Raw genomic sequence first — 144,179 nt, 5'->3', positions numbered from 1 at the left:
TGTCCAATTCTATTCAAATATTGAATTGCAGGAATATTTGTGTAACAAAAGTCTATCGATCAGAGTAGTTGAAGATATATAATGTATATACAGAACATGATAGGGGAAAAGAGACATCTCCAGTAGTATTTCCTTTCTTTTCAGCTGAATGCCAAAGCCTCACTGCCCATAAAATGCTGCGGAGAGGATTCTGGCAGTCGAAGCGGACTAATCCACACACAACTTCGTCCATATGCGAAGACGGAAAAAGACGAGAGTGCGCTAGCTGTCTCGGAAGTAACTTCTTATTCTCAGACTTTGCTAATGGAGAACTGCACCGGGTTGGTTTATATAGCAGACTGTACTCTTTGGTGGAAGACTGTATTTACACTATGAACGTCGTTTCCTTTTTTATCCTCTACAGTATCTACAGCCTATTAGGTATGCATGGTAATGTACTGTATGCATATAATGGATAGTGATGTTCAACAGGAAAAAAAGTGAAAACGTTAGGAATTCAATTTTCATCATTGACTGAATACTTCAAACTGCTTACATATTTATTTTGGTTTATTTATATATTATTCCGTTCCTACTTGAAAATTGTAGCACACCAGTGAAGTTTAGCACGAGCCGCCATTGCTTGTGTCCGTGTTACAACGAGCAGAATACAATATATTGAAGTGTCTCATCGAGATGAGATCATAATGTTATATTATGTAAAAATGTCATTGAATATTCCGTGAGTGTGCTTGAGGATACTCTACAGCAACTAAAGGAACTCTTTTGTAAATCACAGAATAAATTTACCTTGTAGCGGTCTATAGATTAGTGTCTCAGAAGTAAATTAGATGTGTTGCCTTGCCTTTCACAAAAGCTCCCAAAGCTTAATAAGTTATACAATTTCCCGGAAAGGGGAAGAAGAATAGAAGTGGGAGGAGAGGATCCAAAGAAAGAAACAAGAAGTGAATAAAATTCTTCTTTAGATGGAATCAATTTTGCATGTAGGTGCTCCAGGCAAATAAAGACGGGAAAAGAAAAAAATATAGAAACCGTTATTGGTTGCAAGAGTATTTGATGTACAAAAGATAAAAATTTAGGAGTCTTACAAAGTGGTTAGGCAGTTATACAACTTTTCCTGTTATCCAAGGAAGGATAATAATATCTAGAAATAAAATGGACCCGAAATACTTGTATGAAGTTTTATCAAATCATCGTGCAAAAGTCCGACTCGTTGGTTGAACGGTTAGCGTACTGGCCTTCGGTTCAGAGGGTCCCGGGTTCGATTCCCGGCAGGGTCGGGGATTTGAACCGTAATTGGTTAATTCCATTGGCACGGGGGCTGGGTGTATGTGTTGTCTTCATCATCATTTCATCTTTATCACGACGCGCAGGTCGCCTACGGGAGTCAAATAGAAAGACCTGCACCTGGCGAGCCAAACCCCTCCTGGAATATCCCGGCACTAAAGGCCATGCGACATTTCAATTCATTTCATCGTGCAAAACTTTCCTAAAATCTCCTCACGTATTAATATCCATTGGCTCTTAAATGGTCGTAATTATATACTTCTCATGTCTTCATCCCGACTCTGTGATCTTCAATCTTTTACGTTTACCTGCTATTAGATTCTGCCAAACCTGCGTTGTAGGGGTAACGTGACTGCCTCTTATCCGGAGACACCGGATGCGATTTTACATCACGCCAGGGATTTTTAGCTCGATCTGAGGGCTGGTTCGAGGTCCACTCAGACTTCGTGATTACGATTGAGGAGCTATCTGACGGTCAGATGGTGGCCTCGGTCTAGAAACAACTGCAGCCGAACAATACACAAACGAGTAAACACATTGCAGGACAAATATCAGGGAACTGATGCAATACGAGCGAGTGATGATCCAAGCTACTCGCTGCCTTGCTACATAAGCCAAGCGGAAAGCAGGAGTGGTGTAAGTCACCTCTCGCTTTCAAGCCACCCTGTTGAGGTGAGGCTACGAATGACAGCTGTTCACCTGAAAGCTTAGTACATGAGATACGAGGGCGATCCGCTATGTCAATTCACAAAGTTCACGGACATAAAGTTTCGACGGACTTGTGACACTGGAGGTGCTAAATAACATGTAATGGCAGAGCCTAGAGATTTGTGTTCATTTCTTTGGCGTGAATGCTTAAACTCGTTCTTTCTTGCCCCCTAAGTGTTATAAAAAATTTGCAGAGACAGTTACTAAAGACTTGTATTTCTTTCCGGGGTGTAAACATTTAAATGTATACTTCCTTCTACGCTGTTCAAACGTATAACTTTTGACCACGGAAAATATAGAAATATGGAGGCAATTTTAATGACGCTGCAAACATTCGTTCCGGGTTAATTGGTGGCTAAACGGTAAGTCATATCACAACACAGATAGCACAATCTCCGTTCCATTTGGAGAGGTCTAGAACTTAGGTCCTGTGACGTTTTGTCGTAGTTCGATCCCTTATACCTTAGATAGAGCTCAATTTCTCGATATTAATTTAATTTTGTACTTTTACATGTATATTTTATCGTTTTACACACTTATAGTTGAGATAGAATCATCATATTTGGTACGCAAATTGACACGGTCAGTGGCCATATGTTAGCCAAATTTTATGATTCCAGTTACCACATAAGTATCCGGAATATAAAGTAATTTCACCCTATTCAATGCTCTAACTTAATCTAACCCATACCTATAGGATTTAAAAAAATATCATAGGACCAGACATGTAGAACACTAAAAGAGTTTTATTGTTGTGGAATCCTTTTGTCGATATGACGTACCGTTTAAAAGCGGTGAATCTTGAAATGAAGGTCTGCACTCAGAAATGTGCCCACGCTTATCTATCTAAATAAAGTTGTAGGCCGTCCGCTGTGTATAATTTAATTTATTATAACTGTTTCACAAATGTTTATCCGTTTTAGAACAACAGAAGTGCATTTCAGTGGTTTTTAGCTTTCGTGTCTGTATGTCGCCGTGTTTGTTAGTCCGTCTGTTCCACCATCATGCCGAAACTGCTGGATGGATAACGACCAAACTTCATAATTAGAGTATACTCCTGCAGGAAAAGATTTACATATGCATATGATATAAAAATCACTGAATAGACCAGGTGTTTATAGGAAAACTACAATAGTTTTTTTACATTTTCTAGTATACTATTGATTTTCTGAAGAATCAGTCGACTCTATGTGGAACGTCCCTTCATTTTTTAAGTAATGCTTGTTGCCAGGTGTACATAAGTCATTTCCGGTTTCACTTAGACATGCAGTCAGTGAACAATACGCAGCGTATGAATTTGGCACATACATCAGTTAGTTCGTCTGACATTAACCTAACAACACACGCAAGTTGAGTACGGCAAACACTAGCATATGTGTTGTATCGTTCAGTGATCATGTCTAATTTTGTGCCAGAAAAAGAACATTTGCGGCATTTAATCAAAATGAAAAGGTTGTGGAATGTCATCGTTCGCTGGTAGAAACATTTGGTGAACACGCTTCATTGATCAGAACACGTGAGACATGATTTCGACAAATAGCTTCGGCAAGGAGACCATCCTTTGTGTCTGGTGGGACCACAGAGGTATTATATATACTGAATTCTTGAAGCCCGGCGAAACCGTTAATGCACAACGCTATGGACAAAAAATCATTAATTTAAATCACGCATTGATCGATATACGACCGGAATGGGCTAGAAGACATGGCAAAGTGATTTTGTTACACGATAATGCGCCGTCTCACACAGCAAAACCAGTGGATGACACCTTGAAATCGCTTGGATGGGAGACATTCTCACGCACCCGCCGTATTGCCCCTACATGGTGCCATCTGACTATCATCTCTCGCATCAATGGGGCGCGCGCTAGCAGAGCAGCAGGTCAGCAATTTCGAGGAAGTTGAAAATGGCTCGACAAATGGTTTGCAGCAAAAGGTGAGCAGTTTTTCAGGCATGTTATTCATAACTTACCTGAAAGATGGGCGAAGTGTGCAGAATTCGATGGCCAATGTTTTTGAACTAGGAAATGTACCCGTGCTTCGCTATGGTATTCTACATTGTATTCGAATATTGAAGTAAATAATGTACATGAAGTAAATAAGATTGTTTTAAAATTGCATGTCCCTTAGCGTTATCCAAGAAACAGCATGGGGAGGTCCCCATACGTTGTTTCCAATGTAAAGTGTTTGCTACGGATTTGTGATGATAACGGCAGGCTCACGTGCCTACCGCCATTCACAATCGAATTGGGAAGTTTACATTATAATTGCAGGCCCTATTGCCAACTTCGTGGTCACAATCGATTTGGGGAGTTTTCCTGACAATAGCAGGCCCCTATCCTATTTCCAGACAGATTACAGTTGAGGAGTTTTTATTAAAAGTTAATGGCAGGCAACTTACCTAATACCAGCCGAAATTGAGTTGTACAGTTATCATTATAATGACAGGCGCCTTTTCCTACTGAGAGCCAGCTTACTGCCAGTCATATTTTAGATGGGTACATTTGTTTATAATGGCGGCCACCCTTGCCTACAGCCAAACACAATCGGGTACGGGTGTTTTAAACAAAACTGCATGCTCCCTTGCCGTCTGCAAGTGAATTATCCATTACAATAGTAGGATTTCCTTACTAATGCCAGTTACACAGGAGTTGGAGAAGGATCCCATTCCTACGGCCAGTCAAGGTATGTGTGGGGAGTACTGATTACAATAACAGACACACCCTTTCTCGATCGCTACAAATCGACATCAGTGAATATATACAGATCGACATACGAAAGTATATGCATGTTTACAATATTGCAGACGTTCATTTACAGATTAACTACTGCTAAACGGTACGTCATATCGACAAAGAATTGTACCATAAGACGCCAGATTTAGCGGCCTAAATGGCTGGTCCTATGATATCTCATCTATTGATGGGTCAGACTAAGTTAGAAACGTTGCATAGGGTAACATTTTTGTCAGATCATCTCGTATTGCATTAGCTTTCGGATAATTATGTGAGCTACATACATAGATAGCATTCGGCTCACATATGGCTACTGGGTGGACCAATTTTCGTGTAGAGTTTGATAATTCTACCTTTCCTATAAGTGAATGAAAGTATGAATTGTGCAAATGAAAAGTCCAAATTAGCATCGAGAAATAGAGAAAAATCGAACGTAAAATGGATACAGATACGACAAAAATTCGTAAGACCAAGGTTGTAGATAACTCCAAATTGAACGGAGATTTTGCCACCCCTTATGTGATAAGCCCTCCCGAAGGCCTGCACCATCTTAAAAATTGCCTCCATATTTTTATATTCTTTGGGGATAAAAAGTGAAAAAATTTAAGATCTTGGAAGTTTTCCGTCCGTTACAGTCTGAAACGTACAACTTTGCAAAATTCCTCTCTTTTTTTTTTTCGTCTGGCAGATTATGCCGCTATCTGGATTTTTGGTGAGCAGGGTAAAAATTATGACTTTCAGGAAACTAAACCAGAGAAATATGCAGATGGTCATTATTACCCCTTCAACGGTTAGCTGCACGAACATTTCGCCCAAGTAGTCAATGAACAGGCACACAGTCGTTTACGATTTTATTGATATACGTAAATAAGGAATCTGCTCCACGTACAACACCTTTTGGGCTATGTCCGCTGGACTTAACGTGCAAAACCGACCATTCGTGATATCTCCCTTATTAATCCTCCTTTTGAAAAAATGCACATGACAAAAGTTTTAGAAGTTGATTTCCATCAAGTTTGGTTGATATCCAGTCAGGTTGGTCTTATACTGTATATATTGTGGAAGAGTAAAATCACCATTTAGGTTCCCTATAAACCGCCAGTCCATTCCGGGATCATGAAATGTTATAGACCTTTGAAACCTACCTTTGGACAGTGGATGCTAAATAAACCGTTTGATTCAAATATCTTAAGTAGTTTTCAAGTTGTAAGAACTTTACACGCACCCGCTCTTGAGTTAAGTCTGGTGGGACGTGTACCGAAAAACGGTCCGTTAATCATATCTTCCTTATTAATCCTCGTATCGAAACGATGCACATGAGGAAAAGGGTTTAGAAATTAATTTCCACTAAAGCAGGTAGATTTTCCTTAACTTTGATTGCGTATATTTTGTGGGAGTGCAAAATCACGGTTTCGGTTTCGTATAAACCCCCAGTCGGTTCAGGGATTTAGAAACAATATTTGCTATAAAACCTACCAGAGGACAGGTAGATTTTAAATATCAAGTTTGGTGGAAATATATCCAGTAGTTTCAAGTTATAAACAAACAAACAGACAGACACCACAGCTAATAATATGCAGATGGTCATTATTACACCTGAAACGGATAACTGTACAAGAATTTCGCCAAAATATTCAATGTACAGACACACTCTAGAAGTGCAGACCTTTATTTCGAGACTTACTGCTTTGAACCTACGACATATCTACAAACGGACTTCACCATCAGACGCCTGGTCCCATGACATCTTCTCGTATATCCTATATTTATGGGTTAGATTGAGTTAGTCGTTGAATGGGATGAAAATTTGTACAGTTTTCACATAGGCCTACTACTTTATATTTTGGATACTCATGTGACAGAATCATAAAATTTGGCTATCACATATCCACTGGTCATGTCAATGTGGGTGGCGAATGTTAAGGTTATATTACCTACTAGCAAGATACCCGTGCTTCGCTACGGTATTATACTGAAATTTATAATTGAATGCTTATTGTTTTAGATATATAATCATCCGAAATTCGCGATCTGACTCGTTTTCTGCGAGAATCCACCAAAATTCCCGATCTGACTGGTTTTCTATTATTTTACGGCACGTTTCCTCCCAATCTTCCTTTCCAGCAATCGATTTCGTACTTCCCGGGCTAGGCTCAGGTATTCCTCCCGGTCAGTTGGGTCCGTAAATCTTTGCCATCTTTTCCTATAATCATTTTCAATATGGATAAAATCCTTCAAGAGATCCGGCGTGGTGTCATATTGGGTGCCTTGGCGGCACTGAACCCGCGGCCGGACTGCATTCTTAGACATTACCCGTCCAGGAGCCGTTTCCAGCGCGGTCCGGACATTTGACGACGGTCCGGAATATTATTATTATTATTATTATTATTATTATTATTATTATTATTATTACTATTATGTGTTGCTGGAATGGCTGATGACAGGGAAAACCGGAGTATCCGGAGAAAAACCTGTCCCGCCTCCGTTTTGCCCAGCACGAATGTCACATGGAGTGACCGGGATTTGAACCACGGAACCCAGCTCTGAGAGGCCAGCGCGCTGTCGCCTGAGCAACGGAGGATCCTAATAAGTACATTAATAACAGTAAAATCAATTGGTCTCACCTCCTTCTACACCCCACCGCCGTTAAGTTTATTTACCGCCAGCCCCCCCCCCCAAAAAAAAATTAAAAGAATGCTTGTTTCTTTATGTTTAAGGGAGATTCTAAACACCAATGTTCAGGTCTATTACCTTCAGTTTTGAGATATAAGTATCCCCATTAAAAAATATCACTTTTTTCACTTCATTTCACAACCCCCCCCCCCCTTAAGTGAATTTTCCGCAAATAATACTTGTTTCTTTAATAGTAAAGGATCTTCTAAATACCAATTATAACGACTATAACTTCTTCAGTTTTCGATTTATGTGTCCTCATGAAAGGAATTCAACTCCTTTACACTCCCGCCCTCCAAGATGGTTTCCCCACCGAAACGCGTTTTTCTTTGTTTTTAAAGGAGATCCAAGTACGAATTTTCACGTCTGCAACAACTTTAGTTTTTATTAGATGTATGTATTCTCATACAATTAAGTCAATTAATTTTTCAATTCTTCCACCCCCCCCCCCCTTCATTGGATTTTCCGAGAATACGTGTTTCTTTACTATTTAAAGCAGATTGCAAATATCAAATTTCACGTCCGTAACATCTTCATTTTTGAGATATCAGTAGCCTAATTAAAAGAATTCAACACCATTTTCAGTCACTTTTACCCCCCCCGGTCCACCCATGTGGTATTTCCGAAAACTAAAAGTACACGTGTCTTTATGTTTAATAGAGAAAAAAAATACCATTTTCACTTCTGTAGCATGTTAATTTTTTAGATATACTGTTAAAATTCTCATTTTAAAATTTCACCCCTTTTGAGTTCCCCTTAAAAGGAGTTTCCAAAAACAAACCACCTAAATTTCTTTACATTTACAGGAGATTCCAAACACCCACTTTTTACGTCTGTAACATTTTACGTTTCCAAGATATTCTGTAGATATAGTCTTTCAAAAAATTCACCCCAATTTGTCACTCCTGTTTAACCGCCATTAATTGGATTTTTCAAAAAATAAAAAATACGTGTTTTTTTGTTTTTAAAGGAGACCCCATATACAAATTTTCAGTTCTGTAGTATCTTTCGTTTCTGAGTATATATATCCTCATTAAAGGCATTCAACCCATTTTTCACCCTTTTACACCCCTCCTATTAGGATTTACAGGAAACAAAAAAATGCGTGTTCCTTTATTTTTAGAGCAGATTCTAACTACCAGTTTTTACCTCTGTAAATTTTAAAGTTTTATGATGTAGACACACTCATTTTAAAAAATTCACCCCTCTTTTTAACCCCCCAATATTTGGATTTTCCAAAAACGAAAAAATACGTGTTTCTTTACTTTTAAAGTAGATCCAAAATACCAAATTTCAGGTCTTTAATATCTTCAGGTTCTGAAATATAAGTAGCCTCATGAAAGGCATTCAACCCATTAATCACCCTTTTACACCCTTCCTCTTGGTTTTTCCGAAAACAAAATGTACCGTACGTGTTTCTTTATTTTTAAAGGATATTCTAAGTACCAATTTTTACATCTATAAACTTTAAAAGTTTTGAGATATAGATACACTCATTTTAAAAAATCACCCCCTTTTCACCCCCCCCTTCCCACCCATTAATTGAATTTTCCACAAACAAAACAATACGTGTTCATTTTTAAAGGAGATCCCAAACACCAATTTTCAGGTCTGTAATATCTTCAGGTTCTGAAATATAAGTAGGCTCATGAAATGCATTTGACCCCTTTTCCAACCTTTTCCACCCTTCCTATTAGGATTTTCCGAAAACAACATATGTGTTTCTTTATTTTTAAAGGATATTCTAAATACCAATTTTTACATCTATAACCTTTAAAAGTTTTGAGATATAGATACACTCATTTTAAAATATTTATTTATTTATTTATTTATTTATTTATTTATTTATTTATTTATTTATTTATTTATTTATTTATTTCATACCACCAACAGAGATGTTTCTCTAATTACAGGTGGCTTTGTCATTATGCATTAATTATTAAAAATAACAATTGTTAGAAAGAACTTAATATCTAAAAATAAACATATACAACATTATTAACAAGTAGAGTAGCAAACGGAATTTACAGCACATTAATACTTTTTCAAGTTTAAATATACTTACTGTAATATCTAAAAATTAATTTAAAAAGTAGACTTTTTCAGGTTCGAAGTGGACTTATGACCTAAAATACTTAATATCTAAAAATGAATTAAAAAGTAGAAATACAGAAACATAAATTAGGATTTAGGATCTACAAAAGAAATAACTCCAATCTTAGACTGACACCAGTTAAAGAAACTGACATACAAAAAGAAAATCATAGAAAGTAACGCATAAAATATATGTGTTTGGTGAGAAATGAGTTGTAGCAATAGGTATGAAGAGCACATTAAATCTTACCCCCTTTTCACCCCCCCTTAATTGGGTTTTCCAGAAACAAAAAGTACGTGTTTCTTTATTTTTAAAGGAGCTCCCAAACACCAATTTTCGGGTCTGTAATATCTTCAGCTTCTGAGATATAAGTAGCCTCATTAAAGGCATTCAACCCAGTTTTCACCCCTTTTCACTCCTCCTATTGCGATTTTCCGAAAACAAAAAATACGTGTTTCTTTATTTTTAATGAAGATTCTAAATACCAAGTTTTACATCTGGAGATATAGTTTCACTAATTTTAAAAATTCACTTCCTTTTCACCCTCCCATTAATTGGATTTTCGAAAAACAAAAAAATTCGTGTTTCTTTATTTTTAAAAGAGATCAAAAGTACCAATTTTCAGGTCTGTAATATCTTCAGTTTCTGAGATATAAGTACCGGTATTCTGATTAAAGGCATTCAACCCCTTTTTCACCGTTTTTCACCCCTCCTATTGGGATTTTCTGAAAACAAAAAAATACGTGTTTCCTTATTTTTAAGGGAGAATCTAAATACCAATTTTTACATCTGTAAACTTTCAAAGTTTTGAGATATAGATACACTCATTTTAAAATTTCAACCCCCTTTTCACCCCCTTAGCGAAGGAATATCTAAAAATCCTCTTTTAGCGAGCACCTACATCTTAATATGAATCTATGCCCAAAATTTCATTTCTTTATGTCCAGTAGTTTTGGCTCGGCGATGATGAATCAGTCAGTCAGTCAGTCAGGACAAGTTATTTTATATATATAGATAAGTGTGCCAAACAATAACATATACGTGTGAAAGTACAAAATTAACCTAAAATCGTGAAATACAACTCTATTTACCGTATAAGCGATATAAATACGATAAAGTGTCATAGGACCAAAGTTGTAGATCTCTCCAAAATGAAAGGCGATCGTGCTTTCTGATTTGTGATAAGACTTACCGATTTGCCACCAGTTATCCCGAAACGAAGGTCTGCAACGTCGTTAAAATTGCATCCATATTTCGACATTTTCCGGGGCCAAAATTTATACATTTCCATAGCTTAGAATAATTTCTCAAATAAAAGAGTGTCCAGCTTTCGGGATTACCTCTCGCAAACATACGGAGTAATTAAGGAAGAAATTAATACAGTAAAGAAAATTGAAATTAATAGAAAATGTATTACAACTGAGGACAGCCGGATGAAGACATATATGTAAATACTAAGTGAATGTATTGGAAATTCAAATGCCCCCCAGTAAATTATGCTGGTGTGAGTTATGGATATAAGAATGCGGTAAAAGTGGAGAAATTTAGGCGTAGGGATTCTTAGGTAAACAGATAAGAATATGACTAATGGTGATCTTACTTAAGCTATTCGAGGACGGTTATAACCTTCAAAGACATTCCGCCAATATCACGCGCCGATTAACGCCTCTCTTGCCTTCTATTCAAGGAACAACCCCGAATTTAAAGGCATGATGAGGAAAATGGCAATACGACAGTTCCCTGCTGGCAAGCAGTCAGAGGCATTGCCATGGTAACCTGTAGGTTCGTTGTCGGTCTGTCGGTCACTCAATGCAGGGCATCATACCCGCAGAAAATAATAAATTTTTCCATCATTTGAAGAGTAAGGTATATTATGAACATAACGCAAGTTGTTTATAATGAAGAGACGTTTCACTTATGTCCATGGAGTTTACAGAATATCAATAGTATAAGAGAAAATGGAGGAAAACCGTTATAGTTTTCCTATAAACCCCCCGTCTGTTCACAGATTTTAAAATGATGTGGATATCGAAAACTTCCTCGGGATGAGTATACTCTAAATATGAAGTTTGGTTGAGATCTACCAAGCCGTTTTGCCGTGATTGTAGAACAAACAGACAAACAGACAGACAAACAAACAGACGCTAAAAATTAAAACCACCGATTTGGTCTTGAGTTGACCTAAAACGGAAAAATATGTGAAAAATTGGCAAAACAAACGAAATTACAGACAGCGGACCCCCTACAACTTTATTTATATAGATAAACATAAAATGAACTTCCCTTGAAAATTACGTGTTCTCTTTGCCACAAAACCGGCAAAATTTTATGCATGACGGAGAAAATTACTACTTTTTGTGGGTGTCATGCTCTGCATTGAGTGACCGACCTCCTCGCCGACCGACTACTAATCTACTGGTTCCCATGACGACGTCTCTGTCTTCTTGCCAGCAGTGAACTTACGTAATGTCACTTTCGTCATTATTACTGTAAACTCGTGGTTGTTCCTTGGGTAGAAGGCGAGAGAGTCGTCAAGCTGCTGTTCTGCGGGTTATTTGCAGAAAACCGTTGGAGGTTGCAATAATCTTCGAATAGCACTAAGGTGGGCTGTTATTATCTTAACAGTACCGCGAAGTGTAGCCAATTATTTCACACCTTAAGGTGTTCCCTTGCATTTGCTATGAATATAACGATATTTCTTTTCTACTCCTGTCTTTCGCTTTAATTTCTTGCTTCTACCTTGCCTCTTCACGCTTAAGTAATAACACCATAAATTATCTTCTTATATATTCACCTAAGAACCCCTGCGACTAAATTTCTCGTCTGGTACCACGTTTTTATATCCGCATAAGCTATCATCACATTATAGCGAGGAACATTTCATTTTTCAATATATCAACTTGTTATTTACATATTTGTCGTATCTGTCTGTCTTCATTTATAATCCTATATTCTATAATTTGAACTCTCCTAACTGTATTATTTTCTTCCATATGCTTGCGAATGCTAATCCCGAAACCTCGACACTCTTTCCTTTGAGGAAAAATTTCAAGATTCTCAAATGTATACCTTTTCGCTCCAGAAAATAACGACGTATAAAGGCAATTTTAATGACTGTGCCGACCTTCGTTTCAGGGTAACTGCTGGCTAAACGGTAAGTCATACCACAAAACAGATTAAAAAATTGCCGATTAGGTTTGAGAGATCTTCAACTTTGTTCCTTTGACTTATTGCCATATCTCCATTCTTTATACGTTGGATAGCGCTGCATTTCTCGACTATAATCAAATCTCTCCAACTCGATTGTGACTGGTATTTGAAAAAGAAGAAAGGATAACTTTCCATCACGATTGTGAATGACGGTTGGCAAGTGAGCCAGCCCCTGGCGTGTTGTCCGTGCGGTTAGGGGCGCACAACTGTGAGCTTGCATCCGGGAGATAATGTGTTTGAACCCCACTGTCGGCAGCCCCGAAGATGGCTTTCCGTGTTTACCATTTTCATACCAGGCAAATGCTGGGGTTCTATTTTAATTGAAGCTACGACCGCTTCCTTCTCACTCCCAGGCCTTTCCTATCCCATCGTCGCCATAATACTTATCTGTGTCGGTGCGACGTAAAGCAACTAGCAAAAAGAAAGAGTTCAAATTCAAATTCATTTGGTGTGAAATGCCTCGGTTTACTGTTAGAATGTACCCATACGCGAATAACCCCCAGACCTCGTTCCCGACAATCTTAATATTATGTGTAATACCACACGCTCCAATTAAAGCTATAAAAACTCTCTTTTCATGTGGTATCTTCTCTCCAGCGATAGCCGGTTTCAGTAGATAACTTTGAATGTTCAAAATCAAAAGATAAATGATCGTTAGAGTACGTCGTTTTTCGCTAAATTTACCTGAAACAATAAAATATTTTATCGTGGTGGGTTTGTAGGTAAATAAACGCATTACTCGTATCGTTCACTCTAGGATTTATTGACTAATTACCAATTATAATTAACAACTACACGACCAAACAATTTCACTCACTTTTGCTCTCGCTTATTCAGTCACACTAATTATTCACAAACACTTGCAACCTAAAGCAATTACACTACACACTCTTCTGCAACTGTCAATTATACCCTAGGCCAGTTATGCTTATGTTTGGGTTATTCACGCACGGGTGCCGTATACAAAGACTCCTTCAGCGTAAGCTTCCTCCGTTTGTCATTTTGCATCGGTCAGTACCTGACGTCCTCTAACTTATAGGGATTTGTGGGTACTCCTTCTGACGACCCGATGTGGCCATGGTAGCCGACCTCTTTCAGGAAGTGCTGTCACTCTCCAGGGTTCAGCATCTCAGGAACACCATCCGGAAGTTTTAGATGTGTTACCTGAAGGTGCGCCCCATGCGGTAGCCTTCTCAGTACAGGCCCAATCAGCCGCTCGAAGGTCGTCGGTGCTTCACAGACTGAAGGGCATCCTGGTTAAAAGGTACAGATCTTGGCTGGTTGAAAACGCCGTCTTCTCCTTGCCTTCGAGATAGAGCGCCACTTTCCAGCTCCTAGACTTGTAGTCGAAAGTTGAAAGCCACTGGGCTTCAGTGAACGTTTCTAAGGTATCGGCTACATTGGGTAACGTGAAGCAGTCGTTATTCTTGACGTCATTCAACTTGCAGTAGTCAACGCGGAAACGGAGCTCACTCTTATTTTCTTCTTCTTCTCTTTCTACTTTCTACTTACTCTTCTTCTTCTTCTTCTTCTTCGTATGTCCTTCTTCACCAGGACCATTGGTGATGATCACGAGCTGTTTGACTCCTCGAAAACTCCCCGTCTTTTCATGTTGTCCAGTGTCGGTCGATTTGCGCATTCTTAGCCTGGAATACACTGCGCGGTGGTTGCCGGATTGGGGTGGCATTGTCGATGTTGATTCGAAGGTACACTCCGTTCGTATTTCAGTAATCGCCCCCTGTACCAGTAAAGATGCCCGGAGCTCATGGTTTAATTCCGTAAGCTGCCCGTCCCCAGGTGTTTTTGGTCATTGCAGGTAACCTTCCGGAAGTTGTCCGAACCTTCATCTGCTTCTACGTCCTGTACGTCTTCGTCGTCCACTGATACGACGCACTATACTTGTTCATGGTTGACAATCTCGGTCCGTCCTCTGACACGCGGACGTCGAAATCAGTATTCTTACCGGCACGCAGCTTCGTCTTGACCAGGTGAAGTTCCTGGTCGTTGGTCGTCATTCCGGCTTCCACGAGTACGCTGTCCCATTGTCTGGGTCCTTCTAGCTGTGTCGTTGTCAACATCGCCTCGCTTGTGGCGTTACGCAGGTTTTGTTCCGGGGCATCGGAATGTTATGTCCCGTCCATCTGGCTTCAGCACATATCGTTTCAAGACGACAGTCGCCTCGTACGCCCATAGCGCGTCTAGCCCAAGAATGACCTCGCCCGTGATGCCAGCGGTAAGGATGCCACTCGTAGGCGTCGTTGCCCCTAAGGTCAGGTTGAGTAGCACCTCCTTCAGGACAGGAATGGTGTCTCTTGATGCTGTTCGCAACACGTAGGGGCGATTGGATTCCCTCCTTCGCTGTCCCCAAGTGATGTCTGGCCTGGCGATGTTAAAATCCGCCCCCGTGTCTATCGAGGCACGGCACGATGTGACCTCAGCTACACGTTAGCGATCAAGCTATCGTCGCTCCGCTCGGCAACCACATTTATTCTGAAGCTAGGGGATGGTAGAGGCGATGCCGACGAACCCCACTCTTTGTCAGCCCTTACTCGTTTCTCTGATCGGCGGCTGCCCGTCGCATGGGAGTTCAACAGTAGTTGGCCGCGCTCTCCGCAGTTTCCTTCAGGTGATCTCGCGGGGGCCTCGGTGTCCCGTCGGTGTGATGCGTCGGTCTCCTGTTGCTGGGGATGCTTTCGATGAGTCCTCGCTCTTGAGGTTTCTTATAATGGATGACTTTCACGTGGTACCCTTCACTGGCTCCATCCGCAGGTCTATTATTTGGGTCCCCCTGAGGTTATGCTCCCCGCTAAGCATCAGTCTTTGACGAATCTCGGTGTCACGGAGCCCATCGGTGGAAATATAGGTTACCTCGCGTTGGATGTGATCCTGAAGCAGCTCGTCCAGTACCGTATGGGCTAGTTGCTTGACCTCGACGGCGAACTGTTCTTACATCTCGTTGGCTCAGTGGATCCCTCTTCTACGTTGATCTCGGTAGGCTGCTGCCAAGCGGTTTTCACAGCAGCGTCAATCGATTTCTGCCTCTATCTGCTCATAGGTGGCGCCCGGTTACAGTCTGTGTAATACCTCCACTGCTTGCCAGTATACTCGGCGGTCAGAGGTACAGCTCTTTCCTCCGACGTCCAGCCGTTATGGACACAAACGGTCTCGAACTGGATCCGGAGTGCCTTCCGGGAAATGGTCCCGTTCCTGTGTGGGGGTTACACCTTAGCGACGCTGGAGCGGACATCGCTGCTGGCAAGCTTGATACGAGTCTGAATATCTGTCAATTTTGTGCGCAGGACGCTCATTTCATCTCCCAGGTCTCGAACTTCTGACTCCACAATCTGCGGTATTTTCTTAAACTGCTCTATCAGTTCAATAACGTTTTGCACGATATCACATTTCAATTTTGTCCGTCCACGTTCTAACTTATAATGTCAATCTTTCCGATTTTAGTTCGCACTTAATTTCTTCCTCAATCAATTTTAAGTCTAAAGTTTTTTGAGTTCCTTCGGCCTGTTGGGATGTGAGTTTACATTAAATTTGGTCCTGGTTAGACATGAGTTCGCTATCAAATTCGCTATTAAATTTGTTTTGACACTGGCAACATATGTGTTAAACTTGTCCTTGTGTTGATATGTTACAAGCACAACCTCTTTGTCAATTGCTTCACGATACCTTTGTTACCGGACAGACCTAATGAAAATATTTTGCATGCATATTTCTCAGCAATTTCATCAAAATTTAATTGTCACATTACCAAGTGTAGCACACTAATATGTTTACAGTTAACCATTAATATCTGCTCGGGAATTCCGTAACAATAAATGTTATGAATGTTGGGATGTGAGTTTACATTAAATTTGGTCCTGGTTAGACATGAGTTCGCTATCAAATTCGCTATTAAATTTGTTTTGACACTGGCAACATATGTGTTAAACTTGTCCTTGTGTTGATATGTTACAAGCACAACCTCTTTGTCAATTGCTTCACGATACCTTTGTTACCGGACAGACCTAATGAAAATATTTTGCATGCATATTTCCCAGCAATTTCATTAAAATTTAATTGTCACATTACCAAGTGTAGCACACTAATTTGTTTACAGTTAACCATTAATATCTGCTCGGGAATTCCGTAACAATAAATGTAATGAATGTTAAAGTACAGGGTCTAGTTCCCGCAATTGAAGGAAAGGAAATAACTTTGATCTAAATTTAGATAATGAGTAAATTAATATAAGTATAATCAAGAAGTATTACTGGAACTATTATGTGCCTTATCCACATCTCAGTATTAACCTGCAGGGTTTTCTGAAATCGTCATTTTTTTATTTCACTTAACACCTAGCCTCCCCTTTACACCGGAACCTCTGGGTCCTCTTGCTCTTTCCGCTCCACTTCCACATTCTCCTACTTGAAGGAGAACTGGAAACAAAGAAATAGTTACTGCCTGCAGGTAGGGGAGAAGAAAGGAAGCAAATTTGTCTGGACAAAGTTTCGTACTTAGTCTTGAGTTACTTTGCTTTCTTCCATGACATCCAGTTGCGAGGAATGAGAGGTAACGTTGTCATTCATTGCATGCTCCTCTAGACACGCATACTTCCTCTTTTCTTACAAGTTGTGAACACACCTCATTCCAGACACTTCGATAATGCAGCGGAGATCCATAAGACCTGCCTTGCTCCCGGGAGCTGCTTCTTTTGAAATGTAAATTAGAATCTCTATCCATACTTGTAACTTTTGAAAATTCAAAACACCCTTTCATTTTCAGCTTCCTTTACCGTTCTTTATGAGATACAAGTTCTTTTACTACTTTGTCTTTTCCTTTCTTGTTCATTGCTGAAAGAAGACGTCTTTCGAATTTTGAGTCGTGATATACGAAGTACGAAGGCCATAAAAGTATTGCAATAATAGTTTCACGTACTGGTCATCAGATCGCTTGTGGCTACCAAGCTTGGTGTGATCTGCATGTTAATCGACTAGCCAGTGTGACATATACGCGGAAGATAGGCAGGTTCGAATCCCACTGCCTTCTGGATTCCTAATAGTTCCCACCTCTCTAAGTCAGTATTTGGATAATACGTCTAACGATCAAGATCAGTTTATCTCACTCTAGCTAGTATAGTGCACATACTTCGCCAATAATACTTTTAACCCGAAACGCTTTTGACATTTTGCTGTTGAGCACAACTTCTCAATTCCTAAACAATAAGAACAGCTGCAACAAGAACAATAATAACAGACCATCACGTAGTATAATGTGTATAGACAATCTAATATCAACCTGACTTATTGTAGGTTCACTACAGGCGTATTTATTACTTATCAGTAGACGTATTGGTTGGCTTCCTGAGGACATTGGAATAATACCGAATGCCGCCCAGGAAAAATTTCACGCATGTTATTGTTGAAACTCCACGTGATGCGGAACCAAACACCAAAATATTTGGCGACCAAGAGGTATACTGAAGAACATAAGAAAAAATTAAATGCTAATTAGACTCATATAGTGGCGAGTGGAATATTTCTGCTCATAAGTGAATGAAACGAACGATCATATTTATAATAATGTTATAGGCTTTACGTCCCACGAACTACTCTTACGGTTTTCGTGGACGTCATGGTGCCGGAATTCAGTCCCAAAAGTGTTCATTAACGTTCCAGTAAATCTACCGACACGATGCTGACATGTTTGAGCAACTTGAAATAGCACCGAACTGAGCCAGACTAGAAATATCATATTAAGATGGCAGTAAAATTCAGGGTTACCTTACAGGGCATACAAACTACGGGATGTTAATGAGAGGCTATGGGAGTGCAATAAAATCCTTGACGTGTGGACATCTTCTGTTCCCATAATGATCAGTAATAATAAACGAGTATTTTCTTTTTAGAGCTGCGTATTTATATTAGCATTTACTTTCGCACAACAAACTGTACATTGTATATTTATATGTAAGTCTTGGAAAATAATCTCATTCTTCTTTCAGGCAGTCAGTGGGAAAATACCTTCCGTTATTTTCAAACTAACTGTAGTTACCAGTAATGAATTAATTATGGTCACATTAAATTATGCGAGTGTACATATATTTGTGCTCCATTTTACAAATGAAGTTGCTTGCTACGTTGCTAAGGCAACAGTGCGTGTGATGTAGGTCCCCTGTCGTTACTGGTTATATTGAAATGGGTTCATGCAAGTGTTACTCAAACACGACGATGAATTTTGTTTAGGAGTAAGCTTTTCGGATGCCACCCTCTCCCTATCTAATTACCACCATCACGCACCCAAACGCACAGGTCGCCTATGGACGTTAACCTTAAAGACCTGTACAAGAACCCTTCGGAGGCCACACGACAACCCATGATGTGGTTTGTTTACGTTTTTTGGTCTTTATTTCACACAAGGTTGGAACTTCGTTTGGCGATAGGACGAATAAAGCAAAACTGAAGCGCTTTAATCTTCATTCTTCTCCTATGGCACAACAGGTTGTCGATGTAGAAGAGAAAAGCTGTGCAACAATTCCGTTAATCATGGAACTGGCAATAAACACATGCGATTCTGTGTGATTCCGATTTCCATATCTGCTGTAATATTTCTTCAAAATTTCAGTGGGTGTATCAGTCAAGGAAGGAGCATTATTTGCAACTTTATTGAAACTGTACGAATCACGGTATTTGTTCATTCAGAGCGTAGTGTGTGACTTAAGTTCTTAAAAGTCACGTTTGTGACTGATTGAAATAATAATAAATTAAATCAATACTTGGTTTAAAACACTTCTCTGTTCTGTTAAAAAACTTTATCTGCGTGACTATTGTCTTCTTGGTATAAAATTGATTAGCATACTTCGACTATGAGTATGTTTTCTCCTTCAAATTTTGCGACAAGACTAACTGTCAGGGTCCAACTTACCAGATCCTTACACAGACTGTAAAACCGCAAAACGAACATAATTGAACATCATTTTTTGAAGGTACTAGTCATTAGTAACATAAATATTCACTAAATTTCTGTCTATATTTAAACATGAAATTTTCAGTTAATTATTGAGTTTCATATGGGATGAGGAAGATAATGATCGATTACAAAATTGATTTCGATTTTATCTCTCTGTTTTCCATTATTCGCTGCAAATCTAGGGGAATAATATTGCATATTCTGGAAAGGAAACATTCTACAAACTACAACATCGTTCCTAAATAGAGAGATGGTTTGGAGGGGGATCGTAAGTTTTGTCTGCAATCATTTTCGAAAATTACTTTTTCCTTATAGGATGAGCCGTTACTTATTCCACACTTACTCGCATTGTAAATAAGTTCTAAATAAGAATATTTAATACGTGGATAAAATAATTACTGTAATTTTCCCCCAAGTAATTCCTCACTCTGCTGTGTAACCGTACAACAGGGTTACAGATTCCATTCAGTATTTATTATTATTATTATTATTATTATTATTATTATTATTAACCTGATTCATTAGATTTTATATATTCTGTTTCTCATCATTTAGACTGTAATAATTAGGTATCACGTATATTATTGTATTTCATCATAGGTTAAGTGAATATGTTTGTAATTATTCTGTATTGTAGTAAGTGAGATTTGTTGGTTTCATGTTGTCATGCTGTGGCTTGTAACTTTGGCTAGATGAGCTGGCATAGTATTTTGCAATCGAGGCTATGTTTAACTGGGAATGTTGTGTACAAGGAGATTTCCCGGTGACGCATTCGGTATAGTCATTCTCGGACCGCTTGGGTACGCTTAGACGACACATGACTGATGACATCAGTGCGTGGACACGTGATTGCGACCAAGTGTCAGTATTCGCCAGCTACTGTATGTTGAAGTGGAAGGGATGAACAGGGAGTGGGGAGATGAGTCGTCATCGCGAGGTGATATAAGTCGAGGCAACGGTAGTGAGAGATTCAGATGATATCAATCTGTTCTTACTCAGTTCATAAGCAGTTGATATCGTGCAGATCATATGTAACAGTCAGATGTATCAAATGGAAGAAGTGGTCTTAGTGTGATGTTCAGAGCTAAGAGTTGTGTTTGAAGAGGTAATCATCGAGGAAGTCTACAAGTGGTGCTTGTATCCGAGCAGAGACGGGTACTATGCTGATAAAGAAACATCATCTTCTTGTGAGGATGGACTTCACAAGATGTTTCAATAATATTTTCCAATTATTTAAAATATATTGAGTGGACGTAATTACATTGGAGTTCCCTACACGCGTACATGGTATGTAGGCCAACTCCTTGTTATATAAGAAGATTACAACAGACGGCTCCCGACTTCAGCTCACAGGTTTTCCCAAGAATTTCAAGTTCAACAGCGGTGTATGCAGACTACAGGTAATTAAAGCATCAGCCATGTTATGCATTCATAACATGAAGAAGAGTGTAATCAGCGACGATATCACATCTCACTTCAAGTTCATGCCAATAGTTTTTTCTTTGCTTAGATTAAATTTTCCTTTTCTTTGTACCGCAAATCTCACGATATATTTCTTTTGTTAAATTAAAAGACGTAAATGATTGTTCATTGTGACGTAAATTTAGTCATAAACTCAGTTTTATTTTAATTATAATAAGTGATTCCAGTTCCATGTACAATCCTCAATTGTGGAAATGCAACAGTAACTTAATATTTTCCTGATCCATATCCCTGTATATTGCCAAATATGTGAGTTTATCACCTCACGCCTTGAGATAATTGATATAAGAGGTATGCTCTACCGAATTTTGTTGTTTTTCTTAAAAAAGCAACTGGCGCTCAAACAAATGTTATGTATATTGTGTGAAGGAAATGTAAGTATAAGAGTAGTGGTTGGAGTAGCCACAAAGTGTCGCCAGCAACGTGGGACTCGAAAGGTTCAGAAAAAGTGTTTCTGAATGGCAATATACATGGATCAGTTCGTTTAATGAGTACGCACATGTTAAATTCACCGAGTAATGTTAGGAAGGTCATTTTGTTGAAGTTTGTATTTAAGGGGTAATGTCAGAGGAATTGCAAGGGGAAATAGCTTTGAGATCGCGAAAAATTAGTAGGAAACCGAAGATGGACAAGGATAGCAATATGCAGTCAGGTGATGAGGCTGAGGTTATTGTGTCCAAGGAAATCCAAGGTGGTAACATAAATAGGAAGTTGGTGACTAAGGTGGGACCTACTGAAAGTCAGAAAATAGTAGAAACTGAGGAAAACGCTGTCACGCAAGATCAAAGTAAAGGGGTGATTGACCTGGGTTTATTTAATTTGCTGATGTCCAAAATGACGGAGCAGAATAATGTCATTAGTGAGAAAATTGAATCTCAGAATAATATTATGAGTGAGAAAATTGAAACAGTCATTAGTGAGAAAATTGAATCTCAAAATAATATTATGAGTGAGAAAATTGAAACGGTTATTAGTGAGAAAATTGAATCTCAGAATAATATTATGAGTGAGAAAATTGAATTTCAGAATAATATTATGAGTGAGAAAATTGAATCTCAGAATAATATTATTAGTAAAAAAATTGAAGCTCAGAGTAATGCCATAAATAGTATTAATAAGAAGATTGATGATGTTAGTAATAAGATAGATCATAAGGTGTTAGAAATAAGTAAGCAAATTAATAATTTAGAAAGTAAAGTAAATAAGGAGTGTAGTGATATCAGAGCTGAGATGGAATTGGGTCGGAGCAATCTCCATGCGGAAATAGAACAAATTAGTGAGACATGCATCAAACAGATTGATGAATTAGGCGCCAAGATCGAGTCCAATAAAGGAGAAATCAATGAGTTAGTAGAAGAAAGGTTTGAAAAGATAACCAATACAGTGGGGCAAGAAACTAGGAAATGTATTAGTAGGGTAGAACAGGTGGAAAGAAAACTTGGAGAAGTAGGTGATCTAGAGAGTGAACAAAAATCATTATCACAGAAGGTGAGAGAATCGGAAGAAAAATTACAGGAGAAGTTAAGAAAAATTGAAGAAAAGGCTGAGGAAACATTGGAAGAAAAATTTCTGAGTTGCCAGAGAGTACTCCAGAAAGAAGTGCGTGATAGTAGAAATGTACGCGAAATAATTGTAAATAATGGTTTAATCACTAGAGATCATGACTTACCTAAGTTTTCTGGGAAAGAATTTAACCCGATGGAATTTATGAGAGTAGTAGAGAAGAAATTTGCTGTTCAATTAAGAGACAATATTATTAGCTGGGAAACTGTATTGGAGATCTTATCTAATGCTTTCGTAGGAGAGACTAAGTCTTGGTTTCAAGTATATAAAAGCTCGATGTCTAGTCTAACTGAATTTAAGGAGAAATTCATGGCTAAATTTTGGAGTGAAGGTGTTCAGAGTAGAGAGAGAGAGAGAGAGTAATGTTTGGCAGGTATAATTCTAACGAGGGTGTTAGAATGACTGAATACTTTTTGGCTCATGTTTTGGTGTGGAGAAATTTAGAATGTATTGGACCTGAGGCTGATATAGTTAGACTTATGGCTAAGCACTATCCCGATAGAATAAGAGAAGCTGTTTGTATGCAAAGAGTGGAGACTATTAAGGAAATGGAGATTTTGTTGGAAAGTTTTGATGCTTTAGGTAGTAGCTTGAATAATAGAAGGACACTAAATAGGAATGTAGAAGGAAGGAGTAACCAATCTAATAATCAGGACAGGACTATGAATAGTCGTAACTACAGAAGAGAATATCAGGAGAGACCTAATAATAATTTCCACAGGGAGAGAAATTATCAAAATAGTTCGGAAAATTTCAGGACTGGGAGGCGTGATTATGGTAATCAACCAGAAGCTGGGAGGCGGGAGAATACAGGCCATAATAATAATAATAATGACGCTAGAGGAAATAGGCAACAGGGGAGGCCGACTAAGGTGTGTAACCAACAAGTCGTAACCGAACCAAGTACTTTAAACGAGCAACGGACTGTATAAACAGGTCACTGAGACAGTCCGTAAATGGTGAGTTCACGTATAAGGTAGATAAGTATGACAATGTCGACCAGCCTATAGTTGTAAGTGAACATGATTGTGACCTAAGTAGCAATAATTCAAATGTTTTAAGTGACGACTAATCGTAGACAATAAATTTTATAAGTGTAATTTAAATTTAGATATAAGGCAAGATTTGTTAAGTGATCTTATATTATGTAATGAGGATAATTTAAGTAGTGTTACTGTTACACCGACGATTGAACTGCTGATATGGGGCAGAAAAGTTAAGATTTTGTTGGACTCTGGTAGTGAGAAGTCATGTGTAAATTCCAAGCTGTATGAGGAAGTTTTGAGAGAGAAGTATGAGGTAGCGGAAATTCCAGTGAGGAATACGTTCATCGTAACAGCTGTTGGAAACAAGTCTCAAAGAGTGAATAAACAAATAGCTGTCCCCATTAGCATAAGTGGAGAATGTATTTTCCAACCATGCTTAGTTGTGCCTAATTTAGTTTATGCCGTTATTTTAGGTACCGACTGGTTATCGTGTCACAAGGCTAAATTAAATTTTTATCTGTGTAATGTCAATCTTATTTGGGGAAAGAGTAGCAGGGAAGTCAGTTTACCATATGATGTTTTGTCAGAAATTAGTGCGAATAAAGTGTGTTCTAGTACGGAAGGATCTTGTGAAATTCCTAATATTAGGAAAAATATTGATGTCTGCCATGTGTCCATACAGAGAGATTCTAGAGATGAATTGTATGAGACAGTGGAGAAATGTAATTTAGCGGAAAGTCAGAAGGGCGAATTGTGTGAATTATTGATATCACATAGTGATGTTTTTAGCGATCGGCCTGGTAGAACACATCTTTACGAACACAAATTTAATGTTATTGATAACTCAACTTTTGTAGGACCGAAATATCCCATTCCGTTAAAATACGCTAGCGCTGTTGAAGAGCAGATTGACATTATGCTAGATTATAATATAATTGAACCATCATGTAGTCGTAATTTGAATCCACTTGTTACTATACCTAAGAAGAGTAACACGGTAAGATGGTGCTTGATAATTTTTGTAGGACTATATTGGATGAATTTGAACTTGGTGACAAGGTTTTACTCAGAGTGCCACTCCCGTCATCAGCAGAAGCTGGTCAATTTTCTAAGTTTTTCTTGTTATATCAGGGATACTTCACCGTAGTGAAACGGATTGGGAAATGTGCTTATTCATTAGAAGACAAGGAAGGAAATATCGTAGGCACATACAATATAAGAAATCTTAAGAAATATATCATGTGAGTTTGTTGATTAATTCTCATTACTATGTTAATTCACCATATTTTATGAAGCTGGCATTGCGAACAGGACTTCAGTGAAATTAGCGTGTGTTGTGATAATAAGTGAAGCACGGCAGTGCAATAAACTCCAGTGCTTGGAGACAGTGTATATAAGGATATGTCTTCGAGAATTACTTTTGAACACTCAATGAACGTTTGAAACGACAGAAGTGAGAAAGAAATGTAATCTGTATGTAAATAATACTGTATAATCAAAGTGAAAATGATAATTGATAAATGTTTTATATGTGTAACAACGAACATCCAGATGGATGATACTATGTACCAAATTTGTAAAGGGCATTTTTATACATGTATCTATGGTGTACTCGATTTCAAGTGATTGTGTAGATATTTCATGAATCAATCGATTCATTTAATCGATTATTTCATGAGGGAGGCGTTCTGTAACCGTACAACAGGGTTACAGATTCCATTCAGTATTTATTATTATTATTATTATTATTATTATTATTATTATTATTATTATTAACCTGATTCATTAGATTTTATATATTCTGTTTCTCATCATTTAGACTGTAATAATTAGGTATCACGTATATTATTGTATTTCATCATAGGTTAAGTGAATATGTTTGTAATTATTCTGTATTGTAGTAAGTGAGATTTGTTGGTTTCATGTTGTCATGCTGTGGCTTGTAACTTTGGCTAGATGAGCTGGCATAGTATTTTGCAATCGAGGCTATGTTTAACTGGGAATGTTGTGTACAAGGAGATTTCCCGGTGACGCATTCGGTATAGTCATTCTCGGACCGCTTGGGTACGCTTAGACGACACATGACTGATGACATCAGTGCGTGGACACGTGATTGCGACCAAGTGTCAGTATTCGCCAGCTACTGTATGTTGAAGTGGAAGGGATGAACAGGGAGTGGGGAGATGAGTCGTCATCGCGAGGTGATATAAGTCGAGGCAACGGTAGCGAGAGATTCAGATGATATCAATCTGTTCTTACTCAGTTCATAAGCAGTTGATATCGTGCAGATCATATGTAACAGTCAGATGTATCAAATGGAAGAAGTGGTCTTAGTGTGATGGTCAGAGCTAAGAGTTGTGTTTGAAGAGGTAATCATCGAGGAAGTCTACAAGTGGTGCTTGTATCCGAGCAGAGACGGGTACTATGCTGATAAAGAAACATCATCTTCTTGTGAGGATGGACTTCACAAGATGTTTCAATAATATTTTCCAATTATTTAAAATATATTGAGTGGACGTAATTACATTGGAGCTCCCTACACGCGTACATGGTATGTAGGCCAACTCCTTGTTATATAAGAAGATTACAACAGACGGCTCCCGACTTCAGCTCACAGGTTTTCCCAAGAATTTCAAGTTCAACAGCGGTGTATGCAGACTACAGGTAATTAAAGCATCAGCCATGTTATGCATTCATAACATGAAGAAGAGTGTAATCAGCGACGATATCACATCTCACTTCAAGTTCATGCCAATAGTTTTTTCTTTGCTTAGATTAAATTTTCCTTTCCTTTGTACCGCAAATCTCACGATATATTTCTTTTGTTAAATTAAAAGACGTAAATGATTGTTCATTGTGACGTAAATTTAGTCATAAACTCAGTTTTATTTTAATTATAATAAGTGATTCCAGTTCCATGTACAATCCTCAATTGTGGAAATGCAACAGTAACTTAATATTTTCCTGATCCATATCCCTGTATATTGCCAAATATGTGAGTTTATCACCTCACGCCTTGAGATAATTGATATAAGAGGTATGCTCTACCGAATTTTGTTGTTTTTCTTAAAAAAGCAACTGGCGCTCAAACAAATGTTATGTATATTGTGTGAAGGAGATGTAAGTATAAGAGTAGTGGTTGGAGTAGCCACAGCTGGAATAAGCTAGAACAGTACCTTATTTCAATCTTGAGTCACTTACACAAATCACAGTCGTAATAACTGTAAAACACACACTAGAGCTATTAAGATACAATAAGTTATCAGACATTTTAGGAGAGTACAACTAGAACAATAAACTAAGTTACGTAATAAGAGAACCTAAAGACTGCTTGATTATTATATTTTATCGCTTAGACAGGTCAAAATGTCCATGAATATTATTTTTTAAATTGTCCACGCAATCGTGAAATATGATTTTAAGCTACTGATATACATATATTTCATATATGGGAGACTCTGAGGTCAGTTTAGATTAAATATTTGCTTTTGCTATAACGGCAATCATCGACATTCCTTGATTTCTGCATGATTGATTATAAATGTGAACATTTTTGTTAATTCGGTCAGCAATTTAGATTTATTTCACATGGGTTCATATACGTGTCCTACCTTTTCATAATATCTATATACCCAGGTATGAAATACGATGACTTTCAATACAACATGAATATTTATAGGCCAGGAATATCTTAAATGAATTCTTATCTTACTGTATTTACCGTCCCGCTGGCTGAGCTTTTAAGAAAATAAATCTGCTATGAATACAGGACCTAATATTTCGTGCAATGTCTAAGCAACTGTTAACAGAAACTGTAGTACAAACCGCTCACACCATGAAGGCTGTCATGAATTGGATTTCTGTCCCAAGGCTAAACCACAGAGGAATAAGGGACGTCATCAGTTATGAGCAATATTGGAATTCCCATGACGCTCTAGGAATTGTAGAATGTCTAATGAAGTACTCAGCTAGTCACCACATGGGTTGAGCAGGGTAATTGACATTCTGACTGTTAACAAGGTGCTGAGGCCATGTTCCATAGTCCTGCTTCCGTAAATTATTCATTGATGAGTTAAAATCAACAGTCCTTCTTGTGAGAATGATAATGGTAATAATGATAAACATTCTCCAGTAAGTCCGTTGGTATCTGTTTGCATATACAAACTAAATGTAGGAATGAGATGGTAATTGGACTATAACAACATTATAATGTCCAGTTTATGTAACAGGCGGCTTCACTTTCATCTGGATTTTATCTATGCTAGTGTTTAAACGTCGCCCTAATTCATCAAAGGGTTTCGGCGACTGAAGGGTGGAAAAGGGCTAGAAATGGGAAGATAGCCGCCGAAGCCTTGATTAAGGCACAGCCACAGCATTTGCCCGATGTTCAAATGGGAAACTACGCAAAACATATATATATATATATTTTTTTTTTGCTATTTGCTTTACGTCGCACCGACACACATATGTCTTATGGCGACAATGGGATAGAAAAGGCCTAGGAATTGGAAGGAAGTGGCCGTGACCTTAATTAAGGTACAGCCCCAGCATTTGCCTGGTGTGAAAATGGGAAACCACGGAAAACCATCTTCAGGGCTGCCGACAGTGGGGCTCGAACCCACTATCTCCCGATTACTGGATACTGGCCGCACTTAAGCGACTGCAGCTATCGAGTTCGGTCAAAACATCTTCAGGGTTGCCGACGGTGGGATTCGAACTCTAGGTGTTTAGGATGTGCCCGTGTCAGCTGAAAACTACGAGTTCCTCAGTTTAAGGTGTAAGCATAGATTGGTATGTGCGGAGTGTTTAAAAATCATGGCTGTTCGTGCGGACCGAAGTAGACAACGGTGGAAGCAGTTGTTTTCGAATGAAGCCACTTGTGCACTTTCACTGTTTGAAGAAGCCTACTCACAGAGGTGCACGTATGCACATAAATGGTAACCCGATATAAACAAAGCATGGCATTCCCCTCTACTGCCAGGAAGCAATAGGCTTCTACAGGTTAATTTAAAATTTCGGCGTCCTGTGCCGTTCTTGGTTTAATCACGTTTCACCGTCTTATCGTCTAGAGAAGGCGAGGGAGTGATCTTATCCGACAGCTTTAAAATGTACCGCTCTTTACGGAGGGGAGTCTGTTGTGGTGTGGGCAGGTGTAAGTGTTGACAAAACAGATCTCCTGATCATTTGTAATGGTTTCTTAATCGCTCATCGTTGAGAAATTAATACCACAAATGAAGGAGATCCTACCGAAAACAAGACCGCATGCCGCGACCGGACCGGACCGAGTGTCAGCAAGAATTCTCAAGAATTGTGCACCTGCCTTGGCTGTCTTTGCGCTATCTTCAACTATTCCATGAATACCGGGTTTCTGCCTGTGGCGTGGAAAGTAGCCAACGTAGTCCCGCTTTTCAAAGATGGAGATATGGACAACGTAGACGATTACCGCCCAGTTTTGATAACATCAGAGGTCTGTAAATGTATGGAACGTCTAGTTGTTAGATGTATGTTGGATTTTCTTAAGGAGAGAAAACTGTTAAACTCAAACCAGCACGGCTTCATTCCAGAAAAATCCTGCAAAACACTTTTAACAAAATTCATTGATGACTGAAGTTCCCCTTGGAGCAGAGTAATGCTTCACAAATAGACTGTGTGACTCTGGACTGGAGCAAAGCTTTTGACCAGGTGTCATATCAAAGACATCCGTTAAAACTTAACAACTACGGCATTCAGGGTAAACTGCTGGTATGCCTGAAGTCATTTTTGGTAGGTCGAACGCGATTTGTTGTGTACGGAGGGCCGGATCGCACTCCAATTACATCTGGAGTAATTCACGGCAATGTGATAGGGCCCCTCTTGTACACGATTTATGCTCTCGACTTACTGGATTATGTAAATTCGACCATGGCACAGTATGCCAATGACACAGTCATTTACATAGCCATGAAAATCAATGATGATATTGCACAATTCTAATCAGGATAGTATAGCTCTGTGGTGTGAGGTAAATAAAATGTACGGTATATAAAGATTAAGAAGTGTAAATATATAAGACTAATCAGTGCTAGACAACTACTCCAGAACCAGCCTACTCTATGTGGAATCCAATTGTCGACTTCTAACTCCATCAAACTGCTCGGTATTCGCATTAAGGACAATCTAAAATGGAATATGCACGTGAAGGAAGTGATGTGTAAGGCATACAGAGCGCTAGGATTTGTCTGCAGATACCTCTCGGGAAGAAGAAGTAAAGCTCTACGAACGGCTTATATTTCCCTGGTGCGGTCCATACTGCTATATGGTCTTCTTACCAGGAAACTATAGAGTGTCCAGCGACGAGCAGAACGTTTAATTAGCAAACACATACCTTTAAACACAGCTAAGCCATTGTTACCAGTATACTCGTTATGTAAACAAATAGACGTAGCCGTCCTTAAGAAATCCTTGACAGACAACACACACCTCTCCGTTTTTAACCACCTGCAGCTTAACTACCACTCTGTTAAGAGAGGCCATGGAGTTACTCTTGTCTCTCCCTCGCCAGAACAACCTCACGTTTAAATTGATTTTACGCAAGGTCTGCCCGTATATGGAATCTTCTGCCATCTGAGGTAAAAATGCTTCCTCTTCCTCACTCCCTCCGCGCAGATAAGAAAATGTATATGTAAATAGAAACCCACATGTGATGTATGTAATTGGTATAAATTAGAATTGTAGAAAGATGGGTGCAAGTATAGTTGAATGTGGGCGAATATGTATGCGTGCGCGTGTGAGAGTGGTTGTGAATAGGCGTGTGTACAGGGGTATGAGTGAGAGTTTAAATGGCTGGGTAATAAGATAATTATTGTTCTAACAGTACAGTGTTTGGAATGTAAATATGTAAATTTGAAATTGCCTACATATATGTAAACATTCAGTAGAGTTTGTGTACACATACATGTGGGGATGGAGGAACTTCCTTGAATGTAGGGCTTGCACTTTCTCCATCGACCACACCTAAATTATAACTTACATGTAAAATTTAAGGAAAATAATAATAATAATAATAATAATAATAATAATAATAATAATAATAATAATAATAATAATAATAATAATAATAATAATAATAATAATAATGTGTGATTCCTCACTTGAGGAAACTTGGAGAAAATACCGTTTTCATGCATGACAATGCTAGAAGGCATGATGCCAACATTATTCGGAGAGCCCTCCAAGAGCATCAAGTGCAACGAATAGAGTGTATGTGCTGAATTCCTGACTTATCCGATTGAATACGATCCTGAGACCATCTGAATGAACGCATCAGAGTGAGAAATCCACCGAGACAAACAGTACAAACCCTTGACGACACCCGGTTAGAAGAGTGGGAACGTCTTCCTTAACTTTACGTGTGGCGCCTTGTCAGATACATGGGAGTGGTGGTGGTGATAATTGTCTTAAGGGGAAGTACAACTGGGTAACCATCCTCAATTAACACTAGTCAGAGGAAAAATATGGAAGGAATCCAACGCTTCGAAAAATGAAGGTATTGAACAAAGAAAGACAAGGGCCCTCATGGGCGTAAGAAAGACTCCCTAAGTCTCCGTATGTAATACTGTCGGGGTCAATAACAAACAAGTGTTGACCGAGGAAGGTAGAATAGAATAAACGGAAGTTAGGAGCCTAGCACAAGTACCCAGAAGTAATGCCAGAAATCAGCTAAGGGCCCCGTTTATACTGCGCATTCTGTATGGATTTTTCGATTTCGATTATCATTGCTGTGCATAATTATTAGCCGGGGTAAGTGGGCTCCGATGGTTAAGGTGCTGGTATTCTGACTCTAACTTGGCAGGTTCAATCCTTGTTTATTCTGGTGGCATCTAAATGTGCTCAAATACGTCAGCCTCATGTCAGTAGGTTTACTGGCACATAATAGAAATCCCGCGGGGCAAAATTTCGACACATCGGCGCCTCCGAAAACCGTGAGTAGTCAGTGGGACGTCAAGCTAATAACATTATGAATAATACTTTTTTACATATTGTTGTTCGTCGTACCGACACAGATAAGTCTTATGGTGACGATTGGGTAGGAAAGTGGTAGGAGTGGAAAGGAAGCGGCCGTAGTGTTAAATGTACAGCCCCAGCATTAGTCTGGTGTTAAGGTGGGAAACAACGGAAAACTACCTTCAAGGCTGCCAACAGTGGGTTCGAACCCCATATTTTCCTAATGTTAGCTGAGAGCTATGTGGTCCAGAACACGTGGGCACTTGCTCGGTCCATTGGGGTGAATAAAACCGCGGGTTATGTAATCTAAGGCATATCGTGGATGTTCGTAATTATACATGTGATTCACCCATGGAGCCATTGGGTGATCACGCATAACAGGTTGATTATTAGGTCTTCGCCTGCCAGTACATGCGTTATTGGGATCTCGATGAACAAGTAAGGACTGGCTATTAGACATCGTTATAATACTTGTGAATGAGAACAGCGCACTTGCAAATACTAAATCGAAGGGAACATTAAAAATTTTCAACCAGGATATTGGTACCTGTAAATAATCATATCATATAAATCATGCCGCCTAATATCTCAAGTAGATGGCGATAGGTCTCTAATCCATGCAGCTGCTGACAAGGTGTCATTCATTTCCCGCTGATAATTAAGCGCACGTAAAGAGTGCGTTATCTGGTACAAATGTATCCACAAAGCAGACTTCGCGTACACTATTTATTATCACGAACACATGTTCATAACGAATAGTTTTCAACACTTCAACATGTTATTGTTAAATTCACTTAGGAAAATACAGAATTTATACTTTTGCTACACCCATAAGTGGTTTGAAGTTTCGTATGTCACCAAGTTGCTGTATAATTAAAAAGAAACAATGTATCATACAATGCATTTGCTCACATTCGTATGGTGGAGATGAAATATTGGAAAATAATATATAGGCCTACTGCTTGCATACTAGCCAAAAAACAATGATAAACACAGGTTGTGCATCCCGAACAACATACGCCGTGCCTTTCACGTATGTTGGAGAAATATTTGCTGAAAGGATGTTCAAAACAATCTGTGATGTATATTTGCTGGTTTTACTTTCATTGAATCACCTATTAAGTCTTTAAAGGGTATTGTTGAAAACTTGTTTGTAATGTATTGTTATTAATATTATTATTAACAAACATACTGTAATCGGGAGACACCCCGCTGCTCACCCAGGATTGACACGTAGAGTATATGTAAACAATAGTTATGTTTTCACATTTATCAAGAGGAAAGGGCAAAGGGAAAAATACCTCATACTTCATTTCCTTAATAAGCCTCTTCAGCGATCCGTAGACTATAGAGAACAGCTGATGGTGAATCTCTTTGGAATTCATCTAGCCTTCGGGCTGAGGATACAACATACAACAGATATTCAGTAAAGCCTTGTTCTTGCTAATGCTCGGAAGCGACTTGGCACAAATTTGTCAAAAGTTGATCTACGTACTTGATGTGTTAAAACATTCCCTGTGTGGGTGCGTTTGTGTAAACAATGGGGTTAGGATTCAGAAGGCAGCAGCCGCGGATTATGCATTGGCTTTTACAACGACATTTGTTTAGAAATTGCTGCCTAGCAGAGGCGTTAAAAACGTGCTTGGCTCATCCTAAAAGGCTTGCGTTTGATTCCCCGTCAGGAAGACAAAAAATTAAGAATTATATTTCCAATTCTGGAGAGGAACGTGATCCTAATGTTCACTTATCCAAAACCAAAAATGAATACCATGTTAATTCCTGGGGCAAAGGTGGCCGGGCTTAGAGCTAACCGGTCTATTTCGCTAAGTACCAAATTTAAGAACGGTGTGAGGATTTACCTTTCACAGGAGTTTATTGTCAAAACAATTGAAAAATGGGTTAGGATAAAATCCTTTTCTTTGCCATGTGTGTAGCTTCCCATATATTTCACACTAAAGATCCAAACAAATGTAAAGCTAATCCACCGCCATACAGGTCATAAAGGCTCTTGGTGGAATGGAAACAGAACTCATTAGGAGCACTGTGTACCAACCGTTACTGCCAATGAGAGAAGAACAAAGAATTGAAACCGCTTAAGACACCAATGGCAATTTAAATATTTATTGGTATGCTTTGTATGCTACGTTGCACAAAAAGTACACAGTGAGGTTCGTGTGGATCCCATATCCATTTTTATAGTGGTTAAGACCTAGAATTGGTGTTTGTGAGGGTTTATTTTTCGCCGAAGTTTGGATTTAATTTTTTAAAACCAAAAATAACCTATTCAGATCAAATGAGTACATACAAACAGGAAAATAATATTAATATCAAAGTTTGTATAGTTTTGTGTATAAAAATTAATAAATTTTCGAAGGAGCTATAAAATACTTTTTTTGCAAATTTTCTTCACATTTAAGAATTTTTAAAAGCCTTCGCGGGCCACAAAACATGGCTTCGCGAGCCACGTGCGGCCCACGGGCCGCCTTTTGGGAACACCCGCTGTGGACCAATAATCTTGAATGGGGGTTTTAAAAGTAAAACGATAAGATGAAGCTGGATTTCAAGAGGATAAAGTGTGGCAAATCGTTGAGAGGAATGGATTGAAATAATTTACAGAGCGGGGTGTTCCATATATGGTATCTCCATCTTTTTGAAACCATTTAAGAAATGACTAGGTGAACAAGTGAAAGGGAATCTGCCACCTGAGCGACAGACCTAAATGCAATACAGTGGTGACAGCGTAAATTGTGTGACCTCAAACCGTCCTCTGTCTTTGAACGTGATGTTTATCTTTTGAATCTCTCATGTGGACTTCAGTAGTCTGTCGGTGCTGTAGTTACTGGAGATGTTTGGATCAGTCATGAAAACATGTCCCTTTTCGTCGTGAATTCTGATCACATGGACGAAGGTGCTAGGGCGTGGCAGGTGTGTCCAGGCGAGCGGGAGCAGTAACCAGCCAGAGGCCAGCGATTCTCTCTCGCTCAGGTAGTCCGTAAATAAACCGGATTAATGGAAATAAACTCTAACCAAGCATGTAGTGAACGACACAGAGCTTTAAAATCAGCGCATATTTTCGGGGAACGTGGTAACTGGACAGTAAAAGACTTGATATTTCATTAAATCAGTTCTGTTTTACGTACCTCATAGTGAAAATCACTGGGTAAGTATTTATCGCATGGTGTATAGAGTGCTGTGCAAACCAAGGTTCCTTTAAGGGATATAATTTATTTAACGTTCCCATAGACATCGTGTAATACGGTTCCCTAAAGAATAGTATGTTTCCAAGACATATTGCTGAAATTTTTCATAACAACTTGGAGAATGTTAAGAATCAAGAAGGCTGTGACTGATAATATAATATAATATAATATAATATAATATAATATAATATAATATAATATAATATAATATAATATAATATAATATAATATAATATAATATAATATAATATAATATAGCGAAAATCACTGGGTAAGTATTTGTCGCATGGTGTATAGAGCACTGTGCAAACCAAGATTCCTTTAAGGGATATAATTTATTTAACGTTCCCATAGACATCGTGTAATACGGTTTCCTAAAGAACAGTATTTTTCCAAGACATATTGCTGAAATTTGTCATAACAACTTGGAGAATGTTAAGAATCAAGAAGGCTGTGACTGAATATTATATTATAGTATAGTATATTATATTATATTATATTATATTATATTATATCATATTATATTATATTATATTATATTATATTATATTATATTATATTATATTATATTATATTATATTATATTATATTATATTATATTATATTATTCATGGCGTGGGTTACTGTAGTCACGTCCTAGTTCGTGAACCATGGTCAACGGCCGAGTGGCCTAATGAGTGGTCCTGAGAGTCGGGATACCAGTTTCTACGAAATGGGAGTGGGCATCTCGGACATGTTCTGAGTCATGACCTTCCTTGTGCGCAGGTGTTCTAGGCTATACAATCCACCGGTTGTCCCTAACCCTTTAGAGGAGAAATCCTCACTTGGACTATGCGTAAGTAGGGTGGCATCCTGCTTCTTGTACTGCATGTATTATATTTTTGCAGTATCTTGCAGTGAACCTCCATGCCATGTCAGCTGAACGAGTGTTCTTTCTACTTTTGTTTCACTTATTTATGTTCTTTGACGACCAAGACATTAATAACAAGATAGACGTGGTGCTAATATACGGTCCTCAAATTGAAGCGGAGACAGTTGTGTATGTTTGTACTTGGTTACTGCAAAAAGTAAAGAAAAGGTGAGAGCGTGAGTGGGCGCTGTTAATCACACACGAATGCGTGTAACTATTCTCAAAAAACTGATGCAGCTTCGCCATAATGACTCATTGTACTTAGTGTGCGCATATGTTAAAAAAATCGTGTGTTCTAATAACTTTTATAAAAATGCCATACCCATAATACAACCTAAAAGGGAGTGAATTTTTAAGGAATAAATTGTTTGAAGATTGATTTCTTTCAAAGCCTGAGAAAGAAAGAACTCTTTGCAGCTATTTCGTAGATATACATTGCGGTCGCGATATAATGACCTAAAATAATTGTAAAGGTAAAAAGCATATTGAAGTGGTGAACATATTTTCTCAAGTGCAACAACAAGTTATCACTTTCCCGAAAATTAAGCACAGTTCTTCTTCTTTGAGTAATTCAGTCTAATGACCGGTTTGCCCCTGTGATGGGCTGCCCCATTTCTTGGACAATGTTCAGTATCTGTCGAAGGCAATGCAGCCTTATTTATTCCGCAACACTTTTGCTAATTAACCACACTTTGCCGAAGATTGCAAGACGATCTTTAAGGAGATTTTCAGATGAATAGAATGAAGTGCATTAAAAAGCGCACGTGGCCCTTATTTCATAAAAGAGTTCAAAAACTATATAAGTGACAGCGCATATAGTATCATGATTGACGAATCAACAGATGTTGGCAACACTGACACAAACTATTAAATGTCAAATTCCTGTATTCTAGTGTGGAAAATTATGACATCAGTGACATTCGCCTTGAAACTTCGAAAGTTGAAGACTTTCTCCATCGACCCGGAAAATAATTTTTTTGAAATATCTCTAAAGTTTAATCAATTACTGGTAATTGAAACAAATATTAATTTTTCAGGAATTCAATCTGTCCTTGTGATGTTCATTTTCATTTGTTCCCTCTAAATACTACTTAAGACACATTTCAAAGAGTCTGGTCGCTTATGTCTCTACAATTAAATTCCTAGAGTGTTTGATCGCAGATGCAAACGGTTCACTGCATATGCTACTGTTACTCAAATGGAAATTCAAGAATTTATATTTTACAGAACCTAGAAACTCTTCTACAGGTATTATAGTTCAAAGTGCCGACCTGATAGCTTACCGCGTTGAAGTACTATTCATTTCCGCGAGTTCTATAATCCCAAAATATGCATACATTCAAATACCTATATTTCTTGGCTGAAGGAGGCCTGATATTATATGATTTACAACTCTAGGCTTTTCTACTAATCTATACGAACATACATTATAAAGAGAGACTGTGAGTTTGTTTTTGTGTACCGGGCGAGTTGGTCGTGCGCGAGATAGTTTGTTCGAACTCCACTGTCGGCAGCCCGAAGATGGTTTCCGTGGTTTCCTATTTTCACACCGGGCAAATTCTGGGGCTGTACCTTAACTAAGGCCACGGCCGCAAACTTCCCACTCCAAGACCTTTCCTATCACATCGTCGCCGTAAGACCTATCTGTGTCGGTGCGACGTAAAACAAATTTTTAGAAATGTGTAACTGATAATATCAGAAACAGCTAGACCGATGTTATTTTTGACCCCATTTGAATGATAATAACATTTCGGTGATCATACCTCACTTATCATTCCGGAATTTCAAAAAAACGTGCAAGATAAAATGGCAGCGATAATATATCTGAATGTTTGTACTGCATGTTTGCCCGTCCTTGCTTTTCCATGTAAAAACTATTTGACTGATGGAGCTCAAATGTTATCATACAAGCTACTTACATCACGCTCTCATTTACATAGGCTATGTAGCGGAAGATGATGTGAGCAAGTCAGAAGGAAACGTACCCTGGGACCCTTAAAAAAGAACATGCTGCCTAATCGGTTAGTTCTATTGAACACTGAAGAACAGAAGAGAACATAAAATTCGATCTGCCAGAAAAAGAAAGTTTATATAACTTTTCTTCGTAACTGTAACAGTTTTCAAGAAAAGAACGCTTATCTGTGTTTTGGCGTTTGGTTTTGAGCATTGGTGACTGATCACCTTACAAATAAAATAAGCCACAAGATGGGAAGCTGCATCAGTTTATTCGAGAACAGTTGCACACATTCTTGTGTGATTCACAGCGCCCGGTCATGCTCTCAACTTTTATTTACTTTTTGCAGTAACCAAGCACAAACGTACACAACTGACTCCGCATCAGTTTGAGGACTGTACACTAGAATCACTTGCAAGTATATCTTTAATGCCTTGCTTGGCAAGAAACGTGAATAGATGAAACAAAAGCATGAACACACTCCGTCGGCTATCACGGCATGAAGGTTCACTGCAAGATACTGCACTAATATCTATATAAATAAAGTTTTAGGGGGTCCGCTGTCTGTAATTTCGTTCGTTTTGCCCATTTTTCAGATATTTATCCGTTTTAGGTCAACTAGAGACCGTTTTTATTTCTCGTGTCTGTCTGTTTGTTCCACCATCTTTGCGATACGGCTGGATAAATCTCGACCAAACTTCATATTTAGAGTATACTTATCCCAAGGAAGGTTTTGATATGCATATGATTCAAAAATCTGTGAATAAACGGGGTTTAATAGGAAAACAAGAACAGTTTTCTTCCATTTTCTCTTATACTATTGATTTTCTGTAAAAGCTGTGGACAATGTGTGAAGCGTCCCTTCATTATAAACAACTTTTGTTATATGTATCATTTCTCTTCATCTTCAAATGACGGAGGAAAGTACTATTTTCTGCGGGTATCATGCTTTACATGGAGTGACCGACAGACCGACAACGAACCTACAGGTTACCATGGCAACGTCTCTAATTGCTTGCCAGCAGGGAAGTGACTCTTTTTTTTTTTTTTTTGCTAGTGGCTTTACGTCGCCCCGACACAGATAGGTCTTATAGCGACGATGGGATGGGAAAGGCCTAGGAGTTGGATGGACGCGGCCATGGCCTTAATTAAGGTACAGCCCCAGCATTTGCCTGGTGTGAAAATGGGACATCACGGAAAACCATCTTCAGGGCTGCCGACAGTGGGATTCGAACCCATTATCTCCCGGAATCAAGCTCACAGCCGTGCGCCCCTAACCGAAATTGGAAGAATACCTTTGGAGGTTACAATCGTCCTCGAATAGTACTAAGGAGCGTTGTAAATATTTGAACAGTACCGCGGAGTGTAGCCCATAATTTCACACCGTAAATTTTTTCTGGCATTTGTTATAATTTTTACTGTATTTCTATTCTACATGTTTCCCGCTTTGATTTCTTGCCTCTGCCTTGCATCTTTAGGCTTAAGTAATAACATCTTAAGTCATCTTTTTATCTACTTACCTAACAATCAGTTGCCAAGTGAGCCCACCGTTATTGTAGAAACTCCCCAACTCGATTATGATCGCTAGTAGGAAATGTGGCCTGCCATTATCAACAAAACTTCCCCACTGCCCTCATTGCATCGAAAACAACGTATGACTTCCTCCCTGTTTTGTTTCTCGGATACTGTTAAAAGCCATGCATTTTAATATAATCTTACTTACTGCTTTTACAGTAATTTACGGAGAACTCCGTATACAATGTAGAATTCCGTAGTGAAGCACGGGTACATTTGCTAGTAATATAAGATAACGGAGTGCGTTTTACCACTCGTTCAGTAACAGCTTTCTTGATTCTTAACATTCACCAAGTTGATAAGACCAACTTTATGAATTTGTCTGGGAAACATACTGTTCATTAGGGAATGGTATTACACCATGTCTAATCGCAGTTCAGTTATCCTGTACATATTACAATAATAAAACATTGATATTAATCATAGTGTTTCCTTTTTGCTAGTTGCTTTACGTTGCACCGACACAGATAGGTCTTATGGCGACGATGGGACAGGGAAGGGCTAGGAGTGGGAAGGAAGCGGCCGTGGCCTTAATTAAGGTACAGCCCCAGCATTTGCCTCGTGTGAAAATGGGAAACCCCGGAAAACCATTTTCAGGGCTGCCGACAGTGGGGTTCGAACCTACTGTCTCCCGAATACTGGATAGCGACTGCAGCTATCGAGCTCGGTAGTTTTTCCTTTGAAATTATACTTACGCAGATACGTATATAAAAAGAACTCTTTAGTGCATTAATATTCCTGTCATGTTGGTTTTATGCTAATTGGCAGATCCCTTAAAACTTTGGGAAAAGCACAGAGACAGTCTTTGTGAGGATATAAGAAGGCAGGCTACCCAAATCGATTTTGACTGACAGTAGCGAAGCACGGGTGTATTAGGTAGTCGAATATGATCTAAATTCCTATCAAATTATACTTGATCTGACATGTTTACATGCGAAAATCCTTCAAACCTCCGTACATGGCATCGGGATATCCGAATCTCATTCCTCTAAACTGATAATCAAGAATTTATTTTAAACAGTTTTCTGGAATTAGTTACGTAATGTGTGGGGGGCGAAGAGGTTGGTAATATATTATTTGTCTCAAGGGCGTAACGGCCAAGTAACTGATCACACAATGCCTAAAAGACAGATGAGCAACATATATTAGGGCCTTGGCCTGCAGACTGCTGCTCAGCCAGATGTTCCGCAGATCAACCTGATCAACACAATGACATTATGAGCCAATTCCTTCTCTTTACGTTTTCCACTAACTCTCGTATCAGTCAGTTACTCAGTTGCACTCAAAATCTGTTTGAGCAATGTTTCAAACCTCAGCTCAGAACTAAAGACCCGAGACTGGTTTCAAATAAAATTCGCAGCCACCCCTACACTAGGGGACTGGTACACTGGCGGCAGTATTTCATCAATGAATGAAATTATTGAACATGCTGATAACGTGCTGGTAAGACCACTGATTAGGTTTTACTTACATTATGAAAATATATGAAACATACTTCATAAGTATATAACTAATTAATGTTTCGATTAATTTCACTACATTTAAGCGTAGTGAACTCTTTTATAGTTCTATCGTGTAGGCCTCATTTCTACTCTTGGGGCAATACCCGTACTCAAACTCCGAATGACAGTTAAGTAGTGAGACGAATCTCTTTCCCTTCCATGTTACGTCCATATGTTAATATCGTGCTAGAAGGAATAAGTACATACATACACTGTATGTTTATTTGACAGTATCGTAGATCGTACTTATAGATTGGAGAGTGATTAAACTAGGCTACAATTGCAGCTTCCACGTCTGTTGAACTACCATTTCGTTATTCGACGAATTGGGTCGTGCCGTATTTTTTTATGTACAATCGAGTGCACGGAATCTTGACAATACTGAAAATGTAATGTATGTTTGTAATAGAATGTTACTACACTTCCTCCAGTCCAGAGCCAGTCCCTTAGCTGGTTCTAGCAAATCCATTATAATGATCGATAGCCTACAATTTCCCTTGGTTCGCAGCGTGTAACGAAATCAAGATAGCTAAACGATCAAGTTACAACGCAGTCTGTGTCAACCACTCAGTTTCACATTTCTCACCTACAGCTCATTGGTCAGTGTTTGTAAGCTGGAATTTACTTCAAACCAGTAAGAAACTGACTCTTTAAGGGGCTAATGTGGCAAACAAATGGTAACGAGATTCAAACATCATAAGGAAAGATTAAACACCCTTACAAATTAGATGCATTTTCATGACTCCATGCTGTGGACTCTAAATTATGTACAGGTTGCCCAAGTTCCGAATACTTTATGGTATCGCCGATTTTAACAGGCAAAACAGATTGATTACCTCGAATCCAGTAGTGCTACCTCAGTCCTCTTGATAAAATATACTGTAAACTACGTTGAACTTCGAGTTGGCAGGAAAGAACGTCTTCATGAGAAAATATGTTTTGTTCGTGAGGAATATTTCATCGATCGACTCGTATTAATGATTAACGCGAACCTACTCCTCAATTTTCCGTGTTTTCTCATTACATGAGGATTGTGTTGAAATAGAATAAATTGGCTCAGTGATAACTTACTATAAGCTCATATTAGGAAAATGGTTGGTTTATACCTCACAATTGGCAGCCTCAAAATGCTGCAGTTTTCCATTTCTAAATCCCGAAATGACTGAGCACTACTTTGCCAGTAGTGATTCTTTCCATTCGCCCAAAATATGAACGTGTTAGTGTGACGTTAAACAATTCCCAATCAAGTATAATTTGACGGTATGTAACTAATGCTGATCAATACCGAATCATGTTTTACGAAATGGATATCAATCATGATCCGTATCACGGGATTCAATTGTATTAATAGTTGATAAGTCCGACTCGTTGGCTGAGCGGTCAGCGTACTAGCCTTTGGTCCAGAGGGTCCCGGGTTCGATTCCCGGCCGGGTCGGGGATTTTAACCTTAATTGGTTAGATCCAATGGCATGGGGGCTGGGTGTATGTGCTGTCTTCATCATCATTTCATCCTCATCACGACGCGCAGGTCGCCTACGGGAGTTAAATAAAAAGACCTGCACCTGGCGAGCCGAACCCGTCCTGGGATATCCCCGCACTAAAAGCCATACGACATTTCACTTCAATAGTTGATAAGATGCAAGGGTAAATAAGTACGAATTCTGGAGTTTGATAGTAGTTCTTATTGTAAAAACAATATATTTCATTCTTTACCTACTCATCGAACTATTTTCGAAGTACTCTCTCTCTCTCTCTCTCCAATCTATTTTTTTTTTTTTTTTTTTTTTTTTGTTATTTGCTTTACGTCGCACCGACACATATAGGTCTTATGGCGACGATGGGACTGGAAAAGCCTAGGAATTGGAAGGAAGCGGCCGTGGCCTTAATTAAAGTACAGCCCCAGCATTTGCTGGTGTGAAAATGGGAAACCCCGGAAAACCATTTTCAGGGCTGCCGACAGTGGGATTCGAACCCCCTATCTCCCGGATGCAAGCTCACAGCCGCCCGCCTCTACGCGCACGGCCAGCTCGCCAGGTCCCAATCTAATTATACGTGTACTAATACACAGTACGTATAATACTGTACGTTAATATGTAATGAATAACGGTAATGTTGATGTTTATCCTTATGTTGAATTCCACAATAAAATGTTGGAAATGACGAGCATGGCGTATTGCGATTATTATATTAATGTGTACAATAAACATTCCTAAATAAAATAAAATGGTTAAAATAATATAATTTCCTGTTATTTAATACTGCAATGAATCCCTCCCGGTAACATTCAATAATGAACTCACACCCTTTTACACATCATAATCCTATGTATCACGAATATAATTATAAATAAATTTTATTCTATAAATTGGTTAAACGAATAACGTTGTAAACAATAGTTCAGATATTTATTTATTTATTTATTTATTTATTTATTTATTTATTTATTTATTTATTTATTTATTTATTTATTTATTAGCTAAACGCGGCCACGCTTTCCTGTTAAGCAGTCTGATATGAAATGAACGGGTGAGTAAATGGATGTATTCTAGTGTGCATTAGATCAATCACACTTTTGAACATCCGAATTACATTCTGTTGTCATGCAACATTTTATACAACGACTGTACAATATGAGAGCCTCCGTGCCTCAGGCGGCAGTGCGCCGGCCTCTCACCGCTGGGTTCCGTGGTTCAAATCCCGGTCACTCCATGTGAGATTTGTGCTGGACAAAGCGGAGGCAGAGAGGTTTTCCTCCGGGCACTCCGGTTTTCCCTGTCATATATATCATTCCAGCAACACTCTCCAATATCATTTCATTTCATTTCATCTGCATTCATTAATCATTGCCCCAGAGGAGTGCGTCAGGCATCGTCAGCCGGCACAATTCCTATCCTCACCGCTAAATGGGGCTTCATTCATTTCATTCCTGACCCGGTCGAATGACTGGAAACAGGCTGTGGATTTTCATTTTCTACAATATGCCTTCCGGTTCCAGAAAAGGTTTGGCAGCGTGAATTCAATTGGTCATTTTCATCTCCGATGAAATAGGTTGGAGAAATTTATGATTATTGCTGGGAAAAGGAAGCAAAGACTAATGATCTGTGGTAAATTTGTTCTGTATTTTAAATATCGGCGTAAAATGCTCTGCTATAACGGTAGCGCCGAACGACGTCATATGAAAACAGGAATTGTAATTTCTTTTTTCTTTTTTTGTGAAGAAATGTTTTGAATCATCAATAATTCGTTTTAACAAACTTTTCAGTGGTTCTTTTGGCTACTCAGGTTCAGGTAACTTTCATTTCCGCTCGTACAGCGCATTCCCGGGGTTTCTCCTTTAAATCTCATTGCTGTGCAGTGCGGACAAACTTTGTCCACTTTTTCGATTGAACAAATTTGCGTGAGGTATTGTACTGAATATCCGGTTCGTACGAAAAAGCAATTCGGTGATATGAATGTCGATCATTCAGATATTGCAACTGCATACATCCTTGCTTTTGCTCTAATTGTTCTTGGCGTTGCTGAGATGATTGTGCTGCACTTCTACTTCTCTTCGATTCAACTCCTCTTTCTTCCCGCTGATCTGCCGATTTTTCTACTCGCCTTTGATAATTTCTGGCTCTAACACGTTCATTGCCGTCTAAACGTTCTTGATCATTGCAGCTTAGTATCCACTGACGTTTTGTGATTGCGTGTCGAGAACTGTGGCGTATGTGCGAGGCATTACAGATGATTAAAGAGTGTGGTACTATGACTTAAGACTAAATTCTGCCGTACTATGACTAAGAATCTTTTATTATTACTTAATGATAAGAAGCTCGATCATTCAGATATTGCCACAATATATGTCTTAGCTGTTGATTTAATTTTTCTTTGAGTTGTTGAGACTATTTTGCTGATCGTCTTCTCAATTCAACTCATAAATCTCGTACTATGGCTGACGAAAACACAGACGTCGATCGACTACTTTTGGAGATTTGTGAGCTCAGGACACATTTATTCATGTATAGTCACATTTAAAATAGCAGGCAATGAGTTGCCTAGTTATATGAGGGTACATCTTGATGACGGCATGTTGGATTCTTATTTACAAATAACAGGCAATGAGTAGCTTAATTACATGAACCTCTTAGCAAGAAAGGTTCTTCATAAAACATGGCGGCGTGTTCTCATCCTCCTATATACAGCAATTATTACGGTAATGTAAGGGTTATTCTGCCCGAAGGGAGGTCCGAACCTCCGCAGAGGTGTTCCTGAGCCAGAGTTTACTTGCGGTAGGGTGGCCAGTTCCTTTCCGCTCCTCCATTCCCTTATCCCAAACCAACAGCGCGTGGCAACCCATCCAACTCCTGACCACGCCAAATGTTGCTTAACTTCGGAGATCTCACGGGATCCGGTGTTTCAACACGGCTACGGCCGTTGCAATTATTACCGGACTATAATAATATAGCGTCAGTCGTTGTCGTCTAGCAACAATCTGTTCATCACGGTAGATCCAATCTTAGTGCGGCTTTGTAATTAAATTAATTCCATAAAATTATTAATTATCAGAAAAATATATACCCGATTTCGTTCAAACCATTTCCTGATCACGCTCTTATTTGAATGCAATGTAGTGTCAACAATTCAAGTCAATCGACCGACTACTTTTGGAGTTTTGCGATCACAAACATAAGCAGGCTGTATTTTTATATATAAAGATTTATTTATCTATTTATTTATTTATTTATTTATTTATTTATCGTATGGCTTTTAGTGCCGGGATTGTCAGAAGATACGTGCGGCTCACCTAATGCAGCCCTTGTACGGCAGACCCTCTACAACGGGGGTGGGTGGCATCTGACGTGTATGGGAACTGCGTGTTTTTTCAGTGGAGGTTAGCGTTGCGTGTGGTGTGTGACTTTCAGGAATGTTTGGTACAGTACAAATACACAGTCCCCAAGTCAGGGGAGATAACCATTTAAGGTTAAAATTTCCGACCTGGCTGGGAATCGAACCCGGGGCCCTCTGAACTGAAGGTGACTACGCTGAACATTCAGCCAAGGAGCAGGACAGTCCAGCTAAAAGTTAGATAAAATCGGAACATTGTAGTATTAAATGTTCCAAACATAGCAGAGGTATTAGTTTCAGATTTCTTCAAGAAATGGTAGGGGTAGGATCTCTTGCTTTGTAAAAGGTGTGTTTGGAATAATAATGTTGTAAGTGAGAACGAAGAAGGTGACAGTTCTGGTATTCTTTCAACATCATCAGCATAAAGACAGATTAATAATAAAATATGGGGTAATATAAGTGCGAGTAGGATATTCATAAAAAAGTAAACGCTTTAACCAATAGTGGAAACACATTCAATCTGTCGATAGTCGTAAAAATATATGTGTTATGTAACTAACTTCATTGTCAGTAACTCTGCAGCAGTTTTTCGTTCGGTTCTTGATGTTTTACTGTTTTAACGACGTGTATTTAATTTATTATTTATTTATTATTATTATTATTTATTATTTAATTTACATTATAGATTACGTCATTTATGAATATAAATCCGAGTCACGTTCTCCCGTAAAACATGCATAGAATTAGTTCCTTACACTTTTTGCTTGCGGTCCTCTTATTCTTATCCTTCTTCCCTTATAGTGGCAGGAAACTATGCAGTATTCAGTAATTTTCAATACCTGTGAGCTAATTGTGTCTGATATTGTTCCTTTTGTGTGTTTATTATATGATGTGAGAGCCCGGGAACGCGGTGAGTTACAGTCACATTCTCGGTCATCCAGCAAGTAGCGTTCTTTCACTCCTCAAGGAGAACACTCGGATGATGGATTTCTCAAATTATCTGCTGTTTCCTTAACAATTCTTGCCTTCTAGTTTATAGTCACAAAATCACATTACCGGATCGAAACATCACAAAGTGAGTTGTTATTGACAGTACAGTATATGTGCTATTTATGGCGACCAATTTCTTATAGCTGACAATGATCGGTCGACATCTCCCAAGTTTTACAAACTCTTACACTACCTTATTACCACACTTGTTTTGTGCTAGAGGATGTTATGGTATGAGTACGTGTTAATTTATTCGTGAATGGTCCGGCTCCATAGCTAAATGGTTAGCGTGGTGGCCTTTGGTCACAGGGGTTCCGGGTTCGATTCCCGGCAGGGTCGGGAATTTTAACGATCATTTGGTTAATTTCTCTGGCATGGTGACTGGGTGTATATGTCGTGTTCATCATAATTGCATCCTCATCATGACGCGCAGGTCGCTTACGGGAGTCAAATCGAAAGACCTGCACCTGGCGAGCCGAACAGGTCTTCGGACACTCCCGGCACTAAAAGCCATACGCCATTTCATCTTTCTTCGTTAATGACTCTATATTCAAAATACGTAGTGTTTTCAAACTAGACACGTGCATTCTCTCACCGATAAATGTTACAGGAAACATCGTCAGTAAATTTTCTTTGTTGGGGTACCAGGATGATTCATTTGTCTTAATAGCAAACAGAGTATCTTCTACGGCCTTGCCCAATTGCCTTAAGTGAGATTGCCGGTGTAAAGCTAAGTGGTAGAATAAACGATAGTCATGAGAAGGCAAGTTTTATGACCATGATGTTCATGAGCAGGAGTGCGTTTTGTTCCCTGCCACTCAATTTGCAAACTAAACACTGAGCTACTCAAACAATTTATGAGCTCTATCATGGCCCTACACCGTATTTGCTGCATAATCATAACACAAAGGAGATGTAACATATAATTGCTGCTGCTATAATGTTCTAATTTGTATGGAGCTTTAATACGTAATTGCTCGTTTCAGAGTGAAATTATCCAGCTGCTGCGTGCATTTTATGATACGTACACCGAGTGTACACGTGAGCACAGAAATGGTGTCCCGGTATAAACAAAGCACGGTATACCCCCAGCTCCACGCTTAACGCATTGCTGCTGGTAGACAGCCCGCTACAAGACTGTTGTGATTGAAATGGGCACAGTGGTGGATGTATAGCAGTACTCAGATTGTGCCTTCAGCACTACCCGTTCACTCCCTCCCCTCTTTTTCGGTACTGGAATGGCCTTCGACACTACACCTCCCCTCCTTCTCTTCCTTTTTTGTACTGGAGTGGGGCAGTGTTGATTGTTTACGCCGGGACACCATTTCTGTGCTTGCATGTACCATATGGAGCAAACCTGGGAGTATTTTTTTTTAGTTTTGTAAGTTAACAAAAAGTTACGTGAGTTGTTCCTCGTAATCGAATGGGTTCTTTCGGTTACGCGCAATCGTTCGTAAAGATAAAGTAACCTCCTTTCCAGTATTCCACATGCCACTTGGCAATGCGTTGATCAGTGAGAAATGAAAATAAGTCATGGGTGAAGGAGGTTTAGAACCCTCACTGCTCTGAAAACTACGGTAATTCTACCGTATAATATCACACAGTTAATTGCAGCGTGAAAATGTACGCATTTCAACTTTCTATTCAACGAGATCTAAGTTCTCATTGTGAAATATTGCTTGAGCATTATAACAATGTGGACCTGTTTTAAGGCTTTACTGAACGCTCTTACAGCAGTAATTACATGGCGTAAAATGTCATGACTGCTGTGTACCACTTATATGCCGTAATTTCTGACATAGTTTATACCATAATTTGAAGAGAACACTTTACTATCATGGAAGTGAATAGACGAGTTTGTAAATAGTAGAGACCTATCGCGTCAAAGCGGTAGTTTTACCATCATTTCCCCAAAACAAACAGCTGTTTGGCCAATCAGATGCACGGTTCCCCAGTGATGGCTATAGGGGTGGATATATACTGACATGCCAAAAGTCATTGAATAGAGGTCTAGTACCTTGTAGCCCCTCCTAGAGCTCGACCAAGTGCAGCATATCTTCATGGCATCGATTATGCAAGTGGAAGGAACACCAGTGGAGAGTGAGCCATGCCGGTTAGATAGGTACCCACAGTTTCCTGATAAGTCTAGGTGCAAAGTCTTTGTTGGGAATGCACCTAACAACCACGTCCCATAAATGCTCGACAGGATTCATATCCAGAGAACCAAGTGGCTACAGCAGTCGTTGATACTCTCTAGAACGCTCCTATAACCAATTCTGGATAATATGGCCCGACGATTATCCTGGTGGAATATCTCAACGTGGTTGATGAAGGGCTGCACGTCGTCATCAATCAGTTCAAGCACTGGTCAACGACCTATTCAGGTGGATCAGTCGATCCATCTCATGTGTTTTGAACACACCCCGCACAATTATGGAGATACTACCAGCCTATGTATACGTTGTTGACATCTAGGCCTCATGGGGCCTGCGGCGCCATATCCGAACCTTACCGTCAGCTCGAACCAACTGGAACCGTGACTCATCGGACAAGCCTACATGTCACCAGTCCTCCAGGATCCAGTTAAAATGTCAGAAACCCAAATGAGACGCTGTGCCCGGACTTATAGAGGCCACTCTTGTAGGTCTTCTGCCCCCCTAATCCACTGATGTTCAAGAACGCTGCACTGACCTTTAGGATAAGCGTCTATACCTTCTGAATTAAATTTGGACGTGATATGAGCCAATGTGATTTGTCTGTCACCACGGACAATTTTAGCCAGACAACGCTAATAGCGATCATTAAGCATTCGTGGCCAGCCACTGCGCTGTTCACTGAGGGTAATAATGCCATCCATGAAATATTATCGATACACACGTGACACCGTGAGTCGAGGAATGTTAACTCTCGTTAAACCTTTGATTATGGAATTTCCATCCATCTGTCCTACACTATCATGTCCCGTTTGAAAGACAATAATTCAAGTCGTTTTGCCAGACGATGTATACATCCACTCTCATGTTGTCATATCACACTTCATACAGGTCTGGATACCTCCAAGACATTACTGTATGGTAGTGCCCCAAAATGTTACCTTTAAGTAGTGCTGTCCCATGACTTTTGGCATGTCAATGAATATTTTACAGTGCATTCCAAAAGCAGGCTTAGGATTTAAAAAAAAAGGGCCGATGACCTTCGATGTTAGGCCCCTTAAAACAACAAGCAAGCAGGATTAAAAAAATGGACTCCATTCTACATAAAAGGGTGTTTTCAAGATGGGACATTCTCACAACACCTTTTACGGGCTTTGCATTATACAGGAAAGCCTGTATTAGGTTATATATACAAGTATGATACAATTAAGTGACTTCAATTAGCAATTCGTAGCAGGTCGTGTATGTTCAAGTAAAAGTAGGGACAGGTGATTTGCTCGGTATATATAAAGCTCGGTATATATAGCGCAATCACTATGTGTTCGTAAGATATAATCACATTCCACGCCTGCCTTGGTCCGATAGATCACAACGTATGTTACTTTTTGAAGATTGCAATGTTATGACTAAATGACGACTTCATTATTACAAGTGTTAGCGAGTAAAAGTTGATAGTCTTTAAAGGCTGTAGAATGATGAATATTTTTCCAATCGAACTAAAGATGAATTTTGATTTGTTGCTCAAACAACTACAGAGTGTTATTCAAACAACAATACAAGTACCCAATGAGAATTAGAAAACAATAACAGCCATCTCATGCCGCTACGACATTAATCAAGAACAGTAAATTACGTCGATTCAGAGAGTGCCAGACACCTCATGTACATGCTGAACACATCGGCGACAACCATTGTCTTTGTCATAAAAATGTTTTTGAAAACAATGAATTACAATTAATAGGTTGCCATAGTCATGCACACCTCTTTGGACTCGAAGATAAGTTTGCTCTATAGTCTAATGTCTCGTTTAATCATGCCAAATCCTGTGAACTTCCCATGGGATATCGCAACTGACGAGCTGAACAACCAAGTATTTATTAAAAATATATGCATACAAAACAAAACAAAACAAAACAAAACAAAACAAAACAAAACAAAACAAAACAAAACAAAACAAAACAAAACAAAACAAAACAAAACAAAACAAAACAAAACAAAACAAAACAAAACAAAACAAAACAAAACAAAACAAAACAAAACAAAACAAAACAAAACAAAACAAAACAAAACAAAACAAAACAAAACAAAACAAAACAAAACAAAACAAAACAAAACAAAACAAAACAAAACAAAACAAAACAAAACAAAACAAAACAAAACAAAACAAAACAAAACAAAACAAAACCAAACCAAACCAAACCAAACCAAACCAAACCAAACCAAACCAAACCAAACCAAACCAAACAAAACAAAACAAAACAAAACAAAACAAAACAAAACATAGTAAATAAATTTACGTCCACAAACAAGACGTATGACTGACAAAGTTGACAAAGTGTGAAAGCAATAGCTGGCGCTAGACTTTCGAGGGAGCAGATGAAGAAAGAGACAACGATCGAACTTAAAATATCTAGAATATGGAAATATTCCACATCTTCATTTACTATCGCTTTCATAGATGACATCGCTCCTCAACAATAGCTCCTTTTCTTGCTCTATTACTTCTCTGCCTCCAATGAACTCGTTTCCGCTTTCCAACTTCATAAGAGAGGAACATTTGAACATTCATTTAAGTGGCTGCTCTTGAGAGAGATTTTTGTTGTTGGAAGTATCGGGTAAAACGAGAACCAGTCCATCACAGGGAATGAAAAAAAAAAAAAAGACAAATTGTGATGGAGTTGACAAAAGACTAGGAACATAATATAAGTGCAGGAAGAAGGAAAGAACCGTCTGGCTTTACGCGTAATGATTATTATAGAAGGGACCAAACCAAGTTTACACTCTAAAGAGAAAAAGGCATGAAGAAGTATTGGGACACATGAATGGACAGATGTTGTGACAGATCAGTGTAAATACTTAGATGGAATAACATAAAGGAAAACAAAACACATTGGAAAGGGAAAGTTTTCACACACACAATTGCAATATTACCTTTCAATAATCATACATGGATTAATATATACATACCTACGCACATACTGTAGAATCATGCATATCGTCGACCGTACTTTCTCTACAAATTAGCAACAATTCAACGTACTCTTCATAGGAATACATCGTGAGGAAATGAATAAGTACTCTGATGGACCTCGTAGGTGTGGGTTATTATTCGTGTGTGTTGGAGTCGGGAGGTTGTGGATTCTAATCCACCACAATACAGCCTATCTGACAATGCTCTTTCCATACATTACTCTTCTTAAGACTGGTCATGCCTCCCGGCTAAATATGTATATGCAGTAAATTAGAAAAATGTGCGCTGTGATTATTTCGATATGATAATGTGTAAAGATAAATTAATAATTAATATATTATACTGCAGGAATGCGTAAACACGACATGCAAACGTATATTCCTACCATATGGTACGATAAGGTTCATTTTCTTTTATACACACTGTAAGAATAGGAAAATTAATACAATGAAAATTGTTCTAATGGACTGCATATCCATATGTGGCTGGGAGACGTGACCTGTACTATGGAAAATTACGAATAGGAAGCGCATTTTCAGACATGCGGTATTGCTTGTTCAGTGACAATACAGTATGCCTAGAAACACTAAATTTAATTTCATCCCAAATATAATTCAAGGAATAAATTCTCGTAGCTGAAAACTGGAGGACTTTCAAGCCTGCTAACTGTAACATTAATAGATCGACTGCTGGATAGATATCCTCAAATATTAGCTTTATCTTGTATCTTGTATAACACCAGTTCGACTTATGCTACGCTACGCGTTGGCATTCAACCGCCCTTTTCTGGTGTCTGATGCAAGGCATTAGAAATCTCTCTCGGTTAGTATTCGAAATGAAATTTCAAAGCCTCATTTAATGGACGTTGTCGACATTTTCTGTTAAATACCTGTACAGCTTGTGTGATGGAGTGGATCACAGTCGGTATAGTGTAGAGCCATCATTAGGTTAAAACATTTATAGAGAATACTCAACACAATTAGCATAATACATATATTTCACAAAATTACTACAATAGATTGTATTTGTAATTATGTATGTACAGAATCATGTATTATTTCGAAATCATGTCACTGCGTGAATACGTGTGCTGTAACATAAAATAAATAAATAAATAAATAAATAAATAAATAAATAAATAAATAAATAAATAAATAAATAAATAAATAAATAAATAAATAAATTAAATCACCTCGTATCCATTGTATATCAGGTCATTCCATGTGAAAGGAAACAATGTACATATTCGCTGTCTCCACTTCCTGGTGTAAGGTCGTGTCTATCGCTCTCTCTCTCTACGTGTGAAAGTGCAGTGGAACGTGCTTACTCACTCCATAGCTTAATTAACAGTTCAGTGCAACATATGCTCGAATAAGTAAGAATACGGAGGATCCTCCTGATATCGGTCAGATAGTGAATTCTGCCCCTCAGAGGTTTTATGGTGACACCCAACCTCAACACGTGTCTCTACTGGAAGTTCAAAATCCCCTGTATGAAGAAGCAGCTGCTCCAATGGAATCGTCAAATGAAATTCATCAACCACAAGGAAATATAACAACCAACACAACTAATAACGGACCTATACAACTATAATTTATACCAGGTAATGTTGATTCTCAATCTGATGTATGTGATCAAATGTGCAATCAATATAAACGTTTTCGTGCCAGAGATATAATTTGTAGACTAATCGATAGTTCCATAAGGAACGATTGCAATGGGTAGTTCGGGACCCGGCAGCACGGACCAAATGGAATGTGCGAATATTATTCAGTCAGATGAGGTACCCCATGTGCATAACCAGTCGAAACCCCGTCGTAGTAAAAAATAACCGTTATTTTGACGCTGATAAAGGGCCTTTCTTCGTAATTACAGAAGGAACAGAAAAAAAATTGTGGGTAATTTGCATTCAATGGCAATTGGGAGGCTAATATTCGAAGAAAGCATTTGTTTCTAAGAAAACATCATAAACATTACAAATCAGGACGCAATAGACTACGTGTGGAAACGATATCAGGTTCAATATCTAATCATCTAATAGAATATCTTATTCTTAGATACAGGCGTATTGATGTCTGTATCCGTAGCAGTGTGTAACATTGTATTGGAGTCTTTAAAGATGTAGACATTTCACTCAGTGAAAAAATATCTTTTACAAGAAGCTCAGTGCGAAGTCCCTATTGTGAATATTAAACGCTTTACCAGGAAAGCACCAACTGGGGACTCCCATCCAATATCAGTCTGCTTAGTCACATTCCGAGCACAGAGTCTACCACCATATATTTACATTCTCGGCACACGCTGCGCCATTCAGCCTTACGTTCCCTCAGGATTACAATGTGAATGATGTTTACGGTTCAATATTTCTACGCCACAATGACGTAGTAATCAACGTCTAAGTCGCTGTAATGGCCCTCATGATATAAGATTGCCTACCGAAAGTGTAGCTCCCGTCCGAGTTCACTGTAAAGGGTCACTTTTCCTTCGACCGACCGGGATTGTCCAGAATAAGAAAGGTAGACCGAATCAAACATCTAATGGCTCACAATAATATTTCACAAGAAAATGCACTCAGTTTATGCGACGGAAGTAAATACGCCCACATTTAACTGACACTCTCAACAAGAACTCCCTCCCCTGTGTCAACACATCACGTAATAACCCAAGTACTATCGCCAGCCCTGTACGAACAGATGTGGTATTCATTGATACAAGTACACCGTCGAAGCCTCCAGCGAACAACTCTTCCGATTTTCAACTGTACCGAGAGGATGTTTCTCATCAAGTTCCACCAGTATTTCAGGTACAACAAACACAGCAGCAGTGGCAACAACAACAACAATAAACTCTTCAGCTTCCTTAGATACAAAATTCCAGTATTAGATACCCAACGGCCCAATCTGCCGATCTAGCCCTCATCTACTTCATTAACCTCAGTTCCTTCCAGTCGCACAATGATTATTTATTCCTCAGCATATTACCTACAGTTCTATATTTCATAATCCATATCCTCATCAACCACATAACAGAATGACAAGTACACCACTTGGAAACAACTCAATCAGAGCTAAGACACCTATAACACCTAATAACAGAAGTTGATCGTGTTTTGAATATCTAACGAGTGGTTTCTAGGATCTGATCGGCCCAGCCTTAGGCAGCCTTCAGCGAGTACTTTTACATCTAACGATGAAGTTTAAAAGTCTTCAGTGTAACACCCGATCTGATAGCGCGAATTAAAAATCCTTACAACAGATATTACAAACAGAAAATATCTCTATTGCAGCTATCTCAGACACATGGTTTCAACAACGAGCGACAGTTATATTCCCAGGATTCCATGTACTTTGCCATAATCCCTAAGACGGATAAGTGAATCAGCATTATTAATTAAGTGTACAATTCCCTTTGGATAATCTATTTTAGACAATATAAAAATAGACGGTCTTTTATCAGTGGCAGCTACGGTTCGCATTCATAACCAAAACATTACAATCGTTTCTATACATTGCTCTCCAAGGACAGCGATCACTTTACGACAAAAATGGTTTAGTTTACTCGCAATGTACAGTCTCCGTATCTTTCCTGCGTCGATTTCAACGCTGTCTATACTATGTGGGAACGTGGAATAAATGACATTTATAGTGATGCTATTTTACAAATGTTATGGATGAGTACATCCTATAAATACAGAATGACGGCTCACCTACAGTTCTACCTATAACTGGACAATGACCCTCGACCATCGACTCATCTGTTTGCTCAGTAACAATCTCTACAAACATTTTAGGGAAAACATTATCTTATCCTTTAGGTCCAAATCACTATGGTACGCTAATTTCCTGCAATAATCCACATCGCTATATCCCATATAAGCCGGCCGTGAAATGGAATGTTAGAAAAGCTGACTGGTGGGAATGTAGAAGAAGAACAGAACTCTTCAATCCTACAGTACCCAAACACGGAACAGGTCACATCAGATACCAGATTTTTCAAAACATTTTAACTAAGCAGCCTCAGTAGCGACACCACAGGAAAGAAGTAGAGTTCCATGGTGGAATGAGAAATGCTCCCAAATGATTGATAAGAGGAAACAAGCCTTCAGACAATTCAAACGCGAAATAACATGAAAAAACTATCTAATGTATAAGAACACAAACGATCAAGTTAAACGTTTCCAAAAGAATCGATAGAAATGAGCGTGGAAAAGCTACTGTAAAAAGTTGCATAATGATACCACATTAACGTAGGTATGCCCAACAATCGATATAATGAAGAAGAGACCTTCACAGGTATTACCTCTCCACGACTAGATTGAAGACTTCACGAATTTGATCGCTCCACCGTCCACATCATTCGGAACTTTATATTCGCCATCTACTAATCAGCAGACATCCTGTTTGTGCCCTCTTACATAAAGTTTCCCAGCCATGAATTAGAAGTGGTCTTGAAGGTATGAACCCACTCAACTCCACGGTATGATCAAGACCATTACTTGATGATCTCTAACCATCCTCGGTGCACAAAAGATGTCTTTCTTCAGCTCTTCAACGACAATTGGATTGGAATAACTTACCAAGGAAGATGTTCAATACATTTCCAATTTCTTTGTAATCATTTAAGAATAGGCTAGGAAAACAACAGATAGGGAATCTGCCACCTGGTCGACTGCCCTAAACGCAGATCAGTAGTGATTGGTTGAAGAAAAATGTCTTCCCAGCAGACTGGATTACACAAATCATTGTTCCAGTGTTGTAACCGGCGAAAGATCCCTACGGTCCATCATCCTTATTGGCATATACTACTATCATCCTGCATCGCATTTTGGATTCCGGATATTCGACAACCTCAGCATATTAACCATTGATATAGAACGGAGTTCCTTGAACAAATAATATTTATTTTATATATTTTTAGACATTAAAAATGAATACAATAGTGTTATAATTCTTGTACTAGTATAAAAGCTCTGAATTTTAGACCTCCTCAATATATATACAGGGCGTCTTAAAATAATCTAAGACTTAGAAGGACTGTAAAGTAGAAACAAGTTCGAGGGCTTGAATTAGAGAAGGAACATGTAGTTACATGTTCGCAAATGTGTTATGACCGTTATTGTCCAGACAACGATGATAACGCGAACCAATGGATTCGCAAACGTCATGAAAGAGTACATTTGAAATTTCGCGATATTGTCCTTCAATTTCCAATTTCAATGCATCAATTGTTCCTGCTTTCGTGCTATAAACCCTGTCATTGAGGTATTCGCATAAAAAGAAGTCCATTGGCAAAGGTCTGGGAACGCGCAAGGTATTCAATGGTGCCTCTTCGTCCAATCCATGTGTTTGGATAAGTTGCATCGAGGTGAGCTCTTCAATCCCGATGGCAGTGGGTAGGTGCTCCATCTTGCTGAATGTAAATCTCGTCGTCATTACCAAACATCTCTTCCAATTTACAGTTCCGTTGAAATGGTCCTTTGATGCTGAATGCTGATATCCCACAACGCATTTTTACCCCTGGTGTGTTTACATGGTTTTCAACTGTACCATGAGGATTTACAGAACCCCAGTAGGTACAATTATGACGATGAATTGAACCATTTAATTTAAAGGTGGCCTCATCGCTCCAGACATATTTTATGTGGAATCCTTTCATCTTCTGCACATTTTGCCAAGCGCCATTCACAGAATTGAACTCCCCGATCCGGATCGTCTTCATTAAAAGCATGCATTCATGTTAGAATGTAGCATTTCCAGCGCAGGCGCTTCTTGATGCATTGGACGTTAAACTTTTACAGGTGTGTCTCCCGAGCCGCTTGTCGAAGAGATTTCTCTGGGGATCGAAGTAGGGTTTCCCACACCTGCTCTTCGTTTCGGAGGCTGGTGGATATCCGTGGTCGTCCTGAACGTTCCTTGTTGACGTTGTGAACGATTCCATCTGCTTCAGATTTATCTGTGATGCGAGTAATTTTCCGGTGCTTGGGTGGCGGTTTATCGAACTCCCTTCTGAACCGTCTTTGCACTTCCGTAGCGTTTTAGGCTTTCCATTAACATTTAAGGACAAACATTCTCTCTTCAAAGCTAAATTTAACTCTTGCCATAGTGTTACATTAGTTACACCTGAAAACAAAATTCAGCATGATATTGTGGTCGTTCGGAGTGCTAGTATATTATTTTGAGACAGCCTGTATTAGTGGGATCAACAATCTTACGATCATAAGAACAGTGCATTTCCGTTGTCATGACCATACACTTCATGGCTCTGGTATTGTCACGAATGGACTTTCTCAGGGTGTTATTCTCATTCCTTCATCATACGTTACTTACACGGAATATCTGGATATAATGTTTGGTCTTACGATCAGAGTGTTTCAATATACGGATGAGGTAATTTACATATTTACGCCGCCTCTGTACGCTTCCATTTGACATGTACGTGACTAAACACGGCAGCTTCACACCTGGAGGAATGGACAGGGCAAACTGGACTCTCGTTATCTGCTGAGAAATTAAGTGATATTATTTTTAGTCAGAAAACGTTTCCTAATATATCACGCACGATACGCCTCGGTCCATTCTCCTTTCCACTAAGATCATCAGACAAATTACTATACTAGACTTAACTAAAGTTGGCGTCTGACAGGTAAGGTTGGAGAGAGGAGCACTGCACGTGCCATTTCACGATGTTGCCACATTCCAGCATTCCTTTCTACATGCTCTTCCCCCTCGCTTCCGGCTCACTTGTTCCCTCCTTCATTCTGACCGCTGTGATCTGTTGTAGACTACCTGGCCAGGCGGTGTCGTCCCATTTGCGATCACTCTTATACAAACAATCAGGTTGTTATCAGTGACAGTGACAGGTTTGGCAACTCCCAGCAAGACGAGCTGCCCTGAAGTTTTATCTCCATGGCAACCGCAGTCACCTCACCCTCGTTTCTATGGCAACCACACAGCCACTCCCTTTATCCCGCCTCGGCAGGCAGTAAACGGACCTCCCTCTAAGAAATGTCAGACACCAACTCTTATTATTAGCAGTATAGGACTCAATCTAGGTAGCAAGCTTATCTGGATTGCCACCTAGAACACCTAGGAACAGAAGTTGATCGAGTTTTGAATGTCTAACGGGCAGTTTCTTGGATCTGTTGTGGCGCGGACACTACAACTTTCAAGTACTACTGTACATCGAGCATTAATACGTCACGTAATATATTACGGTGGCATTATTTATGGAAATACACCTCAGTACGTTCTCAGGAAAATTGATATAGTACATTATCGTTCTATCCGAATGCGTCTAGGGGCAATGAATTCTACTCCTACAAACGCACTGCTATTGGAACGGCCAATAAACCGATGAGCAAATTAAGACTACTACAAATGGTAACTGACAGAACTAAAATCAGTCAAAACACTGGACTACATAATTAGTTTACATGAAAGCTTCAAGAATTTCGAACACATGATTCAAGCCAGTCTTCAGTCTGCCAACAAAGGTACGAATTTCTTACATGTTAACCTCCAAAATTCTGCTTACGAAGCTTCATTATTAACAGTGTTTTCATCAATAAGAGTTTGTTAGTTTTTCTCAATAGCACATGGCCCAGCTTTCTTCATATCTACGAGGCTGTAAATAGAGGCGAAAGTGATAAAAGGAAATATTTAGCAAACTAAAAAGTACAAACGCATTTCATTCCTTCAATGTACTCACCCGCAAAGTCTACAGTCACTCGCATAAGTATTCGTCCGCGTTCGTCATGTTAGGACAATAGCCCAGATCACCAATGCAATAAAGAAGTTAATTGTAAACAAGTAATAGTATGTTTTATTTGCCATCTGAACAGCTGAGGACATAATTTATAGCACCCTAAGCGCTGGCATTTGGAATAAATAAAAAACAATCGCACTGCTTGCAGGAAAGTCACGTTGCAAAAGTATTCATCCACAATAAGAATTCAAGGAATGTTCAGTCATTGCCTAAGTATCAGAAGCGCGTCGAACGTCCTTTGGAATCAATCACGGCTTGAAGGCGTTTCACCATGGATGTCACCAGTTTTACTGTCACTTCCGGGCCTATTTTGTGCCATTTTTCCATGAAGGATTGCTTCAGAGCTTCTTTATTGGGAATACGCTGCTTGCTCAATTCACACTTTGATTTCGCCCATAAATGCTCTATGGGGTTTAAGTCTGGGGACTGGGGTGGTGTCTGCAGCACATGAGGTGTATTGTAGAGTAGCCATTCCCGAACAACCCGAGCAGTGTGCTTAGGGTCATTATCTTGCTGGAAGAAGTATCCACTACTAAGACCTAATTTTGCTACGCTGGGTGGTAAGTGTTGCTTTAATATATTCAAATACACCATCTTATCCACCCGTTCAGGTATTATACGGCAGTTGCCTACCCCAGCCGCCGACATACACCCCCATACCATTATGGAACCTCCTTCCAGTGGCGTATCCTGAAATCTCCACTGAGGCATGCAACTAGTAACCATGCAGTTAACTCAATGTATTAAGTAAATTTCAATTCTACTCACCCTAATTACGTGTAGGTGAACTCGAGCCAAACAGTTTTACTGTAAGTTTCTGGATTGAACGTGCGTATACAATTCTTGTTTTCTGTTTTTAAATTCACGAGGGTTAGTGTGATTAGCTGCCACCCCCGAAGGCCCGGGTTCGATTCCCGGCTCTGCCACGAAATTTGAAAAGTGGTACGAGGGCTGGAACGGGGTCCACTCAGCCTCGGGAGGTCAACTGAGTAGAGGTGGGTTCGATTCCCACCTCAGCCATCTTCGAAGTGGTTTTCCGTGGTTTCCCACTTCTCCTCCAGGAAAATTCCGGAATGGTATCTAACTTCAGGCCACGGCCGCTTCCTTCCCTCTTCCTTGCCTATCCCTTCCAATCTTCCCATCCCCCGCGAGGCCCCTGTTCAGCATAGCAGGTGAGGCAGCCTAGCCGAGGTACTGGTCATCCTCCCCAGTTGTATCTCTCGACCCAGAGTCTGAAGTTCCAGTACACTGCCCTTGATGCGGTAGAGGAGGGATCCCTCGCTGAGTCCGAGGGAAAAGCCAACCCTGGAGGGTAAGCAGATTAGGAAGAAGAAGAAGAAGAATAAATTTACGAGGAAAAGTAGAGGTCTCCCGGCTTTAACTATTTGAATCTTTTCATCAAACGAATGGCCAGTAAATGGCTTTTCAAACTGATTTACAATTACATCCGTTTTAGACTCATCCATCGTTAATACCACATGTGCGCAAAATATAATAAAACACCGAAAACACAATGAATTAACTCACTAGTTAGCCACAACTCAAGCACTGGAGGTAAGTCACCCCAGTGGCATTGGTCAGTTTCGTCACGTTGGGTTCTCGCTGGGGGGGTAATCTGTGGGTCCCGTTCGCTGTAAAGATGCCGACTTTCTCCAAGTTGCTAACAGGTGGCAGAGGGTAGCACGGGTATGGGGTGACAAATTCTGACCAAGTGTCAATTTCAGCGACATTGTTCGGAGGGTTTCAGAACTACGTCTGCTACCGAATGCAATTTTAAGATTGAATGCCCTACATCCTTAACTCCTCCATTCGCTGTCTCTTTCTTCCTAGAGTGGAGTAGACGGCGAGACTACACCAGCACCACACGTAGTCAAGCAACGGAACCAGTACAGTTGCGCGGACATTTTGAACTTCTGAGAGATTAAATCGTTAATATTTGACTTGAAACAACCTAAAATCGTACATCAGACAGTTCTTTGTGTTATCATAAAGCATGCAATGAATGCCTTGCATTCAAGGAGAATACGCCCTTGCCTCCTCCATATTTTACGGTTGGTTGCAGATTTTGACTTTGGAGCTCGGCGTTCTTCTTTCTCCATACACGTCGCTTTCCAGAGCAATTAAATAAACAGAATTTGCTCTCGTCCGTAAACAACACGCGTTTCCAAAATGCTGGTGGCTGCATAACGCACTGTTTGGCAAACGCCAGCCTCTTCTTGCGGTTCACCTCACTTATCCAGGGCTTCTTCCGACTTGTACGCCCCTGCAAACCAGCCCTGTGTAACACATGTCGTACGGTGTCGGTACTGATGTTCTTCCCAGTGGAGGTTTGTACTTCTGTTCGAAGCACAGGTGCAGACACATGGGGATTTTTCTGGACGGTGCGTATAATGCTTCGCTCTTCGCGTGCTGTCAGCTTCCTTGGCCGCCCAGGTCTTGCTCTGTTGAGTACAGTTGCACTGGTCTTCTATCGCTGAATGATACTTGCGACTGTAGTTCGCGGTATTCCGGTTTTTTCAGCAATTACTCGTTGCGAATTACCAAGTTGGTGGAGTTGGATAATTCGTTGGCGTTCAACAACAGTTCGTTCCCTTATCTTACCCATTATACTCAAGGCATGCACTAGATGTTAACTCACCGACACTGTCCGTATCACTGATGGACTGAGCTTGGTGATGTGTCTCATTTCCTCAATGCTGGGTTCGTTCTACAAGCCAGTGCACAATGTGGACGAATACTTTTACGTTGCCATTTCCTAGCCCAACCACACTCATTATCATTTACTAGTATTGACGTGCAAGATGTATATACTGCCGGTATTATTGTACGTATATATTGCATATGCACTGCGTATTTGTTTCTGAACGTACCCGGAGCCCTTTAATGCTTTTTTGATGTTCAATATCTGAACAGGACAGATGGACGAATACTTATGAAAGTGACTGTATACTTCAACTTCGGAATCAGGTCGAAGTCACAAGGACTCATGTCTGGTGAGTACGGAGGGTGTTCCGAGACCTCCAAATGCCACTGTTGCAATAAGAGCTGGACATTGCTTGCACCATGGCAGCGTTTGTTATTATGCAACACGATAGGTCGATCGTCTCGCAATAAACATGGATGCAAGCCGGTAAAATACCGGTGCCCTTTCTGTACACCGGTGCCCTTTCTGTACACCGGTGAGTTGATGTGGAACACAACGTGGCGCCATTTTCCTCGTGTTAGGACATTTCGTCAAAATGGGCAACACCGTTTGATGACTGAAACGAATAATTCCCGGACAGTCCATCAATGGTCTACAGGAATGAGACCATTCGACTACTCACGATGTCAATCTGAGCTTGAGGAGTGAACGGCCGTCCTGTGCAGTGCAAATCCCCAGTCTCATTCCGTCTCGCACGAAAAGACTAGACCCATCAGGCAACCGCCTTATACAGGGTTATTCTAAATGATTGTCGGAGTTTCGTGATTTTTTTTTTTTTTTGAAAACGTGGAAAACGTACCATTTTTACTGTTGCAGTAACGGTTACACAAACTCTCAAAGTTCTGTTATGCATCAACTGTAGTACATAAGTTACTACCAGATGGCAGTAATAGAAGTATTTAACAAAATGGCGGTTAGCAATAAGGAGAAAGCTTTTTGTACTCTTGAATTTCATCAACGCCGATCTATTACCAGAGTCCAGAGCCATTTTCGGACAAAATACAGGAAGGAGCCTCTTTCCGACAACTCTATTCGCAGATGGTACGCACAATTTGAGGATACAGGTTGTTTGTGCAAAGGGAAAAGAGTGGGCGTCCCGGTGTGTCAGAAGCGGATGTGAATCGGATTAGGGGCGTTACCTTCAGGTGCCTCCGTAACACACACCATACTGTGGTTTGAGGAACTTGCAGTTTCCTGCTTCATCTCATAGTTGATTTCTTAGGACTAGGGAGATAAACGCCCCTAATCCGATTCACATCCGCTTCTGACACAGCGGGACGCCCACTGCGTTTCCCTTTGCACAAACAACCTGTATCCACAAAGTGTGCGTACCATCTGCGAATAGAGTTGTCGGAAGGAGGCTCCTTCCCGTATTTTGTCTGAAAATGGCGCTGGACTCTGGTAACGGATCGGTATTGATGAAATTCAAGAATACAAAGGCTTTCTCCTTATTGCTAACCGCCATTATGTTAAATACTTCTATTACTGCCATCTTGTGGTAACTTATGTACTACAGTTGATGCAAAAAAAAACTTTGAGAGTTTGTGTAACCGTTACTGCAACAATAAAATGGTACGTTTTCCACGTTTTCAAAAAAAATTCACGAAACACCGACAATCATTTAGAATAACCCTGTATTGTAATGCATTCTCGCCACAAGATTCACGTAATCCTCGATAGAATTTTGATGCATTTTTGCCACGAACAACCTCGATTTTAATTCATGAAAGCTAAGCACGTTTTGAAAACATGTGTTACAGGGGTGAAACCGTCACTATTCACCTCAACGCCACACACCAACAACACTTCCAACTGGATACCCAAGAAATGCACACTACACTTCGGAAACTGCGCCACCTGTCGGCTCTCTCATGTCTTATTTGCGCATGCCCGATCTCCTGCGATTCCCTGGACTACGCTGCCAATACTTTCTCTACAGGGTCGGTAGATGCAGAGTGGGTCTCTACCCTTCAGTGGCCACGGCTGGTTTGTGGTCCAACAGCTCTGAAATCTGACCGGCAAACCGGGGAGAGGAGGGGTGGCCACGGCTTTAGCGTGGTTCTACGCCTCTGCATTCGGGAGACGGGACCAGGCTGGACCTCACGGCTGGCCGCAACCGTCGACTGTCCTGAGAATGTTTATCCATTCACCTGCACTAAGGCGAATGCCGGTACAGTTCCTAGTATAGGCCATGGCCGCCAACCCCCTCACCTTCTCCGAAAATCTCCATCACCGAACAAATCTCCCGGCCTGAGAGACAGCGTCACCGTCTAAGAGGCCCGCCTCCCCCTTCAGAGGAGGAATGAAAACAGTAGTAGTAGTAGTAGTAGTAGTAGTAGTAGTAGTAGTAGTAGTAGTTTATTTACAGTCATTGTATACATACGGATCCAAGACGTCAAACGGCTTGGGTTATGCATTCTTCTGTGCTGCATCTCAGGTGTCAAGAAAGTACTCCTTACCTCAAGAGACGTCTATCGTTACTGCAGAAATTTTAGCTATCCATTCAGCCATTAGCTATGGAATTCGTCACTTTCGTAAGATTTTAATACTTTCTGACTCACAATGTACCCTTCAAAACCTACAACATTCACATTGGGACCTGCCAACTCATCAGTATATATTAGGCATTCGGAACTTAATCTATACCGTGCAGAAAGCAGTTAAGAAAGTACTTCTCTTAAGAGTTAAAAGCCACACTGGTATAACGATGGACGAGATGGTTGATTAGATATCGAAAGAATCGACGACCTGCGAACGCTGCCTCTACAAACGATTACCATATTCTGATTGCATGCTCACAATCAAGCAACAGGCCTAGAGGGAAAGTTCGGAGTACTGAAAAACATCACACCTTTCAATAGGAAAGCACTATCCTAGAATTCAGCCCACCATCCCAACGTAAGTCTGGTTCAAGAATTCGGTATTAACACGAAGACACCTTTCATATTTAATAAGAATGCGTCTGATCATGGATACTATCCGAGTTATCTCCACAGGATAAACGTATTGGATGCCCCTCACTGCCCAGTAGACCCTGGAGAAATAGCCGACTTGAATCACATCATAATGTCATGTAAGAAGAACGCCAACAGCAGAACCATCTCTACTCTTCTTTAGTGAAGTTAAATACCCCACTGCCAACCTCAAATGTCATCTTCTTATGAAGCCTACCTCCACAATTATGCGCTGTAATTTCTCATTATTTATCATACTGCAGTATTAAGTTATGACTCTTTTTCAACCACGGGGATTTATGAATGTATGTTCTCTCATTGTGTAAATACTGGCCGCATGGTATTCAGAGGTCGAACGCCATTACAGTAATAGTAAAATAAAAACAAAAATCTACAGTAAACTAAGTTTCCACATAGTGTATGCCCCGCTTTCTCACAAGTGAACCATGACTCGTCTAATAATGCTAAAAGGGTTATTTTTTTCTAAACGTCACGTTGTCCCAGAGTGTGTCTAATGATATGTATTAATAATAAATTCATACTATTATTAAATAAGCTGCCCGGCTCTTTCGCTAAATGAACAGCGTGATAGCCTTCCGTTTAGAGGGCCCAGGGTTGGGTTCCGTATTGTTCGTGGATTTTAACCACGTCCAGTTAATTCTACTAGCTCGGGGTATGTATTCGTATTAATACACATCATAATTTATATGAAGTACATCGCACTAAAAAGCACCACAGAAACAATATTGAATACATCCCTGCACACAGATTTGGTATCAAGAAAATTTAAGGCCGTTAAATTTGGGTTAATCCACATACTGTATGGTGCCGCCCTAATACCAGGAGGAAGAGCAGAAAAAGGAAATAATATGAAAAAATTGGTCCGAAATGTTTTTGGAATTACCAGCCGAAAAATTGTCTGGAGCTGAAATATTAGTTACTGAACATGTGGCCTACCTGTAAACTACCTTATCCACTGTTAGGTTTCCAGATTTTCCCACAGGATTTACTTAGGGACTTCAAAGTTAATGCCATGGATTTGCTACTTTCATTGATTATAAAATGTTATCGATGTCAGAATCGAACCTGTTATTTCGCGAACAGAAGGCCAACGAATAATTGAATCATAATAGAATATTACAGTACAGAGCAGTATTTCTCCTTCTTCTTCTTCTTCTTCTTCTTCTTCTTCTTCTTCCTCTTCTTCTTCTTCTTCTTCTCATTAAACATCACCAGTCTTCCGGTAGGATATCTCTCATTCTTCAAGAGAATGCACGATGTAAATTCTTTAATACTCAAGGTTCGAAAGTAATACGGTACTTTCTAGAAATTTCTTGGCATAATTTCCAAGCGAGTGCGTTCCCTTAAAAGGTCTGCATGACTCATTCACAGCAAAGACAAGGTGCGTGAGAGTCCTCCGATATTATCTGAATCACCATCCGAGAGAGGCAGGCTATGAATAGACACTAATGAGTGTGGAACATGAGGTAATTCTGTGCCCTACACGCACTGTGTTTTCAACAATTTGAATAGAACATACAATCCGTGTGTACTTTACGGGAGCTAGGCAGTGTATTTTACAAAAGACAGACGACTGGAATAATAATTAGAGATAACATTGGTTTGAAATGATTGATTGGTTTTGGTTCGGTGAGTCCATAGAATCTCATACATCCTGCGGATAAATTATTATTCTTTGACAGTGTCAACAAAGAGAGCCGACTAATCACTGTGAAATATAGAGAGAAACATTTCCTTTATGTTATTGGCTAACCATCGTTTGGTGAATTTGGAGCTCCAGTATTCCGGTGTACTCTATAAACAGTAGAGAACGTGTAGATAGCGTGTCACCTGATATACTGTACAGCTCCATATGTATACGGTCACTAAATAAACAAATCCATTGTTCTGAACAGTCATCCGACGGAACTCGGCCACTAGGCAAATTAATTAAATGAAGTATTTTAGCGTTCTGTTTGAGCACACCATCGGCCGGTAAGGGTACATAGTCATTAGTCATATATGTAAACAGGCCCACACTGCTCAAGACCATCGCAGTAAACAGACGACTCTTAACCTAATGAATATTGAAGTAATTCAACTCCTCCGAAACTTTCAGTGGGTAGGACAATGTAATTATCAGTCACGATTGACAGGATGATGTTCTCACAGTATAGTCAGCGTCATCTAATATTGGTCCCTAGGACAAAACCTTACTTTTACTCCCTCTTTACCACTGAAGATAGTCTTCTTCCCGTTCTTCTTTTTCGTAGCCCAACTTGTATCGACTACATCTAGATCTGACCCAGTTTTAAGAATGGAGGCCTTTGACTACGGCAGCCCTATGCGGAGGGATGTATTCACTGTTTCTGTGCTGGTTCCATAGGAATTAACTAAATGCAGTTAAAATCTCCGCACTGTCAGAAATCAAACCCGAAGCCCTTTGAGTCGAAGGCCAATATGTTGACCAATCAACCAAGGAGTCGAGTACTGCTGAAGTGAGTGATTGATAGTAACTCTAATAATGTTCATGGTTTTACAAACCATTAACTACTTTTACGGTTTTCGGAGACGGAGAGGTGCCGGAATTTAGTCCTTTAGGAGCTCTTGTATGTGCCAGTAAATCTACCGACACGAGGCTGACGTCCTTCACCACCTTCAAATATTACCGGACTGAGCCAGGATCGAAACTGCCAAGTTGCGGTCAGAAGGGCGGCGCCTCAAACGTCTGAGCCAGTCAGCACGGCACAGTCACTTTTAGCGTCAGCTTAAATTACATTTTAGCCGGCCCCGTGGTGTAGGGGTAGCGTGCCTGCCTCTTACCCGGAGGCCCCGGGTTCGATTCCCGGCCAGGTCAGGGATTTTTACCTGGACCTGAGGGCTGGTTCGAGGTCCACTCAGCCTACGTGATTAGAATTGAGGAGCTATCTGACGGTGAGATAGCGGACCCGGTCTAGAAAGCCAAGAATAACGGCCGAGAGGATTCGTCGTGCTGACCGCACGGCACCTCGTAATCTGCAGGCCTTCGGGCTGAGCAGCGGTCGCTTGGTAGGCCAAGGCCCTTCATGGGCTGTAGTGCCATGGGGTTTGGTTTGGTTTTAAATTACATTTTGCCACCTATGCAGTAAAAACAACCTACTTGCCATACATCATCCTGCAGTTGTTGTTTTAACTCGTATGTTGGTAGTATATTTCGTGTTTTATGTGGAGATGAACTATTGTCGATGTTCATACTGTCGTATCATGAAAATCATTGCTGGTAGCTTCCCGTGTGTTATTTATTGATATATCATTTCTTCAAGATATTAAGGCTAACAGGATGTCAGATGAGTAGAGTACTGGTAGATATGAAATACATTTAATAACCTAGTTTGTGTTGGATTGCATCATAAGTTTCAAGTAAAATGTACTCAGATAAGTTCCCTATCCTGTTTCTTGCACTGGGAGAGTGTTTGGTAATGTTTAGTAATTTTTTTAAATATCCAAGATGACACCATTAATGCGTCTCTCATTGGGCGAGTTGGCCGTGCGGTTTGGGGCGCGAAGCTGTGAGCTTGAATTCGGGAGATAGTGGGTTCGAAATCCACTGTCGGCAGCCCTGAAGATGGTTTCCCATGGTTTCGCATTTTCACAGCAGGCAAATACTGGGTCTGTACCTTAGGTAATTAAGGCCACTGCCGCTTCCTTTCCACTCCTAAGCCCTTCGTACCCCATCGTCGCCCTAAGGACTATCTGTGTCAGTGCGACGTAAAGCAAAATTGTAAAAACAAAAGGGTCTCTCATATTTGTATTTTACATCATTTGATGTAAAACAAGGAAACCCAGCCGAAGACTGTCCCATGATGAGACGTTCCGTGTATTTTCGTTGAATGCCGGGGACCAACTCACCCTTATCGTTAATTAAATGCTTACTAGAATGTAAAATTCAGAGCGATATTTCGACAGTTAATATGGCTGCCATGAAAGGTGTAATTACATACTTCGAAATGCATACATATTATTAAAAAATATAAGGTATTTACTAGCCACAGAGGAACATTCAACTACCCGTCATTCTGCTTCCAGGATTGCGGGGTCGATTTACCGGAGGTTGGTGGTATTTGGAACTGCTTAAATGCGACAACAATTTGTCGTTCGCTTACGATATGTTCGCGAAATGATGGTGGTAGATTTGTTTTAAGGGTTGGTACAAATATATAACCATGCCGTCTTAAATTTAACCACAATTGATAAAGAAAAGGATGTTTTCTGCCCGAAGACAGGTCTGAACCTCCGCAGAGTTGCACCTGAGCCGGAGTTTACGTACGGTAGGGTGGCCAGCTTCTTTCCACTCTTCCATTTCCTTACCTCCACCAACGGCGCGTGGCAACCCATCCAAATTTTGACAATCAATCAATACTGATCTGCATTTAGGGCAGTCGCCCAGGTGGCAGATTCCCTATCTGTTGTTTCCCTAGCCTTTTTCTAAGTGATTTCAAAGAAATTGGACATTTATTGACCACGCCCACTGTTGTAAAACTTCGGAGATCTCACGGGATCCAGTGTTTCAACACGACTACGACCGTTGGCTCAAAGAATAAAGATACCGTCAAAAGAGAGGGAAGGGCTACGAGAAGCTTGAAACTGAAAAGCTACCTAATATCAAACCTAACATCATCGGGGTCGGAGAGTTAGTCAGGAGAGGCCTAATAGGGAAGATGACAGCACAACATGTGGCACAAGTGTGTGAAAGGTAGATCAAACTCAGTTAGGCGACCCTCCACTCCCAAGTTCATAGTCTCTCAGAAATCTTCCGTTTTAGACACCTCTTGTAAGAGACTGAAGACAGAAATGTTATATTCATCCATCCACACAGGAGGAGACAAGTTTCCGATGTCCAGGCGTCCTTTGAAATCCATAGTAATTGAAAGGCGTTATGCAAGTAACATTATTGTTAATTTTATCATTATTATTATTACTATTATATTTTATTACTGAAATATGTGGTGATGGTGTTGACAATTAACTTAAGAGAAATGAATCGAATAGTCATTTCGAAATAATTTTGAGAATACATTTGATAACCTGCTTGTTGAGAAAGCTTTTCGAATGGTTCCTTCTTTTACTGTTGCCGTCTGTTTCCAGCACAGTTCTGGAAGCAATCTTTCGTCCAAAATTTATTTGCAATTACATAAAACGCACACGTCCATAGAAAGTTCCAAGTTCGTACGTTGAACAGTTAAGACGTTAATCACTGGAGTGTATAAATACAGCCCAGAGATATTTGGAACCGGGCGAGTTGGCCGTACGTTTAGGAGCGCGCAGCTGTGAGCTTGCATCCGGAAGATAGTGGGTTCGAACCCCATTGTCGGCAGCCCTGAAGGTGATTTTCCGTGGTTTCCCATTTTCACACCAGGAAAGTGTTGGGGCTGAACCTTAATTAAGGCCATGGCCGCTTCCTTCCCATTCCTAGGCCTTTCCTATCCCATCGTCGCCATAAGACCTATGTGTGTCGGGGCGACGTAAAACGAATAACAAATAAAAATAGCGATATTTGGAGGTGTTTCGTCGATAAAAGGAACACAGAACAACACGAAATGGGGTTACTTTTACTCCTTCAATAAGAAATAATTCAAGGCATTTATAAATAGACCGAATGATCGAAAGTGGCACAGAAATTAATTATTTTCAGGAAATAAATCATGTGGGGTTAAAGCGCCTCAAAGGGTGGGTCTGCAGAGGGGATGACAGGTAAAAATAATTATAATCGACTAATACCAGTGTCGAATCCAGACGCTAAATAATAGCACGTACCACTATAAATGATTATGGCTAAGATGGGGACCACTTTGAGATAATGATTGTTGCGAAGAGTCTGGAATTCTGGAAGAAATGTATTATCAAAATAATTATAATCATACCAAAGGAAACCTTTAATGACGAATAAAACAGTATTTTGTGATTCAAAACACTATTTGGTGTACATTAATGCCAGATATGAATTGATCACTGTCATAAGTATCTGATTATTAGACAGACTAGCGAACATTAATAGGCCTATATAAGTTCCGTAAATGTTCAAGGACACATAACTTACTAAACGATCACAGTTTTTATGAGACCTCCGCTGAATGTCATATTGTTTCTACAACTTATTTTAGCTCCCATTTAGCATCTCTGTACGTCCTTACTCGGTGAACTGTTTTCCCATTATGACAACGACGCTACGACGATATAAAGAGCTAAGTGCAACTCAATCGCTGTCCGTAAATCTCAGAAACACACGTTACACTGAACAGATAAAGAACAGAACATATATGACCGTACTCGAAATTAACGTTCAACTTAAGTTGCGTTCAAGACATACAGTACATATAAAGGAGATGTTAAGTACAAAATAAAAATGAATTAAGGCCACGGCCGCTTCCTTCCAACTCCTAGGCCTTTCCTGTCCCATCGTCGCCATAAGACCTATCTGTGTCGGTGCGATGTAAAGCCCCTAGCAAACGAAATAAAAATAAAAATGACCGAGCTCGATAGCTGTAGTCGCTTTAGTGCGGCCAGTATCCGTTAATCGAGAGATAGTGGGTTCGAACCTCACTCTCGGTGGCCCTGAAGGTGATTTTCCGTGGTTTCCCATTTTCACACCAGGCAAATGCTGGGACTGTATCTGAATTAAGGCCAGGACTGCTTCCGTCCCATTCCTAGCCCTTCCCTGTCCTACCGTCGCCATACGATCTATCTGTGTTGATGCGGCGTAAAGCAACTTTTAAAAAATTTAATAATAAAAATGTCAAACGGACGCAACTGGGATCCGAAACCAATAACTTTCGATTTCACGTTTGATATATGCCATATGTACAGAACAGGACGTGGTAAGTTGACAGTTTATTTCGAGTAAAATGCGGTCGTGAAAATTAAATAACCATAGAGGTTTTCCCTCATCGGGCGACGTGCGTGCATTCTGCAGTTGTACTATTAGGAGCAACCGACGCGAAATGTGAAGGTTGTGGGTTTGTATGCTTATGGCGCCCGGTTGGCAATTATTGTCTGTATCAGAGGTGTAGCTAGGGTGGGGGGGAAGTTGTTGGGGGGTTAGAACCCCTCCACCATGAAAGTTTTATAAAAGGAATTGAACAGACACTGACAATAAACAAATGAATGTCGACACGATGGGCTGGCTCATTTAAACATTCACAGAGATATAATTATTAAAACTAACAAATATTGGATCTATTTTCTAAGAAGCTTCGAAAGTTGGATTTAAGATTGTAATCTGAGCTTACTATTCGTTGTAAAAAATTTGACCTTGAGCTATTTTCCTTGTTCTGTATTTTCATTAAAGATTTTTTATGTACTGCAATCTCTCTCTCTCTCTCTCTCTCTCTTAATCTGTTTACCCTCCAGGGTTGGTTTTTCCCTCGGACTCAGCGAGGCATCCCACCTCTACTGCCTCAAGGGCAGTGTCCTGGAGCGTGAGACATTGGGTCGAGGAAACAATTGGCCTCACCTGCTATGCTGAACGGGGCCCTTGGTGTAGGTAGGGAAGATTGGAAGGGATAGACAAGGAAAAGGGAAGAAAGCGGCCGTGGCCTTAAGTTTAGGTAGCATCCCGGCATTAACCTGGAGGAGAAGTGGGAAACCATGGAAAACCAGTTCCAGGATGGCTGAGGTGGGAATCGAACCCACCTCTACTCAGTTGATCTCCCAAGGCTGAGTGGACCCCGTTCTAGTCCTCGAACCCGGGCCTCCGGTGGTGGCAGCTAATAACACTAACCACTACACCACAGAGGCGGACGTACTGCAGTCTGCAAATCAACATAATTCACTTGAATCGGTATCCTTATCTTAAAAAAACGGATGCGCGCACACGCACGCACAAGCAACGTCATTATGTTCTGTCTTCATATGGTAACTATACCGCCGCCCCCCTCCCCATTCGGTATGTACCGAACACGACCCAGTAAATTGAAAGTTTACTTCCAAGTACAATGCCATCGTAAAAGAATATGCATACATTACAGTTATTATATTTAGCAACCTCTAATACATATTGTTAACATCCATCCATAGACTATGTATTCGTAAAGACAGTTGTGATTATGATAATTGTTTTTCTAAAGGCGTAATCATCGAGGACATCACCCTTACTTTAAAATGTACATGGCTGAAATGTTTTAACCCACCATTTATTCCTGGTTCAGACGTTTGGGTCCTGGCTTTCCACCCGTAAAACTTAGGTTCGAGTCCAGGTCATCCTCGACATTTTTACCTCAAAATCTCATTACGCAGGAAGGGCATCCGGCCTTAAAACTGTGGCCAAAACCAAAATGAACCTAGCTGGCTCCAGTAACCGCAGAGATACCTAGGAGGAGCTGAAGAAAGTTATGGGGGTGTAATAGTTCAACGTCTTTGCTGAAAAGCGTAATAGTCTTCGGATCGGAGGGTGTCGGGTTCGATTTCCAGTTAAACTAAGGATTTTAGTTGTGCATCAGATTAATTCCTCTAGTTCAGGGCATGGATGTTTGTGCTCATCTTATTCTAGGGCCCGGATATTTTAAAAATGCATATGTGCATATGCAAATGCATATTTTGTACGTTAGTGCATGTACAGATATATTTTTCTCTTAGTATGATCTATAATCTAAGGTTTCTGAAATAAATGAAATATCTAATGAACTCTCTATGTTGTAAATCCCTTGGCAGTACGAGAAGCCTTCCTTAATCAAAGAAAGGGCTTTCAGTGTCGTAATACAAGCAGGTGGATGGATACTGAGCCATTTCACAACAGCTGTTTCCTTCATTCTGACATCTCTTTCTCCTTACAGTAGCCCCCCAAGGTTTGCTTAACAAGTGCGTTCAACTGTTAACTTGCTCTTCGTTTACCGCAGTGTTTCACCAGATTAAATTGCAAAAATGCTAAAGATAAGAGCTCTAGGTCTTTTTTAACTATACACTAGATATTAGGCAATAGTGACCATACAAGTGACGGTGATGTAGTGTACTATGAAGTGTGCGACATGAGTGTAAAATGCAATAAAAATTTCAAATTGAACAACTTCACATCTCAGATTAAAAGAACAGAGTAAGAATACGCAACTTTTTTTAAACGATGTGAAAACACGGCATGAAGTTACTCCATTTTCGGCTGATATTTGCAAAGCTTTTGCATGCAGCAACATTCCACTACATAAATTGACCAATCCACATCTTCGCTCGTTTCTCAAGTATTGTGTCAATCAAAGCATACCCGATGAAAAAATGAAATGGCGTATGGCTTTTTATGCCGGGAGTGTCCGAGGTCAAGTTCGGCTCGTCAGGTGCAGGTCTTTCGATTTGACTCCCGTAGGTGACCTGCGCGTTGTGATGAGGATGAAATGATGATAAAGACGACACATACACCCATCCCCCGTGCCAGCGAAATTAACCAATGATATTTAAAATTCCTCCCCCTGCCGGGAATCGAACCTGGGACCCCTGTAACCAAAGGCCAGCACGCTAACCATTTAGCCATGGAGCCGGACAAAAATGAAACTACCCTTAGGAAGAACTAATCGTCGTTACTTTCACTGCACGCTTTTTCGTTGATTCGATACGCTCTGACATAGGAGGGAACTGTGTCTGGATATTGGTAGATGAAACAACCAATTCTTGTGACCGATATATTGCGAACTTCACAGTGGGTAAATTATGCCCGGAAGAACCCGGAAAACCTCATTTACTTCTGTGCAAAGTGTTAGAGAAAACCAACCACGCTACAGTTGCCAGATTTGTTAAGGATTCCCTGCGACTTCTGTGCCCTAGTGGATCGGAGAGTGATTGTTACAAAGTGCGCCTTTTACTCACAGATGCAGCTTCGTATATGTTGAAGCTGGTCAGTGTCTTCGAATATTTTCACCAAATCTCATCCATGCCACATGTTTGGCGCATGGATTGCATCGTATTCCAGGAGAAATACGTACCCTCTTTCCATCTGTAAACAAAGTAATTTCAAGTGGGAAACAACTGTTCCTAAGAGTACAACACTCATCTGTCTCCGGTCTGTCTTCCGCCGGAACCTGTTCTCACAAGAAGGGGTACTTGGTTATCCGCAGTATCGTTCTCCCAGGAGAACTTTAATCAAGTAAAAGATGTAGCTACAAGTCTTGATGATAATTATACTGCGCGTGTTCGTGAAGCAAAATGCGCATTTGTACCTGAAACTGTATATGAAGATATCAGTTTAATCCTTGTGCATTATTCGTCCACTTCGAAGACGATTAAGGGCCTAGAAACTCGTGGTGCACTCCTATACGAACCCCTTCAGTTAATTCATTTTTTGCTAGTGGCTTTAAGTCGCACCGACACAGATAGGTCTTATGGCGACGATGTGTTAGGAAAGGCCTAGGAGTTGGAAGGAAGCGGCCGTAGCCTTAATTAGGTACAGCCCCAGTATTTGCCTGGTGTGAAAATGGGAAACCGCGGAAAACCATCTTCAGGACTGCCGACAGTGGGATTCGAACCCACTATTTCCCGGATCCAAGCTCACAGCCGCGCGCCCCTAACCGCACGGCCAAGTAGCCCGGTCAGTTAATTCAAAACAGCATCGGTTCTTTAAATGGTGCCCGTGGTGAAACTGGGGAAAAAGTTAAAAAAGGAAACTCGGTGTGGTGTTTGACTCAAACCCAGGACTGAAGAAGCAACTACATTAGTGGAATCAGGCAGTCTTTGCCAGAACAATGTTCCGAGCAGTCAGGACCAGTTACGTCCGTCGACGTAGAACGAACATTTTCAGCGTATGAATGAATTGTGTCCGACAACAGCAAGTCCTTGACCCCTGTGAATATTGAAAAACTGTAGATAACCTACTGCCATGCATCATTTTTCAAGGATTGAAACATGTTTGTCAATTTAGCACTGAGTTAAAATTAAATAATGCGTTCGGTAAGGGTATTTCGTTTTATTTTAGTGCATATTTTCGCGCATATATTCAACATTTTTAGTGCATATGTGCATGCATATTTTTGGAGTGTTTAGTGCATATGAATCCGGGCCCTACGTATTACATATCTTCTTTTGCCCACAACTTTCCGCAGTCACATCCACCATTGAAAGACGCAGTAGTGAACACATCCAACCACAGGGATTGGCCTTAGGGAAGGAATTCTTCCGTAGAACTGGGTATAAATCTTACAAGGTGCAGATTCCAATTAAACTGGAAAATGGCCAAGAAGGAAAAGATAATAATAATAATAATAATAATAATAATAATAATAATAATAATAATAATAATAATAATAATACCGTTAGCTGACCATTGCACTATTTCCAAAGCGGTTACATCTAGACATTCCTATAGGAAGCAGAGCACAACTGGATGGTTCCTTCGGGTACTTTCAAAAACAAAATAAGTTGTTAAGCGTAACGATTATGGGGGGGGGGGGTAGCGGGGGAGAGCAGGCGCGATTATCACAGTGGTTTAACTGATAGATTCACACCCAAAAGCCTGACGCTCGAATCCCAGTCGACCCTGGGTTGAGGTTTTCATACCAAGAATCAGGTGTTAGGAGGGGCATTCGGTCTTAAACGCTCGGCTAGAACCAAAATAAGCCCGGGTGGATTCATCGACCCCACCAATAACTGGACTAGGCTGCAAAACGTAGTTTGATAACCGTAATTACACTGAAGAATCACACCTTATCCATAAAATCGTTGATTATTTTCGTAATAAATCTATGGGTTCTCGGATCTCTCAGACCTTCAACTATCAACCATATGTGCCACAAGTTTATCACATACTGTTGTGTGAAAATTGAGGGAGTCTAAGCTACTGTCAACTGACGATCGTACCGTATAAATTTTCTTATCGCTCACTGAGGAATCACTTTGTTCAATAATTGACATAGAATCTAACTTCTTTATCTGTTTACACCCAGGGTCGGTTTTTCCCTCAGACTCAGCGAGGAATCCCACCTCTACCGTCTCAAGGGCAGTGACCTGGAGCTTCAGACTTTGGGTCGGGGATACACCTGGGGAGGATGACCAGTAACCCGCCCAGGCAGCCCCACCTGCTATGCTGAACAGGGGCCTTGCGGGGGGATGGGAATATTGGAAGGGATAGACAAGTAAGAGGTGAGGAAGCGGCCGTGGCCTTAAGTTAGGTACCATCCCGGCATTTGCCTGGAGGAGAAATGGGAAATCACGGAAAACCACTTCGAGGATGGCTGAGGTGGGAATCGAACCCACCTCTACTCAGTTGACCTCCCGAGGCTGAGTGGACCCCGTTCCCGGCCTCGTACCACTTTTCAAATTTCGTGGCATAGCCGGGAATCGAACCCGGTCCTCCGGTGGTGGCAGCTAATCACACTAACCACTACACCACAGAGGCGGACAACTTCCACAATTCAATATACCATAAACGTTTTAATCTGCCTCCAACAAATTTTGTTAGCATGAAAACGAAGTATCTATAGGAATCCCCTTTCTCATCACAAAATGAAATTGAATTATACCTTCCCGTTCATCATTGAATTTTTCGTCAGGAGATCACATCAGCCAGTGACAAAACGGGCACGCTAATAGGTTAATAGATTTTAATCTCTTTTTCGCTAATAACTTCTGCAGGCATCATGGAGTGGCTGTAATTATGCTTTTAACTCAAGAGCAATATCGAGCACGGATTAATGAAAAGCTGTTGAGGACGTCGATACCATAATGGTGCCACGAAAAAGTAGACCATTCTTCCCTTCATTTCACAGAGTGCTTTAATGCGATGTACTTATCTAAATTCACAGGAGAACTATTTCTCTTGGACCACACAGAATTCAATGCTACATGGTTGAATGATCAACTAATATAATTACCCTAAATGAATGGTGATCATATTTTTTCCGCAAAATCAACAAAGGCGTTATAAAGATAGCTGGGCAACTAGTAGCAATTACTCATAGATGATGCGTGGAATTACTGCGAAAATACTTTAGGAATGTACTGACAAATGTATTTTAAAGCCGCAACAACACTTTATTTAACCATTTACTGCATACTGTTGCCCTCATGCAACATATAATTTTTCACCTGTATAAAGGGATACAAATTGTGGACAGAGGTAGTTTTACGGCACACACTTCAGCTGTACAATAAATCAAACACATATACCAATGATGCCTCTTGTATATATATATATATGTACACAACATATGACAAAACAGTCCTACAACCAAATGTACTCCTCACACCCCGCCAGCATCCACGCGTACCAACCACCGTTTATTTTACGTGAGCCCTCCATATCACATTACCACAGGCTTCAGGAGTAACTCTGGCTCAACCTACGTTCGTGCAAGTATACTTGCGCGTTGCAGTACGTACCCATGGCCAGTAGGCAGTAATGTTCGGTCTTTGAATGTTAAGAGCTCGGCGAAAAATCGTAAACAATCGGTATATATACTCCATTATGGCAATCCACATCACATACGAGTGTTAAGTTATTAGCCCCAGTTAAGAATTGCTGGTAGATCTAGAGATGCCGACATTGTGATTCGAACCCACTATCTCCCGAATGTAGGCTCACAGCTGCGTGTCCCTAACCACACGGCCAACTAGTTCGGTACGGTAGCTATTTCTTTAATAAGTACTGAAGCCTCAACCTCAAAGACATTACCGACCTACGGTCGTGCAAGTATACTTGCATATGGGCGCCCGAAAGGGAGGGCAAGGGGGGCGGTTGCCCCCTCCGGAATTCTAAAAAGACTGATGTTCAATTGTTTAATATCATACCAGATTATTTCATAAACTGAACTTACTGACAGTCATCTAGCATCTGTTATAACAGGATATTTCTGTAAACAATTTATGTTGCTGACGTTATATTGGTTTTTATATTCAAGAAAGTTGTTAATTCCCCCCCCCCCACTGGAAAATATCTGCGGGCGCCCATTTACTTGCGCTTTGCAATACTGTATGGTTCAAGTCTCGTTACAAGATAATATCTGTATTTTTATTATTATTATTATTATTATTATTATTATTATTATTATTATTATGATTATTATGTACGTATTATTATTTTATCTGTGAGATTACTATTATTGTATTATCATTCTTATTCAATTCAATTCTGCAATGCTTGTCGTTTGCATGATTGTAGTTAAATGTATGCATATATACGTATGTGTAGAATAACACTCAAGACATGTACAGTAAGATTTGCTGTATATCAGATGTGGTTGTGACATTGTTACATTGTGCAATACTGCTGGCATTTCTGTCAAGTCATCGCCACGTCATGGCTACGTCATCGTGAGCATTTAGCGATGAGCTCAGATACTCAGGCCGCCCCAGGCTATTTCAACATTGAATGTAATATCTGTCGCGAGGTGGGAGTCGATAATGGTTTTTTCTGGAGGTTACGTAGGTGCGTCAACATAACGCCTATATAAGCTGGCTATATCTTGTAGCGGCAGTCATTATTCAATTGGAAGGAGAGGCGACAGTTGGTCGGAGTGTGAACGAGATGCAGAGGCCTCAGTCGGTTATTAAGTCAACGGGAGTCTACGGGAAGGAGAGGAGTCAGTGATTCATTACTCATTGGTAATTTAGAGAGTGAGGCCAAAGTTGGTCGGTCTCGTAGTTGAAGATACGGACGGGAAGACTTGCAATGAGGTCATACAGTGCAGACTTACACAGAAGTCATATGATATGGAGAAGAAGCAGTCACATGGATACATCATCAAATTAGGCGTGACACATCTACAGTGAACACCAGATCTAAGGAATACGTCGTAATTACACTCAAAGTGTTGAAGGTACAGTCAAGTGAAACAGTGAGGAGTTATATTTCGTATAAATTGTTAAATGTCCGGTCAAGAAGAATTCAAATTCATGCCTAGTTTCTTTCAGTTGCAATGTCATAATTTCATATAATCATCTGTTTTAATCGCAGCAGTTCTCACTATTTTTATATATTATTTCAAGAATATATTTTGTTCTATTAAATTAATTTAGCGTTTCATTTCTACAGTAAAATTACTTAACCTCAAATGTAATGGGGAAACCGAACGCCAATCTCCTTTTCCCAGAACTTATATGGTATGTTGTCAAAAGTAAGCTTATTACCCCACACCCTAGAGATAGTCAAGATTCTCATTCTATTATTGTTGCACTGAGTTGTAGCTGGCGCCCATCAAATAACGTATGTGTAAGTAAGCGGGTAAGAAGTAAGTGTGAGTACAAGGTTCAACGATTGTGTATTTTTTTACTTAATGAATATTAATTTTCATATTTTCCATTTTAAATGCAGATATTTCATACTTTTCAGTTTAATTCAGATTTATATGTTTGTAAATTCAGTAGAAAGAGTAAGGAACATTTACAATACGTACCCATGGCCAGTAGGCAGTAATGCTCGGTCTTTGAATGTTAAAAGTTTAGCGTAAAATCGTGAAAAGTCTTATATATACCCCATTATGGTAATCCACAATACATACGAGTCTTAAGCTATTATCCCCGGTAAAGAATTGTTGGTAGATCTAAAACACTGAACGTAAGTTGAACATTAAGCTTGAAATTTTCTTCACCAAACGAAAACGTATAATAATTCATGCAGTAAAGGGCTAAGTAAAAAAAGAGATTCTGACAACATGAACAGAATATTAAGCTCTTAAAATCTAGTTTACAAACACATACGGCATATAAATAACATAGTTTTAATACTCAAGTATCATTACAATGGAAGCTAAAATATTATGTAGTATGAAGTCTTGCTTAGCTCCATACAAAAGTGAATGCTATTAATATAAAATTTTATTAGAATAAACGAGAAAGCTGCGGCATTCCTGTTTACAATCACTAACAGTATCGTGTTGTGAACAGCCTATGTAATAGCGATGTTCCGAAGTCTTAATTACATAACTGATCAACCTGGTAGGGTTCATAGCAGTCGCTGCCTTCGATACAACACATTCCATTAAAAACTGTAGCAAATACTATTTTTAAGTAGGCCTAGCTAGTTATTACTTTAAATCAGAATGATTAATACCCCGCCTTTGTGGTGTAGTGGTTAGTGTGATTAGCTGCCACCCCCGGAGGCCTGGGTTCGATTTCCGGCTCTGCTACAAATTTGAAAAGTCGTACGAGGGCTGGCACGGGGTTCACTCAGCCTCGGGAGGTCAAATGAGTAGAGGTGTGTTCGATTCCCACCTCAGCCAATCTGGGAATGGTTTTTCGTGGTTTCCCACTTCTCCTCCAGGCAAATGCCGGGATGGTACCTAACTTAAGGCCACGGCTCCTTTCTTCCCTCCTCCTTGTCTATCCCTTCCAATATCCCCCCCCGCCAGGCCCCTGTTCAGCATAGCAGGTGAGGCCGCCTGGGCGAGGTACTGGTCATCCTCCCCAGTTGTATCCACGATCCAGAGTCTGAAGCTCCTTGATGCGGTTGAGGTGGGATCACTCGCTGAGTCCGAGGGAAAAACCGACCCTGGAGAGTAAACAGATTAAGAAGGAGAAGAAGATGACTAATACCATTAAGTCTCTGATATCTTCATTGATCATAGGGCATGTTTCCAGTGTATGGGATGTACACCAGGATAAGGAAAGCACGACAATGTGCTGTGAAAGATTCCGACAAAAGAACAGAATTACGAAGATACTGGTAACTTTGGGATGGGAAGAATTGGGAGTTGAGCAACTCGACTAAGCGGTATATCCCGAGCTGTCTGTGGCGTTGAATGGCACTAGCAGACGAATAATCGTGAGCTTTTAAAGTTACAAAAGTCATAATATGAAGGTAGAGTTGGAATGCAAAAAGAGAAAATGGGGAAAATATAACTTTTTAGGGAGAGAAACTAAAGACTGGCATAATTCATCTAGTGAAATGCTCGATACATTTCCAAATTCTTCGAAAACATTTTAAAATGACTAGATAAACACTTGTTAGGGAATCTGCCTGCCGGGAGAGAGCCCTAAATGCAGATAAATGGCGATTGATTGATTGATTGATTGATTGATTGATTGATTGATTGATTGATTGATTGATTGATTGATTGATTGATTGATTGATTGATTATCTCACTTTAATTGAAATTGGTCTGGTTGGAACCTTGCGTGAGCTGGTGTTGAATAAAGGCTAGGAACATCCCTTGGTCGTCCTCCCAATGTACAGGAACGGAGCAACAGACTGGAAACTGAGTTGGTTGGCTGCGTATTAAGGGCTGCGTAGCTGCAAGCTTGTATCAGGGAAAAGGTGAGTTCGAATCCTGTCATTTGCAGCCATGAACATGGTCTTTCTGGTTTCGTATTTACAAATAAGGCAAGTGCTGGAGCTGTGACTTAGTTCAGGCCACGACTACCACCTTTCCACACGCAGCCATATCCTATCCCATCGTTGTCAAAAATCTCTCTGCGATTTTAAACATCTAGCAAATAGAAAGAAAAATAACGAAAAGGAACACGGTAGGGTCAGCGTGTATGCGAGACAATTTCTCGAGGAGCAACACAGATAAAGAGGCGCTTGGAGTTTAGTTATGTGTTGTTATATCATTTTCCCCGAGGAGTGTAAAATATTCTGCAGGAAATAACAGCGATATTTAGATGCGAATCTCATTTCTCCCCGAGACGCTGTCCACTCATTCTATTGTGGTGGAGAGAAATGTTCCATGCTTATCTACCAAGGCACGGTATAACAAGTGCGAGACATAACTATGCACCAAAATCTGTCCGTTTAGAATTGTCAACTTAACTCAACAAAACATAACATTGCATAGCACAAACTACAGATTTCCAAGACCCTGAAAATAGGCTAATACTTTTTCACAATTGACTTTACGTTGCACTGACATAGGTGAGTCATATGACGACTATGTGAGAAGAAAGGGCTAGGAGTGGGAAGGAAGCGGCTGTGACTTTAACTAAGGTATAGTGCCACAATTTTTCTGGTGTGAAAATGGGAAACCACGGAATAAAACCGACGTAGGGCTCGAACCCACTATATCCCGAATATATACTCAACGCTGCGCGCCCCTAAAAGCACGGAAAACTCACTCAGTGAAAATAAGACTAATGAATTGTCCAGTAATTCCCATACTAATGTATGGATGTGAATCGAGGACATTAAGAAAAGGAGATGAATAAGATCAATGAAACTGAAATTTTTAGCTCGAGAATGATGTTGAGAATTGTATTGACGGATCACCACACTAGTAACTTCATCCTAAAAGCTTTCATATTTGAAAGGATAACCTCAAGCTAGTTCCGGCTCCGTCAGATGAAATACTTTCACCATGTAATGAGGAGAGTACCAGAAAACATGAATTTGATCCTTGAAGGAAAAGCAAAGAGACAGAGGCCAAAAGGAAGTGTCAGGACAATATGGATCAGTTACAAGGTGTTTCTAAAACTATGGTGAATGGACTTATACTGCAATGACAACCTGTGGTAACACTGTTAGCATGCGTACGTGAATAGAGATACATCTCTAGAAGCTCCACGTAGCGCTGAACTCACGAATTTAACAGGTTAGTGATCTGTGGCCGGTCGAACGTAGTTCATGTGAAGATTCGTCTGATAGAAGAACGGAGCAACACATTAATATCAAGTTTTCTCTATTTTAATTACAAATTTGGAAAAGCGGCGACAAAAACGCATGCGATGTCAAAAATCTCTCTGAGACAGTGCGATGTTAAACATCTAGCAAATATAAAGAAAAGTAACGAAAAGGGAAACAGTTAGGCCTGGGTCAGCGTGTATGCGAGACAATTTCTCGAGGAGTACCACAGATAAAGAGGCGCTGGGTGTTTAGGTATGTTGTTATATAATTTCCCTGAGGAGTGTAAAATATTCTGTTTAACAAGTGTGAGCCAATACAGCTCCCTGCCGGGAATCACACCCTGGACCCCTGTGACCAAAGGCCAGGACGCTAATCATTTAGCCATGGTGCCGGACATTAGGATATAAAAGTAACATAATACAAGTTTTGGGTCAACTTTTGGGAGGAACATCCATTATAACTGCTGCCTCTTGCAGCCCCTAAGTGCACCTTATTAAGTAGGCCTACTTATAAACAGCAATACTATATCATCATCTCGCTTTCTTCTCTTCCACTCTCCCTTTCGTCAGCTCGTCAGAAAATGCTTGCAATGACCCATATACACTCCGAGAACTAATACTTCGAAAGCTTCATTTATGAAAATCACCGTGATTGCTGGGTATCTCTGTGTATTCCTAGATGTCCAAGAATCTGTATTTAAACAGATACTCGGACCCGAATATCTTGTTGAACGAGTGTCATATGCACTTGTGATGCTGCCGGAATAAGAGATGAGGAAACAGTCCTATCAGGCATGATGTAAACGGAGTTTAATCCCGAACTCTTTCTTTATTTTTGTACACTGACTGAAAGAGCAAATGCAACACCAAGGAGGAGTGGTTCGAAAGGGATGAAAGTCGGGGACAAACAGAGACGGCACGGTCGAATAATTGATGTTTATTTCAAACCGATATGCAGGTTACACAATGCGCATGGCATCGACTCAGTAGGATGTAGGACCACCGCGAGCGGCGATGCACGCAGAAACACGTCGAGGTACAGAGTCAATAAGAGTGTGGATGGTGTCCTGAGGGATGGTTCTCCATTCTCTGTCAACCATTTGCCACAGTTGGTCGTCCGTACGAGGCTGGGGCAGAGTTTGCAAACGGCGTCCAATGAGATCCCACACGTGTTCGATTGGTGAGAGATCCGGGGAGTACGCTGGCCACGGAAGCATCTGTACACCTCGTAGAGCCTGTTGGGAGATGCGAGCAGTGTGTGGGCGGGCATTATCCTGCTGAAACAGAGCATTGGGCAGCTAATGAAGGTACGGGAGTGCCACCGGCCGCAGCACATGCTGCACGTAGCGGTGGGCATTTAACGTGCCTTGAATACGCACTAGAGGTGACGTGGAATCATACGCAATAGCGCACTAAACCATGATGCCGCGTTGTCTAGCGGTAGGGCGCTCCAAAGTTACTGCCGGATTTGACCTTTCTCCACGCCGACGCCACACTCGTCTGCGGTGACTATCACTGACAGAACAGAAGCGTGACTCATCGGAGAACACGACGTTCCGCCATTCCCTCATCCAAGTCGCTCTAGCCCGGCACCATGCCAGGCGTGCACGTCTATGCTGTGGAGTCAGTGGTAGTCTTCTGAGCGGACGCCGGGAGTGCAGGCCTCCTTCAACCAATCGACGGGAAATTGTTCTGGTCGATATTGGAACAGCCAGGGTGACTTGCACATGCTGAAGAATGACGGTTGACGTGGCGTTCGGGGCTGCCACCGCTTGGCGGCGGATGCGCCGATCCTCGCGTGCTGACGTCGCTCGGGCTGCGCCTGGACCCCTCGCACGTGCCACATGTCCCTGCGCCAACCATCTTCGCCACAGGCGCTGCACCGTGGACACATCCCTATGGGTATCGGCTGCGATTTGACGAAGCGACCAACCTGCCCTTCTCAGCCCGATCACCATACCCCTCGTAAAGTCGTCTGTCTGCTGGAAATGCCTCCGTTGACGGCGGCCTGGCATTCATAGCTATACACGTGTCCTGTGGCACACGACAACACGTTCTACAATGACTGTCGGCTGAGAAATCACGGTACGAAGTGGGCCATTCGCCAACGCCGTGTCCCATTTATCGTTCGCTACGTGCGCAGCACAGCGGCGCATTTCACATCATGAGCATACCTCAGTGACGTCAGTCTACCCTGCAATTGGCATAAAGTTCTGACCACTCCTTCTTGGTGTTGCATTTGCTCTGTCAGTCAGTGTATTTTTGCTTCGGATCGACACAGACTGATCTTATGGTGACAACGGGGTAGGATATTGCAGACATGACTTTGACGGAAGCGACCGTGCCCTCAACTGAGGAACAGTCCCAGCATTTGCTTGGTGTGTACATGGGAAACTACCGAAAATCATCTTTAAAGCTACCGACACTAGAGTTATAACCCACCATCCCTTGAATACAAGCTAAAAGCTACATGGCCAGAAACTGTGTAGCCAACTCGCTCTGGAAATACAGTATAATCTTATTGAAAGTCTTTGTCTTCCATCATGGGAAAGAGGTTGGGAATGTGCGGTAAATAACTGTGTAAGTGGCTTGTCCAGTGTCTCTTTCTGTATAATCGCCCCTTTTCCTTTGTACTGGTAAAAATTACGATAACAGCTATTGCTGCACTGCCTGCCCAGTTGCACTCAATGACGAAGTTTCAGGAGGGGCAGGTACATGTGATGGCACTTACGATGCTTTTTCAGGACCTGATACTTAAGTACCACGTACATTGATGGGAACTACATTAACCAGTTGATTTTTAAAATTGGTAGTAATATTATTATTATTATTTTGTACATTCTTATACAGCGTTTCTAAGAAACCGTTTCCCTTTAATTGAGGTTTTGTCCACATAAACCGTATCGGGTCCTCAGCTCTCTGTCCACAGTACGGCATGAAACACGAGATGAAAAGTGGGAAGACAACGCGTAACTGTTTCAAGGAACTACGCCTCTGTATCACCACCTGTAATCCTAATACAAAGCACTTCGAGTAATTAAAGAATACCCGGAACCGGCCAGCAAGTAACAGGGTAGGAATATCCGTACTCTCTCTAAACTGTTACATAATATTCGCTCGCGCCTGCGCAGGAGTGCGCCCTTAAAGCGAGCTGCTGTACTTCCTAACATCCTTTAGCCAATCAGAAACTCCTACCCTCCTCTTGGTTTCGCTCATACAGTTACTTTTGTATTAGGGTCTCCGGTGGATCATACTATTTCTGGAACAGCTTACACTGATGGAATAGGATACAGTCTCATGTTACGATATGTAACTCGCATCTCTATTCGACAGGCCATAGCAGACTAACCTTCGCAGGTCTGTGTGCTCAAGGAGTCGCCGTGGTGTCATAGGATAAGTGCAGTGCTGTTAATACAGCTGTGTTTGGTAGGTGAGTTCGAATCCCACTTGAGCCTGTAAATGTTCAACATCCTTCGCCGTCCAGCGGCTTTCGACACCGCAAGTCAGGCACGTAGGGCATTTCTTATTGAACACGTGAATTGAAGAGGTGGACAAAAGAAAATCCGGGAGGTTTCACCACAGGACTAGCCCATTGCCAGCGACTGCCGCAACACACAGGTTGAATAATCTGCCCTGCACTCTTTACAGTCTACTGGAACAGACTTAATTATCATGTTTTCATATTTACCTCAATCTCTGGAGGCAACAACTAGTACCACCACAACTAATACCGTCAGCGACTTCAGCTAATCAGCCGCAGTTGCATACCATTCGGAGGTAATGTTCTGTTACGCAGCGCCCAATTACCAAGCCAGATTCATCCCAGCGCCACCAGCTCCACAATGGGACACCTCGAATTTTCAATTTACGTGATTGACTTCACATTCAACAGCAGCAGAGAAACGTGATCAACAGCACCAATCGGCACCTCTAGCACCGACGACAACTGACCCACCGCTACCCGTGGACACCTCAGTTCAGAATATTCCTCCTACAACCACCACCGCCACTCTTACCTACACTCCTCCCAAGCCCTATCAGTCGCTTCCGTTTCCTCCAACCCGCTCCAGCAGGAACATATTCATTCTTACTTTCCAGACCTTCCCCTGACTTCTAATCACCCCACACCATTTACTCCACCCTACTAACATACAGCATGGGCCGAGAAGTCATAGCGGACATCCGAAGAACTACAAATGGAGTCATCATACAGGTCAACGGGGACCCTGCTGCCAAACTTCTCACCAGTGCCATAGGTTCTCCGCGTCTAGGATCACGCACCTCCCTTCAACCCTTCCCACCGTCACCTACAAAATCTCCACCTCCCCCGTCGCACTACAGACTCCTCAGTTGCGTAATTCGCGGCGTTTACCCGTCTATTGCTGAAGACACCATACTCTGCGAGCTAAACACGGAATGCATCCCGGCGAAAAAAAAAGGTATTCCGCATCAAGAACGCGACGGGTCCAAAATACATGGTTCGCATTCTTCTATCATCATCAGAAAATATCGACCGGCTACTGGCCAGCGGAGTCTCCATTCACCAACACCACCATAAAGTTGAACCATCTCGTGCACCACCTCCACAATCCATCAGGTGTGAGAGGTGCCTCGCCTACACCAATCATCCCACCACTTACTCCACTGCTCAAAGTCCATTATGTGGACACTTCAATCAACAACACGCTACGCCCAGATATCCCAACACGCACCAACCACCCCAGTGTCACACCTGTGGAGGCACTTACCCAGAATACTCACGTCGCTGCAGAAGCCGCCCTCCACTTCCCCAAAATCGACTAGAACTTGTTGCCCCTATTAGAACCATCGACCCGTCCACATCGCCCAAACGTTCACTTTTCTCACCACCCACAGTTGATCTCATCCTTCATAACTCCCTCATTGCTCAACATTCACCCCTACAACAGATCTTTAGTCCTCAATCACCTACAAGCCGCAGAAAAGCAAACATTAAATCTCCACTTCTCAACCACTCATTCCGGCTTAAATTCTCATTTCAATTTCAGCCCTCTGGAAACACCGGTTTAAACTCCCACAGCTCTCTTGTCTTAAGTGTACAACAGTTCCATCTTGTACAAATTTGTACAACCACCAATGTTGTCATTCATAATACGTATATAGTAGGTTTGTAAGTGTGTCAAAAGAACAATTGTTACATAGTAGCATACTTAGAACTTTCGCTGCCTGTTTCCATATCTAGATTTCCCGGCGTAGGATACAATGGAAAAATACTCATGTTTTTGTTAAAGCTGTAGACTTATAATATTTCCCAACCAAGAAGATCTAGCTTTAAAAAAATGTGTTGGAATACGTTATGCAAGCAAACAATTTACTTTTTGTATATAACAAATAAAATAAAATAAAAATGTTAAACCTTTAACCAAGAGGCCACAGCCCCCCTCCCATCTCCTCCATCATCTTCTTCTTCTTCCTCACATCCCTTTACGCACCTCCTTCATCCACCACATCTCCTCAACCCGCCCACACCTCTTGGCCAGAGAGAGGGCGTAACCCTCTAGGTGGCCCACTCTGCACCTTCAGGGTGGAGAATGAAAACGTTTGATTATGATGATGATGTATCCAACTCTACGCGGCGCGTCTCGAGATGTCTCTCTACTCACATGCACATGCACGCACTGCTACCACACGTTTTCATTTGCAATAATAAGTCAATTGTCCGTACTTATTAGACACACCTTGCAGATTACCAGTGCAATAAAATTGTAAGAGCAATGTGTGATTTAATAAAGCAAGTCAATAACAGGTAATCATGGAGAAAAACGATGTATGATATCACAATGACCTCTACGCGTCCTACGCGAGGTCAAGATATAAGAGAGAGAGAGAGAGATTCCTAATTTTAAAGAAACCAATCCCAGTTATTTTTCAGATCGCACATTCTGGTTTTGGATTGGGATATATAAGCCGGATGCGCTTCCTGACGCCACTCGATTTATGAGATGAAATCCTTAACCCTAGTTCGACTGGGATTCGAACCTCACCCTAACGGGTGGGAAGTCAGCAGCTAAGCCACAGAGCTAATCAGTCGTACTTCGATAATGGTAATCTCGTGTCCTCACCTCGTTGCGTGGTGCAGGTCATCTCAGCTCACCCCCAATGGAGGTGAGCTGCATGTACCATTTTACCCACCCGATATTCTTAAACCTCTAGCAGAACCGGAAATCGAACCCGGGCCTCCGATGAAGGCAGCTAATAGTGCTAACCGTTACACTACTGAGACGGACACTTTGCTAATCATTCAGGTCAATAAATGTCCGGCTCCATGGCTAAATGGTTAGCTTGCAGGTCTCTGGCCACAAGGGTCCAGGGTTCGATTCCCGGCAGGGTCGGGAATTTTAAACACAATTGGTTAATTTCGCTGGCACGGGGCTGGTGTGTGTAGTCTTCATCACCATTTCATCTGCATCACGACACGCAGGTCGCCTACGGGTGTCAAATTAAAATACCTGCATCTAGCGAACCGAACATGTCCTCAGACACTCCCGGCACTAGAAGCCATACGCCATTTCATTTTTTTTTTAGATCAATAAATTGCACGATATGTTTTCTATTGCAAAATAGGTTAACTATTAATCTTATTGTTCCATAACTCCATGGCGGAGTGGTCAGCGTCTTGGCCTTCTGTCCTCGGGGTCCTAGGTTCGATTCCCAGCCAGGTCGAAGGATTTTAATCTTAAACATTCCCAAAGTAGATTCCTGTTCCTGCATCTCGCACAATATTAACCTGCGCCAAACTAACACGCAGCTTCCCATACTTAGCAGATGCCGCCCATCCACTTCGGAGAGTCTGACACACGAGGGCTGCATCAAGCAAGAAATAGCCTCGCGAAATTACTATTATTATTTGTTTACCTGCGTAACCTTGAACAATACCTGAGCATGAACCTCACTGCCACTTGAACACTTACGGACTTTTCATCTAAGAGTTACACGGAAATATTAATTTTGAAATCCTTCTGCAGTCATACCACAAGTGCTCCTGCAAACGAGAGAAAGAAATGTCACAATCATGCATTATAAATTCAGCAGAAATTTAAAAATTACTTAATGAAAACTCCATTAAAATTCACTTTAGATTGCATATGTAATATGTCTTGTATGAGCTGTGCATGGGGGAAAGAACTTTTTCAGAACTGGGAAAAGTACTCGTGTAGAATGACTTGAGTTCCTATAAAAATGAATTGTTGAAACTGCGGAGTCATAAACTGGAAGTGATAATTAGCACTCAGAGACCACGTATAATACTCAAAGGGGAGTGATTTCACTATGTAAAATAGATGCTGGTGGACTTAGTGCTTCCAAATGCAGAATATAATTGTATATAGGCCTATTTGTTCTTCTTATTCTTAATCTGTTTACCCCCCAGGGTCGGTTTTTCCTCGGACTCAGCGAGAGATCCCACTTCTACCGCCTAAAGGGCAGTGTCCTGGAGATTCAGACATTAGGTCGGGAATACAACTGGGGTGAATGACCAATACCCCGCCCAGGCGGCCTCACCTGCTCTGTTGAACAGGGGCCTTGTGGAGGGATGGGAAGATTGGATGAGACAGGCAAGGAAGAGGGAAGGAAGCGGCCGTGGCCTTAAGTTAAGTACTATCCCGGCATTTGCCTGGAGGAGTAATGGGAAACCACAGAAAATCACTTCTAGGATGGCTGAAGGGGGAATCGAATCTACCTCTACCACTTGACCTCCAGAGGCTGAGTGGACCCCGTTCCAGCTCTCGCACTCATGTGGCTGTTCTGACATCAAAATCACAACTATTTCAGAGTAAATTCCACGTCCTAAATTTTCTTCAGTAACATCTAGGCCTATAGCCCGCCTCTGTGGTGTAGTGGTTAGCGTGATTAGCTGCCACCCCCGGAGGTCCGGGTTCGATTCCCGGCTCTGCCACGAAATTGTAACTCTTGTAGGTTAGAAGTCAGGCATTTCAAGATCGACCTTTCAAGTGTGTGTATTTAATAGAGCAATTTCAAGTCAGTTGAATAAAATTTACATATAACCAAGGAGTTGGGGCATAAGAAGTTTCAAAAGGGATTGGAGGATAATAATAATAATAATAATAATAATAATAATAATAATAATAATAATAATAATAAAACAAATTTTATTTCATAATTAAGTTCTTAAGCCTTAACTAAATGTTTATATTATGAGTAGAGTTCGATATAATTTAGGATATTTTTCTATATGTAGTTTTCAGATTGACTTCACCACCGTACTTATGACGATGTCTCATTCACATAAAATCATTTTGAAATCCATATGCAATAGTGTTTGTTTAGAAATAGGGAAGTAAAAGAAGAAGTATAATTTGATTCAATTTTTTAATTTCCTGGCAATCATTTTTGTGCAGGATATAAAAGGCCTATATTTTGTCAAGGATAGATAGCCAAGTAATGTGAAACAGAGAGCTATGTGTACTTTATGGTAAGTAACTACAAAGGAAACTCTCATGTGACTATGCATGTTTTATCCCATAACATTTATCTGAAAGTTTGCGAAGTTAATCACATTGAAAAAGAACAATGTAGGACAAACGTTTCACGCGGAATTGTAATGCTGAGGAAGCGTCGATGTCAGTTGGAATCACGTCATCCAAACTAGTAGTGTGGAAGATTTGCTCGTAACAGTCATCCGCGGTCAACAACAGTCACTGAGAACCAATTCCTTCGCATATTGGCAGGCAGCAGGAGCCTACACATTTCTCATCACCGTCGTACCAGATAAAGGTGGGCGTGGGAGCTACTTTGCTCTCGGATGAGTGCAGGATCACCCTCAAACCTGACGACCGACTGAGTCATGTATGAAGGACTCGAAACGTCGAAAGCCACCAACATCCATCAGAGGGAGCTACCGACAACCTGCCCCGTGGGTCCAGCACAGGAGAGGTACACCGTCGTTTGAGATGGAATCATGTATGGCAGCAGGACGCCGCTCATCACTGATGAGGGCAATATGGGGCCAGAGCTATTTCGGAATGCTACCCTCAAACAGTGTGTGGTGACTTTCCATCAACACATAGGGAATGTGTTTGTTCTACAGTATGGCAGGGTGTACTATGCTCACCTGGTTGGTGATTACCTTCAGGAGGTCGAATCACTCGGGCTGATTGGCCTGCGCATTCACCGGATAAGAATCCGACTGGACACTCTTGAGACCGTTGGAAATGGTATATCTGGGACTTGGCAAATACTACACGCAACCTGCAGGACGACCATGCATATTGCCGTCGAAGAACCAAGGGCGTCTAGACAATCTGGTGGACAGTATCCCTGGAAGGGGGCAGACGTGCATAAAGGCCAGAAAAGGTGTAACTCGGTTGAGAGATTTGAAGAGATTTGTATTACTTGTCATAGGGCAGCGTTTTGCTCAAAGCGTGGACTGTTCTTTCCTTTTTTTCCTTTCTCTTTCTGATTACAATAAAGTGCGTTTCTTTGCTGTACAATGTTTGTACCTTCATGCTTCTATCCCAAAAGAATCATACGATTTACAGTGTAGCAAACACCAGAATGATGGGGAAAGTTTGGTGTGTGTATTTGCAACCAATCGCGTAACAGCTTAAAATGAGATGGCATAGGTTTCATTCTCCCTCAATCATGTGATGACTACAGGACGAATTGAGCTGAAATTTAGTATGAATTTCCTGAGCACTTTTCACTGCAAGGATCTCTTAATTTAAAGAATGGGCACAAGTGCGTGAGGGTGTTTCTGTAGGTTGAAACTAATGATCTTCGCAAACTAATTTCCAGATTGTTTACTTAACGCATTTCGTTACCATTAACAATAAACTTACAATCTTACACATCAACGACGGGTTTGCTCTGCTATTGAATATAAAACTATATTCTTAGGTCAACTAAATATACACTGACTGACAGAGCAAATGTAACACCAAGAAGGAGTGGTTCGAAAGGGATGAAAGTTGGGGAAAAACAGAGACGGCACGGACGAATAATTGATATTTATTTCAAACCGATATGAAGGTTACACAATGCGCACGGCATCGACTCAGTAGGATGTAGGACCACCGCGAGCGGCGATGCACACAGAAACACGTCGAGGTACAGATTCAATAAGAGTGCGGATGGTGTCCTGAGGGATGGTTCTCCATTCTCTGTCAACCATTTGCCACAGTTGGTCGTCCGTACGATGCTGGGGCAGAGTTTGCAAACGGCGTCCAATGAGATCCCACACGTGTTCGATTGGTGAGAGATCCGGAGAGTACGCTGGCTACGGAAGCATCTGTACACCTCGTAGAGTCTGTTGGGAGATGCGAGCAGTGTGTGGGCGGGCATTATCCTGCTGAAACAGAGCATTGGGCACCCCCTGAAGGTACGGGAGTGCCACCGGCCGCAGCACATGCTGCACGTAGCGGTGGGCATTTAACGTGCCTTGAATACGCACTAGAGGTGACGTGGAATCATACGCAATAGCGCCCCAAACCATGATGCCGCGTTGTCTAGCGGTAGGGCGCTCCACAGTTACTGCCGGATTTGACCTTTCTCCACGCCGACGCCACACTCGTCTGCGGTGACTATCACTGACAGAACAGAAGCGTGACTCATCGGAGAACACGACGTTCCGCCATTCCCTCATCCAAGTCGCTTTAGCCCGGCACCATGCCCGGCGTGCACGTCTATGCTGTTGAGTCAATGGTAGTCTTCTGAGCGGACGCCGGGAGTGCAGGCCTCCTTCTCCTTCAACCAATCGACGGGAAATTGTTCTGGTCGATATTGGAACAGCCAGGGTGTCTTGCACATGCTGAAGAATGGCGATTGACGTGGCGTGCGGGGCTGCCACCGCTTGGCGGCGGATGCGCCGATCCTCGCGTGCTGACGTCACTCGGGCTGCGCTTGGACCCCTCGCACGTGCCACATGTCCCTGCGCCAACCATCTTCGCCACAGGCGCTGCACCGTGGACACATCCCTATGGGTATCGGCTGCGATTTGACGAAGCGACCAACCCGCCCTTCTCTGCCCGATCACCATACCCCTCGTAAAGTCGTCTGTCTGCTGGAAATGCCTCCGTTGACGGCGGCCTGGCATTCTTAGCTATACACGTGTCCTGTGGCACACGACAACACGTTCTACAATGACTGTCGGCTGAGAAATCACGGTACGAAGTGGGCTATTCGCCAACGCCGTGTCCCATTTATCGTTCGCTACGTGCGCAGCACAGCGGCGCATTTCACATCATGAGCATACCTCAGTGACGTCAGTCTACCCTGCAATTGGCATAAAGTTCTGACCACTCCTTTTGGTGTTGCATTTGCTCTGTCAGTCAGTGTATTTTCATGACCAAACGATTAGGCCGTGTGGGTAGGAGCGCGTAGCTGTTAGCTTTCGAAACACAGCGTCGGCAGTCCTGAAAATGGTTTTCAGTTGTTTCTCATTTTACAATAAGAAAATTCTGTAATTTAATTAAGTCCACGGCTGCTTCTGTCTCACTCCTATCCTTTCATACCCCATCGTCGCCATAAGACACATCTGTGTCGGTGCGACGATAAGCAACTTGTAAAAGTATATTACAATGAAGAACTTATCAATAAATAGTGTACATTTTGAGTTATACATACATATCTTTATTGCCCACCCTAGCATACACCATCGTCTTACAGATAACAAAGACAGAGCGAAGCAAAAAGCAAACAAACAATAGCTACTACATCTCTCTTAAAATGACTTAACTAAATTAACTACCTCTACATCTACTCAGTATCATCCCACACGTACGCGGATAGCTAGCACACATGCAGGACGCCACCACACTACTAACTACCCTAAACACATACCCCTACCTACCACCTAAAAAATAAGTAGACTGGTCGCTGCGTCAGCCCTGGTATGGAACACAAGCCCACCAACCCGTTGATAACAGCCACCAGCCTCGCCATGTGAGAACTGATATCATATCTCACCGACACTTGTTGACACTGTGTTCCTTACCTACTATGTGTGTCAAGCCACCTTGGCGGAAACCAGACCCAACACGTGGCCTGCCACACACTTCCACTGTGTACGTCACACCTACTCTGGTCCATTGTCAGCGCACTAGCTTCCCTCTCCTTTTTCTTCCCGTGCAGACATGCTCAAGCCGAACGTCTTTGGGGTGGGTCAAGTCCCCACCCCTCCCTCTTACCTTGATACGTCACCCTCTCCTCTCTCGCACTATTCCCGCTAACTACACCTCACCTTATTAAACGTAAGACTTAACACCAACTAACAACCATTTTACATCTCTCATCAACGCACCTAAACCAATTTAACATTTTTTTCCGATACCTCACTTACACACAGACAAACAGTTTCCATTCGAAGTCCATTAGTTCTCTCAGTCTTCTCAAGCTACAGCACCACACTTACACACATCAAACCATGAGACTTATCCCAGTTCTTCCATCTTATTAAACTTAAGACTTAAACATCAACAATCCATCATTTTACAACCCTCATCAAGGCACCAAAAACAATTCAACCCTTTTTTCACTATGACCTACTTTCATAGTTTCCATACTGCCAACATTTTCTCCTTAACTACAGTCCCACTTAATCTACATTAATTACTGTACACCTTCTTTATCCTCCCTCCTCACACAAACACACTTGAGCAATCCAAATTTTTTCCTACACCTCATTTACACACAAACAGACAGTTCTCCATTCCAAGTCCATTAGTTCTCTCAGTCTTCTCACTACTTTCTTATTCTTGCTTCCAACTAAGTGTCATTTCATCCATCAACGATAAACTTAAACTATATACCAACTTCATAAATTTGCACTACCCTGTGAGCCTACTCAACCTCCCATTTTCTCAACTGTTACCTAATTATTTCAGGCTTTCCCTTGTTACCAACTCTTCTAATAAACACATCTACTCTCGTATTCCTCAAGTCTTAAATCTAATACACCCTCCCATCCTACCACTCCTCGATCTACTTACCAACAATTTGCCCCGGGAGGATCACCTTTCCACAGGGAAAAGTGCTCTCCCCCGTTCCCCTAACACTACAGCCGCCTCTTCTGATATCATGGGCACCATGATTCCCTTCCTGCATCTGCTCTGAGCAGAATGCCTTTCCCCTTTCTCCCTCAGCATGAACCACATTATCTGCACAACCCCTGTTATGTCCTCAGTTTCTTTATAGATCTATCTCTAGCCACATTTAAGAATTTCGCTATATTCGTTCCTTTCTCCCACTTTCTACATAACCAAGATGTCATCTGATAGCTTATCCAGCTCCTTCTTACTTAGTAGTTTAAACTTTATCTCCTCCAAAGCTCGGTATTGATTTAAAATATGCAGGTCCTCCCGCCTCTCTCCACATAACACACATCTATCATTATTATCAATACCTACCCATCCCCTGTTCCTCGGAACTCTCAATATCCACAATACAAACCTCTCCTATCCCTTCTACCCTCAAACACAGTTTTCGGGTTACATTTTGAGATCAAGACAAATGTTGCTGAAATTTGGAAATACATTCATGATTTCTCTGGTGTTATAACGTATCATTATATTCGTCATGTTGCCAAAGGACCTAGCGTATATCCGTAGAAGAAAGAGTTATCAATACCATGACGATTTGTCTGCCTTGTCCCAGTCTCATTTATTTCTGAAATTCCTAGTTTCTCAAATGAAACAAGTCTGTTCAAGCTTGCAAACTTCCCCACGGTTCTTGATTATACAAAGAAATATATACGTCAGGAGTAAATTATACCTACACCGTGGCTCAGATGATATCATAAAGATAGAGTTTAAAGAGAACTGTTAGTTTCATTCGAGTAAAACGCGTTGCAATATAGAGATTCTTTCTCTGAAATTAGCTCGCTAGCTTTCAAGCGGAATCTCACAATAGATTGGGTAATTAATTTTCTCGCAATTACCTACAGTTTAATGAAGCGGAAAATGCATTGAAAGTAAGCAGCAGAGAAAGCGGGCGTGAACGTCTCCAATAATAATTTCGTGTGGCTATTTCTAGCCGAGTGCAGCCCTTGTAAGGCAGACCCTCCGATGAGGGTGGGCGGCATCTGCCATGTGTAGGTAACTGCGTGTTATTGTGGTGGAGGATAGTGTTATGTGCGGTGTGTGAGGTGCAGGAATGTTGGGGACATCACAAACACCCAGCCCCCGGGTCACTGGAATTAACCAATTAAGGTTAAAATCCCCGACCCGGCCGGGAATCGAACCCGGGACCCTCTGAACCGAAGGCCAGTACGCTGACCATTCAGCCAACGAGTCGGACAACGTCTCCAATAAAGTGCACCGACTAGAAGTAACTCGATTGTGTTCCGGTTGGACTCAGGAGTCCTGTTAATTGGCGTCTAGAGAGCAGTGCCCTCAGCGCTTTATCGTTCGGAGATGCTGCATATACAGGTAGCTTTGTGTAGGGGAATGAATATCAGTGGAGCCACCTTCTTAAATGTTAAAGTACTGTGTGGTCTATTGGAGGTCCGTAGTAGAGTTGATAAACACACAACATTGCCGAGATTAGGTTGTTAGTCTGTCGTAGGTTTTATCACTGACATAGATGCATTTATTTATTTATTTATTTATTTATTTATTAATAATAATAATAATAATAATAATAATAATAATAATCATAATAATAGCGCGACGTAAAGCCCCTAGCAAAATAATAATAATAATAGCAATATTCGATTATTTCGATACTTCTAAATTTTTAGTATCAATATTCTGAAGAATCTGTTAATAACTGTGTGTACATTTTGAGTTCAAGGCAAATGCTCTCTAAAATATGGAAACGTATTCATGATTTCTCTATTGTTGGGACGTTTCAATATATTCCTCATCTTCAGCAAAGGATTTAGAAGAGAGAGTTCCCAAGAACATTACGACTTTTCCTTGATGGGTTAGAGTGAAGTTAATGGAACTATTCACCGCCTTTTTCTCCAGTCAGATGGCAATTAGTAAAATTGGCTTTCATCGCTCCATAACGCTTCGAAGCACTTTTTCTCCAGTCAGATGACACTAAAAAGTATCTTTCATCACTCCTTAACATTTCGAAGTACTTCTTAGTTAAACATTTGCGGCGTTCGTTTGAATAGGGGTGTGTCTTGTTTCTACATATTTGCCATATATTTACTTCTTGCAAGATCAATGATCTAAAGTCTGGACATTAAATAGATATTTTAATGTAGATTCATGAATATTTACTCCAGTTTACTTGTAAATTGACGAGTTGACTTCCGATTCCCTACCAGTCCTGTTTTCCACTTTTTAAAAGGTTAATTTCATTTTAGTTCATTGAGTACCTGATCTTTGATTCGATTCGAACTTGAATCTGCTATACCAGAGTGTGTTGCAGGAAACAGGCATCAACAAACGGTGTATTTTGGAATTCTGTTAAGCTTGATTCACTTTTAATGATATGCGTTATGATATTCAATACCTAGACAAACAAAGACACCTCAGTATAGGCAATTAAGGCCCTTGGAGGAGTGGAAGGTAAAGGCTTCCACCATTCTTAACCGCGGCACGTGATGGGGTAGAGTGGTTAGCTCTACGCCCGGCCGCCTTTGCCCCCATGAATTAACCTGGTACTCATTTTTGGTGTAGGCTGATTGAACCTCAGGGCCATATGTACCTCCGGAAGTGGAAATCTCGTTTCTTAAATTTTACGACTTCCTGACGGGGATTCGAACCCACGTCCTTCCGGGAGAACCGAGCACGCCTTTACCGCCTCGGCCAGGCAGCCCCTGATATTCAATACCTACCAACAGATAATGCAACTATAAAAATATAGCAGTCAACTTACAAAGCTTGAAACGGTGCTAAGGTCTTTCCTGCTCAGAGTTTGCCATTTTACAGAAATGCCAGACATTAAGTGAAGATACTGATACAAATCATGAACTTGAGATCTTCAAAGTAAAATCCTAAACAGAATGAGCTGGCTACGCGAAATGGGTCGCGTAGTTATGAGCTTGTAATTCGAGAGGTGGTGAATTCGAAACGTATTGTCGACGACCCTGTATGTGGTTGTTGTTTTCCATAGTTCCCTATTGTCACACCAGGAAATTACTGTACCTTAATAACACCACGTTTGCATTACTCCCAGTCCTAGTCCTGTTACCGAAAGACATGTCAGTGTCAATTCGACGTAAAAGAAATAAAAAATAGATAAAAGTAAAGGAAAATTAACTGCCCTATAAAGAATGGGTTATTGTAACTTCACGTTACTGAAGAATCAGAAGATAATTTTCCGGCTAACTACTAGTTTTAAGAAAGCGTCCATGTTGAAGACTATTGCTTACCTAAAAGAAGACGAAAGTATCATGCACGTAGATCTGAACGAGGGACTCAGTCTACAAAATTTCGTTTCTATGTCTCGTTGACTTGTAATTCAAGGTACCTACAGAATAAATTCATATACAACGTCATTTATCATCATCATCATCATCTGTTTACCCTCCAGGGCTGGCTTTTTCCCTCGGACACAGCGAGGGATCCCACCTCTACCGCCTCAAGGGCAGTGTCCTGGAGCTTCAGACTCTTGGTCGGGGATACAACTGGGGAGAATGACCAGTACCTCGCCCAGGCGGCCTCACCTGCTATGCTGAACAGGGGCCTTGTGGAGGGATGGGTAGATTGGAAGGGATAGGCAAGGAAGTGGGAAGGAAGCGGCCGTGGCCTTAAGTTAGGTACCATCCCGGCATTCGCCTGGAGGAGAAGTGGGAAACCACGGAAAACCACTTCCAGGATGGTGGAGGTGGGAATCGAACCCACCTCTACTCAGTTGACCTCCCGAGGCTGAGTGGACCCCGTTCCAGCCCTCATACCACTTTTCAAATTTCGTGGCAGAGCCGGGAATCGAACCCGGACCTCCAGGGGTGGCAGCTAATCACGCTAACCACTACACCACAGAGGCGAACCAACGTCATTTATGCTCAACCACCACAACAGCAATACTTCAAAAGGAACTTAACATGTTTCATCTGGGTGATCATCGGTCAATAGTCATCAAATATCATTGATCTGCATTTAAGGTTGTCGTCCAGGTGGCAGATTTCCGACCAGTTGTTTACCTATAATTTTCTTAAATGATTTTTAAAAACTTGGAAATTTATGAGTGTACGAAAGCCTTTCCGTGGAATGACCGTCATAGAGTGTTAAATGCCGTACGATCTTCCAGTAGAGTATACCTACTGTGTTTGAGAATAATGCCTAGTCACTAGTTTTATCTCACTGTCCTTACTGGTGGATCTAGTACTGTACTCGTCAGGAGTCGACAAATAATTTACATTTATTATCAGTTAATTTCTCCTTACTTATTGTACTAGGATAAATAAAAATCTCCCCATACCCTCATATTCAAGAAAAATCACGTGCTGATGCAAGGTAACAGCGACAAACAGCAAACTCTGTATTTAAAATGTGCATTAGTAGTAGATCTGACAGCATTTCTTTTCCTTCGGACTGTTAATGAATGCCAATGAAACTACTCTGAGACTAACCGCAGGAGCCTACCTTGCAACAGATTCGAATAACCAATTTTGTTTCCAAGTTCTTCTTTGATACCTGTCCCAAAGTCCATCACGAATAAATGTGAATACCATGTTACCTGCTCAGACGTTGATTTATATACACCAGGGCCAGCTAAATGTAGAGCAAAATATTGCTAAATGTGAGGATATTTCAAGCTTTTATTTAACGCATTCTGCAGTAAATGAGAGATATATATTCCGTTATAACTTCGGAAAATCCGATTTGGGAACGTGGAGATCCCATGCGAACATGACACAGCAGTAATATATCACGAAGAGATTTATAGTGCAGTGCGGGGGAATCATGAAGAAAAGAATAGACAGGAACAAAATGAAACATAGTCATGGGTTGGCAGTGCATAAGATTGATGTTCTTGAGAAAGTAATAAAAGTGTACATGTATGCTTATTGTGGATATAAACGAGGACGTGGCCATTTATGAAGTCATAGTTAAACAACAACTCTTCGTGTACTCACATGGTCGATAAGTGGTCAGATGGGAGACGCAAGCAGTTAGCAGTACACTGACATTTTATGTCGTACGGAGTTCTTACGAGTAAGCCACGTCTCTTCGTGGAAATTTGTGACTTTATTTAAAATGAATGTGTTATGAACTACCTTGATTAGTAGATTTATCTCGTTAACACTGACCTCGCTTATCCAGCTCCTTGGCTGAATGGCCAACGTACGGTTCTTCAGTTCAAAGATGCCAAGTTCGGTTCCCTGATGGACTATGGATTTTCAATGTGTATGGCTTGGTGACATTAGCACACTTACCTTCATTCAGTTACAATATACTACAGTACCAACCACTATAAAAATATGCAATAGGGAATGCATCCCTCCATATAGAATTGGGAACAGGAAGGGCTTCCGGCCGTAAAACTAGATCAAACACACATCACTGATCAAATATTATACATTGGGAGGGGGTGGAATGTCAAAGAAAATTATGAATACTGGCGTCGTTAATTGCTATATTGTAAATTTTCTAGAATTCAGGATCGAATCCATGAACTTGGGATGATAAGTCGGAGTTCACAGCACTGATCCACGGAGATACAATATTCGTAATTATCTCCGTCGTACGATAAACATGAAATTGGCATGAAGTCCCAAGCACCTTACAGTGGTCAGATTCCAAGTACGAAATTTAGTTGATTTATAGCCATCCGTTTTCTAGATTTAGGAACACTGATAGACACCAAACACGAAGTACACTAGAATACGCATTTACATTACATGGCTCATTTTAAATATTTAAAACACCCAGTTCAAGTGACGCTTCTCTCCGAAAGCATGTGTGAGTAATATGAAGTGCGATAAAACTGAACAAATTCGAAACTGAATGAGAACGATTTCCGTATTTACGTAAGAGTTTCTCATCCACTGTTGTGCGAAATAGCGCCTGCTTCTCAGTTTCATCCTGTAGTCCCAAGATAATCTGCATAAATCGAATTATGCCATTTATACCACGTTTGTTGTATGCATATTTTCGGTAAACCTAATATTAACGGAGGTAGGTATTTAAAAAACGGTTTTGATACTCCTCCTTGAGATGTCCCTAAAGTCATATGTACCTGATATCGCAATACACAGTTGGTAAATTTCAAATATGAATATTGCAGGGTATAATGCCCAGCTGTTTTCCAGATTTAGGAACACTGAGACCGTGCTCGATAGCTGCAGTCGCTTAAGTGCGGCCAGTATCCAGTAATCACGAGATAGTGGGTTCGAACTCCACTGTCGGCAGCCCTGAAGATGGTTTCACGTGGTTTCCCCATTTTCATACAAGGCAAATGCTGGGGCTCTACCTTAATTAAGGCCGCGGCCGCTTCCTTCCATTCCCAGGCCTTTCCCATCCCATCGTCGCCATAAGACATATCTGTGTCGGTGCGGCGTAAAGCAAATAGCAACAAAAAAAGGAACACTGAGAGGCAGACCGATAGACAGACAGACAAGTACAAATTATTCACAAAATTCTGCTGAAATAATTACCATAATTACCCTTACGATACTATTTGCATTGATCATATCGTCCCTGTTCTGCCAAAACGGCGAATGTTACAATGCTCTTACTATCCATTATTTCCCTTAAGACTGGTCACGCCTTCCAGCCACATATTGATATACGGTCCATCAGAACAGTTTCCGTTGAGTTAATTTTCCTATGTGCGTGTGTAAAGGAAAATGAAACTTACTGTACCATACCGAAGGAATGTATGTTTGCATGACATTTACCCACTCCTAGAATGTAATGTATTCAAGGTTCATTTTCCTTTGCACACGCAGATAAGGAAATGAACTCAACGAAAATTGTTCTGATGGACCGCATACCAATATATAGCTGGAAGGCGTGACCAGTCTTGAGGGAAATAATGGATAGGAAGAGCATTGTTACATTAGCCGTTCTGGCAGAACAGGGACGATATATTTTATTCATTTTACACTCTGTAAAATGAAACTACAGAAATAACCTCCAAGAGTTAGGTTTGAAATACATATGAACAGATTTTAAAAAAAAATTAAATACACTTCATACTTTCCCTTTTTGAGTACGCCTCACCATTTGAGCAAAATACCCATTTTTAAGGGACCCAGGGGTACATAACCACCCCCGACTTATTTCACATTTTATTTCTTGTGATAATAAGTGGCTCAGATGTTATTCCAGGTATGTGCGTAATATATTATTTAATCCGGATAAATGGAGTTTTTAAGACGTGATAGCTCCTTAAACATTCAGTTACCCATTTCACCTATAAGAAGGGATTATATTGAGGTAGAATGTAGAATTTGTAGAATGATCTGGAAGACGTAATAAAATATTATACCGCGAGGAGTGTTCGCATACGTTAAGGAAGAGTATTACGCTTTCAGAAGGAAAGAAAGCCTTAGGCAGAAGTTGCTCGTGCCGTGCGAAACGAGGAATATACTTAAAAGAGTACAAGTTTTCATGCTGGTGCCAGTTACCTCCGAGGAAGCGTACCAAACTGACAAGGTATGCACTAGTGTTTGGTGCATGATACTGAGCTAGGTGTGAAAGTAAACTGAGTTAAACAATATTAGATATGCAGATGAAACTACTTATATGCGACACCAATGAAGGTCTTCAAGGACTGCTCAGTATAATTCATCTCAGTGGATTAAGATATGGTCTAAACATCAATACCACAAAAACTCAATTCATGGTAATTAGTAGAAACAACGTGAAGGTGTCTCCACGTCATTAAATAATCAAAACATTGAACGAATCAGTTCACATACCTTGGGAACACCATAACAGACAATTTGGACCCTGAAGAAGAGATCAGATGCCAGATCAGATTTCCAGATCAGATTTTAAAAAGATGAGGTAATTCTTTAGTGATGATAATCGCAAGCTCAAACTCAGGCAAAAGCTGTTGAGATGTTACGTCTGATCAACATTACTTCATGGAGTAGAGACCTGAACTGTCAAAGCTTCCTCATGCACAGATTAGAGGCCTTTGAAATGTGGTTACATAGGAGAATGCTCATAATAGCCTGGACAGAGTTTGTAACAATTAATAAAGAGTTAAGTAGAGGTAGAGCTGAGTTTAAGCTGGCAAACATCTTCAAAGCCAGGAAAACAGCTTATTTAGACCATGTGCTACGAGGTGGGAAGTATAAGCTGCTATAACTCATATTACAAAGAAAGACAAAAGGCAAGCCAGGAGCTGGTAGACCACCGATGTTATGGTTCCAAAACATCAAAGACTGGATTTGCATCAACGACACTGCTCTTCAAGCTTCAAGCTTCAAGGTAATCACTAACATCTGGGGGACCGGATATGGCAGTTGACGAAGACGCAGAATCCTGCTCAGAACACCAGCCATGAACAAGACCTTCGTGTGGATTGGGGAGTTGTCTTGCACGAACTGTATTACCTCACCGGGCTAGTGTTTTCTCATATTTTTCTGCAGAATATCCAAATATTGGTCCGATGCTGGATGGTTATCTATCCAATGAAGCACTGCAGCTTCATGAGACAATATCCACCATTAACACGACACAGATATGCACTCACTGCGGGAATACGCGGATATATATCTTTTGTCGTATTCGGCTAACCATGGACTGTAAATATTAACCGGACCGACCTCCGCCGAACTGAAAGAAGTCTCGTAAGAGATCAGATTTACAATCCAATTCTATCTCGGCAAAGACTCACCGATCGACCAACGGAGAGCGACTCTTTGGCAGCGGATTTTCTGCAATGTAGTCTGGCTTCTCGTTGTCGCTTACGGACCGTGTACGTACAGCTAGTAAAATTGTTCGCCGGCATGCGCTCCGCCGAGTTTATGAACGGGTTCTCCTGCGAAGTTTCAACTAAATTGTTGTCTGCTTCCATGGTAGAAATACGCTTTAAACCTGTTTCCGGTAGACGTCCTGACATTCGCCACTATTGTATCCCCCTCTGAGCAGCCCTGCGTGAAACGCTAAACCGATTCGCTGCCTCACGAATGCTGAACTTGTCGTGGTGGACGAGAGCCAGCACTCTTGACGCGTGTGAATAACATGCCCCTTCAGAGTGGAGAGAAGCATGCAGCATTGAAGTTAGCTTGGCCAAAACATGGTGTGTTCCTTGTCTGACGTCATCACGGTGTATTCCTTAAGGAACAAATCAAGTTGATCATGTCGCGATTAGAATCTTAGCTGTTATAGAAGGTACGAATTCTGTAGCTTACAGCTCCCACTACGATACGTGGTGAGCTTGCCATGTTCATATGATTTCATAGTGCTGTATGCAAGGGAATGAGGGGAGAGTGAGAGTGACTGACACAATGTGCAAGAGCTACGAGCCGTGTTGGAAAACGCTTCCAGCTGCCTCTACAATGCCGAACATGCCGAAGTGGACTTTCTTATATTTCAAGTCTCCGGAGATGCGAGACTTTTGTATGTTCATTTGTCCGTGGTCTCGCCACTGACAGTGATGGAAGGATTTGCCTCGTTTAAGTTAATTGCATGTTGGTGAAGAATTTGGATATGGTTAATGATAAATACTCGATACTTAGTAACATGGCTGTCACTACTCCATCGAAACCTGTAAAACCTCTCAGATAACACAGTGTCGAGAAACAGTCAGAAAAACTAGACTCAAATATCTTCAGTTCGGCGGATGTAACAGAAGATTCGTCGTAAAACACATGTACTAATAAGTGCCAATTCTTTTGCTACTTGTTTAACGTCGTATCAATAAGGTTTTCGACGATGGAAGGATGGGAAAGGTGTAGGTAGTTAATTATAGTGACCGTGACATTAATTAAGGGACAGTCCCGGAATTTACCTGGCGTGAAAATGGAAAAACACGGAAAAAATCTTCAGGGCTGCCGACGGTAGGATTAAAACCCAATTTCTCTCGAATGCAAGCTCGTAGCTCTGTGACCCTATCCTAGAAGCCATCTCACTTGGTTGATACATGCCAACTATCCTTCATATATGATTTTTCCTCATGGACTTCCTCACATTGGGAAATTAAGGTTCCCTATGGGAATCAACATCTATATCATCTGATGGCCAAGCAGGCATCAATTTTTTCTAATGAGACGAAGTTCTCATAGTGCATTGGCACTGCCGGTGGCTCTAAGTAGCCTTCGCAGTGGCTTCCACGGTATGCACTAGCCATGCGTCTTGGTGGGTGTGCCTACTACCAACCGATGAGCCCAACTTGGCACGCAGACACGAAACGCTGACAACCAGGAATGAGTTAGCTGGAAAATGTATAATGTCCAATAACGGACCATTAATATTGGTATTATGAAAATATACCCATGATGGAACTTCTGGGGAGCAGCGCATCACTCACGATATGTATCAGCGTTTTAGCTTGCTTCATAGTAAACATGTATTTCATTAGCTATAGAGTATCACATTCACATCTCTCTTATTGTAATGAGGTTTTTCATTGGGTGTGAACATAATTAATTACCATGAAAAACACTTGGAGGCTAAGTATAACAGAATCTCGCGTAACAGTTTTCGAGAGTTAAAATAACAACAGCAGAGTAACATACTTGATGGAGAAATGAAGGAACAGCCGTTTATACTGTGTACAGTCTCTTAGTTAATACCAACGGCTTGCGCGCTTGAGATATTGATCATCATGGACTTGTCCAAAGTTAGCTCACAAGATTCGAGTATCGGTACTTCAAATAGTGTAAATACTTCAGACTCCAGGAAAGGTTTGGAAAACCATCCCCTGGTCTGACCCAGTAACTTCGTACTCAGAAGACGAGTGCTAACCATTTACTCTCTGCAGGTGGTTCAAGTGATAACCGCAACTTTCACACGTACAAATCTCCATATTACCTGCACATATAAGAGGCAGAAACAACACAATACCCAATCATATCTATAGTGCTAATCTACTGGGATAATTTTTGTGACAGTAATAACTTTATTACGAAAGAATGTTGGAAAACATGCCCACCACTTCAGAAACTTCCCCGTATCTCTAAGGATCGAAATCTCGCATTCTCGCTGTCATACATTAATTGATTTGTTGACATGTGGAACACTTCGCGAAACAAATATTTCGTAATTTGTTCTGACCTAGACATTCTTAGTACATTCTAGGTACTGTATGCTACAATATTTAGTATCATTCTGCATAGATTCTCACGTTGAAAAATGAAAACCTACAACCTGTTTTCCATACAATGACTGGATCAGAAATGAAATGAGTGAAGCCCCCATCTTTGTGACGAGGGCAGGAATTGTCCCGGCTGCCGAAGCCTGTCGCACTCCCCTGGAGCAATGCTTAATGACTGACAGATGATATGAAATGATTATGGAGAGTGTTGCTGGAATGAAATATGACAGGGAAAAATGGAGTACCCGGAGAGAAACCAGTCCCGCCTCCACTTTGTCCAGCACAAATCTCACATGGAGTGAACGGGATTTGAACCACGGAACCCAGCGAAACATTTCTCACAGTGAATACATTAAAACATATATGCACAGCAATTTTATAGCAGTTCTCTTAGTGAGCTTTACACTCTCGCCTGTTAATAATAATAATAATAATAATAATAATAATAATAATAATAATAATAATAATAATAATAATAATAATAATAATAACATACATACATACATTATCATTATAGACTGTTATGCCTTTCAGCGTTCAGTCTGCAAGCCTCTGAGAATTTACTAAACGTCGCCACAATCCTCGATTTGCAACTAGTGTTGTGGCCTCATTTAGTTCTATACCTCTTATCTTTAAATCGTTAGAAACAGAGTCTACCCATCGTCGTCTTGGTCTCCCTCTACTTCTCTTACCCTCCATAACAGAGTCCATTATTCTCCTAGGTAACCTATCCTCCTCCATTCGCCTCACATGACCCCATCACCGAAGCCGGTTTATGCGTACAGCTTCATCCATCGAGTTCATTCCTAAATTAGCCTTTATCTTCTCATTCCGAGTACCCTCCTGCCATTGTTCCCACCTGTTTGTACCAACAATCATTCTTGCTACTTTCATGTCAGTTACTTCTAACTTATGAATAAGATATCCTGAGTCCACCCAGCTTTCGCTCCCATAAAGCAAAGTTGGTCTGAAAACAGACCGATGTAAGGATAGTTTCGTCTGGGAGCTGACTTCCTTCTTACAGAATACTGCTGATCGCAACTGCGAGCTCTCTGCATTAGCTTTACTACACCTTGATTCAATCTCACTTACTATATTACCATCCTGGGAAAATACACAACCTAAATACTTGAAATTATCGACCTGTTCTAGCTTTGTATCACCAATCTGACATTCTATTCTGTTGGATTTCTTACCTACTGACATCAATTTAGTCTTCGAGAGGCTAATTTTCATACCATACTCATTGCACCTATTTTCAAGTTCCAAGATGTTAGACTGCAGGCTTTCGGCACAGTCTGCCATTAAGACCAAGTCGTCAGCATAGGCCAGGCTGCTTACTACATTTCCACCTAACTGAATCTCTCCCTGCCATTTTATACCTTTCAGCATATGATCCATGTAAACTACAAACAGCAAAGGTGAAAGATTACAGCCTTGTCTAACTCCTGTAAGTACCCTGAACCAAGAACTCATTCTACCATCAATTCTCACTGAAGCCCAATTGTCAACATAAATGCCTTTGACTGATTTTAATAATCTACCTTTAATTCCATAGTCCCCCAGTAAAGCGAACATCTTTTCCCTCCGGACCCTGTCATATGCTTTCTCTAGATCTACGAAACATAAACACAACTGCCTATTCCTCTCGTTGCATTTTTCAATTACCTGGCGCATACTGAAAATCTGATCCTGACAGCCTCTCTGTGGTCTGAAACCACACTGGTTTTCATCCAACTTCCTCTCAACGACTGATCGCACCCTCCCTTCCAAGATGCCTGTGAATACTTTGCCTGGTATACTAATCAATGAGATATCTCGATAGTTGTTGCAATCCTTCCTGTTCCCTTGCTTATAGATAGGTTCAATTACTGCTTTTGTCCAATCTGAAGGTACCTTACCAACACTCCACGCTAATTTGACTACTCTATGAAGCCATTTCATCCCTGCCTTCCCACTATACTTCACCATTTCAGGTCTAATTTCATCTATTCTTGCTGCCTTATGACAATGGAGTTTATTTACTATCCTTTCCACTTCCTCAAGCATAATTTCACCAACATCATTTTCCTCCTCCCCATGAGCTTGACTGTTTGCAACACCACCATGATGATTTCCTTTTACATTGAGAAGATGTTCAAAATATTCCCTCCACCTCTCCAGTGATTCCCTGGGATCTGTTATGAGTTCACCTGAATTACTCAAAACACTGTTCATTTCCTTTTTCCCTCCCTTCCTAATAATAATAATAATAATAATAATAATAATAATAATAATAATAATAATAATAATAATCTTTCTTCCTTAATCAGTTCACCTTCCGCGGTTGTTTTTTCCTTGGACTGAGCAAGGGATCCCACCTATACCACCCCAAGGACAGTGTCCAGGAGCGCGAGAGTTTGGAGACGAGGGATACAACTGGGAAGGAGGACTAGTACCTCGTCCAGGCAGCCTCACCTTCTATGCTGGTCAGGGGCTCTGTGGGGGATGGAAAGACTGTAAGGGATAGATAAGGAAGAGGGAACGAAGGGGTCGTGGTCTTAAGTTAGGTACCATACCGGCATTTGCCTGGAGGAAAGGTGGAAAACCACGGAAAAACACTTCGAGGATGGCCGAGGATGGAATCGAACTCCTCTTTACTCAGTTGACCTCCCGAGGCCGAGTGGACCCTGTTCCAGCCCTCGTACCACTTTTCAAATTTCGTCGCAGAGTCAGAAATCGAATTCACGCCGCCGGGGATGGCAGCTAATCACACTGACCACTACAACAGGGAGGCGGATAATAATAATAATAATAATAATAATAATAATAATAATAATAATAATAATAATAATAATAATAATAGCTAGCATAGTGCAGCCCTTGTTAGGCAGATCCTCCAATGGTGCTTGCTGGTATCTGCCGTGTATGGGAGACTGAGTGTTGATGTATTGGCGGATAGTGTTCTATGTGAGTTTCAGAGCTGTTAGCGACAATAAAAACACCCTGGTCCTGAACCAATTGAATTAACAATTTATGATTAAACTCTCTGACCCGGCCCGGAATATAAATCGGGACTCTGGGAACCGAATGCGGCTACGCTGATCATTCAACCAAGGAGGTGGTTGAAATCAAGCCCTCGTCCCAAGTGCAGCTCTTTTTCAGGCACATCCCCAATGGAGGTGTGCTGCATGTGCCTTCTGAACTACATGAGTGCCCTCATGCAATTCTGAGATTTCTGGTCGTACCGGAAATCGAACCAGGTCCTCCAAGGACGGCATCTAATAGGTCTAACCGTTACACTACGGAAATGGACACCAGTTGGTGATAAACTTGTGTGATTCATTTTTTTAATTGCCTCCCGTGGAGATCCAAGTTTTTCATATTTGGATGGAGGGAAAATTCGCGGGATTCTACACCAGGTTAACAGGAATGATTTTGAAGCACAGGCGTTTATTTTTGGCGAATTCCTCTGACGATGAGACCAGCAGGCACGTTGTCTTGGATAATGTATCTTTGTCCATTTAATCACATCTCAGACCACTTAAGATGACTGACTTCCCGCATACGAAGTAAAATATGTAGATAAAACTACGTATTTACTTTTGTTCCTTCAGTAATGAAATCGGAGTGGACAATTCCCTAAGAACATCTTGTCCTCTTTAATACAACGCTTTTTGCATACTTGTGATGTTGCAGTCCTACAGTCACGATACACTACTGTTACAACTGTGTAAATAATCAAAGGTGTTTCCCCTTTTACTATAACTTCGCTGCACAAACAGCACTAACAATACAAGAATATTTTTTGCTAGTTGCTTTACGTCGCACCGATAGGTCTTATGGCGACGATGGGACAGGAAAGGGCTAGGAGTGGGAAGGAAGCGACCGTGGCCTTAATTAAGGTACAGCCCCGGCATTTGCCTGGTGTGAAAATGGGAAACCACCGAAAACCATTTTCAGGGCTGCCGACAGTGGGATTCGAACCTACTATCTCCCGAATACTGGATACTGGCCGCACTTAAGCGACTGCAGCTATCAAGTTCGGTACAAGAATATTAGCTCTTGGTACGTTTCTGCTTCGTTGTTCACAGGTGAAACCAGTGGGATTTTAGAGGGGGGAAAAGTTTAAAATTCATTTTAAACTACATTCACGTGATTTATTGGGTTTTCACAGTCCTCGAATGTTTGGATATCCCACGTCAGGTGTGTAGCTAGTATCTATTGAATTACTGTAGGATTTAAGAGACACTGGAATGCTGAAATTCTTCCTTTTATATCCTATTGTTCCTATCAGGGAAGAATATACAAATTCAAAGCTGCAGTATCCATTCTGGAAGTCCGGCTCCGCGTTGTAAGGGGAAACGCGTTCGCGTGTCACCCGGCGGCACAGGGTTCGATTCCCGGCCGGTTCAGGGTTCTTTGATTGTAAATGATAAATATCTCTGGCCTGGGAACTGGGTGTTTGTGTCGTCCATAACGTTCCTTTCCTCACATTCAACACTCTACACTTCCGGAATTCCAATTACACGCAGGTTCATATCATATGGTGCAAGTAAGGGCAAAAGGTCTCTATAGGTCGACGCCCCGAACAAATATCAAAAAAAGAAATCCATTCTGGTAGCACTTCTTCTAAAGGAATTACACACAGCAATCTGTAATCATCTATAACAACAGCTCTAATGAAGGTGGCATATAGACTGTTCCTTATAATAAGAGAGAGGTGTACAGATACTGTCTATTTGATAGAATCGAGCATGTTTATTACCTTCATTAATAAATTAGTAGATTTTGAAAACGTCTGTACACAGCAAAATAGAACAAAAATATTTACATTTATTACAGTACGAGAATAAAACACAAACACTCCAATTGATATAACACAGGCCATGTACTGTAGAACATATACAAATATCTGAATGGGCTTTATTTTCCTTTAAAGTGACTCTTTACGGATTGAACATATTGATCCGTTGTACAGGTATATTCAGGGCAAAGCTTTTGAAGTATTTCTCTTAATGCTCGTTGATGTGAATGTTAAATGGAGTGGAAAATTTTTAGCTCGCCCTGCTTGCTCCGGACATAAAATCTCATTGTCCTTGTTTCCTCGGTATTTTTTATTGCAAAGAACACCTCCGACCGCGTCAACACCACGACACTAACGTACTGTGTACACAGAAGACTAAAATAAAAACACCATACTGCACGTAACACCAGGACAGATTAGACCCTCACGAGAGGTACTCCTCCACCAAAAATGAACAATGCTGGTGTTTCAAGCCAAACAATAAAAATAATTAATTTTATATACGATTTTATGTAATGTTTCACTTGGGGAAATACACCAGAGACACAGTACAATAACAATTGAATAAGCCTGTTCCTAACAACTCCATTATTTATAATATGCCAATACAAAAAATCAGCGTGTAATGTACATTTAGAATACTCTATTGTATTTTAGTTATAGTTTGTGATAGTGTTTGAGTAAGCCCTAAATCACATCTTAGCGACGTTGAGGAAAAGTCCCTATCCCAGCATGCAGGGTTATCTATATTTTTCTTTTCAGCACGTATATACGTGTTTTAGAAACTTAGTTAAATATAAATAAATTTAATGCAAACACGAACTATATGAATTAAGAATTACAATATTCTAAATCAAATTTTCTAAGTTAACTTCTTCTTTCTCCTCTTCTCCTAGTTCTTCTTCTTCTTCTTAATACATTTACCCTCAGAGGTTGGTGTTTACCTTGTGACTCAGCTAGGGATCCCACTTCCACATCCTCAAGGGCAGTGTCCTGAAGCGTGAGACTTTTGGTCGGGAGATACAACTAGGGAGAAGGATGAGCACCTCGCCCACGTGGCCTCACCTGCTATGTTGGAAAAGAGTCTTGTTGGGAGTTGAGAAGATTGAAAGGAGAGGACAAGGAAGAGGGAAGGAAGCGGCCGTGGCCCTAAATTAGGTGCCATACCGGGATTGACCTGGAGAATTGGGAAACCACAGAAAACCAGTTCGAGGATGGCTGAGGATGAAATCGAACCCCAATCCCCATCTACTCAGTTGACTTTCGGAGGCTAAATGGACCGAGTTCCAGCCCCGTACCACTTTTCAAATGTCGTGGCAGAGCCGGACATGGAACCCGGGCCTCCGGGGGTGGCAGATAATCACACTAACCACTACACAACCGAGAGGCGGACTGATTTTAAGACAACTAAGAGATAATTCGTCAACTTCATATGATTACCGGGGAAGAGTCCTCGTATATTTTAAAAAAAAACATTTGAGAATATTCACTTGGTCGTAAAGCACCATTAGGGATATTTTATAAACAGAATATTACACTGCTGTTCTCAAGTATACGAACACCATTTAAGAGCTCTACAGAGTTTAATAGGTCAACGTTACGACAGTGTTGATGAAAATATTACCATAGTACTCTCTTATTTATTCAGGCCATATTTAGCTTAATACTTTTAAAACTTGTTAACAAATATCTTGTCCCCTCTAACTATATTTTTGAATTCACACATTTCTGTACATGAAATTCGCAGAAAGGACCCGCAGGAAGTGCACTTCTCCACCAAGTGTATCGTAACTTCAGATACAGGGAACATACTTCCATTGGAGGTTTGCATTAGTTACAATCGTACATAATTGTTTGTCGTCTCAGAAGTCGTTCCGACGTGTGCACCAGCAACTGGACTATTCTCAGGTACAATAAATGGAGCTTGTATTAGCATACTTCCTCATTCTTATCCCCTCACATTCCTGTCACATATGAAAATGAAGTGAAACGGAAATCCGCAGCCTGTTTCCTGGTCAGGAATGGAATTAATGAAGCCCCCATCCAGCGGCGAGGATAGGAATTGTACCGTCTGCCGAAGCCTGTCGCACTCCACTGGGGCAATGATTAATGGCTAACAGATGAAATTAAATGATATAGGAGAATGTTGCTGGAATGAATGATGATCAGGAAAACCGGAGTACCCGGAGAAAATCCTGTCCCGCCTCCGCTTTGTCCAGCACAAATCTAACATTGAGAGACCGGGATTTGATCCACGCAACCCAGCGGTGAAAGTCCAGCGCATTTCTGCCTGAGCCAAGGAGGATCTGTCGCTTATGGCAATATTATAAAGCATTTTTCAGTGTAGTGTAGGTCGCTTTCACTCGACTGCCAGCACGGCGTACAATGGAATACATATTATTATGATTATTATTACTCTCATAATCATTAAGCAGTGAAATGGTAATAGAATATACTTAACGCATAGCAGATAATATCCATGAAAAGTGATGCATTGTATCTTACGCGAAGCACACATTTATGTAGCGCTATTCTACTTACAAGCAGCTAGCGAAAGGCGTTTGCTTATTGGATCACAGCAGGCGGTGAAGCTGCGCCTGTGCTCCTCATGTAATCATACTCCAAACTAAGTTAGAGGTTGTTGAAGCTAGACTGGATTACACTACAGATTGGAGTCAAAGGTTGATGGCGTCACAGACAATAAAGTGTTCCTCCTGAAACACTTCTGTAAACAGATATTCATTACAAATATTACAGTTGTTAGGGAAAGGAGGCCTGCAATCAAGTACTCTGCAGCCCGCAATTATATCAAGGTATTAAAGCTGTGTTCAAACTGAAGCATTAAAGAAATAACGAAAAGTCGTAAATCGTTAGTTGTAAATTTAAGTACATACTCTCATCGTAAGCAAATATTTCTAAGAAGTATGGATATAATTACAAAGTCATTATTCTGGTGAAAATTTCTGCGGCAACTTCTATAGAGTTCAGAACAGAAAATTGAGAAAATATTGAATGAGTGTATCCTTGCATAACTGCAGGATTAAAAAAAAATATATATATTTTTCAAGTATTAAGGGGAAGGGCTGCTTATTGTAGATTTGAATAGCGGTTAGATCATGGTACTAGGTGTATGCATAAGTTTTTGCCGGTTATTGTGGTAAAGAAAACACTTAATTTTCAAGAGAAATTCACTTTTTGTTTATTTAAAATATTGGTCATCGGCTACTACACACTTCTCCCATCTTTCTGGTAAGTTATGAATGCCATACCAGTAAAGCCGCTTATCTTTTGTGGCAAACCAATCGTCGAGCCATTTTCCAACTTCCTAGAAATTGCTGAAGTACTGTTCTGCGAGCGCGTGCCCCATTAATGTGAGGTTGTGATAGGTGGCGCCAGGTCGGGGCAGTACAGCAGGTGTGAAAGGATGTCCCATCCAAGCGATTTCAAGGTGCTATTCACTGGTTTTGCTGTGTAAGACGGCGCATGGTCGTGTAACAAAATCACTTTGCTATGTCTTCTGACCCATTCCGGTCGTCTTTCGATCAATGCGTGATTTAAATTAATCATTTTGTTGGCGATAGCGTTGTGCCTTAACGGTTTATATGGGCTAATAATACATAATACCACTCTGGTCCCACCAGGCACAAAGCATGGTCCCTCTTGCCGAAGCGATTTCGCCTTTGTCTTGAAGAACTGGCTTCGTCAGGTGACAGCCACGATTTTCTCCGTTTCGGGTATTATAAATAAATCCACTTTTCGTCACCCGTCACAATTCGGTTCAGAAATTATTTTCTTTCGTGGATTTGAAGCAGCAATTCACAAGTGACTTTGCGATTTTTCATTTGTTGTTCATTCAAATCCTGTGGGACCCATTTATCGAGTTTACTGCTCTTCCACATTGCTCGTACACGTCTGCAGATTGTTAGTACGTTTACATGCAGGATTCAGATCGATCTGAGTACACTTTCCGTATTGAAAACGCCATGTAAACGGAGACTCAGTTCGGATTGAGTCTCAAGGTCGATACGGTAAAATCTGGGATCGTATCGTACTTGGTTCGATTTGAGTTCCATGTAAACGCAGATCGTACTGAGATCGTATTGAAAACGGCTGCGCACGCACTCCATGTTTGTTCTGGCTGGTTCTGACGGAATCGTCTTCATCAAAGTTCTGTCGAAATAACAAATATAATAAGCCAGTAAATATATTTACCTGTATAAATGATCAGCAACTGCAATCATATTATAAGACGGCCACCCCTTGCGATTAACAAAATCACGATAACCTTCTATTGGGGGTGAAATTGAAATGTGCGTTCCACCTAACACACCAGTTACATTTGGACTACCACACATACGTTCAAAACTGAAAGTTATCTCCTGGGCTTCTACTATTTATTTGTACTGTACTGCATTTGGCGTTTTTAAATTTTAGGTGATATCGATTTTACTACAATTCTGCATCGTTCGTATACGTCGATGTTGCCTGGCGGATTCAATACGATACTCAACTACTGTACATGTAAACGGGCATCGTATTCAATACGGTAAGTGTACTCAAATCGATCTCAATCCCCATGTAAACGTACTATGTATCTTGTGACGCATTTAATGCTTATGCCAATTGCCGTTCAGTTTTTAACCGCCCAGGCTTCTCCAGCCATACGCATTTATTGTACAGTCCTGTTACGTGATATCACTCGATATCAAGACTATCCGCCATTGGCAATTATTCATAAAGACATATTAATTTATAATCAATTGTAAATAAGGCTTTTGGAATCATATTGTATATATTAGAACATCATTTATTATTTAAATTATAAGATATGTACTGTAAATGTGGTCAATATGTTGAGTCTGAGTTCGTGTCATTTCATCTCATATTGAGTACACGGAAAAGTTATTCTTGAAACGGGGAATTTATGATGAGTCATTGGGTTTAACTCATGAGTACTGTATTGTACAGCGACCCGCGTGCAAGGCTAGCAAGCTAGGAGACTACTTCGTTGCCACGCCTACTGGTTACTTGTGAAGAATGAAGAGAGGGAAGATATGATATGCGATCTACGAATCAGATTCTTCGTTGTACAGAGATTTGGCATGGAGCAATTACCAAGAGTGGGGAGAGCTCCCGTATATTATCTTGCGCGGGGAAATCCTGGAGACACAACTACTTGATTATTTTGGAACAGTGTGTTGTCGCTTCAAGACACAGTACGTAGCTGCTGTGATGTTGTCGGATCAGGGTGAGACGAAGCAAGCATACGGCTTGTGATATATACTATAACTAGCATGATACCCGTGCTTCGCTACGGTATTATACTGAAATTTATAATTGAATGCTTATTGTTTTAGATATATAATCATCCGAAATTCGCGATCTGACTCGTTTTCTGCGAGAATCCACCAAAATTCCCGATCTGACTGGTTTTCTATTATTTTACGGCACGTTTCCTCCCAATCTTCCTTTCCAGCAATCGATTTCGTACTTCCCGGGCTAGGCTCAGGTATTCCTCCCGGTCAGTTGGGTCCGTAAATCTTTGCCATCTGTTCCTATAATCATTTTTAATATGGATAAAATCCTTCAAGAGATCCGGCGTGGTGTCATATTGTGTGCCTTGGCGGCACTGAACCCGCGGCCGGACTGCATTCTTAGACATTACCCGTCCAGGAGCCGTTTCCAGCGCGGTCCGCACATTTGACGACGGTCCGGAATATTATTATCATTATTATTATTATTATGTCCGCCTCCGTAGCGTAACGGTTAGTGTTATTAGCTGCCGTCCTCGGGGGCCCGGGTTCGATTCCCGGTACTACCAGAAATTTAAGAATGGCAGGAGGGCTAGTATGTGGTTCAAATGGTACATGCAGCTCACCTCCAATGGGGGTGTGCCTGAAAAGAGCTGCACCACCTCGGAATGAGGACACGAGTTTGCATTATTATTATTATTGTTATTACTATTATGTGTTGCTGGAATGGCTGATGACAGGGAAAACCGGAGTATCTGGAGAAAAACCTGTTCCGCCTCCGTTTTGTCCAGCATGAATGTCACATGGAGTGACCGGGATTTGAACCACGGAAGCCAGCTGTGAGAGGCCGGCGCGCTGCCGCCTGAGCAACGGAGGATCCTAATAAGTACATTAATAACAGTAAAATCAATTGGTCTCACCTCCTTCTACACCCCACCGCCGATAAGTTCATTTGCCCGCCAGCCCCCCCCCCCCAAAAAAAAATTAAAAGAATGCTTGTTTCTTTATGTTTAAGGGAGATTCTAAACACCAATGTTCAGGTCTATTACCTTCAGTTTTGAGATATAAGTATCCCCATAAAAATAATTTACCTTTTTCACTTCATTTCACAATACTCCCCCCCCCCAAGTGAATTTTCCCACCCAAAAAATACTTGTTTCTTTAATAGTAAAGGATCTTCTAAATACCAATTATCACGACTCTAACTTCTTCAGTTTTTGATTTATGTGTCCTCATGAAAGGAATTCAACTCCTTTACACCCCCGCCCTCCAAGATGTTTTCCCCGTCAAAACGCGTTTTTCCTTGTTTTTAAAGGAGATCCAAGTACGAATTTTCACGTCTGCAACAACTTTAGTTTTTATTAGATGTATGTATTCTCATACAATTAAGTCAATTAATTTTTCAATTCTTCCACCCCCCCCCCCCCTTCATTGGATTTCCCGAGAATACGTGTTTCTTTACTATTTAAAGCAGATTGCAAATATCAAATTCCACGTCTGTAACATCTTCATTTTTGAGATATCAGTAGCCTAATTAAAATAATTCAACACCATTTTCAGTCACTTTTACCCCCCCCCCCCCGTCCACCCATGTGGTATTTCCGAAAACTAAAAATACACGTTTCTTTATGTTTAATACAGATAAAAAATTCCATTTTTCACTTCTGTAACATGTTAATTTTTTTAGATATACTGTAAAAATTCTCATTTTAAAATTTCACCCCTTTTGAGTTCCCCTTAAGTGGAGTTTCCAAGAACAAATCACCTAAATTTCTTTACATTTACAGGAGATTCCAAACAACCACTTTTTACGTCTGTAACATTTTACGTTTCCAAGATATTCTGTAGGTATAGTCTTTCAAAAAATTCACCCCAATTTGTCACTCCTGTTTAACCGCCATTAATTGGATTTTTCAAAAAATAAGAAATACGTATTTCTTTGTTTTTAAAGGAGACCCCATATACAAATTTTCAGTTCTGTAGTATCTTTCGTTTCTGAGTATGTATATATCCTCATTAAAGGCATTCAACCCATTTTTCACCCTTTTACACCCCTCCTATTAGGATTTACAGGAAACAAAAAAAACGTGTTCCTTTATTTTTAGAGGAGATTCTAACTACCAATTTTTACATCTGTAAATTTTAAAGTTTTAAAATGTAGACACACTCATTTTAAAAAATTCACCCCTCTTTTTAACCCCCCAATATTTGGATTTTCCAAAAACGAAAAAATACGCGTTTCTTTACTTTTAAAGTAGATCCAAAATACCAAATTTCAGGTCTTTAATATCTTCAGGTTCTGAAATATAAGTAGCCTCATGAAAGGCATTCAACCCATTATTCACCCTTTTACACCCTCCCTCTTGGGATTTTCCGAAAACAAAATGTATGTGTTTCTTTATTTTTAAAGGATATTCTAAATACCGATTTTTACATTTATAAACTTTAAACGTTTTGAGGTGTTAGGCCCAATTAAGCAACAATCATCATCATCAAGCAACATCATAAATGTGCTGTCCGGCTTCCTGGCTGAATGGTTAGCGTGCTGGCCTTTTGTTCAAAGGGTCCGGGTCGGAGATTTTAATCTTAAATGGTTTATTCCCTTGGATCGGGGTCTGGGCTTTTGTTCTGTCATCAACATCCCTGCAACTCACACACACACGTAACACTATCCTCCACCACAATAACACACAGTTACCAACACCTGGCAGATGCCGCCCACCCTCATCGGAGGGTCTTTACGAGGGCTGCAACCGGCTAGAAATAGCAACACGAAATTATGTTATTAGCTGAAAGCTGTAGACACAAGATTTTACTGTAGCCTGTGCAGTGAGACATATAAAATACCGCGTCAATTTTGATCACGTAAAACATGCAACCAAGAGATCTGTCATAAAAATAACCCGTTTGGCAGAACACCGAGAATGATCGAAACGGATATAAAGAAATATCCTCAAAGACTGAAGATTGAGGGGACGATAAAAAGAAGAGGAGATATCACGTGAAGCTGTATGAAAACTAATTAGAGCGCAAAATATACAGTCCTTAATGGTAGTAGGCCTATAAGATTTAGATTACGACCATAAAGTGAAGATGTTAATTTGAAAAGAAAGTGAAGATTATGAAACTAGAAATTCAAAAGAGACTCTTATCGGCAGAGTAACAGCCAGGAATATGCGATGAGTGTATGGTTTTTGAATTGTCACAGTCTGATTGACTGAACACACACAGCCAGAGGCTGCACAGCAGGGACAGTGCAGTCGATCGGAATTCCGGCGTGACCGATTCTTCCTCGACGGCTGCCAGATATGGCACCAGATGTTGTTGTGAAAGTTCTGAGCAGTGCGCGGAGTGGAGCAGACCTAGAATCATGATTTTGTATGTTACTGTCACACTACAGCATTCGCAACGTTATATTAAATTACTAATTTTATTTTATTATTATTATTATTATTATTATTATTATTATTATTATTATTATTATTATTATTATTATTATTATTATTACTAAAAGTGTTGAAATAGTATACCTATGAACTCATCCGAACGTGCAATGACTAGTGCACAGATTAACGCTCAGTGTATAGAAAATTTCTCAGGAATGAAAATAATTCCAAGAATAATATTCAAGGATTGATCTGCGTAATTTCGTACATTAGTCCTAATTTGTTTCTATAGCCTTACCAATGATGCAATAAATGATGGAACGATCATTTTTTCATACTTGACCCAGTTTAGATAAATTAACGTGACATTTATATGAGAAGAAGGTCTCAATTTACTGATTCTGAAGATAGTCAGCATCCACGTTGATGTCAACTCTTGATTTTAAGAAAATGAATAAGTCGATAAATTACGTTCATAGTTTTAAACTTGTTTGAAAGTATCTAAATGAAGCTGCACACACAACAGCATCAAGTTTTTCTTTTGCTAGTGGCTTTACATCGAAACCGACACAGATAGGTTTCATGGCGACGATGGGATAGGAAAGGACTTGGAGTTGGGAGGAAGCGGCCGTGGCCTCAATTAGGGTAGAGCTGCACCATTTTCATTGTGTGAAAATGGAAAACCACGGAAAACCATCTTCAGGGCTGCTGACAGTTGGATTCGAACCCACTATCACCCGGATGCAAGTTGTTTTAATCCTAGTATATCGATAAAGGTATGTTATTATGGACTGCATAATGTACCAATTGACAGAATGCGCAGGCAAGCGGGACTATCCACGTTAGTTCAATAAGAATATAATGGGAAATAGTAAGAACGTGAATGAAGCCATGCGTATTAAACCCCTGCTGAAGGTTGGCTGGTGGGAGGTGAGAAAATCGGGGCAGCTCCAATAGGAGAATAATATACTCGGCCGTCTAGTGTAAATGAAACAGAGAAAAGACTATAAACCTCTCTCGGTGTTAAATGATTTCAAGGAACGAGGCGTAGGAAAATAAGCAACAGTCCAGTTGCAAATTACAGATCATGGTTGAATTTACGTTCATCCACCGAGGTATTAATTTATTAAAATACATAATGTCTATTACGAAATGTTAAACGAAATTTTTGTTATACAAAATAAATGAAGATAGGTTTTATTAAAACGAATGTAGTTTGAAATAATTTCTAAGCCTTTATCGTACAATCCAGAATCCTTGTGGTTACACACAGTACGAAAAATAATTATATATATCATTCCTTGTGTCCTTGCGGCAGTCTGTGTTTATTAACATGTTCGACAGTCATGAGGGTACATATTTTGAATTCATGCTTTACCGACAAACACAGACGTGTGTTACTGTGCTTGTTATAGTGACGTATCTTGATGTTCAGAGCAAGTTTGTAAGGTTGATATTGTTTTCTTTGCCACGTACCGTATACTCATCTAGCTATCCGTTATTTCTCCATGCCGAGCTATAGAAGCACATGTATTTTATCACAATTAATACAGGACAATGTAAGTGACATAGATTAACGCAAGTCGTGTTGAAGTACCGCAGTTACATCCAAGTACTAGTTTAATGTCCGGTCCCATAGCTAACTGGCTAGCGTACTGACCTTCGGTCCAGGGGGTTCTGGGTTCGATTCCAGCCCGGATCTTGGATTTTAACCCTCGTTGGTTAATTCGGATCGCTCGAAGTCTGGGTGTGTTTGCCTTCTTCGTCTTTAAAATTCATCCCCATAGACGTGCAGGTCGCCTATACGGCGTCAGCTCGAAAGACCTGCAACAAGCCTGTTCGAAGGCCACACGCCATTGAAATATATACCACTTAATGCCCTCCGGCGTTTACAGATAACGCCAAATATTGAACCTTACCAATAGGCACGTTCTACAACGTAAATATCACTGTCCGCACACTTTGTTGGGCAGGCAGGTGCGTACATACATGCTGCGGATCATCCAATAATAATGGCGGACTGAATAAAACTATGAAAAAGTGCGTGACTACTCCAAAGGTATTGCAAAAGTAGTGATATAAAGTCGATCCGTTATATTATTATGTAGCTCGGTAAATATGAGGCATGATTAATTGAAACCCACTCGGACCAACACAATGAATGTAAAATATAAAAAACAGGGCTACTTCAGAACAGTATTAAGAGCGTTCAGACACGCTTTCCGCTGCTCCACCAAGCCTCATAACGACCAACAAGGTGGATTGGATCGTGGTTGCTGCTTGAACCCTTCCAGCACCACATTCACGAGAAATGTCTGGAGTAGTTTGAACAAATGGAAGCCACAGAGTAATTGATGAAGGTTGCTGACTTGGTGACGAACCCGTGATCGTGTTTTTACTAACACCTACTGCAATGTCTTCGCAACGCAAGGATACGCGTTATCGTGAAGAATAATGAAACCAGACGGAATAATAGCTTGAAGCGCTTTTCGACGGATTATAGATTTCCATCATGAGTGCTCAATATGTAGCCACAATTCTCATCTGTGCCAGGAAGTCCCGGTACCAGTGAGGAATTTTAGCCTGTCGACCTAATTTGGGCCTTGAGTGATGTCTATACACATAAAGTTGTAGGGTGCCCGCTGTCCGTATTTTCGTTTTATTTTGGGAATTGTTCAGTTATTTATCCGTTTTATGTCAACTCATGGCCGTACCAGTGGTTTTTAGTGTTCGTGTCTGTCCGTCTGTCTGTATGTCCGTCTGTTCCACCATCACGAAGAAACGGCTGGATAAATTTCAACCAAACTTCATATTTAGAATATACTCGCCCAGGGAAAGGTTTAGAATGCATGATTCAAAAATCACTGAACAGATGGGAGGTTTATAGGAAATCTGCAACAGTTTCTTCCATTTTCTCCTATACTATTGATTTTCTGTAAAGTTTGTAGACTATATATGAAACGTCTCTTCATTTTAAACAACTTTTGTTATGTATATAATTTCGCTTACTCTTCAATTGACAGAGACAATTACTATAATCTGCTCTGCATTGAGTGACCGACAGACCAACAACGAACCTACCGGTTACCATGGTAACGTCCCTAGCTGCTTGCCACCAGGGAGGTAACGTATTGCCATTTTCGTCATCATTACTGTAAAATCGTGGTTGTTCCTTAGTAGAAGGCGTGAGAGATATCAACTGCCATTCTGCAGGATATTTGCGGAATACCGTTCGAGGTTACAATCGTCTTCGAATAGCACTAAGGGAGGCTGTTAATAATTGAACAGTACCGTCGATTGTAGCCCATTATTTCACGTCGTAATGTGTCTGCTTCCATTTTCTCTAATTATTAATGTATTTTTCTTCTACTTCTGTTTTCCGCTATCATTTCTCGCCTCGGCATTGGCTCTTTAGGCTTAAGTAATAACACCATAAGTCATCTTGTTATCTGCTTACCTAACAATTCCTGCGCAAAAATTTCTACTTAGTAACCGCCTTCTTATATCCGCAAATCATATCATCACATTTTAGTGAGGGGTATTTCATTTTCCAATGCATCAACAGTCCTTTAGTTATAATCCTCTCTTCTCTTAATTTCAACATTTTAAACTGTATTACTTCCTTCCTTAATATCTCCGTATATTTGCGAGTGCTAATCACGGAGCCTGGACAGTCTTTCCTTTGAGGAAAAATTCTAAGCTGTTTATATGTGCAAATTTTTGGCCCCGAGAAGATCTAAATACGGAGGCAATTGCAATGACGGTGTAGACCTTCGTTTCAGGGCAACTGCTGGCTAAACGGTAAGTCATCATAAAAAAGATTACACAATTGCCGTTCAATTTGGAGAGATCCACAACTTTGTTCCTATGAGTTATTGTCGTATCTATAATCTTTATACATTAAATAGGGCTGCATTACTCCATTAGAACCAAATCTCTCGAACACAATTGGGACTAGCATCAAGATAAGGGCCCTGTCTTTATAATGAAAGCTCTCCATCCCTATTGTGAATGGCGGTTGTTAAGTGGCCGGGCTGAGTGGCTCAGACGGTTAAGGCGCTGGCCTTCTAACCCCAACTTGGCAGGTTCGATCCTGGCTCAGTCCGGTGGTATTTGAAGGTGCTCAAATACGACAGCCTACGTAAAAGAACTCCTGCGGGACTAAATTCCGGCACCTCGGCGTCTCCGAAGACCGTAAAAGTAGTTAGTGGGACGTAAAGCAAATAACGTTCGTTAGTTGTTAAGTGAGCCTGCCGTTATTGTATAAACTTCCGAACACGATTGTGAATGGCAGTAGGGCCTGCCACTATCATCAAAACTTAACCAATGCACACCTTTCATCCGAAACATCGTATGAGGTCCTTCCTGTTTTGTTTCTCGGGTAGAGCTAAGAGACATGAAATTTAATATAATCTTACTCACTGTGTGTACAGTAAGTTACGTAGAAATCTGTATACAAGGTAGAATACCGAAGCGATGCACGGGCACTTATGTTAGTTTCGTTGTATTCCTATCTAAGACTGCTTTTCTGTTTGGTAGTTTGTGGAACTGTAAAGTTCAATCGCACTGACTAGAACACGATCTCGCTCAATCCGGTGGTATAAGAAGCTCTTGAAATACAACAGCCTCGTGTCGGACGATTTACTGGAACGTTAAAAGAACTCCTGCGGGACAAAGTTCCGGCACCTCGGCGTCCCCAAAATTCATAAAAATAGTTAAAGGGACGTGAAATCAATCGAATTACTAATATTATCATTGTCCGCCTCAGTGGTGTAGTGGTTAGTGTGATTAGCTTCCACCATCGCAGGCGCGGGTTCGAATGACTGCTCTGCCACAAAATTTGGAACGCGGTACGAGGGTTGGAATATAGTCCACTGAGCCTCAGGAGGTCAGCTGAGTAGAAGGGTAATTGGATTCCCTCCTCAGCCATCCTGGAAGTTGTTTTCCGTGGCTTCCCACATCTCCAAGCAAATGCTGGGTTGGTACCTAATTTTAGGCCACGGCTGCTTCCTTTCCTTTTCTTCAGCATAGCAGGTGAGGCCGCCTGGGCGTGGTACTGGTCCTCCTCCCCAGTTTTATCCCCTCGACTCAAAGTTTCACGCTCCGGAACACTGCCCTTGAGGCGGTAGATGTGGGATCCCTCTCTAAGTCCGAGAGGAAAACCAACCGTTGTGGTTAAACGGATTAAGAAAGTGAGATTATTATTATTATTATTATTATTATTATTATTATTATTATTATTATTACCATCATACACATTGCGAATTATTCACATGTCAATATGCACACACTTTACGTCGATATCATGTTCATCATGTAATCTCGATTTGTTTGAAGGCAAGAATTACTGTACGAATGCCCCAGCACTTTTCATTTGTCATGGCAGCCATTCATACAAGTACAACCAAATCTGTGAATCTTGTATATTGACTTTCTGGAGCAGGGGACAGTGATGAAAGCGTTTCCATAGCAGTAATAATAATTTTCAATAGGATACTTCCGTGGTGACACGATGGGTATCCAGCCGGAAATCCACAGTCAGGTCACATATGCATGTTAATAATAATAATGATGATAATAATGAACCTATAGCCTTTGTGACCTTAAATACAAAAAAGACAAAGACACCTCCGTACAGGCCATGAAGGCCCTTGGAGGAGTGGAAGGTAAAGGCTTCCACCATTGTTAACCGCGGCACCTGATGGGGTAGAATGGTTAGCTTTACGCCCGGCCGCCTTTACCCCCAGGAATTAACCTTGTATTCATTTGTGGTGTAGGCTGAGTGAACCTCAGAGCCATATGTGGAAATCTCGTTTCTTAAATGTTACGACTTCCTGAAGGGGATTCGAACCCACGTCCTTCCGGGCGAACCGAGCACGCTTTTACCGCCTTGGCCAGGCAGCCCCTGTGACCTTACATGGTTCAGTAATAATAATAATAATAATAATAATAATAATAATAATAATAATAATAATAATAATAATAATAATAATAATGTATTTACATTTTACAAATTACATTTTCAGTATCAGAGACGCCAAGGTACAGGTATTTTGTCCCACAAGTGACCTGCGTTGTATCGGTAAATATACTCGTCCGAGGATGAGGTATATGAGCGCCTTCAATTGGTATTGAATCGTTGAAATAATAGGATGATAATAAAATTGATCGTTTTTGTAAAAATTATGTGTAGATTCGTGTTGGTGTGTGTCGATAACGTACATTGAATCTCGCATTATGTCTTGCCAAACAGAGGATAATAGCATTATAAATAAGAATTGCTTGTTCTTTGTACGGCGAACAACGTAAATGGTCTGATCAGCTCTAACACAGACCGCCTGTAGTGTGCCAAGCAGACGGTCAGCTTTGTTCGGTATAGTGTTTCTCTGGGAGCAGTGAACCATTCCGAGAAGGAATTGAGACATTTCATTTGGCTCAATCTCCTGCGTGCTGCGAGTACCAATACGAAGCACCACCCTCCCTTTTGTTTCGCCTGCTGCCAACTCATTTGGATTATTCTCAAATAATGGCAAAATAGCCCATAGTTAAATAACCCAAAAAGTCATTTACATCACAGAGGGAACTACTGTAAATTCGAAATGTATTAAGGAGTTACGTCTTATAATTTTAATATAATCTACAATACAGGATAACTGTGTAGTTATTATGTATTATGGCAGTACTTACAATTTGATTCAAAATTTTAACTAAACGTCAGACGTCCAAGGAATATTATAATAACAAAGAAAATAATGAGTTATTATTTCAAAGGGACGTACAATAAGATAATCAACTCGTATTTCGGTTAACTGGATAAACTACATTATTTTATTCCTTGAAACAAATACTGAAGGTAACTGATATCCGCAATAAAAAAGTTGGATGATGTCAATCGAGCTAAGATGGAACCAGGAATATTGTTCACGGTATCTACATTTGAAAACTGTTACATCAATATACATTTTCTACCGCTTATCCCAATTCTTGGTGGAGTTTCAGGTGCGAAATGTGTCACGTATGTGGATTTGGCGATGTTTTACGGCCGGATGCCATTCCTGACCCAGCCCTGTACAGAAGGTCGTTCGGGATTTTTGGTGACGAGTTTGAAGGCTACTGGTGGCGCTGTTATCAAACTGAGCACGCCGAAACTAGCAGTGATTATTCACGTCAGTACTGAGGACTTGTGAGTAGAGTTTCGTAACATTAGCTCCAACGATGCCCTACTGGGAGGGCCAATTAACAGCCCTTTCTGATGCTAAATATAGCCATTCTGTAATCCAAGGAATGTGCGCGAAGCGTTATTTCTCGATATCAAAGAGCGGAATCAGTGCTGTATTGAACAAAACATGCAAAGGCCGACTGGCTTAATTCCAGAAGGGAAAACAGGCGAAGCCACTACCAGCCACCAGCTGTAGACCAGAAGTGGTGAGGAAAGTGAAGGCTCTTGTCTCAGGTAGTAATCCTTCCATCCAAAGGATTATCGCACCTAATTTGGAGATATCTGTTTCAACAGTTAACACCATAATCAACAAGGACCTGCAATTAAAAAATCGGCCTAAGCGCCGAGTTCACAAGCTGTTGCCTCTTCACATTTCGGAACGTCGCACTAAAGCAGTATGAGGGCTATTTAGCAGGAGACAGGTGGAAAAAATATAGTGACATTAGACGAAGCATATGTGCCTTAGTGACTGTAACCATTTCCTCTCGATTTACTACCGCCCTGTAGCCAAAAAAGTTATTAAACTTCGTATACAGAATGCCAGGAAAGTTTTCCAAGGCGTTTCATGATCATCGCTTGATAATACTACAATGGCAAGTTAACCATTCGCCGTGTCTCTAAGAATGTGAAATTGAACTCTGCATACGATCAGCAAGAGGTTTTGACACCCATTTACAACACAGATATCCCAGCACTGTATAGGGGGGTGAAAAATCAGGTATGGGTACATCAAATAAAACATCCAACCAACTCGTCTGTTCTTAGAGAGAACGAATATGGAAAGTGGAATGGGTGTAATTCCTTTTAGTGTCATTCCGGTGAAGGCACTCGATGGGTCACTCATAGACTTCTGTGCATTTAGACTCCTAAAAATTTCCTTAGGAAATTGATGTCCACGCACTCTCAGTGACCTCTGAAAAGCCTGCCAGGAAGAGTAGGATAAATAGAAATGCTGGCTCTGCGAAAAAGTCTGCTGCGATGGAAATTATGTTGTTGGGATATAGCTAGAAATGCTGGATTTCCAACTGAGCATGATCGTTGGTGGAGACATGGCTGTTCTTAACCTAACTACCCTTCAAACGTTGTCCTCAGAGATCCCGAACGACCTTCTGTATAGAGCGATGTGTTCACTATTGACTCTTAAGTGGTGTTTGATAGTGTGTCGCGTAATGCGTACATGAAGAGAAGTGTACTGCAACAAACCCAGTCCCTGAATCAGAGGACTTAATCGAACGCGGCTAAAATCCCAGAACCGACAGGGAATCGAACCCACGATGCTGACTATATCCTCTTAGGAGTCATACGTGATTAACCGTTAATCATGGACCTGCAGTCCATGTGACCGTGCCAGAAAAATATACTTTTCCTCTCTTATATTTCTCAGATTTTGTTCGTCTATCGTACCTACCACTCAGGTTCACCTTGTTGCTGTTAATATCAAAGTGGTCATGATAGTAGAAGTTGTGTTTTCTAATGGTCCATGATCACACGTCCATGTTTGTGGCTGGCGACAGAGGAAATTGGAGGGAGAGTGATCCACCGCATCGCACTTTTGATATACGGTACTGATTGAGAAATAATAGTGTTCTTCTATGGACATTTTACACAAGGTAAACGACGTTAATATTCAAGTTAGAATGATAAAATACAGTTATTTATTTAATAGCGTGCAATTTAAACATGTTTGTTTGCAATAATTAGAATTCAGGAGCACAAAAAATGCACCTGCTCGATCTCATTAAAAAATTGAAAATCTACTTGGTAGCTGCATTAGTATTTCTCGTTTATAACACTAAAACATTCTGCATGACTTTTCACCTTTAAACTAATTAATATGGATAGTGATAATGTGATGTCTAATGGTTTAAAGAGAGTTTTTGACTCCATTTATTGACATTTTATTCTCCAGAATAACATTAAGCGTTCTCTGGACGTCGCATCCGTAACAGTGTTACAGGTAATAAATGTCCATAGTAGGTTTAATAAGCTTTTTATACTTAAAGGTGATATGTGTAGTTCATCTATGAAGGAAAATTGGTACTTTATAACGGTGAAGTGAAATCAATGACAATTTTCGTAAGAATGTGGAAAGGAACGTCACCGTACAAGGGAAAGCAAGGGATGGCATTGTAATTGTACAGAATAACGAATTCGATAAGATGTTGTGAGTACCAGATATTCATTTTCATCTAACAGTGTGGATATCTGAGATATATGATAGAAGAACTTGAACTTTATTGCTCTTCTGGCATAACAATTTAAAGTAAAACATAGGGAAGTCATGGGACTGTTGTTCGATGAGCACAGAACAGCACCAAATATACTTTTTCTTTCAAGCGCTTTACGATCAACTGATCCACAATGCATGTGATAGCCCTTAGTGTATTAAAAGTCACTCTGCACATTGGACGCTTTCACCTACTCGTTCTCATTAAAAAATTGAAATTCTACTTGGTAGCTGCTTTCGTATTTCTCGTTTATAATATTAAAATGTTGCTGCACGACTTTTCACCTTTAAACTAATTAATGAGCTGCAGCTCATGGTAACCCATTGCTAGGGGCAGAATTTCGTTGAGGATTTTATGTTCTCTCCCCCCCCCCCGCCATCTCCGGAATAGAGATCTGAAGCTAACATGCTATATGCTGAAAACTTTTAACATTTTATATTGTATAACTTTCTATAAGAGCTATATCATCAGTAAGCGTTAAGAATGGTCATTTACCCAGTAAATTAAAGGCGTTGGTTTCAATGTTAATAAGTCACTTCATGATTATATACTTCTCATTCTATTTTATTTATAGCAATATTATATTTCACCCGTACAGTCGGAAGCAGGGGGAACAGCCTGTAATGTATGTACGCCACAGCTAGTCAAATGTGCAACGATGCGGATTTAACGAGGTCCCATATGATGTCAAGTTTATAAACATCAGAGATAACGTGAAAACATGATTATAGATGGAATCATATTGGGCTATCAATATTCAAAATCGAGGATTTGATCTAAGAAAATTGATAATTCCAACGATTTCACATCCGATGACCTATTGTGAACTTATTCTTGTGACATTTTGATATACCAGATGGTTGTATTTCATAACGATTGTCATTCCCAGTTTAACATATTCATGATATTCAGAATAACATTATACATGATCATTGATGGTTGAATATATCTATTCTACACAGAAAACAACGATATTCAGGTCGGTCCCACCATGACGAAACCAAAGAATGTTATTAGGTTGAAGGTTGAAAGAGAAAAATGATAAGAATAAGAATTAATTAATATGACAGTGTCTAATCTCATAATTGAAATTATAATGCAAGTAACTAACGTAAAATGAGGGGTAAGTTAATGAGTATTAATATGCGCCTTTAACAACGTAATGCAGTCAAAATCAATTACACTGATTGGCAAGTATCACTGTCCTGTTACACGAACACTAGTTTATATCAATTTGCTTTCTTTCTGCTTCTAAAATGTATCGACGTCCATACTTCGGATAATATTTGTTGAAGTTTGGAAATATAGGCATAGTCATTTTATCATAAAAAATAGCCTACTTCAGATTTTGAAATCATCCTGTTTTATATCTAATTTACCAATACTAATCTTCAAGTTAAATTTTATAAACTTGCCATTTTCCAGATTTATTTCCGTAACAAGATCCTACCTAATAACGTTCTTCCCGCGGTAAAAATAAATGTAATTGAAGTAGGCTATAACCTAAACTACTATAAAAAATAATTTGCCCTGAGGGTGTCTACACCCATGAAAGACCAAACACCTAATGGTGTACGCATATATCTTGCAGGACATATATCTCTAATGAAGCAATTAAATGAAATGACAGTTAAAATAACATAAAACACGAAAAATAAAACGATATGAAAGCACAATGGGCAAATGAAACAAAAAACACAACAAAACAACACATCTCTGAGGCACAATACTACTTAACCTAGAAATAACTACAATTAAAATATAATAAAATAAATGGAAAATATCCTCGTAGTTATATGCGCAGTTTAATTAATTGGTGATGGTGCCATTTAATTATCATCTCAGTGTTAAATAATGTGGCCCAAACGTAGCGGTAGTAATCAAATAATATGCCAACTTTAGCAAATACACGTGATTAACAGGTAAAATGACTCTACAGTTGGGTTGGTGGTGGCTTATAAGTGATAATTCATGACTTCGGTTCCGTCAACATGTTGTTCAACGTGTCCAGAGTTGTGGAATTTAGGTGTTCAAGGCCTCCATTATGTGGGACACGAACGTGACATATGGGATAACTCCTCCCGTTAGGTGTGTATGTAGGCCTACCTGTCAAAATACATATACATAACACTGGGACTGAAATGAGGAACATCAGACACTCAGGCGTAATCTAAAATATGCCATAAACTCAAGGACATCTCGCTTATCTTACTTCATTTAATAAATATACGTAGTTCAAGTCCAAATAAAATCTACACCTTTGGTATGACTCGAAGAATCTGCTGCTACCAACATAAGAATAATCGTCGTTTCCATCATCAATACCGGTACTCATTGCCAAACACCAATCATAAAGATAACGCTTCACATGTAACTTACCAATGTCTTACATTCCGAAGGCAATTCAACAAGAAACACACGTCGCAGTTATGGGATACCTGATTATAACCTGAATTATAATTTGATAATAAAATATAAAATAATGATAATAATAATAATAATAATAATAATAATAATAATAATAATAAACTGACATGTTCTAGGCTCCGTTCCCTTAATATATGCCCGGACTAACACGTACCATTAAATGTACCAACCAGCTTCTCCCTTGTTACTATTACATCCCAAACTAGGAGTACCTAAAGAACAGGTAAAGTAATTCACACCGCCCACTAAAATCACTACACGGTTCACCATTAACTCATGAGATTATCTAAGTTATTATTTGAACTAACAAGATCGAATACAACCATAAAACAATCACACGCCAATCGAAATAGCAAATTCGGGGAGCGAAACTCAGATACATACACAGCGAAATACTGTAATTTTGATTATGTCCTACAATAATATGCTCTCTTCATCGCTTCGATTGCCTCAGGGCAAATTACGCTTTATTACGTCTTTATTACGTCTTATATCTGATATCTAATAAAGCTAAAACCGGCCGAGTTGGCCGTGCGGTTAGGAGCGCGCAGCTGTGAGCTTGCATTCGGGAGGTAGTGGGTTAAAGCCCCACTGTCGGCAGCCCTGAAGGTGGTTTTCCGTGGTTTCTTTCACACCAGGCGAGTGCTGGGGCTGTACCTTAATTAAGGCCACGGCCGCTTCCTTCCCACTCCTAGCCCTTTCCTGTCCCATCGTCGCCATAAGACCTATCTGCGTCGGTGCGACGTAAAGCAACTAGCCAAAAAAGATAAGAATAAATAAATAAAGATAAGAATAAATCAAGAATAGCCTTATTTCATATTATGATTACAAAATAGGTTACTGGCTAGGTTGCCATGGCTAAAGTTTCCTCTTCATTGTCATACGGTGCTTGGGGTTCATCGTTATAATTTCGTAACACATCATGGTAACTTACACCAGGTTATCAATGAACGCGTTCAATCTTGTCCGGAATTAACATGAAACTTTCTTCTGTAGGATTCACTTTCATATAAATATGATTTACTGCTACTAGCTAAAGCCAATCTTTCAATTCAGTTCTAAAATGGAGTTTTAATACGGGAAGCATTAGCTTTTAACAACACCTGATTGATCCTCTACTTCTCAACACAGCCAAATAATAGAATAAAATAATAAGTACTTAATATGCCTTCTCAAAAATCTTCAGAGATTATAGTTTCAATAATTTTGACATACGTGACGCCAATAGCGTACTGTCGCGGCTTAGGTCTTTTCTTCCTCCAAGGCCTTCATAACTTACTTTCCTTAGTTTCGTCTGCTGAATATTCTGAATATTCAAATGAATACTAAATAATTATTACACACACGATAAAACTGCTATAATAGTCTAATTGAGCCTCCGTGGCTCAGAGGGCAGCGCGTCGGCCTCTTGCCGCTGGATACCGTGGTTCAAATCCCGGTCACTCCATGTAAGATTTGTGCTGGACAAAGCGGAGGCGGGAAAGGCTTTTCTCCGGGTACTCCGGCTTTCCCTGTCATCTTTCATTCCAGCAACACTCACCATTATCATTTCATAGCATTTATCACTTATTAATAAATCATCTTGGGAGTGGCGACCCCATTGCAATAACAGGCTATATATGTTTCATTCAGTACATCCCTGACCCGGTCAATGACTGGAAAACAGGTTGTAGGTTTTCATTTTCAATAGTCTAATTGTCCAAATCTAAACTGTTAGAATTTTCTATTTCATAGTATTTATATTACTGCCGTCACGTATAACTGTACCAAACAAGGCGCCTTTTTCTTGCTAGTGGCTTTACGTCGCACCGACACAGATAGGTCTTATGACGACGATGGGATAAGAAAGGCCTAGAAGTTGGAAGGAAGCGGTCTTTGCCTTAATTAAGCTACAGCCCCAGCATTTGCTTTGTGTGAAAATGGTATATCACGGAAAACCATCTTTAGGGCTGTCGACATTAGGATTCGAACCCACTATCTCCCGGATGCAATTTCACAGCCGCACGGCCAACTGGCCCGGTAGGAACCTTTTTAAGTCCGGTGCCATGTTTGAGGGAACTTTACCCTGCTCGATCTCTCGCGTCTGCATTCTCGCTATTTCAGCTGCTATTTCTAATTTGCGCCATGGGAAAACGGCACAATATACAGGGTGTTAGGTGTATACCTGCAGATATTTCTTCTAGCAATAGAGAACGATGTGACGAACCACTATATATCAAACTTTTAGTAATTCTCGGAAGTTATTTTCGAGAGCAAAGAGATACGATGTTTTAGAATAGGTAGTATGCCTTGTTCTTGTGAATGAATAGCTTCCCTTTGAGAACAGGCGAGTCACGCGCCATGCGTGCCAAACTGGTTTCTGTTTATGTTTACGTACAACAGCTGAACGCTACCTATGCAGTGCACGAGATGTTACGTAACATACTTGTCAAACTGGTTTTATGTTTAAGAGCAACTGAGCTACGATAACAGCTGAAGGTGGCTACTACAGTAGCGTATGCCTTGTTACGTTACATTCTCGCCAGACTGGTTTCGTAGTTGTCAGTATTCAGTTTCCGTCTTAGGGGCTTCAGACAACCCTGGTCATCAGTTTCGGACCCTGGATGTACCGAATTCTCAGCGTTAATACTGGTTCATTTGCTGTTATGTCCTTTAAGGGATTGGGATATGTGTGGTCATCAGCCCCGTGGTCTAGTGAGTATGGAAATGACCTGAAAACCTGAATCGGTGCGGGACCTGTACGAGCGTGTGATATAATTATTGGTTGGTATAGGCGCGCCGGGACGTGAAATACAGTAGATCCCCGTTGTGCATTGCGTAAAGGTACAAGAAAGATGGCAGGTCCTTACGCCAACGAAAGCAGTTATGGGATGCCCAAATGAGTAGCATCGGAATTGAATTATCGAAACACATCGAACGTTTAGTTTCAAAGGAATATTGGACATGTTATACAACTAAATAAATTAAACGTACCTACATTTCGTGCCTCCTTCCGTGCTGAGTTGCTCAGACGGTTGAGGTGCAGGCCTTTTGATTCCAACTTTACAGGTTCGAACCTGGCCCAGTCCGGTGGTATTTGAAGGTGCTCAAATACTGTAGGTCAGCCTCGTGTCGGCAGATTTTCTGGTACATAAAAGGAACTGTGCGGGACTAAATTCGGGCACCTCAGCGTCTCAGAAAACCGTAGAAGTAGTTAGAGGGACGTAAAGCACTTAACGTTATTATTATTATTATTATTATTATTATTATTATTATTATTATTATTATTATTATTATTATTAGGTCATTAAAAGCTTAAATACGTGGAAGAAAATAGTAAAATATGCGTGGTTTAAGAGGAAACAAGATGAAATGTATGTCACGTGAGTTAGCATCGGTCGCAGTAGTTACCTAGAGATTACTATGCGTAAAAGGAGAACCAGGTCAAGCTCGTGGGGATGAGTCAGCTGTAATCTCGTATTGTGTATAAACATCAAACATACACATCAACAAATATAAGAAACATAAACAAGGTTACACGTTAGAGACATGTAGCTATTAACCTGAACGCCAGGCCGACGGTCGCTTTCATGAGTACAGATGAGTTATCAAATTATACACAATCCACAGATGTCGAACTTATCTAAGAAGATTCCGCCACAACTATATTACATTTTACTATGATGGTGCTAATAACAAATCGCAGCAGCTATTGGCTTTACGTCGCACCTACACAGATAGGCCTTATGGCGACGATGGGACTGGAACGGGCTAGGACAGGGAAGGAAGCGGCCGTGGCCTTAATTAAGGTACAGCACCAGCATTTGCCTGATGTGAGAATGGGAAACCACGGAAAACCATCTTCTGGGCTGCCGAGAGTGGGGTTCGAACCCACTATCTCCCGAATAATGAATACTGGCCACACTGAAGTGAAATGTCGTATGGCTTTTAGTGCCGGGAGTGTCCGAGGATAAGTTCGGCTCGCCAGATGCAGGTCTTTTGATTTGACGCCCGTAGGCGACCTGCGCGTCGTGATGAGGATGAAATGATGATGAAGATGGCACATACACCCAGTTCCCGTGCCAGCAAATTTAACCAATTAAGGTTAAACTTCCGACCCTCCCGGGAATCGAACACGGTACTCCTGTGACCAAAGGCCAGCACGCTAACCATTTAGCCATGGAGCCGGACTTAAGCGACTGCAGCTATCGAGCTCGGTAAATCGCAGCAGATTACGCTACTGCGTGTTGAGATGATGTCGGTAGAATGCAGTATACCTGTTAAGACATAAGGCTGCAGTAGAAGAAGAGGAAGAAGAAGGTAACGAGAGCCACATAGTCAAGCAGCACACAGCTGAACAAAGTGCACATTAGTGACACAGACATAAGAGTGGCGTGGTCGCGGGAACTACAGTCGCATTCGTAACACTCTGTTGTAGAAAAATAATGAACTAACATACAGTACGGGCTCCGTAATTCCAGGTGGATGGTAACAAGACTATCTCGAATAGAAAAGTACGGATTTACGAACGTACACGAAAACGCCTGTGAACAACATAATGTACCTATGTTAAACATTACAGTACAACAGTTTAGAAAACAAAAACATACAGATTGCATTAAAAGAATTGTTAAACTTTCCTTTGTAAATTAACAAAACACTCTAGGCAATCTTCTTAAGTTAAATGTTAACTTATAGTTCCTATTTCAGTAATGATGAATATAAAACGATTATTTTATTGAATATTTATACGTGACGACGACGATGACGACGACGACGACGACGACGATGATGATGATGATGATGATGATGATGATGATGATGATGATGATGATGACGATTGCTGTCTTAATGTCATCGGCCCTTAAAACGCAAAGTGTCCTCTGTTTTAACTCGTAGGGAATAAGAAACATAATATAAATTGCTGGAAGCCTTTCCCGATAGATTCATGAAGGGCGACCCGTGTTCTGTTCTGCCACACGATACACTAGCAGCATATAATGGTATTCGTGGTATTCATACACTGGCATTATTCAAATACTACTACTGATGCTACTACTACGAAGTAACTCGCGTACTAGTACGGACGATAATTCGCATCTCTGACAGCTGTTATTCAGGTCAAGGTCAGACAGACCGGTTTCATGTAGGGGTGGGGAACCCGTCCAGCGACATCCCCGTCGCTAAGAACAGCAGACAACCGGCATGTGACAGGTCTAGTGCTTTTGTCGAACTGCTTACGTGGAATATTCTCCCACAGTGCGATTTCAATATCATGGTCTTTTGGGAGTCCAACTCGCCGTATGCAGAAACAACCCGTGTTGACGTGTACGTAAATAAAGTTTATTACGTCAACGAAAGAATGCATGGGATAGAATTTCAAAGTGAGTAGTATCGGAATTGAATTGTCAAAACACATCGAACGTTTTACTTCATACCAGTAAGGGACATGTTATAAACATAAATTAATTAAACGTACCTTCCTTTCGTGCTTGCAACCGAAGAGAACATGTTTAAATGTAAATGAGAACCTTCTAGCTTACTGCTGATTTTGCAGTGTCTATTCAACGTATCAAAATAAACGTTGCCAGGCTGAGTGGCTCAGACGGTTCAAGCACTGGTTTCATGAACTTAGCAGGCTCGATCCTGGCTCAGTCCGCTGGTATTTGAAGGTGCTCAAATACGACCGCTTCTGATCGGTAGATTTACGGGCACGTTAAAGAATACCAGTGGGCAAAATTCCGACACCACGCGTCTCCATTGGCACGTGAAGATTTATTATTATTATTATTATTATTATTATTATTATTATTATTATTATTATTATTGGGCGAGTTGGCCGTGCGATTAGCTTGCATCCGTCGAAAAGCCACTAACAATATTGTTATAAAAACTGTGTTAGTCCGTTATTACTGACTATTATGAAAATAAAAGTTAATCGCCCTACTCAAACTTCGTAGCTCACAATCTGTCAGAAAACACTAAAGAAAATAGTGAACTTTTAACAGGTCTGAATTATTATTAATAATATAATTGCAGACATGTCTCCGAAATTACCGAAGCATGTACTTACAAATTGTTTTACGTCGCACCGACACAAATAGGTCTTACGGCGACAGTGGGAGAGAAAACGGATACAAGTGGGAAGGAAGCGTTTGAAGTCTAATAAAGGCACAGTTCCAGCATTTCCCTGATGTGAAAATGGGAAACTACGGAAAACCATCTTCCCGGCTACCGACAGTGGAGTTCGAACCCACTATCACCAGAATACAAGCTCACAGCTGCGCGCCCCTAACCGCATGATCAACTTACTCTAAGCCCCAATGCGGTCTGCGTAGCTCGGACGATAGAGCGCTGGTCTTCTGATCCCACCTTGGCAGGTTCGATGGCGGCTCAGTTCGGTGGTATTTGAAGGTGCTGAAATACGCCAGTCTCGTGTCTGTGGATTTACTTGCATTTAAAAACGTACTGCTTTACAAAATTCTGGCACTTCTGCGTCTTCGAAAACCGTGAAAATTAGTTAGTGGAACGTAAAGATATTAGTAGTAGTAGTAGTAGTAGTAGTAGTAGTAGTAGTAGTAGTAACATTATTATTACGGACGTTTTAATTAAACGGGTCCGTTACATTACCTATCGGCACTTACTGTCCGGTAATTAGCCTTCTACCGGGCGAGTTGGCCGTGCGCGTAGAGGCGCGCGGCTGTGAGCTTGCATCCGGGAGATAGTAGGTTCGAATCCCACTGTCGGCAGCCCTGAAGATGGTTTTCCGTGGTTTCCCATTTTCACACCAGGCAAATGCTGGGGCTGTACCTTAATTAGGGCCACGGCCGCTTCCTTCCAACTCCTAGATCTTTCCCATCCCATCGTCGCCATAAGACCTATCTGTGTCGGTGCGACGTAAAGCCCCTAGCAAAAAAAAAATTAGCCTTCTGTCCACCTCTGTGGTATAGTGGTTAGTGTGATTAGCTGCCAACCCCCGGAGGCCCGTGTTCCATTCCCAGCTCCGCCACGAAATTTGAAAAGTGGTACGAGGGCTGGAACAGAGTCCACTAAGCCTCGGGAGGTCAAATGGGTAGAGGTGGTTCGATTCCCACCTCAGCCATCCTGAAAGTGGTTTCCCGTAGTTTCGCACTTCTCCAGGCAAATGCCGGGATGGTACCTAACTTAAGGCCACGGCCGCTTCCTTCCCTCTTCCTTGTCTATCCCTTCCAATCTTCCCATTCCGCCGCAAGGCCTACACAAGACCCCTGTTCAGCATAGAATGTGAGGCCGCCTGGGCGAGGTACTGGTCATTCTCCCCAGTTGTATCCCCCTACCCAATGTCTCACGCTCCAGGACACTGCCCTTCAGGCGGTAGAGGTGGGATCCCTCGCTGAGTCCGAGGGAAAACCAACCCTGGAAGGTAACCAGAGTAGGAAAAAGAAGAATAAGCCTTCTATTAGAAATGCCCGGCGGCAATTCCATAGTAGACCGAGCTCGATAGCTGCAGTTGCTTAACTGCGGCCACTATCCAGTATTCGGGAGATAGCAGGTTCGAACCCCACTGTCGGCGGTCATGAAGATGATTTTCCGTGGTTTCCCATTTTCACACCAGACAAATGCTGGGGCTGTACCTTAATTAAGGCCACGGCCGCTTCCTTCCCACTCCTAGCTCTTTCCTGTCCCATCATCGCCATAAGATCTATTTGTGTCGGTGCGACGTAAAGCATCTAGCAAAAGAAATCCACAGTAGCTATTGTTCCTTCGAGCAATGTTCTCGCATGGTTGCAACTACGGTTTTTGAAATCTGTCTCATTAATAACAATATGACTGAATACTTACAGCATTTTCTTTCAGTGTCCACCGTTCTTTCATTGACCTGAAAAGTTTATGGATAAGCATAGACAACTCGCATTGTCTATTGTCAGAAATTCATCGTAGACTGTCGCAATAACAGCACAGAAATGTTGCGCTCATTTTTCATTTACTTATTAACTATTTCCTTTCATTTTGTCAGGTTGGATCACTGAGTAATGCCATTGACGTCTTATAAATCACACACAACTACACAATACTTTATTCGCACGTATGTGCTGGTGCGTATCTTCGAGGTCACTGTAAGGATACTGTGTACATTTCACACAGAGTAGCCTAGACCGGTTTTCGAGTACAGCAAGTGGCCTGGCACGTGAGTCATCCTCTCCTACTTGCCAAGCCTTTAGGGGAAGTGCACAACAACATGTGTTGGCCTGCGATAAGAAACAGGTTCAACATGCCCTAGACTCTGCTACTGTACTTCCACTACGCGTGGACAGAACGACGTAACCGGCGTATCCTGCTACGGCCGTTCAAAACACATTAGGTCCTGAAATATTTGGCTCAGTTATGGGCAAACTAATAGGACAAGATAAAAAGTACATAGCATATATTGTGAGATGTCTTTTTCTTTGCCGACTAGGTTAATATCTGCACGTATACACCTAACATCCTGTATAGTTGACCGTAAAGGACTGCCGTGAGGGTAACACTTGTTATCGGGCGGCATTCCACTTATCATTGCCTGCCTTAGTTTCACAATAAATAACTTCATGTTTTTGAATGTATTATAATCTGAAAGCAGTTGAAAGTTTTTCGCGTTGATTAGATTCACTTTTTATCACGGAGGAAGAGAGAGAGAGAGAATAAAATCCTCAACGAAAGTCTGCCCTTAGCAATGGGTTACCATGAACTATAGCTCATTAGTTAGTTTAAAGGTGAATAGTCAACCTTCTGTGTAAATCCAGATTTCTGGTGTCTCTCCATTCTTTTTTTTAAAATTTGCTTTACGTCGCACCGACATAGATATGTCTTATGGCGACGATGGGATAGGGAAGAGCTAGGAATGGGAAGGAAGCGGCCGTGGCCTTAATTAAGGTACAATCCTAGCATTTTCCTGGTGTGAAAAATGGGAAACCACGGAAAACCATCTTCAGGGCTGCCGACAGTGGGGTTCGAACCCACTATCTCCCGATTACTGGATACTGGCCGTATTTAAGCGACTGCAGCTATCGAGCTCAGTCACTCCATTCTATATATCGAGAAGAACATTAAAGGTATGTATCTCGTATCAGTTTCTTTTTTTTAACGTAACGAACACACGTATTGTATATTCTATGGCTATACTGCAAATCACATTAAAACATAGCAATCATAAAACAAGAAAAAGTATTCCAAAGCGGAAAATATGGAATTCATCTCAATTATTGTAAAAAAAAAAAAAAAAAAATGCATCCGGGAGATAGTAGGTTCGAATCCCACTATCGGCAGTCCTGAAAATGGTTTTCCGTGGTTTCCCATTTTCACACCAGGCAAATGCTGGGGCTGTACCTTAATTAAGGCCACGGCCGCTTCCTTCCAACTCCTAGGCCTTTCCAATCCCATCGTCGCCATAAGACCTATCTGTGTCGGTGCGACGTAAAGCCCCTAACAAAAAAAAATGTTTATGTACCTGAACAGGAACTTGGAGTTTTCACATGTTAGAGGGCATAGTATATATTTTCGTTTTCACTGGTGAATTAGCTAAGCGAATTGGACTACTTGGTGAACAGCTACACATACACTGCTTGGAGTCAGTTTTGAAACGAAGCGGTCGTAACTGTGTACAAAACTGTCATCTTAAAAGTGCTTGGATATGAAACGAAAAATATTAAACATTTTTTGTATTCAGAATCCATATTTCAGCAAGAAACACCTCTATTCGCAGATCTGTACGAGTGAGTATGATAACTTATTTGACTTATTTGCTCCTAGGTTAACATTTTCCAACCGAGCTCGATAGCTGCAGTCGCTTAAGTGCGGCCAGTATCCAGTATTCGGGAGATAGTAGGTTCGAACCCCACTGTCGGCAGCCCTGAAAATGGTTTTCCATGGTTTCCCATTTTCACACCAGGAAAATGCTGGGGCGGTACCTTTATTAAGGCCACGGCCGCTTCCTTCCCACTCCTAGCCCTTCCTTGTCCCATCGTCGCTATAAGACCTATCTGTGTCGGTGCGACGTAAAGCAACTAGCAAAAAAAAAAAAAAAAAATTCCAAATGCACATATGTGCTAAAAATGGAAAGTAAGTTCGGTTAATTAGTAAGAACTGTGTATCTCTTCATAATGTCGTTTCTGAAAACTGAATTGAAATGAAACAGCCAAAGATAAGATGGACGTATATATTCTTGCTGCATTTCTTAATTATTGAAGCCGATTTAAATGTTCTTTATTAACAATGATTTGTTTCAAATAAAAATTTAAGCTATAAAATTGTCCAAATCGATGAAAAGGTTTTAAAATGAAAATGGGACATATCTTAATGAATCATTTACGTTGGAACTATACCTATATCACGATCATGCGATTTCTGTAGTGAAATATATAAATATTTTCTGCCGTGAATTCAAGGCTCTCCGCCTTTGTGTTGTAGTGGTTAGTGTGAGTAAGTGCCACCCCTGGAGGCCAGGGTTCGATTCCCGGCTCTGCCACGAAATTTGAAAAGTGGTATGAAGGCTGGAACGGAGTCGACTCAGCCTCGAGAGGTCAACTGAGTAGAGGTGGGTTCGATTCCCACCTCAGCAATTCTTGGAGGGGTTTTCCGTGGTTTCTCATTTCTCCTCCACGCAAATGCCGGGATGGTACCTAAGGCTACGGCCGCTTCCTTCCCTCTTCCTTTCCCATATCTTCCAATCTTCTTATCCCCCACAAGGCCCCTGTTCAACATAGAAGGTGAGGCAGCCTGGGGGAGGTACTGGTCACCCTCCCCAGTTGTATTCCTCGACCCAGAGTTTAAAGCTCCAGGACACTGCCCTTCAGGCGGTAGAGGTGGGATCCCTCGCTGATTGCGAGGGAAAAACCAATCCTGGAAGGTAAACAGATAAAGAAGGAGAAGAAGAATTCAAGGCATAGAATTTGTGAATATTCAATTCTTGAACTTCTTGCAGTATGTTATTATTTTCACTTGCAGTAGATACCAAAATAGCCATCATTATACTTATAGTAGCTTAATCTCGCGAGGTAGGTACAATTACACTATTACGTACGTCAGGAAATATTTCTGGT

Source organism: Anabrus simplex, chromosome 1 (genome assembly GCF_040414725.1).
Source record: "Anabrus simplex isolate iqAnaSimp1 chromosome 1, ASM4041472v1, whole genome shotgun sequence".
In the NCBI taxonomy this organism is placed as follows: Eukaryota; Metazoa; Arthropoda; class Insecta; order Orthoptera; family Tettigoniidae; genus Anabrus; species Anabrus simplex.
The sequence above is the reverse complement of the archived record's forward strand: the minus strand, read 5'-3'. Positions refer to the sequence as shown.